A 144,179-nucleotide genomic window follows, 5' to 3' on the forward strand; every position below is an offset into this window, starting at 1 on the left:
ATATCCCTAGCAACTAAGAAATCGCTCCAAGAAGTGTTATGAAGTTCAATTTGTTCTGCTGAGGACTCGGCAGTAGGAGGAAATAACCAAGAGAGAGCTAGTCGGCTTTTTGAAAAAGGAAGAAATTGGGATTGAGTCCTGATCTTACACACTGATGATAGAAAAACTAAAAACAGTCATTGAATGAGCGATCCTTGGGCTTTACATTGGTATACCCAAATGACAGTAACGGATCATTAGTAGCACGCCAAATGGGGGGAGCTAATTCAGGAAAATATGCATGCATCCAAAATTGATAGAGCCAGAGTGGGCCGCCAGATCTTAAAAATTTGGAAGTAATGAGATCGGATAAACCTCTATACAAGGAAGCTAAAAGGAATGGAGCTAAGGCAATGGGTTTTCCTTTGGATAATGCGATGGCCAACTGACGAGGCCGCTTGTATATGCCAAAATAATTTAGTGAATGTGCAGTTCAAGAAAAGCCTTTTAGGTTAAGTTTAAATTTATAAAAACCATTACACCACTACTACTAACGTAGCGAGAGTGAGTAAGGATCTTCCCAAGGGATTTTACGTGTTGGAATTTAACTTCGACTCTAGTGAATCATAAGATTACAAATGAGAGATTGATTGTTGATTACACTAAAATTCAATTAATTAAAATGCAATTAAAATAAACTAAGTTGAGTTAGGGATTTAAGAGATGAGAAGTGAGGTCTTGGGGTGCGTTGGAATCGCCACCAAGCTCATTCACCAAACCACACACTTTCAATTAATTTGGGAAAAACCTTCTTTGTGAACAAAATGCGACTACCAATTGCAATATTAAACATGAACCATAAAATTAAAGAATGAATTGTCTAATTAACCGACAAATAAACTAAGTGTAGCACAACCCATCAATTCTAAGCATGACCCATCAAATTAGTAACAATTGTAGCACACGTCAATCTAGAGAATCATGAAATTTGCAATAATAAACCATGGAATATCAAATCAAGTATGATAAGCGCTGAAAAGTGCGTATCTAAACCCCTTAAGTTTAGTTATTCTAGAACCTTTATCTATCTTATTTTACCGTCTTGTATTGATTTCGTGTTATTTCCATTTTCAGGTACTTATCTCCAAAATAAGCTAACTTAGCCAAATAAGAGCATAATTGAAGCAATTCTGGGATTAATCAAAGAAAGGAGCAAAGTAAAGCAAAAGGAAGAAAATGGTGGAATTTCAGCGACTTCGATCGATCTCAAGAAAAGTTCGATCGATCCAACTTTCATCGATCTCAGTACTTCAAGATGGATCTGAGACATGTTTGTCCCTGTTCAAAGATCTCAAAAGTTCGATCGATCCAACTTCCTTCTCTGATCTATCGAACATCTTGTCCCTATCCAAATGATTGATCTTATCCAGTTGTACCACCCTACCAACCTCTTTTGTCCTTTTCCTAAAAATATCTTCAAAATATCTCAGATTTGTTTTTATCCAAAGAGGCACCTCTATTGAGGATCGATCCAACTTCAGTTCGATAGATCTCAGCCATGTTCGATCGAACTTCCTCCAGTGCGAAAAAGTTAAATTCCCAGCTCACAAAAGTTGTCCTTTATCCAATCATTGGGGAATATTTGCTGTACGACCCTGCTCATTTTGGGTGTCATTTGACCTACCTATATAAGGATAAGGATTACTTTTTATATCACAAGATAGAGGATCATATTGTAACATACCAAACCCTTATAGAACTCTTAGGGAAGAAGAAAAGAAGAGGAAGAGGTTAGAGACACCATTGGAGACTCTTCATCAACCAAGGAGCAGATTTCTTCCATGGAGCTTGCCCTTGAGGGTTGGAGGACATCATCCATGAGTGGCTAGACATCCTCTTGGGGTTAGAGTTAGCCCTAAGCATGCTTTCTATTTCTTGATTTATGTATTTTTAAGGGGATTTGTATTGTGATTCATATCTTGACACTTTTATATTTATAGATCTTGTTTCTTCAATGATTTATATGGTTTAATTCTTCCAATTGATCATTTCATTGTATCCATATGTCTATGTATGCTAGAATAGATGTTCATGTGTTTGTCTCTATTTCTTGTGTTATTGATGCATGTCTATGTGTATTGATGCTATAGATCTAGAGATTGTCAAGACTTAGTACTTAATGTCATGTTTTTGTGGTTTATTTGATGGTTCATACTCATTTCTTGATAGATTGTGCCTCTCCCTTAGTTTAATTAGTTTAATTTTATATCATTAGCTTAGTTGTAGTGTAGTTGTTAAATGGGGACAATCCATGCTTATTGTTGATGTTCCATACTTATGAAAAGCAAGTAACATGTATCTCTAACCTTGTGATGTGTTTGGATTGTGAGCTTAAAGAAAGGATTAATGGCTTAATTTGATATGTTGTGCTATCCACCATGTTGTTTAGACAATATATGTTTAATTTGTCATCCATGCTTGTTGAAACAACCACACACACACACTATATTGCAATACATGTTCTTCCCCTCATTAATCATTCATTAAAGGTATAGAAAAGCTATGCTTAGTGGTGATCTCTAAACCCCAAGATCTCTCTCTCTTTTATTTTCTCTATTGCATTATTATTTACCTTAGTTTAATTTGCATTTAGTTTAATCCAACCAACCAACAACCATTTTGATCACTCGACCTACTAACCCTAATCTTGATTTCTCAACCTCGTACGACATTCAATCCCTTGGGACGATCCCCACTTACCCTAGATATATTTTTAGTGAAAGGTAGTGTGACAATTTATAAATGTAAAACTTGGCCACTTCATTTCCATACAAACTTCTCGGGGTGCGACCTCTGAGCATACCAAAGTATAGATTGTCTACCTACCTACAAGTATGAATTAAATTATAGAACAACCCATCAAGCATAAGAATAATCCATCAAATTAATTGACAAACCCATCAAATAAAAATCATATCTAGCCATCACTAGATTCAATCAACCACACATAGACATGCAATTAATATAGAAAAACCAATGTAGAGATCAATTCCCAAATAATCACACATAAGACAACATGTAATCACAAAGAGAATCAATTGGAAGAATTAAACCATATGAATCATGTGAGACATAATTTCCAATTTAATCACACATGGACATGTAAATAAATTAGAGAATTAATAGGAAGAATTAAGCCATAGAAATCATAGAAATATATCAAGATTCATGAAATTCACCAGGCTATAATACAAATCACAAGATATTATTCCCCAAAAAGTATAAAAGAGATAGAGGTTTAGATTACAAACTTGGGGTTCATCCAAGACCCAAGGAGAAGTCTAGCCAATTATGGAGGAGGTGGGTGTGATCTTGGAACCCTCAAGGGTAAGCTCCAAACATAGCTCCATCTTCTTCTTCCTCCTCTTCTTCTTCTTCTTTGAAGCTCTAGAGAGAGTGTGTGTGTGGATCTAGAGATGGGTTCTTGAGATGTGCCTCCACTTCCCTCTTTTCTTTTAACCCTAATCTTTAACTTTCTAGAGAGAGAAACTTAAGACTACAATGTAAAAATATAATGATGAAAAAGCTTCTTTACAAAATGGTTCAATTCCCTTTAAATACAAGGTCATTTTCTTAGTCACTAAGTTAGAAATATAGCCCAAAAAATATCTAATCCCGTACTATGTGGTAGGTGGAGTTCGGGCGCGCGGGAATAAGACAGCTCACTGCAAGCACATTTTCGATCAATCCAACTTTTGATCGATCTAGGTTCGATCGATCCAACTTTTCAGCGATAGATCTCACTTGGCACTTTTTCAGCATTAGCCTCCTTTTGCTCCAAATCGGCCTCTTTTTGCTCCAAATTCTCACCAAGACTTAGTTTGACTCCAAAAAGGCCTTAAGAAACCATTTTTAGCTCGTTTTAACTTTATTGACCTAAAAAGGGAAATAAAATGAAATTAGTCTAAAATGAAAAAATAAAATAGATAAAGGCCCTAGAATGCTCAAGCTTAAGGGGTTTAAATGCTCACTTTTCAGTGCGCATCACACCCCCAAACTTAAATATTGCTAGTCCCTAGTAATGAACAGCAAAGTAAATGAATGAAATGAACAATTATACAACTATGAACTAGAAAGTAATAAATGGATAACGCCACTTTCGTAGGGAACACGATTGTATTTAGTATATACAACAAGCCTTTTAAATCCCTAGGTTACCCCTAGTAGACGAGTGAAGTCTCGTAAGGGTTTCCAGAAATAATACCCACAAACATTAAGCTCATTCTCACAAAAGAGGTACCAATATTGCAAACAAACATTGGGAAAAAACTACCTCAGGTATGCAATTTTTTAACCATTTCCAAGCAATCTCCTAAAATCTCAACATTAAACAAGCATGTATGGTCCTCCACACATTAAGAAAATGATCATGTAAATCAAAACAACTCTAGAATTCTTTTTGAGTGAACCGGCATCAAATATGTTGCTATCGAAGTCAACTAGAGAAATGATCACATCCTTACCCTCAAATTAGCACACAAATCTAGTACCGATCATCAAGACAAAGAGTGGACATTTTATTCAAGCTTTATTTATCTAGGTGCGCTTATTCTTTTCACTTGATCTTTTTGATTTTTTTTTTTTTTTTTTTTCCTAATCCTAAGGATCAAAGATGGAAGCATGGTGCAATGTGTTGAACTATTAAGCTTTCTAGCGATCCATGAGGTCGAGCGTTAGGTCAATGACTCCTAAACCAAACGGCTTTAGGGCATTAGGTGTTCAAACACCCCTAAGAGTTTACAAGCTCAAATCAACTAGGCTACAAACCAAGAAATCCTCCATCTAATCATTTCCCACTTCTCACCTTTTGGGAGAAGTCCACACTTTTTTTTTTCCTTCCCTTTTGCAACAAATTTTATTTTTTTATTATTATTATTTTTTTTAAGTTTAATTATTAAACTAGAGTTTGGGCCCTCCATCTTTCGGCGCTAGAAATTCAATGTTTGATGAGGCTAGAATCCCGGCTACTCAATGAAAAGGGTTTGTTATCCACCTTTATCAAGAATAAAAGCTTTCAATGCACTACTAGCTCAATTAGGATATAACCAAATCAATAATCAACAAAGCATGTACCCCACAAATGAATGCTAGTGTGCACCTGTGCTAGTGTGAAATCCTAGAGTGAATCTCAAAACAAACACAAAATCAGGATGATGTGGACTACAAGTGCAAGAAAGATATTAATCTTTCAAAAAATTTACTCCTAAATGGTATCCACAAGGAATACAATGAGTATTGGACTCTCAAGTCAAGCAATTTTTAAATTCTAAGCAATATAATCCTCAAAAGATCAAAATCATTGCAAATCATGGATCTCCAATCTCAATTATGCAATTAAAGCTCAACTTTAAGTAGAATGCAACAAAGACACCTTACCCCCAAACTTAAACGCACATTGTCCTCAATGTGCAATGAGAACAATGGAAAAGATGAAAAGAGTATACCGTGGTGGCGAAAACATAAAGCCCGGCTATGATCCAATATGAAAAGGGTCTCCCCCAAATTTGGAATCAACAACCTATTTGAATAACCACAGTAGCAAGCTCACATCAAATATCAAATGGGATAAGAATAATCAAATCATGCATTCTAAGGCAATATAACACAAGATGAAAGAGAGATATGAGATCAAGCCCAACACCAAAGCATGAAAATATGCATGACTACACATAAGGGCACAATGGTGAAACAAATTTTTGTATTTTTCATTTTATAAAAACATGTATAGACAAAATGTAAGAAAAACAAAGAATAAGATGAATGAATAAAATACAAAAAGAAAAATAAAAAAGGTAAAATGTAATGAAAGAATATGTACAATGTAAGAAATGAAAAACAAAAACTAAGAAAGGATGCAAGAACAAAATAATGAAAAATGAAAAATAAAAAATCTATCCTTTTTTTATATATTTTTTTAAAATTCTTTTTTGAAACACCCAGAGAAAAACGAAAAATACAAGTAATATACAAAAATGGGTGCTAAGTTTAACGTCTCTAGCAAGACGAAATGCTACTTTGAAAAACAATCATTTTTTATTATTACTGAATTTTTTTAATTTTTAGACAAAACAAGTATGTATACAAACAAAAATAAAAGGTAAGTAAAATAAAAAAGCAAGAAGTAAAAATGTAAGGAAATAAAGAATACAAAGAAATATATATATATATATATTATTTCAAAGAGAAAAGTAACTAAATAAAATAAAAGAAAATAACAAAAATAAAAGAAAATGAAAAATAAAAGAAATATATATATAAAGAAGAAAAAGTCAAAAAGCCAAAGGGGCAAAGCTATGATCGATCTATGGATGATCAATCGAAAATCGGTCGATCTAAGGATGATCGATCGAAACTTGACATGAAAACCTACAGACAACTTCGAACGATACACAGAGATCTAAAATATGCAGAGATTCAAAAAATATTTAAGTATAGAACTGAGATCGATCGAAGGGATAACTGAATCGATCGAGAAATAATTGGATCAATCTAGAAGAAAGTTCGCACGATACACCGAGAGCTGATTTCTGTAGAGAATTGACTGTAGAGAGGTTCGATTGATCGAAGGGACACTTGTGATCGATCTAATTGGCACCAAATGCCTAATTTTGAGATGAAAGTGCAGAAAATCATATGCTAGGCCCCAATGATGGTAACAAGAATAGAGATTGAAAAATGAAAGAATGTACACAAGAACGAAAAATAAAAGGAAACGAGGGAGGAATTTGAAACTCTACAAATACTAGTGTTTATGCCTAACATGCATGTAATCTTCAATGAAGCTCAACGGAACATATCTAGACGTCGTAAGAAGTGAAAGATTGTAGCGACCCGAATTTCTCAGCCCGGTGTGTTAGTGATGAACCGGAAGTTGACCCGATAACGGACCTAAAATGCGGAAGCGAAAGAAGCCAAATGACCTCAAAAGATGTACGTCATCCCTAAGGCCCCAAAATGACTCTCCATGAAGGCACGGAACTCAAATGAGCCAAGCAAATGAAGCAAGAATACCTAACCCGAAAAGAGATGAACTAAGGGCAAAATGGTCATTTCTCACTAAAAAGGGTGCCACCGTGCACACCATTGGAAGGACAACAAAAAATAAACAAAATTAGACTCAAGAATCATCTGATTCTGAGTCCGGGTAGAAAAGATATGAAATTCCAACATCCAATGCGAAAGTTATGAAGCAATGACTTAACATTTTCCAATATTTTCATAATAAACTTTGAAAACAAAAGTGCATAGAAAATGAGATACATGTCATTGGCCTTCGGCCTCGTCTCATACATGTTAAATACATTGAAAAGAGTGCACTTACGTACACTTTACATATACGAATCAACGAATACAAGTTTAAACAAATAGGGCTACAAAGAGGCATCTTATGCTAACACTTGCATAAAATAGAAACTTAGAAACTGTAAGCCATCCAAGGAGCAATGGAATATTCAAATCCTGAGTCCTGTACCTGAAATATGCCCTAGTATCGTAGGGGTGAGTAACATAAAGCTACTCGTAGGAGATGAGCATGCATCGACCTAGCATTTTACAATTTTATCACCTTATGGTGAAACATGTTAAAGGGGCTCATGCCACCTAACGTTTATGTCAAGATGAGACCCAGGGAGCATCCTAAGCTACCTAGATAATTTCTATCATAATCACATTGTTCATGTAATTCAAACAACATAGAAACATGTTATACAAGGCAACAAGATATAGATTCTCAAAGTTTTCAACTTGAAATCCAAAATACAAAAACAACAAGTGTGGGTCATGCCACCTAACGTCTATGTTCAAAATGAATCTATAAGGTCATTCCTAAACTACATTTGAACATCAAAACACAAATTATGATATCGATGCAATTTAACCAACAATGGAACTTCCAATACAACGTATGAAGCATGCTTTCACAAAGCTACATCTTAAGCTCAAAATAGGAAATCAAATAAGGAACAACAAGTTACGATATCATCTAGTTATCAACTTGAAATGAAATACGAAATCAAACAAAGTGGATACTCGGACGTCACGCCAGATCAGACCGACAACATAGTTACTTTAGGGTTACTAGCCCATGGGTAACCTTTCTATGTGCGCACTAGACTATATAGAGGGACAATCCCCCGTACTAGAACCAAGTCCTAACCGTAGCCAAACAACGACATCCCCAAGTTTCCAAAATCAACAAATTGAGCAACAACGTATATATATCAACATGCATATACAAGATATCAACTATTTACCAAGCACAATCCAAATTTTGGAAACTTATAAAATACATGCTCAAAATTCACAACTACTATGGCATGTAAGATGTCAAATACAAAGTGTGCAATTCCTTACACATAGCAACAATATATTCAATAAGGAAAAACATATTCTCATGAATATAAAAGTAACAACTATGTTATCTAATACTCAAAAGTAATTAAGTGAACATACATCAAATCCAAATCCATGGTTTAAATATAGAAACAACTTCCAAAATGCAATTAAATCCATAGAGTAATAAAGTAGAATTTAATTAAACATAAATAGTTAAATTCTCTAAATTCCAAGTTAATCCAAATAACCTCAATTTAATATATATTGAAAGACATGTCATGGTCATCATATATATAACATCAAATAACAAGTTAAGTGATTAAAACACTTAAAACAAAAGTAATCAAGCTAATTAATTAATTTCCTCTAGATTTTTAAACAATTCCAAATGCTCTCAATTTAATCTATATTAGAGAACATGCCAAGGCCTATTTAAATACCACATTATAACTTGATTTAATGCTTGATATAATCATGTGAATTAAACTTTCACTAAAGATAAATATTAAATAAAAGTTGTAATTTTTAATCAAATGATCCAAATTTAATATATGTTAACCAACATATCTAAGCATAATTTTCTAGTATGTTACAATTCAAATCAAAGTTATACATCATCATAAATTTTAAATCTTATACAAAGAAATAAAAATTACTAACTTTCAAGATTTGATACAAGGCATACATATATGTTGTATAATCATGGCAAACACACAATACAACACACAAATAATCCTAAAACATTCCCTACCTCAATTAGAATGAAAATCCCAATTACCACCGAAATGAAATCGCCCCAAATTTTTGGTCCGCAAAATAGATTTTTCAGCTTGCTACCTTCAACTTGTAAAATTCATAAAAAATTCAATTATAACCCAAATCGAATGAATCCAAAGCCCAATGAAAACTTAAACACTGTAATTTGATAATATCAATTTATTTTAACAAAATATTATCCCAATTGAAACAGTTTTGACCCACAACTTTGAAACAAATTCTGCCCAGAAAACACATTTTCAGCCTGTAGCTTCCAACTTTGAAAATTCATTAAAAATTCATTTGACATCCAAATTGGGCAAACCTAATTTATTTTGGAAGTAAACATATGAGAGTGTAAAACGAAAAATTTAAGCCACGATCCAATGTCAAAAGGTTAGTGAAATAAATCATCTAAAAATATGTTTTCCAACTGCAATAAAAACATGAACAGCAGATAGTTTCAGATTTTTTTAAAAAAATTAGAAATGCTCTAAAATCATGAAAAATTTTTGAGTAGTGTAAAACCCATGGGGGAAGTTCTAGTAAAAATTTCAAGGCAATTGAAGTAACACAACTTCATATAAAAATTCATTTCTAGACTGAAAAGGAAAAGCTTCAAATTTCCAACAACTAGCTTGCAACTACAAAAATTCATAACTAATTCATTTTAAATCCAAATTACATGAAACCAAAACTAAATGAAAGCTAATTGAGTATATTTTCATATTCATATATTTAATTTGATAAGAATAATTTCAAGTTAAAACATTTTAAGGGCAAAATACAAGTCCTTCACTTCCATGCATGTAAAACACTCAATAATGACATAAAAATACTTCAAAATAATAGATCAATACCTCACTAGAGAATTGAATCTCTAGATACCAAAGTAAAACTAGGAGTTAGGCTAGATCCTTCAAGGGTTTTGAAGAGTAGGATGAGGGGAACAAAAAGTATTCCAAGCTTTATGGTTTAAAGTAAGTGGAAGGGCCTCAAAGATCAAGGTCAATGCCTAAGGCTTCAAGCTCCATCCACGGAGGCTAGGGTTTTCTTGTAAGGAAAAGAATGAAATAATGTGGTTAAGTGTGAGTGTAGGAAATAGAAATCCTCCACTCACTATGTGCTCTTACACCATGGTCAGCACACACATCTATAATTTTTCAACCCATTGTGTCATGTGATGACCCGAAGCGGATCCAAAATGCGGAAGCAAAATGAAACCAAGTCCTTAGAGATGTACATCATTCCTAAGACACAAAAATGGCCCTTCAAGGAATTTCGAGACTCAGCGGAAGCAAAATGAAGACAAGGGTATCAAAACCCTACAAAAAGAAGGACCAAGGGTAAAATGGTCATTTTACCCTAAGAGGAAGGAATTTGAATCCCAACAAGTCAAATGAGATCAAAAACATCCAAAAATATCATTTGGTGTCTTCACATAAAGTCTCAAAGCCAAAGAAAATGAAATCCCAAAAGAACCATATCCCGGATCGAACCAAATCCGACACCCTCTCACTAAAATGAGGATATCATGAGATAGGAAAAGAATCTGAAACTAAAATTCATACCATTGGAAAGCTTATTTTGACGCGGTCAGTTTAGACTCAAGAACGGACCAATTCGGAGTTGAAACGAAGAAATTACATCAGTTTGAAGTTGGAAGGCCAAAGCTGAAATCTCTGGAGAACTTGAACCGGTTCAACATTCTTGAACCAGTTCAACATTGGCAGAATGCTCAACGCTGAACAAAATGACATCTTGAACCGGTTCAACATTTCTTGGACCGGTTCTACTGCACCAGAACACTAATAATGCAGCAGAAACAGTGTTTTAGCAGAAAAATGAGTTTAGAACGCGGTTTACGAGGTCAAGATGACATTTTCCGGAAAAATATCGTAAAGAAACTCCCCCTAAAATCACATTTTCTATGTGGCAGAGTCAAGAACAAAATTTATTTCCTAAATAAAATTACCAAAATGCCCTTAAGCAAGATTATGCAACAAAAATGTGAAATGAGTCCATAGGAGGCTCAAAACACAAACAAAAGGGTTTCTCATGAAAACGATCATGCACGCAAACGTAAATAGTGATTTTGAGCGCACGGGAATGGTCCGCGGCTCCTAGAAATAGCCGAGTCAAAATCCGACACCCCGACGGCCAAAAAGGCGAAAATAAACTTGGAATGGAAATTTTGAAAACCAAAATTCATAAATGACCTTAAATTACCGTTTCGCCCCTGGCCACACTTCAAACATGAATAATGAGACCCTATGAAAGAATGAAAACAAATTTCCCACACCCGATGCAACCATGACAAAACTATTACTTAACATTTCTCAATATATGCATAATATTTCATGGAGTCAAAAAGTACAAAGGATATAAAATACAAGTCATTGGTCTCCGGCCTCATCTCATACATGTCAAATACATTGAAAAAAGTATACTCGTGTACACATTACATGTTTAAATTCAAATATACATATTTTAATATATAAGGCTACAAATGGCTTTTCAAGCCAACCTTTACAAGAAATGGAAATCTTCAAGTCCACTAATCATCCAAGCATGACAAAAATTGCAACCTTGATTCTTGTACCTGAAAAATGTCCCCATAACGTGGGTGAGTAACATAAAACTACTTGTAGGAGATGAGCATACATCGACCTAGCATTTTACAATTATATCACCTTAAGGTGAAACATGTTAAAGGGGCTCATGCTACCTAACATCTATATCAAACTGAGACTCAGGAAGTATCTTAAGCTACCCTAGATTATTTCTAGCATAAATCACATCCTTCATGCAATTTCAAATAATATAGGAACATGCTATACAAAGCAACAAGATATAGATTCTCAAAGTCATCAACTTGAAATCTAAAATACGAAAACGACAAAAGTGGGTCATGCCACCTAACGTCTATGTTCCAAATGAATCTATAAGACCATTCCTAAATTGCTTTTGAATAATATAGCATAGATGTACTTAACAACATCAAATTTCACAATGATTTACTAAAATCATAAAACATAGATGTACTTAACAACATAAAAATGATTCATTAAAATAATAAAACATAGATGTACTTAACAACATCAAAATGATTCATTAAAATCATAAACATAGATGTACTTAACAACATCAAAATGATTCATTAAAATCACAAACATGGATGTACTTAACAACATCAAAATCGCCAATAACCAAAACCACAAGTTACAATATAAACATGATTGTTAACTTGGAATTGAATGTGAAAACAAATAGTGGAAGACTTGGACATCTAAGCTCGAAATTCTGCTGAGACCTCAATGGTTATTCCGGGCACTAACTCGCAGGGAAGACCACCCTAAGTGCGCACTATCTCAATTGGGGAGAACTCATACCTCCCGCACTAGAGCCAAACTCTAGCCATGTCATTTGTAACAACAATGTCCCAAGATTCCAAAATAAACCAAATAAGTTCACAACTTATACATAATTTATATAATGTATGAAGACACCTTCCATGCACAAGTACGTTGAAACCATACAATCCATGCCTTAGAGTTTCAATTCTAAAATGGCATACATAATGTCCATTACAAAGTGTACAATTTATTACACAAGGCAACAATATATTCCATAAAGAAAACATGTTCTCATGAATATAAATATAACAACAAAGTTATCAAATGCTCAACACAATAAAGTGAATACATAACAAGTTCAAGTCCATGATTTGAATATAGAAACAACTTCTAAAATTCCAATAGATCCATGGAGCCATTAGATAGAATTTAATTAAACAAGATAATCAAATCCTCTAGATTTCAAATCAAATTCGAATAACCTCAAATTAATATATGTTAAACAACATAGCATGCTCATTACATATATCAAATCAAAAGTATCAAATGAGCAAGATACCATCATATAGAATTTAATTAATTTAAATTAATCAAATCTCTAGATTTCAAAAGTTATTCAAATGATTCCAAATTAATATATATCAAGTACCAAATCATGGTCATACCATATCTCAAGTCTAAAATGGAATACAAGTAAAATACAATTTACTAGAATTTAAATCAAATTAAATCCATTTAATCTCTAGATTTGAAAACTCATCTAAATCATTCCAAATTAATATATATCAAAGATCAACACATGGCAATTCCATTTACCAAGTCTAAAATGAGTTATATGCAAGATATGATAAATCACTAATTTATTAAATTAACAAAAGACATGTATACAACTTATATAAGCATCAATAGCATGCAAGATAATAAAAATACAACCCTAAAACATCCCTACGTCACTAGAGAAGTGTCTCTCTAGAATCCAAGGCAAATCAATACAAAATGGCAAACCCTTCAAGGGTTATGTAAAGGAGGATGAGGAGAACAAAAAGTGTTCCAAGCGTCATGGTCTAAAGTGAGTGGAAGGCCATCAAAAATCAAGGTCAAGGTCAAATGTTTCAAGCTCCATCCATGGAGGCTAGGGTTTTTGGTGAGGAAGGAATGAAATAATGAGAAAATATGTGAGTGGAGGAAATAGAAATCCTCCACTCACTATGTGCTCTTACACCATGGTCAACACACACATCTATGGTCAATTGTATAAAAACCCTTCTTTAAAACCATAATTCCAAAGTGGCCCAAAAGTAATTTGCAAGACTAAATTGTGAGTCTACACTTGTCACAAATCCAACGCTCCATCCAAAGCTTAATCTCAAACCTACACTTGTCAACCATCCAAGCCACCAAATGCACCAATCCTAGGCCAACAAGTGGGTGAATCTCCACCCTCCAAATGTCACAAGATGATGCCTCTAAGTCCCTCCACCCCAATGCCAACAAGTGGCTCCATGAGAGTATGACACTTGTCACACTTTCCAAAAATTGCAAAAAGGTCTTTTTTGAAAATATCTTCCAAATTAAATTACAAAATGGTCCCTAAGACGAAAAATAATTACTTTACAGTAATTACACAAAAATCCTAAAAGTTAGGAAAATTACAAAAAGGTTATGCTTCTATACCCTTTACAAGAAAAGTAAGCACTTAGCATGATTTTCTACAAAAGTGAAAGTACACATAGTATGGAATTTAAATATCGTGGATGCATGCAAAACCGGAATCAAATCCGAACACGAAAAGTGAGGTTATGCCAACAAAGTGACAACTGAGAAAAAGACGAAAAGTGAATAATGTCACAAAAGTGAAAATGTGAAAATGACTCGGTCCTTAAAGGAAGTCGTCAATCCAAGGAAAAGAGTCTCGGAAACCATCCCCGAGCACTCAAAATGACATTAAGTGGTGAGAAACCGAACTCAGAAAGGAAAAGATCAACGGAAAAAAAATATCTGTAAAAATCTGAGAAAAGGAAAGGAATGAAAATGACCGGGTCATTACAACCTTCCTACCTTAAAGGGATTTCGTCCCCGAAATCCAGTCCTAACCAATAAAAGGAGAAACCAGGAAAACTATAGAGTACATCTCCGAGTATCTCACACAACACGCTACACCAGCGATCTCAACGTTGAAAAGAACCCCACAACCCAATGTCATTTGCACCCATGTACTCATGACAAGATAACCTCTCAAAGGAAAAGTGACTACATGGCCACATTACAAGTTTGAACTCACACACAGAACTCAAGGTCAAACAAAGGAACGGAAGACCACAACCGTAAGCATCCCTCCCGACGAACTATTATACGGATCTTAAAACAACCATCAAAAGAACTCCAAGATAATCACATATCAAATTAAGATACCGAACAAGGACAACGTGGCAGTACGAATAGTGATCAAAACCCATCCACGACGTACTCAAATGTGTAGTAGCAATGACAGTGCCTAGTGCCCGCCCACACTTACTCGTCAGTAAGGTAGCATCGACGGCAACTAGCACTCACCCACAACATACAACTTTGTACGGTAGCATGACAGTATATGGCACTAATTCATAACCTGCCCCCACTAGGTCTACCTATGAAACCTCTCGATACCAATGACATCAATGCCAAAAATGGTCAATACCAAAAGTACCACGGAGGCCAGACATTTTGTGAGAGTTGAGATATGGTCCAAAGATGTCCGGCCGGACCATCCTGGCCAATCCCAAACTCTGACAACAATGCCATAGGTACCGCTATACTTGAGGCCTTAAATCCTCAATACAACAAAGCTGACAACTCTAATGTTTCAAAATACTTCCATAACAATATCAATCAAGAGTCCCAAGCCTGAAAAACAAGTCAAAACATCCAGAAACCAAAATGAATCTCATTATAAGGCATTTCATCGAAAGTCCTTCATATCTTCCTGAAACAGATTAATTACAAGATCACACTATAATCAAACATCGGATCCATATCCCTATCATGGATAACTAAATCCTTGAAATACAAGTCCACCAAGTGGCACACACATCAAAATCCTGACAACTAAGGTCATAAAATGAATCTCTCGAAACCGTGCTTGGCATCACCAAGCTAAATCAAAATTCCTCAATTTCCATCGATCTATAAACAACCACTAGAACTACGATTCCTCAAGACTATGCCTAGTCATAACTAGGACGAGAAAACTCCACAAACGAGCCAAATCCAACGGCGATCCTCCAAAAAATATCCGAAGAGTCAACCATACCAAGGTCTCTAAAAATGAAACAAGTCTCCAAAAGACATCCCAAAACATCATCAAACTCACACAACGAGTCAACCAAATCATCAATCAAACGGATACAAGTCCCCCAAAATGATCTCACACCAATCAACTCACTCTGAGCACCACAACCAGTCAACAACCACGGCAAAAACTCCCCAAGGGAAGACACGAAAGAAAGGGAACCACCAGTCCTAAGAAGAACAACACCAAGACTCCATCTCCAAAATGAGAGACAACAAAGTCAAAGACTTCACCCCCTACCGCAAGTCGACCAAAATCAACCAAATCCTCACCAAGGACTCAAGACAACAATGGTGATCCTCACGAACCAACCAAACCCAAAACTGTGCACAAGGCGACGAAGAGAAGAGACTCACTCCTTGTGAAGTCCCTTATTTAAACCAAGAAAGAGAAGAAACCCTACTCTCCCACAAATGTCAACACGACAAACACGAAAAGGGAACAAAAAGGGAAAACCAAATATGGAAGTCATGCATATAACAAAGAAATGCAACTGGCAAATCTACTCATATAGATGAAATCAAAGGTACATGCATCACGTCTCCACATAAGCATAAAAGCATGTCACTAAAACACAGTACAACATGGCATCTCTAAACATATAAAGAAGGCACGTTAATGCCACACAACAAGAAGACAAATGTGGATACACTTCCACCTACTCATGCATCACAATATCATACATCATACTACTAACATGGTAGTAAACGAAACTGTAGAAAATAAAAATGATGCAACAATGAACCCTATGGTCATCATGTCCTAGAGTGTCTAGGTAAAAGGAAAACCAGTCCTAGCCACAAACTGACTCCAAAAACCAATGCGACAACAACCTGTCTCGAAACAATCGTGAGCCCTTACCATAATGGTAAGATTCTAACAATCCATCTCCGAATCTAAGAGTGACACTACAAGTGACACTAACAATGCAATGTTCTCACTAACCCGAAGCATCAATCAATCGACTTGATCCCAAAAGTGTCATCACGCAAGGAGAACTCAAATGAAATGGCTACTCTAGCCATACAATAGAACAATCAAATCAATCTCCAAAATCGTCCCCAAAACGACCATCAATCACCGTCTTAACACCAGATGCACAAAACAAAACTCACATCATCGCCAACCCAAAAGGACAACGCCTATCGGAACAAAAACCAACGTTGATTCCATCTAAACTGCGCTCGTAGCTAGCCAGCACGGTAGCATGTCAGTGCCATGCACCCACCCACAAACGTACCTGCCCACGAAAATTGCAATCTCAGAAGAATCACCCCGAACAACCAAGGATCCTAAGAGGTCCATAACTTCATCATAGCCCAAAACCAACAAATCCACAAACGATCCAAAAGCTCTAATTAAGGCTACACTTAATGACTCAACTCACAAGAGCCTAAACAAAAGGTGACCTTCCACCTATCCAAAGCCAACGCTAGGCCAACAACGACCTAAACTACCGTAAAACCATGTGGACAATCATCAACAACCTCAAAGAAGAGTGCCTAAACAAAACCAGACACACCCACCATCACACTAAGTGCAAACTCACCAAACAACTCAACCTCATGTCAAACATCCTATGACTAATCCCAAGTCCTGTCAAATATGCAAAATAATCATGCATATACAAATCTAATCTAGCATACATCATATGTCATGCTCTTTGCAATAGAATCAAAATAGGCTAAACATATAGCATACCACATATTGTACATAAGCACATAAACATGTTATCAAACTAAAACATGTTATCATGAAGCATATAAGCACATAGAGTATGGTAACATGAGCATGATATGGACCCAAAACCCATCATCCAAGGTATTCAAATCTAGGAGCTCTGATACCACCTGTAACGACCCTGAATTTTTCAACCCAATGTGTCCTGTGATGACCCGAAGCGGATCCAAAATGCGGAAGCAAAATGAAACCAAGTCCTTAGAGATGCACATCATCCCTAAGACACAAGAATGGCCCTTCAAGGAATTTTGAGACTCAGCGGAAGCAAAATGAAGACAAAGGTATCAAAACCCTACTAAAAGAAGGACCAAGGGTAAAATGGTAATTTTACCCTAAGAGGAAGGAATTTGAATCCCAACAAGTCAAATGAGATCAAAAACATCCAAAAACATCATTTGGTGTCTTCACATGAAGTCTCAAGGCCAAAGAAAATAAAATCCCAGAAGAACCCTATCCCGGATCGAACCAAATCCGACACCCTCTCACTAAAATGAGGATATCATGAGATAAGAAAAGAAGCTGAAACTGAAATTTATACCATTGGAAAGCTTATTTTGACGTGGTCAGTTTAGACTCAAGAACGGACTAATTTGGAGTTGAAACGAAGAAGTTACATCAGTTTGAAGTTTGAAGGCCAAAGCTGAAATCTCTGGAGAACTTGAACCGGCTCAACATTCTTGAACCAGTTCAACATTGGCAGAATACTCAATGCTGAACAAAATGACATCTTGAACCGGTTCAACATTTCTTGGACCGGTTCAACTGCACCAGAACACTAATAATGCAGCAGAAATAGTGTTTTAGCAGAAAAATGAGTTTGGAACGCAGTTTACGAGGTCAAGATGACATTTTCCGAAAAAATATCGTAAAGAAACTCCCCCTAAAATCACATTTTCTATGTGACGGAGTCAAGAACAGAATTTATTTTCTAAAGAAAATTACCAAAACGCCCTTAAGCAAGGTTATGCAACAAAAATGTGAAATGAGTCCATAGGAGGCTCAAAACACAAACAAAAGGGTTTTTCACGAAAACGATCATGCACGCAAATGTAAATAGTGATTTTGAGGGCGCGGGAATGGTCCGCGGCTCCCAGAAATGGCCGAGTCAAAATCCGACCCCCCGACGGCCAAAAAGGCAAAAATGAACTTATAATGGAAATTTTGAAAACCAAAATTCATAGATGACCTTAAATTACCGTTTGGCCCCTTGCCACACTTCAAACATGAATAATGAGGCCCTATGAAAGAATGAAAACAAATTTTCCACACCCGATGCAAGCATGGCAAAACTATTACTTAACATTTCTTAATATATTCATAATATTTCATGGAGTCAAAAACTACAAAGGATATAAAATACAAGTCATTGGCCTCCGGCCTCATCTCATACATGTCAAATACATTGAAAAGAGTGTATTCGTGTACACATTACATGTTTAAATTCAAATATACATATTTTGACATATAAGGCTACAAATGGCTTTCCAAGCCAACCTTTACAAGAAATGGAAATCTTCAAGTCCACTAATCATTCAAGCATGACGAGAATCGCAATCTTGATTCTTGTACCTGAAAAATGTCCCCACAACGTGGGTGAGTAACATAAAACTACTCGTAGGAGATGAGCATGCATCGACCTAGCATTTTACAATTATATCACCTTAAGGTGAAACATGTTAAAGGGGCTTATGCCACCTAACGTCTATATCAAAGTGAGACTCAGGGAGCATCCTAAGCTACCCTAGATCATTTCTAGTATAAATCACATCCTTCATGCAATTCCAAACAACATAGGAACATGCTATACAAAGCAACAAGATATAGATTCTCAAAGTCATCAACTTGAAATCTAAAATACGTAAACGACAAAAGTGGGTCATGCCACCTAACGTCTATGTTTCAAATGAATCTATAGGACCACTCCTAAGTTGCTTTTGAACAATATAGCATAGATGTACTTAACAATATCAAATTTCACAATGATTCACTAAAATCATAAAACATAGATGTACTTAACAACATCAAAATGATTCATTAAAATCATAAAATATAGATGTACTTAACAACATCAAAATGATTCATTAAAATCATAAACATAGATGTACTTAACAACATCAAAATCGTCAATAACCAAAACCACAAGTTACAATATAAACATGATTGTTAACGAATTGAATGCGAAAACAAATAGTGGAAGACTTGGACATCTAAGCTCGAAATTCTGCCGAGACCTCAATCGTTAATCCGGGCACTAACCAGCAGGGAAGACCACCCTAAGTGCGCACTATCTCAATTGGAGAGAACTCATAACTCCCGCACTAGAGCCAAACTTTAGACATGTCATTTGTAACAACAATGTCTCAATACTCCAAAATAAACCAAATAAGTTTACAACTTATACATAATTTATAAAATGCATGAAGACACATTCCATGCACAAGTAGGTTGAAACCATACAATCCATGCCTTGGAGTTTCAATTCTAAAATGACATACATAATGTCCATTACAAAGTGTACAATTCATTACACAAGGCAACAATATATTCCATAAAGAAAACATGTTCTCATGAATATAAATATAATAACAATGTTATCAAATGCTCAACACAATAAAGTGAATACATAACAAGTTCAAGTCCATGATTTGAATATAGAAACAACTTCTAAAATACCAATAGATCCATGGAGCCATTAGATAGAATTTGATTAAACAAGATAATCAAATCCTCTAGATTTCAAATCAAATTCGAATAACCTCAAATTAATATATGTTAAACAACATAGCATGCTCATTACATATATCAAATCAAAAGTGTTAAATTAGCAAGATACCATCATATAGAATTTAATTAATTTAAATTAATCAAATCTCTAGATTTCAAAAGTTATTCAAATAATTCCAAATTAATATATATCAAGCACCAAATCATGTTCATACCATATCTCAAGTCTAAAATGGAATACAAGTAAAATACAATTTGCTAGAATTTAAATCAAATTAAATCCATTTAATCTCTAGATTTGAAAACTCATCTAAATCATCCCAAATTAATATATATCAAAGATCAACTCATGGCAATTCCATTTACCAAGTCTAAAATGAGTTATATGCAAGATATGATAAATCACTAATTTATCAAATTAACAAAAGACATGCATACGACTTATATAAGCATTAATAGCATGCAAGATAACAAAAATACAACCCTAAAACATCCCCTACCTCACTAGAGAAGTGTCTCTCTAGAATCCAAGGCAAATCAACACAAAATGGACAACCCTTTAAGGGTTATGTAGAGGATGATGAGGGGAACAAAAAGTGTTCCAAACTTCATAGTCTAAGGTGAGTGGAAGGCCATAAAAAATCAAGGTCAAGGCCAAAGGTTTCAAGCTCCATCCATGGAGGTTAGGGTTTTTGGTGAGGAATGAATAAAATAATGAGAAAATGTGTGAGTGGAGGAAATAGAAATCCTCTACTCACTATGTGCTCTTACACCATGGTCAACACACACATCTATGGTCAATTGTACAAAAACCCTTCTTTAAAACCACAATCCCAAAGTGGCCCAAAAGTAATTTGCAAGACTAAATTGTGAGCCTACCCTTGTCACAAATCCAAGGCTCCATCCTAGGCTTAATCTCAATCCTACACTTGTCAACCATCCAAGCCAACAAGTGCACCAATCCTAGACCAACAAGTGGGTGAATCTCCATCCTCCAAATGTCACAAGATGATGCCTCCAAGTCCCTCCATCCCAATGCTAACAAGTGGCTCCATGAGAATGTGACACTTGTCACACTTTCCAAAAATTGCAAAAAGGTCCTTGTTAAAAATATCTTCCAAATTAAATTGTAAAATGGTCCCTAAGACGAAAAATAATTACTTTACAGTAATTATACAAAAACCCCAAAAGTTAGGAAAATTACAAAAAGGTCCTTGTTGAAAATATCTTCCAAATTAAATTGTAAAATGGTCCCTAAGACGAAAAATAATTACTTTACAGTAATTATACAAAAACCCCAAAAGTTAGAAAAATTACAAAAAGGTTATGCGTCTATACTCTTTACAATAAAAGTAAGCACTTAGCATGCTTTTCTACAAAAGTGAAAATACACATAGTATGGAATTTAATATCGTGGATTCATGTAAAACCGGAATCAAATCCGAATACGAAAAGTGAGGTTATGCCAACAAAGTGACAACCGAGAAAAAGACGAAAAGTGAATAGTGTCACAAAAGTGAAAATGACTCGGTCCTTAAAGAAAGTCGTCATTCCAAGGAAAAATGTCTCGGAAACCATCCCCGAGCACTCAAGATGACATTAAGTGGTGAGAAACCGAATTTAAAAAGGAAAAGATCAACGGAAAAAAAATATCCATGAAAATCTGAGAAAAGAAAAGGAATGAAAATGACCGGGTCATTACAGACTATAGATATATATATATATATATATATATATATATATATATATAGTTACATGCTTAGCGGAGCGGAGCGAGGTGGGGCGGGGCAGGCAAGCAGGCGGGCTGGGCCTCGGCGGATATGTATAAGAACTCTTACCCGTGACGGGTGCAAATTTTGTATTCATACCCGCTCCAACGGTATAAAAGTTGTTCCCTTATCCATTATTAATGGGGCAGGATGGGCTGGGGACCCGGTGGGGCGATAAAAATTGCCACTCCTAGTGGTATCTTCGTTCTGCTACTTCCTTCATTCTTTCTCTCTCTTATTCATGTTTTTATTTATTTTTATCTAATCAAATCTCCAAAACTGATACAATATACTGAAATCAAAATATATATTGAAAAAAAAGACATGAAAGTGGAAAAGAGAGAACCGTGAAAGTGGAAAAGAGAGACCCGTGTGTCAGAGACAAAGATATCATTGTGGAGAAATCAGAAAGATAGAGAGGGGTCGTCAAAATCTTTCAGCTTCTTTCCATATTTATTCCAACATATATGTAAGCAGCATTATGTTTTCACCACCATAGGCCATTGTAGCTCCAAACCTTATGCAAATATATCTGAGTGTGGTACTAAACGAGGTGCTATGATCCTCTATATAGTAGGGCTGCAAGTTAGGCAGGCCCAACCCAACCCAACCCGGTCCCAACCCAACCTCAATCCAAAATCGGGTTGGGTTAGGCCAACCCAACCTCAACCCAAAATCGGGTTGGGTTAGGCCAGCCCAAAGTTTGCAAAATCTGGATCCGAACCCAAATATTTAGACGGACCGGACGGGTTTCACAGGTCAATTTTTTTATTTTATTTTATTTTTATTTATTTACTTTTTTTTACAAATATACAAATTACATTTTCCTTTTTCCATGTTTGTAAAAATCAAATTTTTTTTAAAAAAAATCATTAATACTTGTCCATAAGCAAATGTGAACATCCATAAGCATACCATTTTTCTGTTTATTACAATTGAAAGAATGCAAGAATTGTTTCTTTTGGGTAATTAAAAAAATATCAATACAATAATATGCAACTTTATAAATTTTTTATATTATTTTTGAAACCCTGTTAATTTCATTTGATATTGGAATATCATTAGAATAAAAAACAATACTTTAAAACGAATAATCATTGTAATATATTAAATAAATTATATATAAGTATTTCACGAATTTTCACTAACATTCATATTATATCCATATACATATATATATATATGCTTGTTTTTGTGACTTGCATTTTTTATGCCGAATTTTTAAACTTACTTTGTTTTATATATAAAAAAATATTAATTATACTATCAGGCAGCTTTGTTTACTGTACCATATTTAGCTACAGTCCAAAGTTAAAGGAAACGAATGTTTATCTATTTATTTATTTATTTATTTATTTATTTATTTTTTAATAGCAAGATTTTCTGATTTGTCTTTTTATTTTTCCAGTCAATTAACAAGAATTTGTTTCCTTTTTTTACTTATTTTTCCTAAAAATAACTGGAATAATTGAAAAATGGCTTCCACAAAACAACAGCAATGTTTGAGGGCTCGATTAATTAATTTAATTCAACTGAAAATTAAAAAAAGTTACAAAAATTTGTTTGGTTCACAAATTTTGAAAACTCAATTAAGCAAAAGTCATTCTGATTACAATATTACAGTATAATATATATATATATATATATACATATATATTGTGGTATTGAGATCTGATTTGAAAATTTAAAAATAAACAGGCCTTCAAACTTTCATTTGAGAAGCATGACAAGTTAGGGTTGGATTGTAGAATTGTTTAATTTGGGGTTTTGGGTTAGGTCCAGATTGAACCCACCCCAATCCAAACAAACTTGGGTTTTGATAAAACCAAACCGATTTAAACCCAATTTGTAAATTTAAAAGCCCAAATTCTAAAATTTCTGGGCTGAAATCGGGTTGGGCTGGGTTAGTCCCCAACCTCCATCTTCCCCCTACAAAAATCAAAGCCATTTGAAAACTACTTAGATAAGATGATCGAATACGTACTTCGTGGTTGAATGTATATGTACCTCTGATGGAAATATTATGTTAAGAATCAAGATGCACCCATGACCTGCATTTGTGTATAGCATATAACAAATATTAGTCCATTGTGCTTTGATGGAAGTAACAGCCTCTCTCATCATCTTCATCCATCGCTGCCTTAATCCCACACTAATTTATTCTATCTCATTTCATCCAAAACTTATCCATTTCATATCATTTAACCTGCCATATTATTGAAAACAGAGTTTCAAATTGCGCAAGTGTACAAATTCAAAAATCCAAGAGTCCTTCGAAAATGCCTAATGAATTACAAATTATTGCGAAGGAAAAACTGACCATATAGATGCAGGGGAAAAAAAATAGAGAGATCAAGAAAAGGTGATCAAAAGTCGAATGTAAACATAATACTCTTCTCGGTGGATATTTTATCTGTCCTCACATTTCAAAGAACATTACATCCAGACAAATTGCACAGTCTGAGGGGTAATCCTGAGAGAATCACGAGGGAAGAGCGATGTTTTGCGAATGTTGTTAAGGGCACAAAACAACATCACTACACGCTCCAACCCCACTCCAAACCCACCATGTGGGGGTGCACCATGCCTGCGACACAGAACAATTAGATCGGAGATGCAAATCTTTGGAGTGGAAAAGCTCGAATGTGTTCCACAGCATTGACTTCTCAAGTTCAATTTTAATAATTATTATTTTTATTGTTTTGATTTGTTCTTCTTATTTGATACAGCTCCATATATATCTCTTATAATTCTACTTGATTTTATGATGATTCCTCCTTATTCTTGGCTAGCTTTGTGATCGATCAACTACTTTGAAATTGTACTCTCTTACATTGCATGTGTTTCATAATTTAATGTGATATATTTGATCATTATGAATACAAAAACGAAATAGGTAAATGCTACAGTGCTCGATTGATCGATCAAATTTTTTATTATTATTTTATTATTTATTATTTTTATTTTTTAATTCCAATAGATAGAATCCGAGGACTCTCAATAAGAAATACGCACCCTCCTCTTTAAAGTGTTTCAATCAATGATTATCACATTAGTAAGAGGTAACAAATATAGATGGGATAAATTTATCCTTTTCCAATGAATTATGTGCATGTAAGAGACAAAAGCCAATTACATTTCATTCTAGTCCCAAAAGCCCATGTATGAGTCTCTTGACTAGTACTTTGTTTTCCACAATTCCCATACTACACATCCTATTTACAGAGTGTAAACACTTGCTTATCTTTTCCATTGATTTCAATGGCAGAAACCTAACCCTTGGAGAGGAAAAAAAAAAAAAAAAAAAAATGGCCAGACCTTGCATACCATTGAAAGATGGACTACAAGATATCGTTGAATTAAAAATTGAAAGGTTCCCAGTTTTACAGCTATATTATTCGTTCTCACACCAAAAAATTTAACAAAATGAACTTTACGCAACCGGCATTCTTGATTTCCATCAGACCGGGCAACAAAAATACACCAAAATTATGGCTTCTCAAGCGTCTTCCACAGAGAGAGAGCTCTTCTGATAGTTGGATCTGCTGAAGATCCTTCTGCATAAGCACTCATTGCTGTCAAGAGGCTTGTGAATTTCTCCCCGTTGTCCTGTGTTTTATACAAACAAATCTTAGCATTTTAGCTGTCATTTTAATAAAAGAAATACGGAAATATGCTGTTTCATCACCAAGCTCAATAACTCTTGTAAAACAAATGTCAGCGATAGCATCAATTATGTTTAGTGAGTCAGAAGCAAGACTGCAGAGACAAACTCCAGACCATCTACTAGATAATATAATCCAATACAATATGATATATAGAAACATTTTAGCTGTCAACTGGAACACTCGTTGCAATTTAAAGTCGCATAATGCAGCAAACAGAGAACCAGTCTTCTCACAACAATAAGAACGACTAGAGCCACTCCAATCACTGTTGGAGCCCAGAGTTCTAAAGAGAAATCTTAATGTTCTGATAAAATACTGAAATATATTGATCAAATATTTTGTACCGCAGAGAAAAAGGGCTGCCCTTTTATAATACACCCAATAATGACCTCTAATCTTCTCTAGACATACTTCAGAATCCCCAAACAACATTAACACCACCTTTACGGTCTTAGCCACTTTACTAAGTGATCATATAAATTCCAAAGCTTAATTACTGCTCAGTACCCAAAAAGAAGAAGGCTCTCTGACTTCTTCAAGACACTTTCTAAAGCCCTATTAGTTATTTGCATTCCAAAAGAATTGGGAGGGCCAACAAGGGAAACATGTTAACAGTGAAATGAAGCTTTGAAGCTAATAAACCTATATAAAAAATGGGTCAAAAGGTGAAAAAAAAAAGCAGCACAAAGTCTTGGTACCAGCTAGTAAAAAGAAGAAAAGAAATGCCCAGGACAATGACGACGGAAGCAATGCTGAACATATTGATGATTTAAAGATTGGAAACATGTCTGGGTGTCCATAAGAGTGTTTACACAATGGGTTGTTTTGCTGTTCTCTAACTATACAAAGTTGGCTTATCATAAATTTTATATGGATTAACTCGAAGGATCAAAATTACCGAAGCTATGTGATTTTAGAATATAATCTTGGGAAGTACTTGAGCTTGCATACAGAATTGAATAAAAATTTAACGATTTGCGTGAAACCATGTCCACAAAAGGACATAATTAAATTAGACCATAATTGCAACACTGATATTTGCAATTATTAGCAAAAACCAGGCAGTCTAAGTATACCAAGTGGCACAAACCTCTGGTTTCTTGAAGATGAGATCATCAATGGAAAATGGAACCATGTACGATGGAAGATCAGATCGTAGCAGTGCCTGTCATAATGTGAAGCAAATATATCAAGACAACAAATATGTTATGCACTAAGACTACCTGATTGAAAGGAAGTCTTGTATATTGAGTTTGAGGTCAACACATATTTAACTAGACTACTTATAAATTTTAAATCCAAATTTTAGCTTCTCTATCCCAACTTAAAAATTAAAATTTTCAAATTTCAAATACTTTTTTTTTGGTTATTCCATACTATCTTTATCCATGATTTATTTTACTAAATATCTTTTTGTTAGGTCTTCAAAGTTGTCCATGTACAAAAAGGTTATAAAAAGGACCCAACTAACTTATTGATAGTCTCGGTATTCCTACAAAATTTTTGGATCCTACCTCCATCTGTGTTGGGAAGGGCAAGGCCTTCCCTGCAGCCTCCGGGTGTGTAACCCCTCATAGCCTCTTGACCCACAATAAAAATGGTAGTAATAATATAGTAGATATATATAATATCAATCCATTGAGAAACCACTCTGAGGGACCAAAATCTAGAGGTGAGGTGGCCTTCTACCAGAAAATCAAAAAATGGGGTGACTTAACTGCAGTAACTTTTTATTAGCAAGATAAAGAACATGACCACCAACATGGTATCACCAAAGATAAAGAACATGACCGCAAGGAACTTTAGAGCCTAAAGTATTAACGTTAGCTCAACTGCCAACAAATGTACATTGATACATGCATGCCTCCATGCACAAGTGTTGTGCATGTAAAAGATCCTCTAATAGGACAATTTTCTTCTTCAATAAACCCATATGCTCGCCATCTAGATGTGTGCTAAACGTGGAAGAAAAGTGTGGTCCATCACGTATTGCTCCATCAGGATTACACAATGTGAGGTAAGGTTCCCATATAGGCTATAACCAACAATAACAGCAAAATAAATAAATAAACAAATTAAAATCAGAGAATTAAACTATTGATAGATCCTTATGGTTCTGCTCAATAATTCTCATAGTGTAGTCATTCTAAGCAACATCTATAGAGAAGTAGCTCCAGAATGCTTTGCTTCCTCTCTCTAGGCGCAGTAAAAGATGTCCCTGCATTATGCTATTCAAATCTAAAAATGAAATTTGGAAGTTGATGAAGAGGACAATGTTTCAGCATGCAGAAAATCCATTGTTCCTGTAAAACAAATCTACAAAATCAAACAACAGTGAAGTGGACAAGATTACCAAGTTCTTGCTTAGGAGAGCCCGTTCAGCATTTGATATCAAGGCCTACAATTAAGAAGCCGTTGTGAAACATATCATCAATTTACTGTATTTTTTAATAATAGAAAATAATAAAGTAAATGCCCATTAAGAAAAATTAAAAATAAAAATAAACAAGAAGCCACAGGAACCCAAGATTCTTAAGTAAAGGCCTGAAGATGGTAAGAAAAAGCAAAAGAAATAATTATATATCTGAAATTCAATGTTTACAAAGAAAATAATGGTTCCACAGACATTTATGAAAATTCAATGTCTAAGAGATGGAAATAAATGGTTAGTTGCAATTTAACCTTATCCACTAATACTTTATGGACTAATAATAATTTCTCTACAGAAAATCTCATCACTTCATTAATTTTTAGTGGAATAGTATGTAACTTAAATAAAGTAGGATTACTTGACATATATTTCTAATTTGTAATTATATTATATCTCTAGTGCTTTAAAAAATTTATACCTTCAAGCTAAAAGTAATTATCCATTAATACTTTATGTACAATATTCTATTTATGGACTTATAATAATTTCTCTACAGAAAATCCCATCACTTCATTAATTTTCAGTGGAATAATATGTAACTTAAATAAAGTAGGATTACTTGACATATATTTCCAATTTGTAATTATATTATATCTCTAGTGCTTTAAAAATTCTATACCTTCAAGCTAAAAGTAATTGTCTGAAAACTTTGACTAAAAGGTTGTATCTAGTGCACAAGGTTCCAGCATTTAGTGAGTCTAAGAGAGGCAGATGGTAGGCAGCCTTCCCCTATTTCTTAGAAAGGCTGATTCTAGGACTCGAAACCGGGCCATTGCAGGGGGTGGATGAGCACTTGACTATCACGCCAGGTCTGACCTAAAGCATGTGTTCTTTTATAGGAAATTCTTTTTATAGAACATACAAGCACGTGTTGTTTCAAGATTGGTCGGCGTCGCATGAAATGTCATTTCTCTAGTTGGTAAACATCTATTCTGTCCAAGTTTATTTGCTCTGTATCTACTAGAATTACTAGTACTAATTATATTCCACCATACGTCAGCTTAAATTAGTACACTTTACAAAAAGAAATACAGAAAAACAGAATACATTTTTTAGGCCACAGTAACCAGATAGTATATGATTGAGTTACATTAATGCATCTTTCTCTTTTCTTTTCCTTTCCTAAGTTCATTTTTGCTTTTCTCAAAAACCAAACAGGGGCCAAGTTTGTAATAATATATCTGTTAACAAAGATGCAAGCAATTTCAATTGGAATGAGACACATGTTACGCAGCTCTGTTGGCTTCAGACTAGGGCATAAAAACAATCATATTGGTAGTTAAATGCGCATCAATCTGGATCCATATCCAAATTCAACTTGGATCAGATCCATAAGGACCACTGACGGCACTCAAATCAATCTCATATCTGACCATTCATGTCTTACAAACTAACTTTAATTCCATTACCAGGACTTACACACTGTATATATTAACTAAAGCGGATTTGAGTAAATGAGCTCCACTTGTGTCTTAAATTAGGTAGGTTACCAATAAAATAAGAGGTGGATATATCAGAATATGCAACACACATTGTAAATTGTAAGTAAGTGACCTTTCTGATACGTTCCTCTTCAACTTGATCAACATGTTGTAACAAGTTCTCCAACGTACCTATCCAATAGAGGATTAGATTACTAAGTTAGCATATTAACAATTACACTCTGGAATAGTAAGGAAAAATAAGTACAAAAAAGTGGTAATCCTGTCTCTCCGAAACATTTTCCGAAAGTATTTAATGCATCCACACTTTAAGTAAAAAAATTTAAATTTCTGAATCTTTTCACTTCCAAGACTTCACACTTAGTCTGTACATAAAAATAGAAAAGAATTATTTGGAAATTTTTACTGTTTTTGTCATAAGATATGCATAAGTAAGGGGGATATGCATAAGTAAGGGGGACAAAGCTTGAACCGACCCAATGGGTGGAAATATTGACTGTTGACCATTAAACTATTTATATTTTAGTGTTTAAACCTGCAGTCATTAATCTATTTAAACATTAGTTTTAATATGTCAACCCAATAACAAATCAAAATCTATTTGAATTTTATATATATGAATTAGAGTCAGGAGCGGGAGGCATGTCAGATTTTGGGAGGACCGATGGTGTGGGAACTTTTTGTTATCTCGTAGATTTCCTAGTTTTTCAGAATTTCTGTGAACAAACATGCTGCAGTTGCTGAATGTTGTCAGCTTGATAATTGAAGGGTGAATTGGGATGTGCAATTTCACAGAGAGTTACATGACTGGGAGCTTATAGAGGCTACAGATTTCCTAGCCCTGATTTACAACCAGGTGGTGGAGGGTGTGGGCATGGATGAGATGGTGTGGGAGGGATCCTTGAGAGGGGAATTTGAGGTTCGATCCTTTTATCAAAGTCTTATGGATATCCCAGGTCCCTCTTTCCCTTGGAGATCTCTTTGGAAGACGAAAGCCCCTATGAGGGTGGCTTTCTATGCATGGTCTGCTGCCCTTGGAAGCAATCTCACTCTCGACAACCGCAGAACGAGACATCAGGTTGTGGTGAACTTGTGTTGTATGTGTAAGAAGTAGGGGGAATCTGTAAATCACCTTCTGCTTCACTACCCCTGGTGAGGGATATTTGGGCTATGTTCTTTTTTATTAGTAGTATAGAAAGTGTTCAAAAGGGGAACGTGTCCCAAGAATACACAGAGGCCGAATCCAAAGCCAAAAGAGGGGTCCTAAGGACCCAAAGAGGCCAGAAAGTCAACAATCTCCTCAATAGATGTACAATATCTGCCCATACCCCAACAAAAAATGAAACTAATAATACAAAATTTTAAAACAACAATGGGAGACTCCTCTCCATCAAAAGATCTGCTATTTCTCTCCTTCCAAATGCACCACCAACCACGAAGGGGTGCTACCCTCCAAAAAAGGCGAGCATGTGGACTCACCCCACACCCTCTCCAAGATTCCATTAAACCTCTCGCCGTCCGGGGCATAACCCAATCAAACAAGCCAAAGATCGTGAACCACAAGCAATGCAATAGCAGGCGATCCATTGACTCACCATCCTTTTTGCACATGCAGCACCAATTAACAGTAATTTGCCTTCTCCTTATGAGGTTGTCAAGTGTTAGAATCTTGCCCCAAACTTTAGTCCAAACAAAAAATACCAATTTTAAGGGAGCCTACGAGCGCCACACTGTCTTCCAAGGAAAATCAACCCTGAGAAACCCGAAAGGCAACAAAACAAGGACCGAACCTCGAATCTCCCCTGAGTAGAAGGCACCCAATAAAGGAAATCCGTACCTCCACCATCCAGTGTCTGTCTATACAGCAGATTAAGAAAGTCAAAAACAACTTCCAATTCCCAATCTTGAAAATGTGGACAAAAACGCACATCCCAAGTAATCCTTCCGCTATCAAGCCGATATCAGTCATCTACCAAACCATGTTTGTCCATGGCAATCTTGAAAAGCCTTGGAAAGTGTCCTCCCAAAAACCGAGTGTCCCTGCCATCTCGAACTTTGAATTTGATGTGTTTCGAAAATTCATCCCAACCCTTCCGAATAAACTTCCAAACCCCAACACCACCAACCGCAGGAGAGCACCACCCACCTCTCTCCTCCCCAAAACGGCAAGATATGACCCTCCTCCATAACCAATGTCGCTCCCCTCCAAACCTCCACAGCCACTTCCCTAGGAGAGCCTTATTAAAAGGGATCACCCTCCTAATACCCAAACCACCCAACTGAATAGGCCTGCACACCTGCTCCCAACGAACAAGATGGTATTGAATCTCATTCCCCAACCCACCCTAAAGGAAATTCTGCTGAAGCATTTCAATCCTTTCCACCACGGTGGCCGGAATCTGAAAAAGAGTGTGAAAGTATGTGGGAAGACTCGTCAATGTGCTCTTCATAAGGGTGACATTCCCGCCTTTCAAAAGATACTATTTTTTCAACCCAGCAAGCCTTTTCTCAAACCTCTCAACCACAGGGTCCAAACCCCCACCCTTCTCGACGGAGCACCCAAAGCCTTTGGGAAAGAGGAGATCCCACATCTAAGCACTGTTGCAAGCTCGGAAATGTTATGCACCTCCCCCGGAACTAAGGAACTCTTTCCCACATTCACTTTAAGGCCGGATACAGCCTGAAAGCAAACCTAAACACATCTCAAATATCTCATCCAGGACACATCTGCATCACAAAGTATCATCCGCAAATAACATATGGGAAACGTCAATCTGATGATTCGAGTCTCTGCCCACTTTGAAGCCCCTAATAAATCCTAAATCCATAGCCCTCATCAATCTGCTAAAAGCCTCCATAACAATGATGAACAAAAAAGGAGAAAGAGGATCCCGTTGTCTCCACGCCCGAGAACTGCCAAAGAAACCGGACGGAAACCCATTCACAAGCACCGAGAATCTCACTGACGACATGTAGAACTCGATCCACCTCCTCCATCTCTCCCCAAATCCTAGCCTCTCCAACATATAAAGCAGAAAACTCCAACTCACATGATCGTAAGCTTTCTCAATATCAAGCTTACAAATAACACCCAGAATAACACTACTCAGCCTAGAGTCCACACACTCACTGGACACAAGGGTTGAATCCAATATCTGCCAACCACCAATGAAAGCATTTTGAGATTCTGAAATAACTCCATCCAACACATCTCTCAACCTCGGTGCAAGGACTTTAGCTATTAGCTTGTACAAACAACCCACCAAGTTGATAGGTCTAAAATCCTTCACATTAGTGCCTCCACCCTTCTTAGGAATAAGAGCAATAAAAGCAGCATTCAAGGATTTCTCGTCTTGAATGCTGTATTTGAGAGACCCAAAAGAATAAAGAAGACGATATATTGTATTTGAGAGACTAAATAGGAGATTCCTTGAAGAAACTGGTCTTGCCTCCTTCCTTCCGACAGAGAAAAGAAGAGAAGAAAAGTTGAAGAATCTAGTCTTGCCTCCTTCCTTCCAACGAAACCACTTTCCAGGTTAGTAGTAATTTCATTTAAGTTTTTTTTCCCCCCTCTTCTCTCTCTCATCTTCTTTTTTTTTTTTTTTTCTTTTTTTTTTTTTTTTATTATTTTTTTTTCCCTCCTCCTCTTCTCTCTCTCATCTGGTTTTTGTTTTTGTTTTTGTTTTTTTTTTTTTCCCCTGGTTCTCCATTTTTTCTCTCTCGTTTTTTTTTTTTTCCCCATCTTTATGGGTCTCTGTTTTTCTTTTTTTTCTTCCGGCTCTATTTTTTTTCCCCCCTCCTTTTCTCTCTCCATTTTTTCTGGTTCTCCATTTTTTCTTCTTTCTCGGTTTTTGTTATTTTTTTTTTTTTTTATTTCCTTCTTTGTGGGTCTCTGTTTTTTTTCCTCCTCTTCTCTTCTCCTCTCCTCTTCTCTCTCTCATTTGGCTTTTTTATTTTTTTTTTCTGGGTCTCTGTTTTTCTTCATGTAGGGCCTCTGTATTTTTTTTTTTTTTCCTCTCCTTTCTGAGTCTTCTCTTTAGCCTAAAATGCTGCTCTACTATTGTGGACTAAATACATGCCCTTCATCTAGCTGCCGATCATGCCAATTTTTTTTTATAAAAAAAATGTTGTTGTGCTATGATGGACTAAATATGTGCTATTTTTTTTTTTTCTTCTTTATGGGCTCTGTTTGCTAGAATTTGCTACATAGTTTAAATTTTGAATGTTTGTGCCTGAATGCTGATTGCTGAATTGCTTGAATGCTTGTTTGCTGAATTTAACTTGGTCCATTGACTCCATTATATTTCTCATTGTAAATAAATAGGAAAAAATGTCAAAGGATCCAAGTTGGAATTACTGTCACCTGCAAAACCCACAAGATAGGAATGCAACAACATGTAATTTTTGTGAAAAAGTTATGAAAGGAGGTATTTATAGGGCTAAGCAATACATTGTAGGGAGATATAGAAACGTACAAGCATGTAAAAAGTGCCCTGAACATGTGAAAGAAGAGATTAAAGAATATATGAGCAAGAAGAAAGAAGAAAAGGAACACACAAATTTGTTGCCTGATTTTGATGACATGGATGATCAAGATGAGGATGAGGTAACAATTATTGATGTTAAGGGTAAAAGAGTGGCAAGTGGAACTGGAAGCAATAATATTCAATCAAAAAAGCAAAAGTAGAAAGGTCCTATTGATTTGTACTTTACCCCTCCTCCGGAAGTAGTTGTGCAAAATAGAAAAAATGACAAGGGTAAGCAAACAACAATTGATAATGCTTGCAAGAAAAAACTTAGAAACCGAGCATGTCAATGGTTTGCAAGATGGATGTATGATGCTGGGATATCATTCAATGCCCTTAATTATGATAGTTTTGCACCAGTTGTTGAAGCTATTGGCCAACATGGTCCAGGAATGAAACCTCCTTCTTATCATGAGGTGAGAGTTCCCCTCCTCAAGAAAGAACTGGAGCATACAGACAATTTAATGCGGGATCATAGAGAGGAATGGGCAAGATACGGATGCACAATTATGGCAAATGGATGGGAGGATAAAAGACACAGGTGTTGGATTAATTTTCTGGTGAATTGTCCTAAAGGGACAATGTTCATTCAATCTATTGATGCTTCCTTTTATTCAAAGACCGGTGAAAAAATGTTTGACTTGCTTAACAAGTTCGTGCAGCAAATTGAAGCATCAAATGTGATTCAAGTAGTCACTGATAGTGCCTCTTCTAATGTTGTGGCAGGTATAAATTTCAATATGTACTTGATGTGGAAATTTTAGGTTTATTACTTCTAGCCTTCTATTAATCCATATTTTCTTTCTTTACAATAGGGAGAATGTTGGAGGGAAGGCACCGACATTTGTATTGGTCACCTTTTGCTGCACATTGTGTGGACTTGATGTTGGAGGACATTGCTAAGATCCCAAAGATAATGATGACCATAAAGAGAGTTATAATGTTAAATGGTTATATTTATAACCGTTCGGGTTTGTTAAACATGATGAGGCATTATATTGGACATAAAGAGTTGCTTAGACCTGCAACGACTCGATTTGCCACTTCATTTATCACGTTATCAAGCATCCATCATCAAAAGGATTGCTTGAGGAAGATGTTCACTTCACAAGAATGGATCTCCAGTAAATGGGCGAAAGAGATAGAAGGGAAAAATGTAGCACAGATTGTGTTGATGCTTACATTTTGGACAAGCATTGTGTACTCTCTCAAAGTAGCAAGCCCTCTTGTTCGTGTACTTAAGTTGGTTGATGGTGAGAGAAGGCCTCCAATGGGATATATTTATGAGGCTATGGAAAGGGCTAAAGAAGCGATAGCTAAAGCTTTTGGTGAGAATGAGGAGAAGTATAAGGACATCTTTAAGATCATTGATACTAGGTGGAATATCCAACTCCGTCGCCCTTTGCATGCAGCTGGGCATTTCTTGAACCCAGAATATTTTTATAGCAATCCAAATATTGAGCAAGATGAAGAGGTGATGGGTGGTTTATATCAATGCATAGAAAGATTGGTTCTAACCACTGAAGTGCAAGATAAAATTTCTTTAGAGTTGAGTAGATATATGAAAGCTGATGGTCTATTTGGCTCATCAATTGCTATTAGACAAAGAAAGTCAAGGGCACTAGGTAAACAAGTCAATTAATCATTCTTTAGTATATTTGAATTTGAATTTTGTTAATTTTTTACTAATAATATGTAAATAACAGCCGATTGGTGGTCCGCATATGGTTCTACAACTCCTAATTTGCAAAAGTTTGCCATTAAAGTGCTTAGCCTCACATGTAGCGCATCTGGGTGTGAACGATATTGGAGTATATTTGAACATGTAAGTTTGTAGTATTAGTAATTCAATGATAAAAAATTAGATTATAAACAGTTATACACTTATACTTATTAGTTATTAATTATTTGAATTAATGCAGCTTCATAGCAAGAAGAGGAACCGGCTAACTCAATGTTGATTGAATGATTTGGTTTTCATCAAGTATAATAGAGCACTAAAACGACGATATGACATGCGTGATAGGATTGATCCCATCCTTTTAAATGATATAGATGATAGCAATGAGTGGTTGGTTGGAGTAATGGATGAAGATGTAGATGCTGAAAATGAGTTGGTGTTTGAAGATGACTCTTTGACATGGGGTGCAGTTGCTAGAGCTACCAGGGTTGGAGAGTCCAGTCATAATTTAAGATCAAGATCAGCTCCAAGGGCAACAAAGAGGACAACACCTTCATGCTCGTCTTCACTACGAATCATAGATGATGACGAGGCAAACTCTGAGGAGACAGAAGAGGAAGAAGATGCTGAGGGTTACAAATCTTTTGATGGGGACGATGATGAGACTATGTTGTTTGGTGAAGAGGATGATATTTAGGTCCCTTAACATTGTTTGGTAACTTTGGTTTTAGGAGGCCTTGTCAAAACTCAAAACTAAAACTAATATTTTGTTGCTTGGTTTATAGATTTGGTAGGCTACTAAGTTAAGTATTGACTATGATACTTTATAAATTTGGTAGGCTACTGAGTATCTTTTGATGAATCTGTTTTGGAGTCAAATGATAGCTTTTGCTTAAGACATCAAGTATAAATTTATAATATATGGTTAATTGGCTTATGTTTTGCTCCTTTTGAATCTTTCTTATGAATAAATAGCTTTATTAGTTTAATTGTTCTATTTTACTGGTTGCTTTATTGGTTTAATTGTGATATATTTAGACTAATTTAGTGTTTTTATTATTGGATGCTCATTGTTTAATTGTGTTATTTTTGCTAAGAATTATTATTTTAAAATTTTACTTGTGCGATTCACATCACTCAGGCTCGCGTCTCGCCGTGCGCCTCGCGCCTAGGCTCCAAGGGACCTCTAGCACCTCGGTGCGCCTTGGGCTTTTAATAACTATGACAGCCAGACTAACCATTAGCTTGATTTGATTTCACTCAAATGCTGAGGTGGCCTTCATGTAGTCATTTTCAAAAAGAGCATGTAGTTTGTTCATAACTCATCAAATCATGAACAATGTGTTTAGCCAATAATTAATCAATAATTAGGATCATTGATCAGCTTACCAAGTTCCAATGCCCACACTCGATTTGACGACATAGTTCCTATTTTTTTTTCCTTGCTGACTACTTGTATAAAGGGGTTTGCCCCTCAAAAAATTCATGTGTATTTGTTGATATTCTGTTAAATAACTAATTCAGCGAAAAGAGAAAACTAGCGGTCAGGAGTAGTTGAAGCTTGAAGTCTAGGTTTAGCATCTGTTTCATAATAGGTCTATTATTTTCTTCATGTCGCGTACTGGTGCAGGTAAGAAAACTAAATGGAAGTAAGGGATTGGGGGCTTCATTCTTAATTTTCAGCCAAGAAAATGAAGGGAAAAAAAAAAAGAAAAAGAAAAAAAAAAAAAAAAAAGAAGAGAAGAAGTCATCTTATTGGCGTTGCAACAAAACACAGCCTAGGTTTAAAGAAAATGTGGGACAAGACATGTTAAGAGTTTAACATACCAAATTTCGTAATCAATTCCAAAGCATGGACATTTCCAATTCCTTCAACCCCTGCATTTGAAATTATAGCCGCATCAAGCTATAAAACTTTATATGAGGAGTATTATCCTTGACTAGCAATTATATCAAGTCTAAACAGGCATAAATTTCCATTGACATTAAAGAAGCATACAAAGAAATAAATCATAAATAAAGGAAAATTAGAACTACACCCTCTTCAAATAAATTTAATTAAAAAGATTATGAGGGTTATGCCGTCTAAATATGGTCATTGTTTATATCATATGAGGTTGGAATAACTGATAGAGCCCAATTTGTTGCTCTCTTGGGTGGAATGAACGAAGCTAAAGATATAAATTTACCTAGTTTATCTTGTAGCATCTATAAAAAAAAAAATTTGATAAATAAAATGTATTAGAAAGCGTTCAAAAAGGGAACACATCCCAAGAAATATACAAGGAACCAAACCAAAATACAACCCTATGGACCCAAAGGACATACATCCAACCTCCCCCGAGGAGAAGGCATCCAAACCAAGGAATCAGACCCTCTACCGTCCAAATCCTGTGTGTACAAAAGATTCAACAGGCTAAGGACATCATCAAGTTCCCAATCCTAAAAAGAACGCCGAAAACGCATATCCCACGTAAGCCTTCCATATCAAGCTGATAACAGTCCGCTGCCATAGCATGTCTATCCGCAGCAATCCTAAAAAGTCTTGGAAACAAACGAGACAACGGGCAATCCCCATACCAATAATCCTCCCAGAACTAGACATCCATGCCCTCCCGAACTTTGAACCTAATATGCTTAGAAAGCTCGTCCCAACCTTTTCAAACAAAATTCCCCACTCCCACACCAACAATAGATCTAACCGGCCTAGAAGACCATCCCCCTCTCTCCTCCCCAAAACGACACGCTATAGCCCTCCTCCATAAACGATGTCTCTTAGTACCAAATCTCTATAACCACTTCCCAAGAAGCGCCCTATTAACAGGGATCGTCCTCCTAAAACCAAGAGCACCCATATGAAGCTGCCTGCAAACATGCTCCCACCTGACAAGATGATTACTTGAACTCCTCACCCCGACCACCCTAGAGAAAATTCCGTTGGAGATTCTCGAGTCTGTCAGCAACAGTGCACGGGATTTGATAGAGGGATATGAAGTATGTTGGGAGACTAGACAAGGTGCTCTTCATCATAGTGACTTTCCCGCCCTTTAAAAGATATTGCTTTTTCCATCCAACCAATCTATTCTCGAACCGCTGAATCACTGGATCCCAAACATCCACCCTCCCAGCCGAAGCACCCAAAGGCGAACCCAAATGAACAATCAGAAAGGAACTCATCCCACATCCTAGAACCGCAGCAAGCGACGTCACCTCTTGAACCCCTGATGTAGGACAAAGGACAGGCTCAAATAGAAGAAAGTAAATAAGAGTTATGGGCTGGAAATTCAGTAACAAAGCTAAGATTCAGGGGTTGTTAGTAGAAAAGAAGGATTGAAATTAACAAAGAAAAGCCTATTGGAATCACTCCAATAAGACCTAGGTATCACACCTAGAGAAGGCCTCACACCCTCAGAATTTGTGAAACACTCGCAAAGAAATCTCAAAGGATAATTTTATTCAATCATTTGCTATGTATGCAGAGTTACATAGTATCCTTTTTATAATAAAAGATGACCCTTGGATTACCCTACAATGGAGGTAATCAAAAGTTGACTCTAACTTAATAAAGTGACAAATAACTTAATTGATACAATTTAATCTAATTATGCAATTTACCAAAACAATGCAGATTTTCCATAATTAATGCAATTACCAAAATAATGAAATTTGACCAAATCCCCTAATAATGCAATTTACCAAAATGATGCAGATTCACCATAATTAATGGCTTACCAAACTAATGCAATTTGACCAAACCCCCTGATTATGCAAGACTCCAAGTGGACCCCATCGTCTAGCATGTGCCAAATAAAGGTTTGAACTCTAGAATCTTTCTTGCCACGCCTTTTAAATGCGTTAAAAGGCTGATGCCACTGTTCTCTACCAACCCCACAGGGACAAGCACACTTTGAATATCTAAGTTGGGACACATCCGCATCACAGAAAACCAAAGTATCGTCCGCAAAAAGTCAATAAGAGATATCCATTTGCTACCTGTATCCTGCCCCATCCTGAATCCCCCATAAAACCCAACTCCACTGCCCTCCTCATCAATCTGCTAAAGGCCTCCATGACAATAATAAATAAAAAAGGAGAAAAAGGATCCCCTTATCTCAAACCTCGAGAGCTTCCAAAAAAAAGCTAGATGGGGACGCATTCACTAGTTTAGAGAATCTAACAGGAGAAATACAAGTCTCGATCCAGTTCCTCCATCTCTCCCCAAAACCCATCCTCCCCAACAAATATAATAGGAAATTCCAACAAACATGATGATATGCTTTCTCAATATCAAGCTTGCACGAACACCGCTCTTCAACCTAAAATCCACACATTCGCTGGCAATGAGTGCGGAATCCAAAATCTGCCTGCCCAATAAATGCATTTTAAGACACTGAGATGACAGTCCAAAACCTCCCTCAATCTCAAGGCGAGAACTTTAGCAATAAGCTTATAAATGCAACCCAATAGACTTATTGGTCTAAAGTCCTTAACATTGGACACAACTCCTTTCTTAGGGATGAGAGCAATGAAAGATGAACACCGACTTTTCGAACCTCCCATCAAAATGATACTTATAAAAGGTACCCATCACCTCATATCTCACCACCTCCTAGCTTTCCAACAAAAATCTCATAGTAAATCCGTTTGGACTCGGAGCCTATCACAGTTGCAGCTCTTTAGTGCCCTCAACACCTCTTCCTCTGAAAAAGGATTTTCCAAGCCATCCCTATCAATCATAGAAATTGAGTCAAAGTGAAGGCCATCAAGACAATCTCCACTATAACGGCTCAGAGTAAAGCCTCTGGTAAAAAGAACCAATCCCCCTTCGCACCTCCTCCTCCGTACACAACTCCACTCCGTCCACTTGAATCCTCCCAATGTGATTGCCCCTTCTGTGAATAAACTTTTTCCTGTTTTGGTTACGCAATGTAATAAATAGAGTTTTATTTGAGATGCTTGTGAGTATGCAATACATCAAAGGAATTCTCATCCTATTAGTAATAATAGAAGCATTACTCTTTTATGATTGTTCATTATGATGCATGGGATCTTCCAAGGTTGTTTTGCTTTTTGTCTATCGATGATTTCTTTACTTTTACTGATTGTTTTTCTCAAGTTACCTGGGTTTACTAATTACATCATAAAAGCGATGTGGTCACATGATTCCAGACATTTCACAAGATGATATGTATTGAGTTTGATGATAAAATTAATATTCATAGAACTAACAATGGAATGGAGTATACTGAAGGTGCCTTTCAAGCATATCTAGCTGACCATGGACTTGCTCATCAAACTAGTTGTGTTAATACTCCAGCACAAAATGAAGTGTCCGAATGGAAGAATCGCCATCTTCTTGAAGTAGCTCGCTCTCTACTATTCAGTATGGGTGTTCCTAAGACTTTCTAGGGTGATGCTATTCTCACTGTTGCATACCTCATTAATCGAACGCCTTTGAGAACTCTTGACTTTATGATTCCTATTGAGTTGCTTCAACGTCGTGGAATCATTCATTCCATTCCTCCACGAGTTTTTGAAAGTCTATATTTTGTTCACGATCACCAACGGTCTAGAGGGAAATTTGATCCCAAGGCGGTAAAATGAGTGTTTATTGGATACTCGGCAACACAAAAGGAATACAAGTGCTAACATCCTCCTCTTAAAAAAACCTTTTACTATCTTAGACGTCACTTTTCATGAGTCTAGGCCCTATTTTCTTCCAAACCATCTCTTCAGGGGGAGAACATGAAGGAGGAAGAAAGGTTTTTTTCCATTCTGAAGCTTACATCCCTAATCCTGTTCAACCTCCAGCTCATGAGGAATATGGAAAACAAGTCGAACAGTCCAACATTCATAACGAGAGGAGGGGGGGTTAGAGAGGGTGAAGGACAAGCTGATTACAGGAGATTGGATAAGGAGGATTTGCAGAGGTATGCTGGTCTAGATGTTAGATGGAGCAAATTCCCACTCATGTACCTCCACCACACTTATTGCAAGCTCCAACTCCAATTTCAGAACCCAATGTACCTCTACTCCCATTAGGTTTTTACTCTCAAGCAGAAAGCAGATGGAACTAGAGAGATCAAGGCACATCTGGTTGTTAATGGTTTCACTTAAACATATCTCATTGATTATCAAGAGACATTTGCACCAATAGCTATGAACTACATCAGTGTGTTTTTGTCATGTGCGGCCAATTTAGAGTGGAATCTTCAACAATTAGATGTGAAGAAAGCATTTCTTCATGGAGATCTGAAGGAAGATGTCTACATGGAGGTTCCGCCAAGATTCTCTTCCTGAAGGGAAGGTATGCAAATTAAAGAAGTTATGGGTTGAAGCAGTCCCTGAGAGCCTGCTTTGACCGATTTTATAGGCCATGAACAAGTTTAGGAACAAGCAAAGTAATGTTGATCATACCATGTACATTAAGCATGCTAAGGGCAAGATCATTGTTCTTATTATATACGTGAATGACACTGTGGTAACAAGAGATGATCTTGAAGAGGTTCCTAGGTTAAAAGCTCACTTAGCACATGAATTTGAGATCAAATTATTTGGGGAATTTACGATATTTTCTTGGGATACAGGTTGCAAGATCAAATAAAGGCATCTTTATATCTCGAAGGAAATATAATCTTGATCTTTTAGAAGAGACGAGCATGTTAGGATGTGTTAGAATCAGTAATTATGGTATAAATAGGTTGTGTAGATTTTACAACTCAGTAGATGGGGAGAAAACGTGTATTACAGCTGTATATATGTCCTGCAATTAGAATGTATATTCTGCTAGCTAATATCCCTGATTTATAGGGATTGTATTCTAGGAGTCAATATTCCAGTTTTGTAGGCTGTTTGCCTATATATTTTTTCCCTGTACATTGCTAAATAAATATAATATTCCCATTATTTCACATGGTATCAGACCTAAATGCTCTCTGGGAATCCGTGTAAATTTGTGGGATTTTTTTCAAGCAATACGGGATTTTTTTTCTTCCCTTCATAATTGACGTCAGAGATGAGATCCTTGACCTCCTGTGCCCCTTTTTAGGACAATAAGAGGCCTCGTATTCACTACCTCATCGGTCACTGCGACCTCTCTTCCTTCCACTATTGCTTGAAGAATGGATAGTGTCAGGTCATTGTTTCCCTCTGATGAAACACCCAACAACTCACTAGTAGCTCCTATATTTTCGACCACCACGACAGCCAATGGTTCCTCCTCTATCACGTCAGAATAGTCATTCTCCAGCCAAGGAACAAACTCATTAGAACTAACATGTCGGATGGAAACCAGATCAGTAGACACCTCCTCTTCACTATCTCTTCCTAATTCAAATGGCTCTGTCATCGAATCATAATCTGTAGTATAGTCTCCCATTCCATTACTCACGAATCTGACAAACTCATTCTCCTCAACCCCTACAGGTGGCAAGCAATTAAGGCCTTTCAAGGCTACATACAGGCGGAGTTCTTTGAGCAGAGCTATAGCCGACTCATTAGACAGCTGAAAGTGGAGATCTCTCCCCACACAGCTGAAAGTGTGGCAACCCACTGGCAACCTTACTTTCCGTAACCAGACCATGCTCAACTTCAGGTGTCGAAGGCACAACTGATAGCACACAGCTCTTCCCCATTGCTATCTCAACATCGCCTCTCACCGCCCCACAAGAAGAAGAAGAGGAAGAAGGGGCAGTAAGAGAGCTCCGGGAGTGAATAATAGAGGATATACATGGGTCATTAGTAGAGGTCCACTTCTGTTTGTCTTTTCTCGACCATCTATAAACATGGCTATGTCTATGAGAGTCCCGAGATGAAAATCTAGAGCTTCTTCCCTTTGTCAGTGCAGTGACTGGTAGAGACGTGTTTCAGCACAACACTGTAAATAACGAAAAACCTTCTTGTATATGCTCACACCAGCCTTGTCAGCACTAAGTTTCATCCATCTCCTCTTCTCCGGCAAAGTACAAAAATTTGCAGGGGTACCATGAAGAGGACGACTCTGTGAATGATCGATGCTGGGTTCAGTAAATGGACTAGGCTTTGAATTGAGAAAAGAAACACAGATCAGAAACCTTTCTTTTTAAGTCTTCTGGTGGCCCATTTCGTAACTTATCATTGTCGCGGCTGGGCTTGGGCAACTGTGGGTTGGGCTTGTCATTTAGGAAGGAAATAGATAAATGGTTGCTGGACCCCCACGTGACATTCCTCTTAGTATCCTTTGTAAATTGTGGCCCATGACAGAATAACAGCCCACTATTCATGGGTTTAGCAAGCCCAAAAGACAAATCATGGCCATACTTAAGCCCATCTGAAGCCACTGCTTGAAAGGTTCCTGTAATGCCACGTAGCCGTCCACATGGTTGGTTACCATCAAGGCGATCAAAACAAATATTTGAATGGCACTGATGACGGCTGTCATGCGTACGTCTCGTGGGTCTAATTTCCCCAATCGCAGCTGGCGTGCTCTAACCAGTGGGATTTGGCACAATTATTCTCTTTTCTACTGTCTTCTTCTCTCTTTCTTTCATCTTTCCTTTCCAAACCCAAAGCATCCAAAACCCTATAATAAATTTCAACAATTACCAATATATTCAGCCTGTTATGGCAACTTTCTACTTCTCCCTTTCTTTTGGGATTGAGTTGTGGGTTGATAATTGGCAGATTCCTTTAGAATCTCTTAAATTCTGCCAGATTCATTATGTTTGCTTTTCAAATTCAAGAATAACCTTACTTTTTACTTAAGTGGTTTTATAATTATGCTTGTTTGTTTAGACTCTATTGCATTGCTTTCTAAATCTAAAAATAGCTCTCCTTATTACTCGTTTCGTCAAATAGCATTTCTAGATGAATCAAAATGCTTTTAGAATGCCTTTCCAATCTAATCGTAGAATTTAATTGGCAAATTAGTTTTAGCTACAAGTGATTTCAAAAGTATTCAAGAAGAAAACAAAAGTAGCCTTCTTTTTACTCGAGCGATTCAATAATTGGTAGATTCGCGGAATGCTCTTACAGTACTTTAAAGTTTAAACCCAAGAAATTGGAGAGAATCCAAGAATATAATTTCTTGATAAATGGTATTGAATCTACCCAATGTATCCAAGAATAGCCTTAAAACTATTAATATTTTTTTTTTTTTTTTTTTTTTTTTAAAAAAAGAAGGAACCTAAGAAAATCTAGAGAGATTTGAAAATTTGGTACTGAATCTACCAGTATTATCCAAGAATATCTATAACATTAGAAAGCAAAGGAATTTAAAAGAATCAAAAGCAATCTTCACGCTAAAGACCTTCCTCTTCTCTCAAAATTTGAAGGAATCAATGAGAATTCGAAGAAATCTACGTGAGCAATTCAGTAAAGGTTATTCTAAAGGAATAAGCCAATGATTGATATTTCGTAGGTTCCTTTAGAATCCTCTAGATTTGAAAACAATCTAAAAGCATTTAAAGGGATCTAAGAACACAATTCCCTTTCGAAATCACTGAATTGCTCGACCAATAAGAAATGTTATTTTAAGAAAGACTGATTATCTAAATAAGTTTAGAATCTACCAATTATTGAATTGTTCAGGTAATAATAAGTTTAGGAATATTCTTGGATATTTAAAAAGCCACCTAAAGCAACTTTGACAAGTTAAAGAAATCAATCGATGATCAAATCATATCATCATCATCCTAGACATAATCCCATATGAATGGGGTCGGGCACATGAATTCTCTGTCTCCATTCTTTTCTGTTACATGGCATTTAACCTAATATGTTCAACTTTTTTAAGTCACTTTTAATAGCCAAAAGTTAGGTCAGTATCGAGTTCTGTGATGGGACCAAAACTAATCAATACCCTTACCATATTGCTCAATAAGTAGACAGGTACAGTAGAAACCAGATACCATAGGCATAATACAAATACACTGCGGCATTATGCTTAAATATTAATGGAAGAAAAATTAGGAAATGACATCCACTTATATGGTCCATGGACATATGGATAAAAGGACTTGATATGTTTAAAAAAATTAACTAGACAAGATACATCTTTAAAGAGAATGGTGAGCACAAAAGTGTATGGAACATTGCCCAGTGCATTGGTAAAATGTTTGAACGCATGAAGATTCATGTGGATGTGGGACTGAGATTGAGAGCAGTCTTTGTGAAAATATGTCAAAATATTTGGTCTATATCTAGTGTATCCCTCCTAGCACCTCATATTGGTGGATCAAAACTACATAATGTCCTTTAGTCAGCATAAAAAGGCATGGTAAAATGTAAAATAAATAGCAAAGCACACAATCAAAGCAGTATGAGCATGCAAACACCTAGTTAAGCTTTACCCTTTTAAGTTGAATAGCTCATTTATGATGCACAATGTTCACTATTTGTTGTAAATAGAAAACCTAATAGATTATCAATATTGGGAAAGACTGTAAGTTGGACTCTACATCCCAGAATTTTGATTTAAGGATATATAGCTTCAATATGAAGGAAACAAAAAGAGTCCATTTCCTTTTACGCATCCTCCAAACTAGATTAATGCCATTATGAAAAAAACACCCAAAGAAATGAAAAGAAACTAGCACAATTCCCGGCCAATGATTCCATAAAAAACTTCCTTTCTATTTGGAATTCCAAGACAAAATTATAAAGAACCTGGAATATTATCAGATTTGTCACCCATGAGTGAGACTACATCAACGAACTGAGAAGGTCTCAAATCTCCAAATTTTAAAGCAAATTCCTCCACCCCAAAGGACACCATTCTGAAACCAACACCAAACTTGTCAATACCCCAAATCCAATACAACAGAAAATTAGAAGTATTAACCTGGCTTTAAAAACACAAAAAATAAAATAGAAAAAGAGAAACCAACACCAAACGTGTCAATACCCCAAATCCAATACAACAGAAAATTAGAAGTATTAACTTGTCTTTAGAAACACAAAAAATAAATAAAATAAAATAAAATAAAAATAGAAAAGAGAGAAATTAAAAATTTAACGGTTTTGAGTAATTTTCATTGTTTTCACTTATTTTGACACTACTTGTCACAAAATTTTATTTATTTATTTATACTTTGAACTATACTTTAAAATATGTGAATTTATCTCAAATAATGCAAGGGATTTATCCTACATGCAACAAGTATAATGAGTTCCATAAGAGTAAGATTGTAAGTGCGTGAACGTGCATCAGGGCTCAAATGCTAACTACCGTCAATCTGTTAATTTTCTTTATTAGATCTCAGACTTGTGTTTGTGTTAGCAGCTAGTCCAGCTTATTCATTCAAAATCAGAGGCAACCTTCTGTGAGCAGTCCACTGAAAGTAAATTCCCCGTGAGATATTCTTCTGAGGACACCTTTCCCCCTTTCCCTCAGTGATTCTGTGGAAAGTAGTAAATGCTTTTGAGTGTTCTTCGGCATGTGACTTATCTATTAGAGAATTGAATTCAGATTTGCAGTAAATTACTAGATGGGAATTTTAATGCATTTGAAGTTTAACCCAAATCCATGAAGTGCAAAAATGTTTGTGCTTAAGAATGATAGAAGGGCCATTGGAATTGCCAATTTCATTAGCACCACTTCAAGGGTGGTGCAGCCTCTGTACATAGGATTTATACAAAACCATAGAAAAGCTATACCCTAACATCTGCCGTTCTAAAGAATCAACGAACACAGGAGAGCTCCCTGAGGTCATGCTTAACCTTCAAACAAGTCCTAATTCTCGCACTCCAAAGTTTAATACATACACAAAAGCACAACAATGTCTATGCTCAAGGAATGATGAAAGCAAGCAGTCTTACAATCCACCAAGCAACTTTTAAATCTATTTTCTATCCCACCCACAAGAAATCTGTCTGCAACTTCTCTAACCTCCTCACAACAGAAGTTGGGACCAAAGAGAGGTATAACATGAGCAGGTAGGATAGTTATCAAGTCTTCTCCCCTTGGATATGTATTGCTATTGATCCTGCCAGCATTCACTAAAATCTCTTAACCACAACATCCCGCATATGTAGCTGTGAAAGAGGATCACAGCTGCAACATCCTTAATCTACACCCCGAACTGACCACCTATTGCACCTCCCCTACTAGAATCGCTTAAAGAAACAGAAGATGAGTAACTTTCAAAAAGATTACGCCAAACGAGCCCAATTTTAACCCCTTTGAGAAAGATAGACTTCATGGTGTCCTCCCCACAATATGACTAAAGGCTTCCATAGCAACAATAAAAAGAAATGGGGATATTTACCTGGGACCCATTGAGCTGCTTGAGAAGCCTAACGAGATGCCATTAAAGAGAATAAAAACTCCATTGTGAAGATTCAAAACTCCAACCACATCTGCCCATGTCCCATCCTTTCCATGATATACAACAAGAACCCCCAATATATTCTCTCTCTTCTCTTTTTGACGTCAGAGTCTTCCACTCCGGCGTCAGCCATTTATGTCTGTCACTAGTTTTTCGTTCTTTTGGCAAGGAATCGAGACATGCATCGATCCTATCTTAGTGTTGTGACCTTACGACGTCTCAATTTTCACGGGGAAATCAAAAGCTGCTCTATAGGCAATGATCTGGTTTACAGGGTTGATCATCAAAGCATCTAGGAGCGTGAATCTGTCCTGCGATCATGTCTGGTAGGTCATTTTGACAAAGATGTGGGGTTTCTTTAAGGGATTGAGGTGTGGGCGTCGAAAACTTGGAAGGTTTCATGTGGGGTGAAAGTGTCTCCTTTACCTGATGATTTGCTCCTGTTCAGGTTTCCATCGGAGATTGAGGCCTTAACGGTGTTGGATGAAGGAAGAAAGAGATGGGGCGACGCCTTATTATCCATTGACATTTGGTACTTCGCCGCCGGCTGTTCCGCTGTAAAAGAACGAGTAATACGAAGGGTGATTTTGTTTGGTTTACCCCTCCATCTCTGGTGCAATAAGTTATTCGAAGCAATTGGGAACTTATGCAGTGGATTCCGAGGTGTTGAGGCGGACGTCTCGGCATGTGGACAGCGAGTTCTCCTCTATGTCTCCGTCAGAAAAGTGATGCCGGAGTATGTCTTTGTTGAGGACCAACGAGTGGCTTACAGGGTCAACTTGATAGAGGAAATAACACCTCGTATTCTTCCGAAATCTTACTATGGCGTTGGGGAGAGTTCATATATTCTGGTTGCTGCAAATGATGGTAGTCACCGGAATGTACAGATTTACCATGGCATCGAAGGAAAGAGGCAACAGCCTATTCACGTGCCAAAAGCGTGTAGAGGGGCCATCAATCAAACCCTTAATCAATGCCTTACGTTACCTCCTAATATCCGCGCTAACGCATACCAACCACGTGGCAGAGATCATGGCTTTAAAGGAGATTTTGATGGGCCTAAGAGTGGATCTGTAGCGGGTTACTGGCTTACTTCGTCAAATGGGCCGCTTGCATATCACGGCCCACAGGAGATGCAGAGGGTTGTTCATCGGGGGCCTCTTTCTTTTAAGAACAAGCCCAGCCCACAGCCCATTGCCAATTCATATTATGGACCAAATGTAAGTAACCTGAAGAGAAAGGTTTTGAGGGGGCCCAATAATAAAATGGTCGTTTCTTTTATCAATTCCAAGCCTAGCCTACCTATTTCTAAATGAGTCAATCACTCACAAAGCCGTCGTTCTGATGATACTTCTGCAATTTTTTGGAATTCACCAGAGAAGAGGAGATGGATGAACTTATCTGCCGCCGCGAATGGTGGAGGTCCTATTGAAAAGGGTTTTCGTCATTCTCAATGTTGTGCGGGTATCCCATCTTCATCTCTCTCTAATACATCACAGTCAAAAGGAAGAATTGTCAGGCCTTCGTCTCGAGACTTAAACAGAAATCATCACGGAGTTAGATGGTCTCACAAAGAGAAGCAGAAGTGGATTTCTACTAATGTTCCAGGTACACCATCAGTTTCACATCCTCAGAATTCTAATGGTCCATCCTCTTCTTCTACCCCTTCTTGCGTGTTGAGGAGTGCTGGTGTTGAACCGGAATTGGAGAAGAGGTGCGAGATGACTGTAACGAACAATGGAACTAATTCTTTGCAAGGGTTGATTACGGAAGGAAAGAAAGAGAGTGAGTCTGGTGTTTCTAGGCAGATGAAAATTGCAGATTGTGCAGTCAAGAAATTATCTGAAGGGGTTACAGGCTGTGTGGGTAGAGATTTGCACTTTCAGTTGTCCAATGAAGAGGCCGTAGCTTTGTTTAAAGAGCTTCGATTAAGTTTAGCACTGAAAGGTCTTAACTGCCTGCCTGATACAAGGGCTGACAAGACTGATTCTGGTAGACTTGCTGGGATGGGCGATTTTGTTACAGAATCTGATTCTTTTTATGAGAATGACAGGGAGCTGGAAGAGGAGGTGTTTGATGATTTGGGTTCTATCCACCAAGTTTGCTCCAATGAGCTTATACACTGGGTGGAGAATGGTTCTGAAATCCTACAGGAGGTGCCATTGGCTATGGTGCGACCCGACGAACAGGTTGCTGATAAGGGGAAAGATTGGGTAGTTGACAACATTGGAATCACTAGTAAGCTTTTGGGAGTCTCTTCAGAAGGTAATGACGATAAGACATTATCTATCCTTCAAGTAATTGTGGAAGGGAAAGAGGTTACAGGAGATAAAGAATCTCATTTCTGAAGTCAACTACGAAGGGAAAGGAGTGGCGGCGAAGGAAAGAGGAAGAACCAGGAGTAGGAGTCTCACGAAGGGTGGAGGGGAGATTATCTTATCTGGTTTGCAATGAATATACGAATCATTACATGGAATGTTCGTGGTCTTAATGATCCGAACAAGAGAAGGGTGGTGAAGGTAGCTTTAAGGAAGTGGGGTGCCCAGCTTGTTTGTTTACAAGAAACCAAGTTGGCATCCATTTCTGACAGGGTGGTTAAGAGTTTGTGGGGCGGAAGGTTTGTGGAATAGGAGGCCTTGAATGCTATAGGTTTTTCTGTATCTTGTGCGCTGAAGTTGGAAGAGGACAACTTCAAATGGGTTTTTACTGGAGTCTATAGACCGGTTGTTGATGATAAGCAACCTATCTTTTGGGAGCAGCTTTGCCATGTCCAAGGATTGTGGTCTCTCCCTTGGCGCTTGGGAGGGGATTTCAATTCTGTAAGGTCCCCATCAAAGATGTCCACAGGGGGAAGACGATTCTTGGAAATGGATCAATTTTCTGATTTTATTGATGGGCATTCTTATTGATTTACCAATGGAAGGTGCAGCCTATACTTGGTCAAATGGTAGGGATCCAATCGCTCTTTTCAAGATTAGACAGATTTTTAATTTCCAGGGACTGGGAAGAGAAATTCCCGGATGTTGTTCAGGCAGTGTTAGCAAGGGTCACCTCTGATCATGTTCCTTTGGTCTTGGATTGTGGGGGTTTATGTTCTCAAAGATCCCCATTTAGATTTGAGAATATGTGGCTGTGAGCGGAAGATTTCCAAAGGAAAGTCAGATCTTGGTGGGAGGGAGTTATTGTTTCAGGAACGCCCAGTTTCACAATTACAAAGAAGTTAAGGGCTCTCAAATTTGCTCTTAAGCAGTGGAACAAGGATGTCTTCGGGAATTTGGAATGGAGGAAGAATAGAGTACTAGCTGATTTTTCTGAGATTGATCGTCTTGAGGAGGCAGGAGGGGATGTGGAATTTCTACGTTCCAGGAGAGCCTCTTGTCAGGCGGTCTTTGCTGAGATTGTTAGTATGGAGGAGATCACGTGGCGACAAAAATCTCGGGCTCTTTGGCTAAAGGAAGGAGATCGGAACACAAAATTCTTTCACCGGTTAGCTAACGCTCATAGGAGGAATAATCATATTGGAAGAATTCAAGTGGATGGCGTGGAGCTGTGGAGAGAGGAAGAGGTGTGTAACGGTATTGCTTCCTTTTATCAGAAGCTTTATACCGAGCCTTTAGTTTGGAGGCCCAAACTTGATGGTCTCCATTTTGAGGCTATTTCTGAGTTAGATAGAGATAGGATTGAGAATCCTTTCATTGAAGAAGAAGTTGTTAAGGCTTTATCAAGTTGTAATGGAGACAAAGCTCCTGGGCCTGATGGGTTTACCATGCAATTTTTGTTGGAAAGTTGGGCGGTTGTAAGAAATGAGGTAATGGGTACTTTTTAGGAGTTTCATTCTTATGGCATTTTTGAGAAGTCACTTAATGCTTCATTCATAGCCCTTATCCCAAAGAAGGGAGGTGCTTCAGATATAAAAGATTTTTGTCCAATCAGTTTGGTGGGCTGTATTTACAAACTTATTGCTAAGGTGCTTGCTTTAAGGTTGAGGGAAGTAATGGATGGGATTATTTCAGACTCCCAGAATGCTTTTGTTGGCGGTCGGCAAATTCTTGATTCAGTTCTTATTGCTGGCGAATGTGTGGATTCCAGATTGCGGAGTGGTATTCCTGGAGTTCTATGCAAACTTGATATTGAGAAAGCATATGATCATGTGAATTGGAATTTCCTACTCTATTTGTTACAAAGAATGGGGTTTGGAAGTAATTGGAGGAAGTGGATTAAGACTTGTCTTTCGTCTGTCAAGTTTTCAATTCTTATGAATGGTTCTCCCGCTGGTTTCTTTGGTTGCTCTGGGGGTATAAGACAAGGAGATCCCTTGTCATCTTTCCTTTTTCGTGTTGTTATGGAGGGGTTAAGCATACTTATGCGTAGGGCAGAGGACCTTGGTTTCATAAAGGGATTCAGGGTGGGTAGAGATTAGTCCATCAGATGGAGATTTCCCATTTACTCTTTGTAGATGATACCTTGGTTTTCTGTGATGCTGATGTGTCTCAACTTCGATACTTGAGGTGTATATTGACTTGTTTTTTGGCAGTTTCCGGGCTAAAGGTCAATGTGGCTAAGAGTGTGCTTGTCCCAGTAGGGAATGTTCAGGATATTTCTTCTTTAGCTGCAGTCCTTGGTTGCAGGGTGAGCTCATTCCCTATTCCTTATCTGGGCTTGCCCCTAGGGGTCTCTTCAAGGTTAGTGGGGAGTTGGGATTCAGTGATCGACAGTTATGCGAAGAGATTGGCAAGATGGAAGAAGCAATATTTGTCAAAGGGGGGTAAAATTACTCTTATCAAGAGTATGTTATCGAGCCTTCCCACTTATTTTCTTTCTTTGTTCCAAATCCCCTGTTCCGTTGCAGATAGGATTGAAAAAATTCAAAGGGATTTCCTATGGGGAGGAAAGGGCGATGAGTTCAAGTACCAACTTGTCAGATGGGAGGAAGTTTGTAAGCCTGTGAAATTATGTGGTCATGGTATAAGACGTTTAGTTCCTTTCAATCAAGCTCTCCTAAGTAAATGGTTATGGAGATTTGGGAGGGAAAGACATCGTCTATGGCGCAGGTTAGTCTCTTGTCGGTTTGGGGAGGAGGCTGGAGGTTGGTTTACTCGTCCAATTACCCTAGTGGGAGGAGTAGGGATGTGGAAGGCTATTCGGAAGGGATGGGATGTTTTTTCTGCTCATATCAAATTCAAACTCCGTGATGGTCGTCGCATTCGGTTTTAGGAAGATCTTTGGTGTGGGGATCAGCCACTTTCTCGTACATTTCCTAGATTATTTAGTATTGTTGTTGATAAACACGCTTACGTAGTTGACTGTTATCGGCTTGATAGCAGCGGGATTACGTGGGATGTGCATTTTCAGCGCTCTTTCCAAAATTGGGAGATGGATGAGGTATGTGTTTTTCTGGATGTTCTGTATCAGCAGGAGGGCGTTGGCAGAGATAATGACGTTTTGATTTGGGTTCCTTCTTCCCACGGTCATTTCGAAGTTATATCCTTGTTCTTATGTTTGTCTAATTTTGTTAGTCGAGACTTCCCGTGGAAAACTATTTGGCGGTCTATGGCTCTAACTAGGGTGGCTTTCTTTGTATGGACCGTTGTGTGGGGAAAGGTTCTGACAATTGATAATTTGAGAACAAGGGGTAATTGTATTGTTAACCGGTGTTGTCTATGCAAAGATGATGAGGAGTCCGTTGATCACCTTCTTTTGCATTGCCCTGTGGCGAACGACTGTTGGAATCTTATTGTTGGGTTGTTTGGCATGTATTAGGTTATGCCACGATCTACTAAAGATTTAATTCATGTTTGGAGAGGATGTCAAGTGAGCAGAGATGTTCGTGATTTCTGGAGAATTGTACCACATTGTATATGATGGTGCATTTGGAAGGAGAGAAATAGCAGAATGTTCGAAGGGAAAGAGTCGGCTACAGCAATGGTCAAACTTTACATTTTTAGTTCTCTTTTCAATTATGTGAAGAGGAGTTTTTGTTCTTCTTCTGATGATTTAATTTCTTTCTTGGATTCTTTTGGGCCTTAGTCCCGGTTCCTCTTTTGTAATTGGGACGCATTCCCCTTTTGAACGCCTTTTTTAATATAATTTTTACTTATCAAAAAAAAAATTTCATTGATGCATGCTCAAGAGGGGGCACATCCCATATACAAAAGCACAAAAAGACCTAAAAGGGTCCACTATACTCTCAGCATATCCACAAAATCCACAATGTCCTCTATAGCTTTACAATTCCAACCACAAGTCCAAAAAAATAAAGAACTAAGAAAATAGCGTTTAAGAGCCAAATTGGAGCCTCCTTTCCTTCAAAGGATCTTCCATTTTTCTCTCACCACAAGCAAAGGAGGGCTTCACAGCCTTCACTTCACACGTCTTGAGCTTGGCTCCCCATCATACACCCTCCCCAACAATGGAAGAGTGAGACAATGCTGATGGAACTTGAATTCCTCGCCCCAACCACCCCACAAAAAGTTCCTTTGTAAATTTTCAATACGCCTCACCACTGAAATGGGAATCTGAAAAAAGAGAGGTAGTATGTTGGAAGGCTCGATAGGGTACTCTTAATGAGAGTCAAATGACCCTTTTTCGAAAGGTGCTGTTTCTTTAACCTACCAAACTCCTCTCAAAATGGTCCACCACAGGATCTGAAGGAGCCACCCTCCAGGACTGAGCCCAGACTCCACTCCAAATTCCAAAAACTCTGCCAAATGATCGATCTCGCCAACCTTCCCCACCGACATAATGTCACTCTTCCCAATGTTTACCTTCGAGCCTGAAACAGCTTGAACGTAAACTAAAACATCTTTCAGGTAGCAAATCTGATCCTCCTCGCCCTCAAAAAAGAGGACCCCGACCCACGATGAATCCCCTGATGTAACCCTGATCCTCCGCTCTCCTCATAAATCTACTGAGTGCCTAACCCATTCACCAAGGCTGAGAATTTCACCGTAGAAATGCAGAAAAGAAACACCAAGGCCTCTATTTCAAGCTAAATCCAATTCTTTCCAAAATATACTCCACAAACCTCTAATTGACATGGTCATATACCTTCTTAATATCCAACTTGCAAAAAAACCTTTGGAATCCCACTATGGATCCTGGACTCCACACACTCATTGGTGTTGGGAAATTTGTCTCAAATTCCTAGTCTAATTATGTTTCTATTTAGAGTTGTATTTTGTTAGGAATTTCTTGTTAGGCAAATTTTGGGCTCCAAGGAATTGTAATCCTTGTCCAACAAGGAATTGGGTTTGGAACTCTATTTATAGGTACCTAGGTTATGGTTGAGAGTTATGAGATTGAGAGAGATGTAGTCTCAAGGAGTTGATGGTTAGAGGTAGTTTATGGGTTGGTGGAATAGGGAAAACACCAGTGGCACTAGTAGCGAGGGGATAGGCTTGTGGAGTGGTATATGGTGAAAAGGCATGTACACGGTGTTGGTATACCATCACTTTCGTTGTAACATCAACACACACCATTGTTGTAGTATCAACTAGTTTCAAGATCAACAGACATCATTGTTGTAGTATCAACAGTTTCAAGATCAACATACATCATTCTTGTAGTATCAACAAGTTTCAAGCATCAACAAGCACCACTGTTGTAGTAGTTGTTAAAGTAGGATTTATTTTGGGGTTAAAATCATAAAATGGTAAAAAAAAACCCATCTACTTTCAAAATCATGCATAAAAACCCCAGTACAATTAAATAAAAAAAAATAAAAAATAAAAAATAAAAACAAAACATATCAAGGTACCCCCAAACCCGTGACCGACTCGTTAAATGGGTTGTGAAATGTCAAATTTAATACTAAATTAAAACCTATAATTACTATTTTAAAATTATAAAGATAATATTGGGAGCGATAAATTGGGTCATAGATCTCTAGTGAGATAACAATCCAACTAACATTAAATAAAATTATAAAAAAGGGCCATTTTTGTAATTTTAAAATAATAATTATAGGTTTTAATTTAATATTAAATAGTAAGGTCAAATCTGACATTTCACATTCCATTTAATGGGTCGGTCAAGGGTTAGGGGGTAACTTGATAAGTTTTGTTAGTTTAGGGGTATTTTTAAATTCTACTGAATTTTATGCACAATGTTGATAGTAGAGGGGGGTTTTATGATTTTAACCCTTCATTTTTTTATTGAGGGTATTATTGTTCTTTCCTCAGTCTATTAGTTTAGGGATTATTATATTACACATATCTATTGTACTCTTTTGTAATATACAAATTTTGCAATACAGAAAAGATTGTTTTTCTTCTCTGCGCAATATTAACATGGTATCAGAGCTGCATCGATTCTGGCCTGGGACAAAGAATTTCGACTGCATAGCAAGCCATCGCGAGTCTTCACTACGATCATCTACATTGAGATTCTCTTTGCTGATTCTCGCAGCAATTGCAAGCCCTAATTGCATTCATCATTCTTCGTCTCTTTCTCATTGTTCACAACACAGTTTGGGTTGCATATCTCTGTCCAAGTATGCAGCAGATATTATTCTCAGAGCTCATGTCACTGATACTCAGACAGTTGAGACTCCCCTCAAGATTAATGTTCGCTATACTCCTACTAATGGTGTCTCTTTGGCTGATCCTACTTTATATCGCACTATAGTTGGCAGTTTAGTATATCTCACCGTCACTCGACCTGGTCTTACCTATGCTGTTCACATTGTCAGTCAGTTTGTATCATCTCCTACTACTGTTCACTGGGCTGCAGTTCTTTGTATCTTTCAAAAGTTCCTTCCTGCTAAATTACTTCCGCGAAGAGTACAAATTCCAATCATTTATGATGTTTAAAATCAGTATATTAGTAATAATTCTTCAACTACCAATCAGATTAGTGTGTGTAGTCCACTCTATGGTCTGGGTCTAAGATTGGATAACAAAAATACGAAAATAGGAATCTGCGCGCTATGATTTGACTCATAGCTAAACACGTTCCTGCCAATGATAATATACTTATCACAGCCTTCAAAACAAGAAATAATACTGGGCAATTGACAGGAACCTCCCATACATGAAGTTTCTATAAATTTTAAATACTATAAAGTTTTCTAAACTAATAATATTCTAACTAAAATTGTGTGCTGAACTGTAACATTGCACCACTTTTCACTATATATGCTTCTTGTTTTCTATTATTTACTTTTTCTGGCATAGTCCATGGAACCTAATATAGCATCAGATCTGCATATATCTATGTGTGTGTGTATATGCATGCACGGGTGTGTATAATGTAACATGCAATTGCATCTGCACATCTATATGACAAAACAAACATCTGATTCAAGCACGTGTACCCAAGAGAATTAACTTTCAGGAAGCAAGAAGCAAGAAACAAGGTCAGATTAAGTTCATCTCAACATAGTTCAGCAGAATGCAAATATCTAAAGTAAGTTACTGATGCCATTTTTTTTTTTTTTGATAAATAAGCAATTCATTAAAAGTGTTGAAAAGGGGAACGTGTCCCTACAAGACCACAAAAACCTGGGTACCCTAAGGCCCCAGGGAAGCCCTCAGCAATTTTGTTATTATATTTATTTATTTTTGCCCGATGGGTAACAAAGTGACTATAGCCCCTCATATTAATACAACCTTATCTACAAGGTCGGAAAAGATCAATTTGTCTTGTAATAATTCAAATGGTACTGGTTTAAAGGAAAAGAGAAGCATAATGCTCATGCCTTCACCAATGAGGTAAAATCGAAGCCAGACATTGAAAATTTTATACGGTTAACAGTGGTTATTGCAGGAGTGGTAGGTGCATTAGACAATCACTAGAGGTACATAATTGTTTAAATTTGTAGATTTAAGGTGATACTAACTCAAATCCACGTGGAGCAATTCGCAGAAGACGTAATGAAGGCGATAGAATCTGAAAAAAATCTTTGTCTGGGGAGACAACTCGTACCTGTGATAAAGAAGGTACATGCTGAAGTCACAATTAAGTAGAATACAATACACAAGAAAGTGCTTCCAAAAAAACAAAGAGAACAGAAAACATGCACACACGATACAGTGCTGGGCAAACGTTTATATTAAACCATTCAGTTCATTATATCAGAAACTGCATCATTTTCCCGACTTATGTAGCCATCTTAATAAATAGCAAAGAGAGATCATAAATGTTGCAGCTCATTACATTGAATGTCATATAACAAAGATACACAAACAGTCCCGTATTGTGTGGTGGTGCACTTGGAGAGAGCGGAACAGACTATTTGAAGGAAAGGAATCGTCCACGGCGACTCTAAAACTTTTTATTCTTCGTTCCATTTTAAGTTGGGTGAAGGGAAGTTATTGTTCTTCTAATGATGATTTCATAGATTTTTTGGACCTTGTGGGTCCTTAGGTTTCGGTTCTGTTTTTGTATATGGGACGCGTTCCCCTTTTGAAGGCTTTTTTCGTTTCAATCCACATTTACTTATGAAACAAAAAAATAGATACACAAGATTATGACAATTATTTATACAGTACAACATGAAGAAAAATAAAACAAACCATAAGTACTACTGAGATAAAAATCAAAAAACATGAAAAGATTGAACAGAAAGTAGAGAAAACAAGGAACAAAAGTTTATTCAAACAGAAACCGAGAAGTCGAGAACAAACTGGGTTATGCTATTTGGTGATGCAATGAGAAGAGAATTTACTGCAACAGTATTGCGACTTCTCACAATCGTCAACTGAAAAAGAATACTCACTCTAGAAGAAGATTCAAAATTGAGTCTGATGATGATGCAAAGTTTGCGATTGATGAAGATAAAGCCAAAACTGAAGTCGTCAATTTCACAAAGCCGAGGTCGAATGAAACTGAAGCTGTGATAAAATATGAACGAAGAGAGTAGAAAACTGTGAGAAAGAAGATGAGTCACGAACTGTGTAATGAGTTTGCGATTGGATGCAATGACTTACAAACTGTGTGCCAAGTCACAACCTGTGTGATGAAATTGTGATTGGATGATACGATTGCAAAGTCGCGATTACAAATTTATCTTCGATTAGGGTTTGCAATTGATTGCTGGTAGGTGTTATGTCGATGCCCAGATTATACGAGTTGTATCAAAGTAGGTGAGAGATGCAAACCACTGAGACAGTCAATGCAAAGGAATTGGGATGAAACGGAGTTGATGTGATGCGATGAAACCAGTGATGCTGCAACGAAATTGATCATGGTGCTGTGCGATGAAGACTGTGATGCTAATTACACTGGAATGTGCACTTGATTAATGGATTAATCCTGCACTATGATACCATATAAGTTCACTGTAGATCGGTATATTGAAGAAGGAGAACAACAAGTCTTCGTGTATTTCATTACAGAATTGATGAAATTCCAAACAAGATGTGATAATAAAGAAATAACCCTAACTAGAAGAGAAAAAGACAAAGTTACCCCTATCAAAAATAGAAAAGCACATATGCATAAAATACAACTCTCTAACAATAATGACATCAACCCAGATATATATTGCACTGTATATTCCTACCATTTACTTAACCAACAAAAGATTGCACAACCATCATTAGATGGCATCTAGAATTTTTGGGATTGTGGCATCTACAATCTAGCATCCCTGATAGTAACTCCCTCCCATTTTGACATCCTCACATGAACACCTTTATTAGCAATACTCCTTTAAAGATTAACAAATATAAAGGAACATTAATGTCGTGAATATAGGTTGTTTACAGCCTGTCATTAGTTGACAGAGTTGACTATTCTGATCCATATAATCTGCTAGCTTGATTATAGGAATATTCTGATGCTGCTAGCTTGATTTTTTTTTTCCCTGGCTGCTAGCTTGATTATAGAAATTAATATTTGATGCTGCTAATCTGGTAATTGGCTAAATGAGTGTACTAATTATCTGCCTTGGGTTCCTATATAAACCCACATGTACCCACACTATGCAAAATACAAGAATTCTTCTCTTATACTTTCTAGCTCTTATTTTCTTGCAACATGGTATCAGAGCCAAAAGTCTTGAGCTCAAACCTCACTGTCACCCTAATTAAAAATTGAAAAACACATGTTGGACCAAAAAAACACCCATACGTGAGGGGGTGTGTTGGAAGGATATAAATATTAAAGTTGCACCCTCTCCAACGGCTTAAGCTTTGGTAGTAGATGGTTGTTAACATGGTATCAGAGCTATGGTACCAAGATAGTACTGTTGACAGATTAAAGGCTCGTCTTGTTGCCAAGGGCTTCACTCAAACCTATGGTCTTGATTACACTGAAAGTTTTTCTCCTGTGGCCAAGCTAAACTCAGTTTGTATTATTATCTCTCTTGCTGCAAATCTTGATTGGCCCCTTCATCAGCTTGATGTTAAGAATGCCTTCTTGCATGGAGATTAAAGTGAGACAGCGTACATGGCTCAACCCCATGGGTTTGAGTCCAAGGGGGAGTGTGTTTGTCATCTCCAGAAATCTATTTATGTACTCAGTCTCCTCGAGCATGGTTTGACAAATTCGGCAAAGTTGTGGTTACTCATGGAATGACTAGAAGTCAGATTGATCACTCAGTGTTCTTTAAGAAAACATAGCACGGTATTGTGATCTTGGTTGTCCATATGGATGACATTGTGATTACTGGAAGTGACAGTAAGGGCATTCAGACTCTAATTGGTCATCTTGGTTCGAACATTCTTACTAAAGACTTAGGCAACCTTCATTATTTTCTTGGTATTGTGATGCAATGGAATTAATGTTTTTTAGAAACTTTCCATATTCTGAAATACAAGAATTCTACATGTACTCACACTATGCAAAATACAACAATTCTTCTCTTCTACTTTCTAGCTCTTATTTTTTTCCAACAATTAAGAAGAAGAAACCAAGTCAGCAAGAATAAGAGAAACAGAAACAAAAGATTCTATTATCATTTCACAATAATAGATGCTTTTTTTTGCCTGTCAATACGATTAGACCCCACTTGACCCAAAACCATATGCTGTTTCGAATGGGCTAAACAATGTATATCAAACTCTCACCCTCTATCCCCTCCCGGAAGTGGTGAGTCAGAGAGAGATACAGTATGGAATCAACAAACATACCAAATGGGGGAAATGAAAATTGAAACACGAACAGGTGAACTCCCAGAATCTCCTCTAGCATGTAGAAAGTTAGAGAGAGAAATAAAACACAGTGAAACAAACAGACCAAATGGGGAACAAATTAAAACGGGAAACTTGAACTGATAACATCCCAGAATCAATGTTTTATGTTAGTCCTCACTTTGCCTTGCAAGCTTAAATGGTTAAGAAATGGACCAAAAAATGTAACAACAAGCTCTAATTTACTTTAGTACCAAGTAATTTAATCAAAAGACTGCTGGGGGATGCAGGGAGCATGGGCTTGGTTATCCACACAAAATGAAGTTGTTTCCAACCGCCAAGGCAATAAAGAGAAGTTTTGCCAACAAATATCAATTTCCCTCCAAAACAAAGGCTTTGGAAATTTTGTTCATTGTAAAGGATAAAATTCAGTGTTTGACAAATACAGCATAAGGGAAGTACCTTAAATCCAGCATTAACACTCCTTACAGCCAATGTCCCGATGACATCATCAGCTTCAACACCAGGCACCTGCTTTAAGGTGGATGAACGAATTGTCACCACTACAACCACAATGGATCGTAATTCAGCTCTGTGCAGCTACTTACCTCAATAACTTTAATGGACATAGCCTTGATTGATGCTTTCAAGTATTGAAGCCCCTGAACTACAGTATCAGGTGTAGGAGGACGATTGCTCTTGTATAATGGGTAGAGAGTGTGACGAAAAGTCATGCCTGCATAAGTTTTAGGCATTTAACTGTAACAGTCACAACTCACAACTTATAAGATTAACTGAACCTTTAAATTTGTGCCTCTAATACTATTAAATGAGAAAATAAATAAATAAATAAAAATAAAAATAAAAATTGTGTAAATTCATAATACAACTTTGGAACTATAAACATGCAGAATTGACTCCAACCTTCAACCCACACACAAAATGAAAAAGGAAAAAAAAAAAAAGGCCCAATCAGAAAAAGTAAAAGAAAAAAAGGAGAATATGACAGCTACAATATAGAGTAGTTTATTGGAGTCACTAAAAACACGAGAGAACATGGGAAGATGCTGCAAGACAAATATGATAGCCAAATATTTTACATCAAATATGAACCTCAATAGAGCTAGAGGTAAACAATGATTATGCAATATATGATTGAATTTAACCTTCATGGATGTCCAAGAAGCAACTATGAGCTCAATATATTGTTCAGAAACTAGAAATAGATCTCAGCATGTCTCCATTTGCTCATAATAAAAGGTATAATACTCTGATTTGTCTTCAATTGTGAAGACTCCCTAGAAGAGAGAGATGAATGTCATGTGCATCATTCTTTCTTTCTTTCTTTCTTTTTTTGATAATTAAGCAAATTCATTCAAAAAACGTTCAAAAGGGGAATGTGTCCCATAAACAACAAAGGGATCCTATGGTCCCAAAGAAGAAATAAAATCAATCATCTCCTCCGGGGAGGAACAAAGCCGACACGAACCCCAAAAACATAAAGATGTAATAAAAGCTGACTTAAGAACAACACTCAAGGATTCCTTTCCTTCAAAGGATCTACTATTCCGCTCCCTCCACAAACACCACCAAAAACACAAGGGTGCCATCCTCCAAAACCCACGAGCATGACCTCCCACATAGCACCCTCTCCAAGCCTCCATCAATCCTCTCGCAGATCGAGGCATTACCCACGAAACCCCAAACATTCCTAGCAAAAGACACCAACAGTCCAAAGCCACTGGACAATGCAAAAGAAGATGATCCACTAATTCCCCATTGCACTTACACATACAGCACCAGTTAACTGTGATTTATCTTTGCCTCCTCAAATTGTCAAGCGTCAAGATCTTGCCCGACACCACTGTACAAGTAAAGAACGCCACTTTGAGCGGCACCTTAGATCTCCACACTGTGGATCATTCTACATGATTGTTAGAGCAAAAATGAAAATCTAATGACTCACTCAGTCATATAATTAAATAAACTTCAAGCAAAACTAGAGACAAGACAGGGTGTTGCTCCACAAACACACACACAGAATTTCAAGTTGTAGAGACCGGGTTCTTTTTTTTTTTTTCCTTCCCCTTTTCTTTTCCCTTCAGTTTTGGTCTTGATTTTTGCTGAGAGATTTGACTTGACGGTGTCCAGGTTGCAGCTGTTCACCAGTGGGATCTATCACAGCTTGATGTTAAAAATGCCTTTCTGAATGGGGACGTGACCAAAGAAGTTTATATGACACCTCCTCCTGGTCTTTCTCACAGTCGTGGACAAGTTTACCAACTTAGAAGGCATTTTATGGTCTCAAACAAGCTCCTAAGGCTTGGTTTGAGAAGTTCTCTACAATAATCTGTGCTTTGGGTTTTCTTCCAGGTGATCATGATTCTGCTCTCTTGAAGCAAACAGAAAATAAAACAAATCTTCTTACTGTAGTAAAGAAGACTAGAAATACTCCAATCACCATCGGAGCCTAGATTTCTAAAGTGAAATCTGGAAAAAGCCTGAAGAAACTGTTTACAAACTGATAATAACTCAAAATATACTGATTATGACTTGGTTACAGCAGATATAGAGGGCTATCCCTTTTATAATACTACTATTAATGACACTTGACTTGTCCTAGAATGACACTTAGAATTCCCACACAACATTAATAGGACTTTACCACTTTCATAAGTATACTTGGTACTTCAAAAGCTTAGTAAAACAAGAAAGACTTTGACTTTTCTCAAACCTCCCAACCGTAAAGTCTAACCCCCCACCCTTCTCGACAGAGAACCCAAAGGCTATCCCAAATAAGAAATACGGAAAGAGGAGATCCACACCGAAGCACCGTTGCAAGCTCGGCAATGTTATGCACCTCCCCCAATTCGCTTTTAGACCCGATACAGCGTGAAAGCAAACCAAAACACATCTCAAATATCTCATCTCGAACACATCTGCATCACAAAAGACCAAAATATTATCCACAAATAACAAATGGGAAATCTCAATATGATGATCCGAGTCTCTGCCCATCCTGAAGCACCTAATGAATCCCAAATCCACAGCCCTCTGCATCAATCTACTAAGAGCCTCCATAACAATGATAAACAAAAAAGGAGAAAGAGGATCCCCCTGTCTCAAACCCCAAGACCTGCCAAAGAAGCCAAATGGAGCAACATTCACTAGCACCGAGAATCTCACCGACGAAATGCAGAAATCAATCCACCCCCTCCATCTCTCCCCAAAGCCCAACCTCTCCAACATATAAAGCAGAAAACTCCAACAAACATGATCGTAAGTTTTCTCAATATCAAGCTCTCTCTAGCCAGAATGAATTAGGCTTTCGAATTTTCTGGTTACATGAAAGGGAGTGGACAGCATGGAGGGGCGCCAGTCCTCCTCCCCTCAACCGCTGGCGGTCTCTCTAAGCCGGTCTTCTTCCCCAGTCTGTCCCTCTTGGATCAATTTCTTTATTGCTTCGGAGTCAAAGCCTTTCATGAACCTTCAATACCATGAAAGCGTGCGGGGTAATAAAGTTTCAATTTCTATTGCTGATGTACAGGATGAGATCGATTACTGGAGTCATTCTGTGGTGGGATATATCATGGGTAAGAGAGATCCTACTACCACCGTTTCAAGGCCTATGTTGAACGGAGGTGAGCTAAGCAGGTTACAGTTATATATTTGACGGAGGGTTTCTTCATGTTAGGTTCAATTCTGTAGAGAAAGTGCAGACTGTTTTGTCACGGATTCACACTTTCTAAGGTCATCCAATCATCATCAAAAAAGGGTGCAAGAATGTTAATCTCACGAAGGAAGTGCTTAAATCAGTTCCGATATGGATTCCGGTACATAACTTATCAGTGCATTATTGTAATGCTACGGCTGTCTCTAAGGTGTGTTCTTTCTCAAAACCCATATATATGGATGATCCATCTCTGCATCGTGATAAGGGAGATTATGCTAGGGTTATGACGGAAATGGATGTTAAAGATGTCTTGCCAGATTCTATGGTGGTGGACTTTCATGGATGTGATGAGACCATTGAATTTGAATATGAATGGAAACCTCAATGGTGTGCTTTCTGTAACAAAGTTGATCATCTTCAAGATAATTGTACCAATAAGGTTCTTCAAGCTAAGCCCAAGAAGACGCTAGTACAATGGGTAGTCAAGCAGAAGGGAAAGCTAGTGGATGCAGGTGAGATGCCTATTGTTATGCTTGAGAAACTCTCACCCACAGTGCATACCAGAGATGAGCAAGTGCAAGTTACCAATGCTTTTACAGTTCTTGATAGTGATACAGGAGCTATTGTTGATCTTGAGGTAGCTATGGCTTCTGAGTATGGGGGAATGTCTTCTTCTAAGGAGGATGTTGTTGTCCAGAATATGGTAGAGGATGCTCTGGATCCTTCAAATATTACTGATCAGGATGCTTCCTTAGCCTTGGTGCCCTTTTGTAATACTACTTTGTAAGAGGGCTTTAATGCTGGTGCGGCTGCCTTATTAGAATCCAAGATGTTAGGTGTAACTCTTTCTAGTACCACACCAAAGGGTACTTATGTAGAGGGATCTGAGATGAATAGTAAAGGTGATGATTTTAGAAAACAAATGGCTCATCCTCAGGCTTCTAGGGTTATCCCCATTCAATCAGTTAAGAAGTCAAAAATTAAGAATGTGGCAGTTACATATGGGAAGACTAGAAGCCACTCTGGGCTTTTGCCCCCATTACCCCCTTCTCAATAATTAGTTCTTACAATGTGAGAGGCTTGAATAAGCCTAGAAGACAGAGAGAGGTTAGAAATTGGCTTATTTCAAATTCCTCTCAGGTTGTTTACTTGAAAGTTGAAACAAGAGTAAACAAATGTTCTTTTGAAGCTATCTCTAGGAGAACTATGAATAACTGGTGTTGGCTTCACAATTATGATTCTCATAATTTGGGTGGAATATGGGTTGGATGGAACCCTACAATGTTCTCAGTTTAAGTCATTGATAAACAAGTTCAATGCATGTTGTTAAAGGTGTGTGCAACTCAAACTGGTGATGTGTTCTTTTGTTCTCCCGTATATGTTGCAAACACTAGCAATGAGAGAGTAATCAAATCCCATATTCCTATATTGGTGTAGTATATATACTTTCCCTATGGTTGTGACTAATCAAATCCAAAAGCTGTGTAGGGATTTTCTCTGGGGTAGTAAGGACTATGTTAACAAAATGCACTTGTTGAACTGGGACATGGTCACAGCAACAAAACAAGAAGGGGGCTTTGGTCTCAGAAAGTTGGTTGATCTTCAAAGTGTGTCCAGATTGGTTCTTGCATGGGATTTTCTGGTGAGTAAGGGCAAACTCTGGGTGTCATGGTGCAAACAAAAATATGCTCTAATTCAACATTTTGGAATGTGATTCCTAAAGCTTCTAATTCTGTTATCTGGAAGCCTATTGTGGAGGTCCGAGACTTATTGCTGCAACATGTGTCTTTCCACATTGGCAGTGGTCAGATCATTAGATTATATCATGACCCTTGGTGTGAGGGGCTAACAGTTGCTCAAAAGTTTGGCCATAGACTAGCTAGAAGACTGCCTTTATAGAGAGACTCTTTGCTACACTGTGTAATGCAGAATGGAGTGTGCAATTTATCTCTGTTGCAGGATGGTATTTTCCAACCTTTGCGAGTATGTGTTTCAACAATCCAAATTTATCCTACTCCTGATAAGATTCTGTGGGATGGTGGATTATTTTCTTTTAAGAGGACATGCCAATGTTGTAGGGTTGTTTATGAAGAAGTGCAATGGTACCATCCGGTTTAGGGCAAGGCAAGGCCTAGGTGGTCCATTACTGCTGTGCTTGTCATGCAGAACAAGATCCCCTCCATGGTTAATTTGCAGAAGAGAATGATCAAACTGGCACCTAGATGCTCTCTTTGTCAACACGATTTCGACACTACAGACCACCTTTTCTTTTTCCTCACTTGTACTTTTGCTCAAAGCTTTTGGAATTAGATTGGAGATGTTTTGCACTGGAATATGGTGCTCTTTGCTGGTGTCACTACAGTCTGGGATGTATTTCTCTGGTGTGACCAAAAGTATCATAATTCAAAGGCGTTGAGAAGTTTGTTTGCTGCTGCTTTATGGGCTATTTGGAGGGAAAGGAATGCCAGGTTACATAGGAATTCTTGCAATCCTCCTACTATAGCGGCAAGGCAATTACTGTTAGAGGTGCTTGTAGTCCAGAATGCTAGATTACAAGATCTTGTTGGGTAAATTTCTTTTGCATTTCTATTTGTATTGGAAATGGCCTTTTTCATAAGCCTTTTTACTTTGGTTCTTGTGTTCCTCTGAGGGTATGTCCTCTGTGCATCTATATTTCTTTTTTTCTTTCTTTGATACAACAAGCCCATTTATGATGGAAAAAAAAAAAACTACTGGAATACAACTACTCAACCTAGAATCCACAAACTCACTGGCACCGAGGGTTGAATCCAGGATCTATTTGGTAATTTCTTGCTTGGCAAGTCTTAGCCTCTAAGAAATTGTAATCCTTAGTCCAACAAGGAATTGGGTTTGGAACTCTATAAATAGATACATAGGCTTTGGGTTGAGACTTATGAGATTGAGAGAGACGTGGTCTCACGAAGGAGTTGAAGGATAGAGGTAATATACAAGTTGGTAAAGTAGGAAAAACACCGGTGACACTGGTAGCGAGGAAATAGGCTCGTGGAGTGTTGGTGTTGGTACTCTATTGTTGTAATATCTCTACGAATCATAGTGGAATCTCTTCTCATCCATGGACATAGGCCAATTTTGGCTGAACCATGTATATCTTGTGTTTGTGTGTGATTGCTTTGGTGGCTTTCTTTTAATCTTTCTTATTTGCGCGCTTCCACTGACCCAAAAAATTGGTATCAGAGCCAAAGGTGAAGGAGATCCAGAAAACACAAAAAGTCTCAACATGTATTGCAATGGGCTTCAGTTGTTGGAGTCAATCGGCTTGGTTACATGGAATGGAACTCGAGTAGTCAATGTAGAGCCTTGGAGGTTTGACTGATCGACTAGCGTAGAGTGTGGACAATCAGAGTTTTGCAGGAGAATCGTCAAGATTGAAGCTGCAAAAGAATTGTACTCATCAATGTCGTGGAAGCGATAATTGGTTGGATGGATTTTGAGCTAAGGTGGAGATTGTTGGAATTTGTGTCTCAAATTCCTATTCTAATTGTGTTTCTATATTAGAATTGTATTATGTTTGGTAATTTCTTGTTTTGCAAGTTTTGGCCTCTAAAAAATTGTAATCCTTGTCCAACAAGGAATTGGGATTGAAACTCTATAAATAGATACATAGACTTTGGGTTGAGACTTATGAGATTGAGAGAGATGTAGTCTTATGAGGGAGTTGATGGGTAGAGGTAGTATGCAGGTTGGTAGAGTAGGAAAAACACCGGTAATGCTGGTAGCGAGGAAATAGGCTCGTGAAGTGGTGGTGTTGGTACTCTATTGTTGTAATATCTCTACAAATCATAGTGGAATCTTTTCTCATCCATGCGTAGGCCAGTATTGGTTGAACCATGTATATCTTGTGTTTGTATGTGATTGTTTTGTTAGCTTTCTTTGAATCTTTCTTATTTGCGCGCTTCCACTTACCCAACATATAAATATGCTATGCTCACATGACTTGTAGGATCGTTGATTAATTTGGTTAGAGCATCATCTACTGGGCTAGTTTGCTCACCCTAATATTTTACACGCAAGGAGTACGCCACGGGCGACACATTATCTATCTAGAGATGTGAAGCATGTTTTGAACTTGTTGGAGAATATTATTATAGGAACCTTAAATTACTCCACAGAATATTGCTCTGAGAATATTGTGAAAGTGATTTTAGTCTATGATAAAATATGATTGGAGTGATTTATGAGATTGATTTTATGAATCCTCCAGTAATGTATTTTCCATATTTATCGCTTTGTTCTTTCACTTATAAATAGAGGTACTCATTGTAAACAATCTTAAGTAAGAATATAATAAAGATGATGTAGCCCTTTGGGCTTTGTGCGTGTATCCTTGTTTGCTTCATTTTTTATTTCTCTCTTCAATTTTGATATGGTATCAAAGCAGGTTTATCATACCATACTCTATACTCTACTCGTCTCAAATCTACGGATCAACTCGTCTCGGATCTTCGAATCAATTCGTTTCGGACTCTCAACAACTTCATACTTAGTTTCAAGTTGGACACTTGAGTTAAAATCTCCGTGTACCAACTTGAGGGAGAGTGTTGGAGAATATTATTATAGGAACCTTAAATTACTCCACATAATATTGCTCTGAGAATATTGTGGGAATGGTTTTAGTCTATGATAAAATATGATTGGATTGATTTGATGAATCCTCCATTAATGTATTTTCCATATTTATCGCTTTGTTCTTTCACCAATAAGTAAAGGTGCTCATTGTAAACAATCTTAAGTGAGAATATAATAAAGATGATGTAGCCCTTTGGGCTTTGTGCGTGTATCCTTGTGTGCTTCATTTTCTATTTCTCTCTTCAATTTTGACAGAACTTATGACATATTTTGAAGTAACTTGGTCTTATGTTGCTCATTTATCTTGGAAACTTTGATGTATGTATTACTGGCTTCCCTTTTCGCTACCTTGTTCCGAGGAGGGAGAAATGGCGTGAGAACCATTAAAGGTTCACTTTTGACCTTCTCATGGGATTTCCAACCCTTGGCCCCATTTTTGTATCATCTAAGCTCTTATGTTATTTTCGAATTTGGATCTATAAGCATGTTTATTGTAATCGAATTCTAAGGGATTCAATGCATATAAGATTATGTCGTTTTGAGGGACTTGATATATTATGGGTTGCCATGATTTAAACTCATTTTAGGTCACCTTTGATCACATTTGAAGCATCATTTGGGTTCCATTTAGGTCAAGACATGACTCTGGGCATTTGGAGGTCATTTATGGAAAATTTTCTATGTAGGAATTCTGGATTGCCCATCATGGACCGGTCCACCATTATTGGACCAGTCCAACAGTGTAAAGTGGTGGTCATTTCCGGGGACTGGTCCTCTTGGACCGGTCAAAGTGGCCTGGGTGATGGGTTTTGTGTTAATAGGATGATAGGGATTAACTTCACTTTTCTTTTCTTCCTTTCTTTTATTTCTTTCTTGTCATGGCAAATGGGTCCTTGTTTCATGACGTGTGAGCGTACGCTTCTGCATGATATTGATAGTGATAGTGAATTAGTTCGGGTTCCCTTTTATTCTTTTTCTTTCTCATGAACCGGGTCTTTGGGATTCGGGGCGGACACAAGCTATGAAAATACATCATCAGAAAATTAAGTTGCTAAAACTATCCTTTCCAGAAAATGTAAAAGTAGCAACCCGCAGATTAGGTCAAATGTCTTCTATGATACCACTTTTTTGGTAAAATTTCGAAATGAAACCCGTAAAAAAAATGAAAATTCAAATTCAAAAGCGAAAATAAAGAACATCACAGCCAAGACATTGGATAGCATAAAGAAAACCTAAAACAAAATTGGAAGAGAGAAAAAAGAAAATAAAATAGTCTAAAATCTCCACCGGGACATTGGACAGTAGAACGAAAACATAACACTATCTTACCATGTCTCCAAAACCGCATATTTTTCGCTCTTAAATCACAAACTATCTCCACATAACAACCACATGTAGTAACACAATATTAGTACTACAAAAAAGCTCAAAAGCGCACACACTTCTACGAAGGTGTACAAACAAGCATGGGACACCAACACCTCACAAACACTCTTGGACACGAGTCAAACACTTCATTACCTTAAACATAATTTTTTTCCCTCAATCATCACTGTATACATAATTTAAAAATAAATTTCATTATTTTGGATACTTTGCTTACGCATCAAAAATACTTGCAGACACACCCCAACTTATGTGTTATACAACATAAAATCCCATAAGAGAAGCCACATTCGACAATCTCAACAACACGAGCAAACCTCAAAATGTCCAACCTTTTCTTTCTAGAATCTCCCTTCCCCTTCCCTCCCTTCCTCCCATGAGTATCATCATGACCATATTACATCATTTTAGGGGAGAATCATGCACTACCGCGGCTATAAATCAATACGTTTTTTTTTACAAGGAGCGGTCCTCTCAAGTGGTTGTTGTGTCGCTGTTCTTCTATAACATCTAATAAAAGTGGTATACTTAGATTTCTAGAATATAAAATTGTCATGATCCTTGAATCTATCGTCACACGGTGCACTCGTAATTGTCCAATATTACAAGTAAATATGTAATTCTTCTTGTTATTGTTGTTTTAGGTGCACCATTTAACTCGTGACACAAAAAAACAAATGTTAAATACTTTAGGTGTACCATTTAAATCATGACACAAAAAACAAGTATTAAATCATCATACCTTTTGCAACAAAACTTTGTTTGGTTGAAACAGATGTATGACCAAATGGCATCCCTGTAAAGAAAAAGGTTTTTTTAACAATCTATCACTTGAAGCAACGTCCTCAAATATCAAACCCAAACATCTATTAGCTAATAATAAATACGAACACCCACTTCCCAATCCCTTCTTTACGAGAGAGAGACAGAGAGAGAGATCAATGTAGATTACCAGCAAATTTTAAGACCAACATATCATTCACCAGCATATATTTAATGGATAAAGATTATTTATGGAAACTAAAAGCATCTAAAAGAATATCGTCTCCACCAGTCACTAATATTGAGAAAACATAAGTGAGAGAGAATTTGCCCCAGGTATACAAATAATACTCATTTTAATGCTTCCTTCAAATTCACCTAGAGCATAGTTAGGAAACCTATAATAAGAAATGTTTCTAACAACCTAGATATCTTCTAGAACAGGTACAATGGCCACAAAGTTCGTTAATAACGCAAGGTACCTTGATATTTTTTTTTCTTTTTCTTCTTTAATAAATTTGTATAATTCAAATGTTTTGCACATGAAAGTTATGACTAGTTCTCAATTGATGAGTTTAACTGAAAACAGCAAGCATATATACATACCTTGGGGTAGCAAATTTATAAGCATCTAAATGATCTCATGTACTAACCTACTGGGACTAAACATAACTATTTAGCATAAGATTCAAAGTTAAATCAACTCAACTCAATGAAGTTCTTTCTCAACTCTTTAGGTCACCTACATTACTAATCTTTGACCATTCTGCTCTAGGAATGAACAAAAAATCAAAAGCAACTTAAATCTTTAAGAAAGTTTACATTAATCTGAAAGCAATCAATTGATTAACTAAAAAATATTAAATAAATGCTAATTAATATATTTATCTGATGCAGTTTATTAACAATCTACTACGAATAGTAGAACACGAAAACGAAAAAGAGATGCTTTTGTGCCACGCTCGTCTTAACAGAGTACCACAGAAAACCCTTTGTCACATTATTTAATATGACAGAGGGTTGATGCTTTCTGTGCCACGCTCGTCTTAACAGAGTACAACAGAAAACCCTGTGTCATATTATTTAATACAACAGAGGGTTGAAGCTTTTGGTGCCATGCTCGTCTTAACATAGCAGGATTGATGCCTAAATTGGTGAACATCACACGGCAATTAAGCAATTGAAAGTAACATCTCTTTCATGAGGGAGAAGAGAAGTCTGAGTGGTTTTAAATATTTAAATAAGTTCACTTTGTGTATTTAAGAACCCTAGACTACAGAGAAGTATGAAATTTGCAGAAAGTCGCAACAAAAAAACAAAAATAACAGTGTAAAATTAAAAGTGCATTGAAATTTGAAAAACAGGCCACGGATTAGGAAAACTCCTCTTCGATTTAAAAGGGTACTCTTGGAAATAAAATGTATTAAATACTTGATCCTTTTGGTAATTTTGTTTGAGGTATAAATATATGTGGAAAAAGAAATCAACAAGTAAGATTTCATTACAGAGCGCTTAAAAGTTGAGGAGCACAAACACAACTGCACAAAAAGCCAAAAATATTTACTCTCAAACTATCCACAAAATCTATAAAGTCTAGATTTACAATGCCATCCTCTGACCCCAAAAAAAATAGGGAACACTAGATTGATTGTTTAGGAGCTTTCTCCCCATCAAAGGATCTCCTATAAGGCTATTCCTGTCCTGCCAAAAACCCCACCAAAAACAAAGAGGAGTATCCCCCCAAGCATCTCAGACTTGACTGCTCACTATACAACATTTCCAAGCCTTGAGCATGCCCCTTGTGGAATCCGGCGAAACTGAATGAGTACCAAAAATAGAAAAGAAAATGGACCAAAACAGACTCCTCATCCCACTTGCACATACAACACCAAGTTCACAAATACAACGCGCCTCTACCTCAGGTTGGCAATTGTCAATATCCTCCCCAAAGCTGTGAAAAAGGCCACCCTAAGAGGAGCTTTAGTACGTCAAATAGCCTTCCAAGGGGAAAAAGGGCCCTGAGGTTCCAAAAGTTTCCGATAAAAAGATCTCACCTCAAATACCCCATGACTGAAACTCACTAAATACCACTCATCACACCCCTCCCCTTCCAGATTATGGAAATATAGTAGAGCCAAAATCTCTACAATCTCCTCCAATTCCCAATCTCGCAACACTTCTGAATGAATTTTTCAACTCCAACCCGACTAAGAACTCACCTCCTTAGAAATCCATCCTCCCCTACCCTAACCCACCTTACAGTTGATAACCTCCTCCGTAAACTATCCCTCTCCACTCCAAAACACCAAAGTCATTTCCCCAACAAAGCTTTATTAAACAAATCAATCTTCCTAACACCCAAATCCCAAATTGGAAAGGGCTACACACCTTCTCCCAATTCACCAAGTGAAACTTCACCTCTTCCCCCATACTGCCACAAAAAAATTCTTCAGAGCTTCTCAATCCCCTTCACAACAAAGAAGAGAATCTGAAAAAGAGAGAGAAAACAAGTCAGAAGACTCAAAAGAGTGCTCTTACTAAGAGTTAAGAGGCCCATTCTAAAGACACTACTTCTTCCATCTGCAAGCCTCCTCTCAAACCTCTCCACAATTAGGTCTGAAGAAGCCGCAATCCTTGAAGAAGCTCCAAGAGGTAATCCCTAGTAAGTTACCAAGAAGGCACCAACACCACATCCCAAAATATCAGCAAAGTAAACCCACCCACTTCACCCACTAGCACTATTCAATCATTCCAAGATTGATCCTTAAGCCCAAAACTGATTGGAAGCAAACCAACACACACCTCAAGTACCGCCTCACAAAAAACAATGGTATTGTCAAGAAAAAAATGGGAAATCTTCAACTAATTGGTAGAGTAGAGTCTCTACCACCATAAAACCTCTTAAATTGCTAAACATGAATGAGAGAGTTACGACATCCCCAACTCTCACCCAAACGAAGAGGGAAAAAAAAAATGAGGATATTCATTATAATACTCTTCTGTTGCATACCCTCTAGAAACCACATGAAGCTGACCAAGGACAAGGCATTATCAAACCAGCTAGACCCCAAAATCTGCGAGTCTGTGACAACTTTGTCTTTGAGGATTCTCGTGACAAATTATCCAAAAAACAGCGAACAAGCATAGTTCCAAAAGCTATGACTTTTACAATACACAAATATGGAAAAATAGAATTCAAAAGCTCCATGCTTGCAAAAAATCAAAAATAAATTGTGTTGACTGTAAATTTACTACATTGTTCACAAAAAGTAACATGCTATGTTTGAGGCCTGTGTTGATAACCAAGATACTAACATAAAAGGGTATTATTACAGCCTTATTTGTTATCGCAGCAACAAGAAAGGGAAAAAGAAGTGCAAATTATTAACGGATTGTTTACAAGTTCATGGACTTTCATGGATGAATCCAATTTAAACTCAATCTATAACAATAAATTGGAAAGGAAAAAAATTTGAAAAGGAACAAGTGGTGCATGGAAACTAGTGAAGGTGCATACTTGGTATTTTTATTTTATGGTCCTCTTTCTGGTACAAAAACAACAACTAGATTAAACTAATAAATGTTCTAGAGAAGTTTAATTATACATACAGGCTAAGGAAAACCTCTTAAAAGGTACTCCACTTTAATTAGTCTTGGAAGTGGAAGCCAACAGAATCCCAGGTTAAACAACTTAGTATTTTTATTAATCAATGCATCCTTAAGCCTTTTTTATTTTTTTTAATTTTTTGACAAATAAGATTTCATTAAAGGCGCTCAAGAGGGGAGTGCTCCCAAAAGAATACACAAGACACCAAAGGCGACAACTATAGCTTTAAGCTATCCACAAAATCCAAAAGATGTCCCAAGTTCCCAACCATAAGGCTCTATTAAAAAGCAAGAGATATTAGGGAAGTAAAATTTAGTGTTTCTCACGGAACCAATTTAAGGTAAGAACAAATAATTAAATCCCTAACAGACTTGCATATATTTAAAGTAAGATACAAACCCTAACAGACTTGCATATATATGAAGATACAAACAATTAAAGCATTGAAAGGAGAATTCTAAAGAACAGCTATTAGACCAACCATACTTTATTGAAACGAATGTTGGGTAGCTGGGAAACAACATTTGCACAAAGTGAGTGTGGCAGAATTGCGAATGTTGAGATGGATGTGCAATAAGATTCAAAAGGATAGTATTATAAATTATCACAATCGGGACATGATTAGTGCAGGCACCAATCAGAGATAAAATGTTGATTAAGATGGTTTGGACATGTGCAAAGAAGACCTTCAAGTGTGCTTTAGGAAAAGTAACATAGTCCACATTGACAGTAGTACTAGGGGAAGAAGAGGACCAAAACTAACATCAGTAGAGTTAGTAAAAAAATATATGATAGCAAGTGGATTGATTGAGACTATGGCCTTAAATAGAGCAGAATGGAAACAAATTATTTATGTAGCTTTTTATTTTTGGATTCTGAGGATGAGCAGCCAACGAAGCCTCCTCCAACTGCCTCCTCAGATAAAGATGTCTCCGATGCTACTCTCCCAGCAAGAACTACTTTTTTATTGTGATTTTATTTGTTATTTATTTTTCCTTATTCTTATTTATTTTTATTTATTTTTTAGTAATTGAAATTTCATTTATTTTTTTTCATGTGGAGTAAAATATTGACGCTCGATAATTTGAGAAGGACAAAGCATATCACGATCAACTAGTGTTGCATGTGTAAGTGTAATGGAGAGTCGGTTGACCATCTTCTTTTGCATTGTCCAGTAGCGGTTGACTGTTGGAATCTCTTGTTAGGCCTCTTTGGAGTTTACTGGGTCATGCCTAGATCTACAAGAGGTCTGATGGACGCCTGGAGAGGGGGTTGGGCGGGAGCACAGGCTCAAGGGTTTTGGAGGATGGTGCCCCCGAGTCTTTGGTGGTGTCTGTGGAGGGAGTGGAATAGAAGATCCTTTAAAGGAGAGGAATCTTCGGTCATTCTTCTCAAATCTTCTGTTATTAGCTCTCTCTTTTTTGGGGTTCGGGTAGACTATGTTCCTCTGCTGAGGAGACTATTGAGTTTCTGTCTTCCCTGGATTCTTACCCAGGTTCTTGTTGTTTTGTAGGATCGCGTTCCCCTTTTGAAAGCTTTTAACAAATTACTTATTTATCAAAAAAAATAAAAAAAATAAAAAAATAAAATTCATTTTGCAGAATAATCCTAAACTAAAACTAAAAGAGTAATTGGGAAAAGGCTTGGTGGTGGTGGTTGTTTTTGAAACAAAAAATTACAGCTCCAACAGAGTTGCACTATACTTGAAAATGCAACTTTAGCAATATAATACAAGAGATTTCATGTCACTTAAAAGTTTCTAGGTTCCAATTTTCAGTCCAAATTCTAAGCCTTTAATTAAACATGTTTTATCACTACAAAAATTGGTCAATTTCATAAAATTTAGTATCACAGAAAGTTTCCATCTGGCAACCAATCCACCTTAGAGTGGACAAAATTGAGTAGGAAAGTGAACCATCGGCAAGGTGAAAAAATCAACCCACAACCATGAGTAAAACCACCTAGAGTAGATCTTCCACCAAACATGCACCCTAGAGTACAGTGATTCACGCTGCCACCCTCCACACATTCGGGGAAGCTCCCTACTCCTAGATCCTATAAGAATTCACAAGAGCACTAAAAAATGTTATTATGGTCTCTAGGAATAGAATCACCAAGCAAGATGTGGAATCAGAAGCAGCAACAATAAAGGCTCAATTTGGGTTGTCCAATTAGAGGAGCAGCCAAAGGACAATAACAGAGGTGTGACTGGGAAGGAAAATGCACACATTTCTAAGTTTTGATGGAATTTATACTGAAATCAAGTTGATGGAGACCCACAATAAATTTAAAATTCCTCTACTTCATCCCATAATATCCTACCATTTAGATCGCCAGATATTCCATTTTTTTTTATAAGTAAAGGTGCATTAGAAAGCGTTCAAAAGGGGAACGCATCCCAATAGCTATACAAATACCGAAACCAAAAAAGGAGTCATATGGACCCAAAAAGTCCACGACTTCATCTAAAGATATACAATTTCTCCCATCACCCAACTAAAAAGATAACTAATAATAGAAAACTTCAACGCCCCAATGGAGGATTCCTCCCCGTCAAACGATCTTCTATTCTGCTCTTTCCAAAGACTCCACCAAACACAGAGGGGGGTCACCCTCCAAGAGTCACGAGCAAGAACCCCCACCTTGTGGCCCCTCCAAACGTCAATCAAATCCCTTAAAGTCCGGGGCATAACCCATTGGACGCCAAATAGACCAAAAATAAGACTCCAGCAGCCATGAGCCACGAGACAATGCAAAAGAAGGTGATCCACAGACTCTCCATCATTCTTACACAAACAACACCAGTTGACTATGATTTGTCTTCTCTTTCTCAAATTGCCCAGAGTCAAAATCTTGCCCAAGCTATAGTCCAAACAAAAAATGCTACCCTCAGAGGAGCCTTCGAATGCCAAACCGTTTTCCACGGGAAGTTGAAACCGTGAAACCCAAAGAGACAAAGAAAAAAGGAACGGACCTAAAAAGTCCCCTGCGGAGAAGGCACCCAAGTCAATGAATCCGAAACAGTAACATCCACCTCTTGTCTATACAAAAGGTCCAGCAAGCCAGTCACATCGTCCAACTCCCAATCCTGAATGGATCACCGGAATCGCACATCCCAAGACAACCTACTGCTATCAAGTCGATAACAATCAGCTACCAAAGCATCTCTATCAACAGCAATCTTGAACAACCTTGGAAACAAACAAGATAATAGGCGATCCTCGCTCCAAGTATCCTCCCAAAACCGGACGTCCCTTCCCTCCCGAACTCTGAATCTAATATGCTTAGAGAACCCGTCACATCCCTTCCGAATGAATTTCCACACCCCCACACCGACAGCAGATCTGACCGACCTAGATGACCATCCCCCTCTCTCCTCCCCAAAGCGACACGAAATAACCCTCCTCCATAACCTATGTCTTTCGCTACCGAATCACCATAACCACTTACCTAGGAGCGCTCTGTTGAAAGGAGCCAACCTCTTAATCCCAAGACCGTCCAACTATAAAGGCCTGCAAACCTGCTCCCACTGGACAAAATGAAACTTAAACTCCTCCCCCGGGCCGCCCCAGAGGAAGTTCCGTTAAAGCGTCTTAAGTCTTCCAACAACAGAGGAGGGGATCTGGAAAAGCGAAAGAAAATAAGTAGGAAGACTGGACAATGTACTCTTCACCAAAGTAACTTTCCCTCCCTTCGAAAGATATTGATTTTTCCACCCAGCCAACCCTCTCTCGAAACGGTTTATCAACGGTAAGCCCAAATAAGAAATAAGGAAGGAGCTCGTCCCACACCCTAAAACCGCTACAAGGGAAGCCACCTCCTGAACCTCCCCCACAGGAACAAGCACACTATTACCCACGTTAACTTTCAAACCTGAAACTGCCTTTAAAACAAACAAGAACACATCTCAAATATCTCAATTTGGACACATCTGCCTCACAGTAAACTAAAGTGTCATCTGCGAAAAGCAGGTGAGAGATCTCTATTTGTTGAACTAATTCTGGACCCATCCTGAAACCCATGAAAAATCCCAAATCCACCGCCCTTCTCATCAACCTAATAAGAGCCTCCATAACAATAATGAACAAGAAGGATGAGATGGGATCCCCTTGCCTCAAACCACGAGAACTACCAAAAAAACCTGGATGGAAACCCATTCGCCAACACAAAAAATCTGACAGAGGAAACACATGCCTCGATCTATCTCCTCCATCTTTCTCTAAAACCCATCATCTCTAACAGATAAAACAAGAAATTCCAACTAATATAATCATAGGCTTTCTCAATATCGAGCTTATAGAAAACTCCAGGAACACTGCAACTGAGCCTATAATCCACACATTCACGGGCAATGAGAGTGGATCTGTCTGCCCCAATGAACGCATTTTGAGATTCAAAAATGACTCCTGTAGACACTAAAATTTTAGTGGGCTTTGGTTTTGACAAATTGACCCATCAAATATGGGTCTAATGTTTAATTAAGTTATTTAATTGGCCCAACCTTGGTCCACTTAAATTATTTAATTGGCCCAACCTTAGTCCACTTAAATTATTTAAATAGCCCAACCAAGATGACTAAATGAAAAGAAAATTATTCCTAAGAAAATATATTTGAAATAATTATTTTTAAGGATAATTATCATAATATAACCGGCCGACCCAGTTATGATTTTATCCTTATCAGGAGAGGACACGTGACATTAACCTATTAATCGAAGAAGCCTATAAATAGAGGCCTGGAGGAAGGAGGAATGGGGAACACAAATTCATAATTCAGAAATCCAGAATTGCAGAGAGAAATACAGAAACTCTGCCAATACTCATCCCCAACATCCAAACCCAAAAGCAAAGAACACCAAGCACATCAAATCGTGCCATTCCTCATCAAATTTCACGGTGATCAACAACAAGCACATCAAATCGTCTCGTTCTACATTCAAATTCCACGGTGATCAACAAAAAAGCACATCAAATCGTGACGTTCTGCATCCAAATTCCACGGTGATTCAAGATCAAGCTCGTACAGCCCTTGGATCCAACCAACAAAAAGAGAGAACGAATCAGAGGACCTTATTCTTTGTAAAGAATATTACAGAGGATTGTACTCTAATTTTTCAAATTTAATAAAACATTATTTTTACTCCCTATTTTGTTCTCATTTGCAAACGACAAAATTTGTGTGTACAACTTCGTCCAGAACCATCCCCAATGTCAACACAAGGACTTTAGTGATAAGCTTATAGATACACCCAAGCAGACTTATTGGTCTAAAATCCTTAATGTCAGAATCACCCTTCTTAGGAATTAGGGCAATGAAAGATGCATTCTTTTTTAACCTCCCATTAGGATGGAACTCATAAAAAGTGCACATAACCTCTTGTCTCACCACCTCCTAGCTTTCCAATAAAAACCTCTTTGTGAAACCATCTGGACCCGGAACTTTATCACCACTACAACTCTTCAAAGCTTTCAAAACCACCTCCTCTGTAAAGGGACTCTCTAACCCATCCCTATCCACACCTGAAATAGAGTCAAAATGAAGGCCATCGAGGCGTGGCCTCCAATGTAAAGGCTCAGAGTAGAGCCTCTGGTAGAAAGAAACAATCCCCCTACACACCTCCTTCGTACTCAACACCATTCCGTCCACACAAATCCGCCCAATATGATTACCCCTCCTATGGGCATTAGCAGTTCTATATTACGGTCTCCCTCTAGGAGCCATAAAGCCTGAGATTTTTGTAACCACAAAATTTCCTCCATAACATCAATCTCTACAATCTCTGCCTGACAAGTTGCTCTCCTATCACATTTAGACTGAACAATACCACCCACCCCTTCCAATACATCAATCTCAGTAATATCAACAAGAGCCCTATTCTTCCTCCACTCTAGATTACTGAACACATCCTTGTTCCATCTTTTGAATTTGTTCTTCAGAAGTCGAAGCTTTCCAGTCAAAATAAAACTCGGCGTTTCCACCACCGTGTCCTCCTCCCACCAAGACCGCACTTTCCCCTGAAAATCAACCGCTCTAAGCCACATGTTCTCAAATCTGAAGGGAGTATAACGAGGTCTTAATCCTCCACAATCCAAAACCAAAGGAATGTGGTTAGAAGTCACCCTAGCCAAAACAGCCTAAATGCGTTCGGAAACTACTCCTCCCACGCCCCAGAAATCAAGAATCTATCCAAGCGGGAAAGAGTGGGCACCTCCCTACCACCGGACATGTAAAAGCAGCTCCCTCCAATGAAAGATCAATGATGTCCATCAATAAACTCCGAAAATTGCATCATAGCCGAAGTCCATCGACCACTTCTAGATCTCTCTGACGGGGACCTAACCATGTTGAAATCCCCAGCCACACACCATGGAAGAGACCACAACCCCTTCACCACACTAAGTTTCTCCCACAGTGCAACCCTCTCACAATCATCCATCGGCCCATAAACGCCAGAAAAAACCCAAGAAAAACCATCCGCCTCCATCACAAAAGCACAAGATAGAGAGAATCGCCCCCTCCAAATATCCACTCTTGCCATCTATCTCCTATCCCACATAAGAATGCCTCCAGAGGACCCTAAACAGTCCAAAACCTCCCACTCAACGAACCTACTCCCCCAAAGGCTCTTAACCACTCTATCGGTCATCAAATCAATCTTCGTTTCTTAAAGGCACACCAAATGAACCCCATTTTCTCAATTCCCTCTCCCCTTTCCAAGAGGGGATTCTTTTTCATTCTACTCCCCTTTCTAAAGATCTTTTTCATCTTCCCTTCTCTCCCCTCCACCGTCACATAAAGAATTGACAAGGCCTGGTCCTAATTTCCCTTGCAAAAGGCACCCAACAGTTCACTAGTGACCCCGATATTTGCCATGACCCATTCCTTGCCAATATCAACACAATCCTGCCTTGCAACATCACTGTCCATACCCTCCGGTCTCACAACTGTCAGTGGATCAACCATCCCCAGATTTAGGTGACCACCCACCGCCCACAAGATCATGTCAAGAGACCTGCCCTAATCCCATCTTCATCACCTCCCTCGGACTCCTCCACCTCATCAACACAGGACATCCAGTCAACTACACTGTCCACCACACCTTCCTGTACATCAAGGTAAGTATCCGAAGCATTAGTGAGCACTTCATCTGACAAAAACTTGTGCTTCTTCAATTCTTGGACCAACAAAGTAGCTGATTCATCACTAAAGGTAATACAGATGTCCTTACCAACGCAAACTGTCATCTTTTTAGGCAAAGAAACCATCTGAGGTATCTCCAGTAAATCACCTTTTGGTCTACAATGACTTATTCCTTCCTCCCTTCCCAGTTGAGGCTCAGACACCCCACCCAAATCATCCCCAGACGTACCATACTGAATGGAAGAGAAGAAATCAGAGCAAAACCCATCATACCTTACACAGTTCCGATCAATGCGCCCCATCAACAAGCAAACTGAACGTCCCATCCCTTTTTGGCAGCCCAAAAGCCCCATGCCCAGTAAATTCCGTATCAATCACCTCATCCTCGGAGTCCACCTCCACCACGGCAATAGCATCCGAGACATCATCAACGTCCCATCAAAATCCTCCCCCACCTCACTCCTCAACACCCCACAAGGAGTAGAAGAAGAAGAAAGAGCAGAGACAAAGCTCCGAGAAAAGGAAGCAAGGTACATACTAGGATCAAAATGGTTATCCTTGCGGGCGACCCATTTCTGCTTGTTTTTTCTAGTCTATCTTTTACCAAACTGATGAAATTTAATCGAAGATTGATAATCTTCCTTGATGGATGAACAACTGCCATTCTCGACATCACACAGAGAGCCCGACTGAAGCGGTCCAAATCTGTTACCAAAGAGCAAGTTTTGACAGTACTCACCGTGCCGAAACTTCTTTGATATCTAACCAGCACCCTTCTTGTTCACACTCACCTTCGCCCAATGCTCCTTCTCCGATCGCGACCAATACCTCATATCCGACTTCTATTGTGCCGAATCATGGATAAGGCCTTGAGAAACCGTTCTTGACACCTTAGCAGAAGCTAAGCTGGGCTGGAATCCATTAATAGATACAGATAAACACATATTTGGGCTCTAACTCACCACCCTATCTCTTATTTGTTTGTGTTTGGACTTTGGCCGTGCAGGCCAGAACGAGAGGTGGACCCAAATGACCTTGGCCTATCAGAACCGACTCAATTTTCTAAAGCTCTGGCATACCATGATCCATTCTGTACAGGCCCACGTTGTCTAAGCCCAATCTCACCAAGCCTATCGGATGCAGAACTTAAAAATCCCCTCCTCTCACGTGCATCTTCACGTGCAAAAATAGTTGTTTTACACTTGCAACGGGAGTCTTCTGAACGCCAACCACGTGTCCTGCTAGGATCTCTCCCAATCCCACTCGCTTTTGGCGCGTTCAACTTCACACGTCCCTGTGTCCTTGAGTCCGACGGTGCTGCAAATCTGTCTTTTGAAACTCCGGCGCACTCCCAGACCTAGTCCCAGGCCAACGAGATGGACGCTTCCTTCTTTCAGACACCACAGGTGGCCTCAAGCCTTCACTTCTAGCACAGGACTAGCAAAACGGCACAAGAGAAGGAGCGATTTCTTTTGTTAATGAAATTCTGATGGCCCACCACCTGTCCTCCACGATGATGGATTGTGGGATCTCGCCACCTTCAACCACAGTAATAACAATCCTCTCTGTGTCACTCAATTCATAAGCCTCAACATCCTAAAATCCTCTACATAAATCCCAAATTGCAACAAATAGCTTCTAACACCATAGATGCAGAGGAAGACCGTACACGATGACTCGCCGGTGATTAGTCTTCTTTCTCAACCCAAAACACCCAACCCTGTAACACCATAGGTCGATGAACAACTATGCATCGCCTCATGCTTTCTTTCCCCTATTTAGCACCTTTTGTGCCTCCTTAATCGACCGGAATCGGACAACAGAAGACCATCAGCCAAAGAAGAAACCCTAACCCCACACGAGATCCTCCATGTCTTCGTAGCCCACTCTTCAATCTACTCCAAAGACCCCACATCACTGTCAAATCTCCCAACAAGGCAAGACTTAAGCATCAATTCGCGAGTGGAAGTGTTATGATTGTCCACCCTAAAAATATGCCCTCTGATTGAAGATACACACTCCAGACAAGGGAAGCTTGCAACCTCCAAAAACGACAACTTCTGGACATCGAGGGCTCTCATAAAAGCAACCAAATGAGAACAGGGAAACAAGAAACGAAAAAACCGCAGAAAAGCAGAGTAACTCAAGAGAGAAGAGAGGAAAACAAAGAAAAAGTAACTGAGGATTTCACCAGAATGGATGACTTTGGTGACTGATCGGAGTAGTAGACTCAGACCGCATCTCTGTTACAAAGCTCCCCGGAAATTCTTTCAATTTGGATCTTCCACATGGCCAGATATTCCATATTTGCTGGAAAAGCACCATGTACATAATATTTTCAACTACCACCACATAAAATATGAAAAGAAAATATCAAAAGATCATTAGCACCACAATAGGTGAAAGGATGACTAGTTATCATTGTTGCACATGATGCTGCAACTAGTTTGAGACAAATATTCACATCTTATCTTTTCAAAGAGCTTGTACATTTATACTCTAGTGAAGCGCATTCTATCAAACGGTATCAAAAGGGACTTTAGAACCATAAAATTCTGAAACGAACAATGACAACTGAGTGCCGAGGAAATTTCAGTAAAATTAACCATAAAGATTTACATGATTGGTCAATAAATTCGTGCTATTTGTTTTGCGTTTAAAGGAAAAAACTAAAAGTCCCTTTTTATATCAGAAGATATATCACCAAGTATGTGATGTGTCCATTTTGAAATAAATTCAACCTATTAAAAAAATGTTATTTGCAAAAAACACAATATTATCCATTATTTGCATTTAACCCCACCCCCCCCCCCCCCCCCCCCCCCAAGTTTTTCACGGATAACCCCCATGTTACACAAAATGGTTGCAACTTGCCCCATCTTCTGTTAAAAAACTGACGATTTTTTTACACGTGGACGCAAATGTTTTGATTTTTTCAAATAAAAACTGTTTTACCCCCAAAACGTAGCACAAGGGGTTAAATGCAAAAAAATTGATAATATAAGGGAATTATCTACAATTAACCTACATAATTTTTCAATCAATCATTAAATTAAATTAACCTCCATTGCCATTGACAAAATCCATCAGTAGTATATGGGAGGCTTCCAAATACATCACTACAATCACTAATTTTGCAATCTCATCCAAATAACAGAACACCAGTTCATTTTTTTTTTTTTTTTTTATAAGTAAAATGTATTAGAAAGCGTTCAAAAGGGGAACGCGTCCCGAGATATACACAAAAAGAATCTATGAACTCAAAGAACCCAAAAAGTCCACAATGTCCTCTAAAGAAGAATAATCCCTCCCCCAACCCCAACAAAAAAGGGTACAAATAATAAAAAATTTCAGCTCTCCAATAGAGGACTCATTCCCATCAAAAGATCTTCTGTTCCGCTCTTTCCAAAGACTCCACCAAACGCAAAGAGGGGTCACCCTCCAGAAGTCTCTAGCCTGAGCCCCCACCCATTGGCCCCTCCAGATATCTAGCAATCCTCGAGAAGTCTAAGGCATGACCCAATGGATGCCAAACAAACCAAGCAAAAGAGTCCAACATTCATAAGCAACAGGACAATGCAGCAGAAGGTGATCCACGAACTCCCCAACACACTTGCAAAGACAACACCGGTTAACAATGATATGTCTTCTCTTCCGTAAATTGTCCAAAGTCAGAATCTTACTCCAAACTGCAGTCCACACAAAAAAGGCCACCCTAAGGGGCGCCTTAGAGAGCCACACCGTCTTCCACGGGAAGGGCAACCCATGAAACCCAGTGAGGCGCACAAAGAATGACCGGACCTGGAACATCCCATTAGAAGAAGGCACCCAAAACAAGGAATCCACACCAGTGCCATCCAGTTCCTGTCTATACAAAAGGGCCAACAAGCCAGTGACATCATCCAACTCTCAATCCTAAAAAGGTCGCCTGAATCGCACATCCCAAGACAACGTCCCGCTATCAAGACGATAGCAGTCAGCAACCATAGCATGTTTGTCAACAGCAATCCTAAACAATCTTGGAAACAACAGAGCCAAAGGCCTATCTTCGCACCAGGAATCCTCCCAAAACCTGACAAATCTTCCATCCCAAACTCTGAATCTAATGTGTTTGGAGAATTCATCCCACCCCTTCCCAATGAACCTCCACACCCCCACACCATAAGCAGCCCTAACAGGCCTAGCTGACCAACCTCCTCTCTTTCCCAAAACGACAAGAAATAACCTTTCGCCATAATCTATGTCTTTCACTGCCGAACCTCCAAAGCCACTTGCCTAGAAGAGCATAATTAAAAGGGGCCAGTCTTCTAATTCCGAGACCACCAAGTCTTCTAATTCCGAGACCACCAAGCTGAAGACGCTTGCAAACCTAATCCCATTTGACAAGATGACATTTAAACTCCTCCCCAAGACCCCCCCAAAAGAAATTCCGTTGGAGCATCTCCAGTCTTCCCACAATAGAGGCTGGAATCCTAAAAAGCGAGAGAAAGTATGTTAGAAGGCTTGACAAAACACTCTTCACTAACGTGACTTTTCCACCCTTGGAGAGATATTGCTTTTTCCAACCAGCCAATCTTCTCTCGACCCGCTCAATCACCGGGTCCCAACTTCCCACCCTCCTTGCCGAGTCCCCCAGCGGTAGACCCAAATAAGAAATAGGGAAGCGTTGAGTCCCACAGCCTAAAGCAGCAGCCAGAGAATCCACATCCTGCACCTCCTCCACAGGGACAAGCACACTTTTACCCACATTGACTTTCAGACCAGAGACAACCTGAAAACAAACCAAAACACATCTCAAATACTGCAACTGGGACACCTCAGCCTCATAGAAAACAATGGTATCATCCTCAAAAAGAAGGTGAGAAATCTCTATCTTCTGAACCGATTCAGGGCCGAGCTTGAAACCCCTAATAAACCCCAAATCCACAGCCCTTCTCATCAGCCTACTAAGGGCCTCCATAACAATAATAAACAAAAATGGGGAAAGAGGGTCCCCCTGCCTCAGACCTCGAGAACTACCAAAGAATCCCGTAGGAGACCCATTAACCAGAATCGAAAATCTGACAATGGAAATACATGTAGTAATCCATTTCCTCCATTTCGCACCAAAGCCCATCCTATCCAACAGATACAACAGGAAATTCCAACTGACACGATCGTAGGCTTTTTCGATATCCAGCTTACAAAGAACACTAGGAACATCACTACTAAGTCTAGAATCCACGCATTCACTGGCAATGAGAGCCGAGTCCAGAATCTGTCTACCCCCAATAAAGGCATTCTGAGACTCAGAAACAACTCCATCAAGCACCTCCCTCAGCCTAAGCGCAAGGACTTTCGCAATGATCTTATAGATACACCCAATCAGACTAATTGGTCTAAAGTCCTTGACATTAGAAGCACCACCCTTCTTAGGAATAAGGGCAATAAAAGATGCGTTCAGTGATTTCTCAAATCTCCCCGTGGAATGAAACTCATGAAAAGTGCTCATAATCTCAAGCCTAACCACCTCCAACTTTCCAGTAAAAATCTCATAGTAAAACCATCGGGGCCTGAAGCCTTATCGCCATTACAACTCTTGAGAGCCTTCAGCACCTCCTCCTCCGAAAAAGGAACCTCTAGCCCATCCCATTCCGCACCTCCTCCTCTGTAGACAGGACCGTACCATCCACACACAGACGCCCAATATGGTTGCCTCCTATGAGCATTAGCAGTTCTATGAAAAAACTTGGTATTACGATCCCCCTCTTTTCCATAATTGAATCATTTCAATAAAAATGCAACAAGAACAGTCACAAAGCATAAAAACACAACCATGATGTCCGGCACCATCATGCCTTTCATCATTGAATGCCATAGTTTCCTCTCACTTCTTAAATCAAGATCTTAAATTTCAATTGTGCTATCTGAACAAGGGTTTTGAGGTCATACATGGTGAAGACTTCCACTAATAAATGCTATAATCTTGTGGTGGAGGCTACCATTCGTGATAGTTTCCAGATTATGATGGAGGCCCCTAGAAGCCAAAAAGACTTGCGACGACCCTATGCACAAGTGATGAGCAATTTTGCCTGGATTAAGCAATGATTCAGATATACCAACTTTTGCTTTTCATCTACAACCACATTTCATGTTGAGAAATATGACTATGTTGCTTGCAGGAGTAGCACATGATGAAGACAATGACCACACCGAAGCACTAAGATGAATGAAAGAAGATGATTGTTGAAGTAGCAGAATTGGAGCCATTTTGAGTTCTTATAGACCCATTTTTTGACCCTTGTATGCAATTAATAGGTTAATTGCAGATAACCCCCTATAATATTTATTTTTTGCATTTAACCTCTATCTAAGTTTGAGGGTAAAACCATCATTATATAAATTAAAAAATAAAAACGTGTGCGTGCACGTGACTAGAATGTTAGTTTTTAACGAAACAATAATGGATAGGGCAAGTTGCAAGCGTCATGCGTAATATGGGGGTCATCTACCAAAAAATTAGTGGAAGTGGTTAGTGCAAAAAATGGATGGTATAAGGGAGTTTTCGGACCCAAAAAAAGAAGAGAATAATAATTGCTATTAAAAATGGATGAAGTTTTACTTATCAGAGGAAAACAAAACAAAACAATGGATGAAGTTTTTAAAAAAAAAAATTCAAGCAAATGCAGAAATACCCCCAATATTGCCTCTAACAGGGCTCGAACACTCAACCTCCCTTTTGGGGAGGAGAAATCATACCATTTCGGCTAATTCCCATTGGTAATAATTGCTATTAAGTTCAACCAAAAAAAGTAAAATTTAGGACGCAAAAAAAAGGGGGTTCAAAGATATAAAGATCTTCCACTAAAGATTTTCTTCAAATTATTGACAAAACAAAACCAATGGCATAACTATGGAGGGGAGATGTGAAATAAATATTAAGGAGCAACAATGAATTTCATCAGGTAAAACTAAGAACACTTTATGAAGGTTTTAACAAAAGTTTATGAAATCCACATAGATGTATGAAAGATGGACATAAACAGAATTGAGGAGGACAATGGCTCAAGTGGGTAAGTCAGCATCAGGCCTAAGGTTCGACTCCTCTTGGGTGCAAACAATTCCTAAAAGGAGGGTGTGTGAGTGTCAACTAGGAAAAAAAAGAAAAAATAATAGAGGACAAAATGCTGATTAAACATAAGCACGAATGAGAATGAAGTAACAACATAAACAACAATGAAGGAAATACAGTATAAATAAAAGATATTGCTGAATAATAAATCTCACCATCATGATCAAAAACCACCTGCATGAAAAAGAATTCAACATAAGCGACAGCACAATTTAATAGTGCCAGTGGAAAAGGTGAAAAATCGAAATATTCAAATAGCATTTAGCAGTTGACTTTAGATGGGACAAATAACAAAGAGAGTTATAATGACCCATAGCAATTTTATTAATATATTATTTTTTTCCTAAATGAAGGATTGTATAAATATAAACAATATAGTACAAAGACAAATAGTAAGGGCATACCCTCACTTATAAACCAGTACTCTCCCTATCTAGAGCAAGTAAAAACAGAACTAACTAGCAAAATAAGATTACAAGATATCCTGAAATTTAACCCCCATTACATCAAGTACCGCCCATAGAATACACTTAGCTAGCTCCATTGAATCCATAGTTGTTAAAAGCACCAAAGGCGCGAGCCCGAGGCCCAGGGCGCCTACAGGCGCAAGTCATGCGCCTGAAAGGGACTAAGTCGTGGCCCTTTGCACAAGCGCGCGCCTTTACGGCAGAGGCGCAAGGCGCCAGGCGTACCAAAGGCACGCCTTCTTTAACCTCATCTTTTTATTTGTTATTTGTTATTTTTTTATTATTTGTTATTTGTTTATTATTTGTTAGGTGTTTATTGTTACTGTTTTGGACAACTTTACAAAATGAAAAACAATAAAATAAAAGGAAAAGCAAAAGGAAAGTGATTTGAAGCAAAGAGAAAGACAGAGGGCTAGGGCTTGCGATCTGCTGAGTGCTGACTGCTGACTGCTCCTTCTCTTCTTCTTCTCTCCTCCTTCTCTTCTTCTTCTCTCCTTCTCTCTTCTTTGGCAGATCTCCTTCTTTTCTCTCTTCTTTTCTTTCTTCTTCTTCTTCTTTTTCTTCTTCTTCTCTTCTTTTCTCTCTCTTTTTTTCTCTCTTCTTCTTCTTCTTCTTCTTCTTCTTCTTCTTTTCTCTCTTCTTTTCTCTCTTTTTCTTCTTCTCTCTTCTTTGGTGGAATTATTCTCTCTTCTTTTCTCTCTCTTTCTTCTTCTTCTTCTTCTTCTTCTTCTTCTTCTCCAAAACTTATTTAAGTTTGGCATTTAAAATTTAATTTTCCAACTTACAGATTTTTTAATCCTAGTGTTTTGGTTTCAATTTTCATTTAATCCTTTATCTCCTTTGTGATCAATTTGAATCTAATTTCATTGGTCTTTTTTCTGATTATGAAGATCTCAGCCTTGCTAGGATTGCTATTTATATAATTGTTGTGTTCCAAGTGTATAGATATTATATATAGTACGATAAAATCATAAAAACAGTACTGATGAACAATAAGGAAAATTACAAAGTCTTTTTTTTTTTTTATGAAATCTGCGTCTTCTTTTTCTTTTTTTTTTATGAACTGAACTGGAAGTTTTGAACTGGACTGCAGTCACTGCACAGCTCTGTATTTTTTAAAAAAAAAAATTGAAATGTTAATATTGCTTTGAAATTGAAATCTGGTTTTGCTAATTGACATGAAATCTAGTTTTGCTAATAGAAATTAGTATATTTTGCTAATTGAAATCTGGTTTATTTTGTTACAACACCTTTATGTTGAATATTGAACTTAAGTAATTGATTTAGTTTACTTTTGCATCTTTATATATACTATTGCATCGTTATTGGGTGGTTTTTTTTTTTCATCGTGCACCTTGCTTCAGTCGGGCGCGCGCCTTGCCTTGCACCTCAGGCTCCAGGAGGCCTTTGCACTTTTGTGCACCTTGAGCCTTTAACTACTATGATTGAATCTCTACACTTGTGATTATGCCATCTCTCATTTCTTTCAACCCAAATGAAATATAACACAGCGATAAATAAAATCCGAGCCATTTTGCTGCCCTTCCCTTGAAATTTTTGATATAACACCATTAGCAAATTTTGAACCTCATAAACCCTCTGCAAATTCTACTTATCAAAAAAAAAAAAAAAAAATATCCCTCTGCAAATTCCAAGCACAAGTATCAGAAATGTAATTCCAAACTTGCCATGTATACTCACAGCTACAGAAGAGATGATCCAAGGACTCTACATTTCTATAACAAATGCAGCATCTAGAAGCAAGATAGAAGCCTCTTTTTTGCAGAAAAGAATGAGTGAGTATTGCATTCTGCATAACCAATACTGAATGTGTAGACCAGCTAGGTCTGCCCCCACTCCAACATAAACCAGACCAGCATACACTACTTGATTTGTAACTCTGCAAACCTCCCAAGCTGCCTTGAAACTAAAATTAGTCTTCCATCTGATTTGATCCCCTCCCTCATATATCTTCTGATCATGAAAAACCTGCATCAATTCCTGTGTAGTATTCATCAAATGGACATCATCCCACTGTCCATCTGTTATGAACTCATTCAAGTTGATCTTCTTATTTCTGCTAAGATATCCCAACACCCTATGATTAAATAGATTAACCAAACACTTTCCTTCACACCATGGATCCAAAAAAACCTTAATCTTCTGAACATTTTCAATCCTATACCTGCAACTGTCTTTGATGATGTCTCTGACTGCTACTATGCTTTTCCAAATTGATGAGTATGACTCCCTAGTAACCACATTCCAAAAGGAGGCATTTCTCAGGTACATCTGTTTGAACCAAGCCACCCAAATTCTGTCTTTGGACAGCGAAAAATCCCAAGCAAGACAACATTTAGAATTTTATTAATATATTAGAGAAGATTATATTTTAATAAACAATTAGTAAATTTGGATACATTGATTTGTGGGTTTAAATGTGATTTTTTTTAAATAAAGTTTAACCATGTGAGAAATCAGGAGAAAATTTGGGGGCTTCCAGTTTTTTGTAAACTATTATGCACTGGCAAATAGATCCAGTGCCTTGGTGAATGGATCCAACAGCCTGATTATGGGCAGATCCAGCATTTTTGTGGAGGATCCAGCTGGTGTTTCTAGTGGTGGATGATTCAACATTTTGGTAGGTGGAACTAACAAGTATAAAAGCCAGAATGATCCAAGTTAAGAACTTGGATCGATATTCGATCAAACTGTTGACGAACGTCTCAGAAAACTTGTGTTTTTCTGCACCAACTTAATTACTAAACAATGTAATACTATAGAAATCCTTACACCACAGTCACAATCTTCGGGATTCACAATGATCAAATTTAAAACTAGAAACAAAAGCAAGAAGAAGAGAGAAAGAGAGACGATCAGGAAAGAAGAGAGAGGAGTGAAGAGCAAAGGAGGACAAGAGAGAGGAAAAAGTGCTTGGTTAAAGAATCAATCGATTTTAAACTAGTAGTCAGGTAGGTTAATACATGCCTCTTATTCAGAACATCTTATTTCATGAATTTTATTGTTAAACTAGAATATATCTTCTGCACCATGTTAATTTTCTTGTTCAAATTTTTTTCAAGTGAGATTTCTAACTTTGATTATATATTAGGGTAAAGTGCAAAAAACTCCCCTGTACTGTTGGCCAAAATGCAATTAACCCTCCTGAAGATCCAAAAATGCAATTAACCCCCTGAACTATACATTTTTGTTGCAGATAGCCCCATTTGGCGATGCTCCGGTTGGATCTCACTGGTAAAATAGCATGTGCGGTCACGTGACATAAAAATTATAACTTACTGACTATAATGCCCTTGCAAACATGAAAATACTCTATTGCCCCTTATAGTAACCATTACACCCAAACCCCTCTTTAAATAACTTACACCCAAACACAACCTTGTGTACACCCAAATACGCCCTTACACACACCTATATACACTGTTCATCTTCTTCAAAAGGCATACTTTGATATAAAAAATTTAACAAAAAAAAAAAAAAAAAAAAAAAAAACAACAAAATGAACCCTCTATTTGGGTTGTTGTGGAAATCGTTTACCGACTATACACATATATGTCTTGCTTTCTGACAAATTAAAAATATATATATTTGCCAAAATGATCTCTGGGTCTGTTGTGCTTTGTGTTGACATATATATATATATATATATATATATATATATATATACACACACACATACATACATTTATGTATCATGTATATATAGATGCCCTCTTTCTCTGTGTCTCTTTCATCAAATTTGTTAGCTATTGTATAGACGAACAAGAGCCCAATTGTTTAGAATCCTAATTTCATAATATCCAAAAACTGAATCCCTAAATCAACTCACTCGTGCAGGAAAAAAAAAAAAAAAAAATCAAACTCACTACTCTCAATATCGGTTCGTGCTGGAATCGAGAGAACCCCAAAAACCGCACCATGATCCTCGTCACCAGGGTGGCCGGAACCACCACGGCTGAGGCGCACGCGAATCGAGGGAGTCCAAAAATCGCACCCAACAACACGGATGCGTAGAACATCTTTGATTTTCTCTCTCTCTCGTCTGCCATGGATGCTTCTTCATGTTTGATTTTCTCTCTTTAGTTTGCCATGGTTGATGTTTTTTATTTGCTCTCTCTGCTCTCTTCTTTCCATCTCTCTCTACGTTTACCTTTGTGGTTTAGTTTTTGTATGGTAAATAATAAATATAGCATATATAAGTACCGGTCGATAGTATTGAGACTTGAGTTTTAGTCTTTAAGTTGAAACGGCGTAGTTTGTAAAAAGGGCAAATTGGTCTTTTACTTTTTTCAACATCAGAAACTAACGTAATGGGGTTAAATGCAACAAAAACATAGTTCAGGGGGATATCTTGTAGTTCAAGGGGGTTTCTTGCAAAACCCCAATAGTTCAGGGATTTTTTTTGCACTTTACCCAATGTATTATGTAGACCCTAAAACATGTATAATGAAAATCATGAGAAGTGATATTTTGAAACATGATCAAGAAACTAGTTATGTGAAACAATTCTATGATGATTCTAACACTGGTGCACGAACATGGCAATCTTTGATGCGAACATGATGATCTTGGATGCATGCAATCAATGAAAAATGTGGGGTCACATGCCCAATTTCAAGGCAACCCACTAAAGTAGCAAGATGGAATCCTTAGGTGAAGGGCCTCAAGTGCCAAAAGGTAAGACCGGGTTTATGAGATATGTAAATATATTCCTTCACTGAAAGGCCCTAAATTTGTAGTTTGAGGTAATTATCAGTCAGTGCAAGCCCTTAAATTGTTTTTATTTTGATATTATGTAATCAAAAGTCAAGACGGGACCTTGTGACAAACAGTTCAGGTTTTTTTAATAAGTAGAAGATGCATCACACTTAATATGGTGGAGATTCCAAGTGGGCTATGCTAGGTCGAAATTGAAGATCACTTGTTAAAGAGAGAATTTTAGTTGAGGTCATTGCTGATTCCTCTGGGTCGGGGCCTTGTCAAGGAGTCAAACTACAGATAGGGGTCAGTGTACCTAGTCTCAAACATGTCAGGGTCTCCGCACGCTCGAAAAGAGTCTTCCTTTGGTGTGTGGTAGAGTCGACTTGTAGCATGTAAGGGAGAGCAAGGCAATATTCAAGCCAACATGGCAGCCTCAGAGGTCAAGCTATGTGTACCTACAGCGGTCTAATAGGATGCAACCATGTGCACTAATGTTGTCCAATTGAGACGCAATAGGGGCGGCTTTGCAACTATAGGGGTGACTGCTGTGGCAAATGGCAATAGGGTTGCACTAAAGCGATCAGCTTCCAAACAAGCTTCACAACAATTCAATGGGATGCCTCCATCCACCAAAGAGACTATAGCGTGTGCAATAGCTGCATATGGTAGGCGTGATCAAATATGGCATTGTCATGTTATATACAAAGAAGTCAAGTGATATCTCGTTTTAAGCCAGGTAAAGGTGAGTGCAAAGAGGTCATCTCAACACATCGTAGACTTCAGCCACCAAACCAAGTACTTCCTGGTATCCCAGAGAGTTGTGGCATGTCTGCATACTCCGACGTGGCTACATCTAGCCTCCAAAACTTAAAATATATATATATATATATAAATATATATATATATATATATATATATATATATAACGCTTCATTTTAATGAAAAGCTTCCACTGCTTCAAAATTTTGGTAAGTTCTAAATTCTAATTATTTCCTAAATTTTCACTTCAAAGTTAAATCTGATATAAAATTAGCATTTGATGATAGATTTACAAATGTTGTTCATGGGAAATTTGATGGATTTTCCAATATAACGTTTTGCCAAGTGTTTTCGAAATTTCTTAAAGGGGAATCATATTTGCATTATTTTTTTCTTTTTTGATAAGTAAGAATTAAATAAAAAGGCGTTCAAAAGGGGAACGCGTCCCTTATACAAAATTGGAACTGGGGTCTAAGAACCCAAAGAATCCAAAAAAATGATTAAATCATTGGAAGAGGAGCAAGAACACCTATTCACATAACTGAAAAGAGAGCGAATAATATGAAGTTTCAGCGTCGCCGTGGACGACTCTTTCCCTTTGAACATTCTGCTTTTCCTCTTCTTCCAAATGCACCACCATACGCAATGTGGGAATCATATTTGCATTATTACAACTATAGAGATAATATTTTTTGTAATCTACATGTTACAGAAGAAGTTTTTTTTTTTTTTTAATATTTTAGATTTTTCTAAATTTTAACTGGTATACGGCTACAACTCAATTTAACTGTCAGGGGCTCAAGTCCTCTAATTGTCAAAAACATAAGTCTAAGAAAAGTATCCAGTCAAAAAATCAGAGAATAAAAAAGACAAAAAGTGCATCAAGTTTTACGTTTTTCATTTTCGCATGAGCAAATGCATGTGTGCACATACACAGAGTAAGAGAGAAAAAGGTTCATACCGCCACATGTGAAGGGATAAATTCTAGAACATCAATTATCTGCAAGATAAATATATTTGTACATATCAGTAATGCCTCAAAGGTCCAAAAACCACAAACGAAACAGATCTAGGAGCAACCAATCCACAATAATGAACCATGCAAATTAAGGCTTACACTGAAAGAATACAAGATCAGCTGTATATTGTGAAACATGTAGTTAGCTGTGTTAGAAGATAATATAAAAACTATCTGTTGGTGGATCTGATTGCATTTCTGAGACTGTACTACTTTGGTTTCTAACATCAACTTAAATGGTCATTGTCTGATACGGATCTACAATGAGATCCATCCTTATTCTATGATGTCTAGCTAAGAAGATAATTTCTATGTAACCTTTTAAAAACAGAGCCACCAATCATTATTGCACTGGCCAATATATTTTCCAACATAAGGATTAAATTCATGACAGTAAATCAAGATTAATGTACCAATACCGTATAATTGGAATAAGAATTCTATTACATGGTTTGAAACTTCACGTCGGCTTATACCTTAAATCACTCGAAAGCTAGATTCTTCTCACTGAATTACTGGTAATGTAAGAGAGAAATACAAAAAAGAGGCCATATCATGCACCAATTTTTAAAAAAATGACTCAACTCAATTCAATAAAATCCTTTTTTTTTTTTTCAGTTATTTGGGGTTGGCTACATAAATGATGTTTCACTATTTTTCTCTAAGCAAGCCAAAACCTCAGTGAAACGACATACAATCATATCTTTATTACTATCTCAACCTATGTTGGTTGTGGTCTTCAGTCTTCCTCTACCTGTCATTGCCTTCAATGTGGACCATATCACTCCACACAAGTGCAATTATTGGTCCTTGATGCATGTAGTCAAACCATCATAATCAATTTTCATTTATTTTATGCCCAACTGGTACTACTCAAACCCTCTCATGAATCTGTTTATTTCTAATACTATCATTTCTTTTCTTATCACACATCTATCCTCACATTCATATTTCTACCATGCCTATTTTATGAATGGGATATGACATTACCACTATATCTTTCTCTACTTGCGCTCCACTTGAACTTTTTAATAAATGAAATGACAAAATTAGCCAGCAAAAGTAGAATATAACTATTGCTAGCAAGCTTAGCAATACCTTCTGGAACAATCGTGGAGTGTGAATATCAGCTCCCATTATGAATATGTTGTTTCTTAGCCTCCAACAGCTCTCCCAATAAAGAATGGCTGATCTAATGGTTGTTTTATAAAAATCACCTTCCAATTTTGTGGTTTACAACGATCACACAATATGCCACACACCTCCACTTAACTCATCTCACTTTAATTCTATGTTTAACTTGTCTCCAAATTCTCTCCTTTGTGCAAGCCAACGTTGGATTTTTTGGTACCTTTTGACACTCTATTTACTACATCTCTACTTGTGTATCAAATTTCACTGAAGTTACTTTCCATACGAAAATTGACACACACCTATTTTTTGAGCTAAACCTACTTCCTAAGAAAACATCCACGTTATACAATATAAGAAGCTCAAGTCCCTGAACATATAATATCATAGAATCAACAATGGCATGTGAAAAAAAATAATAATAATAATCAGTTTCAGGTCATTGTTCTATATACATATATACACAAACAAACATATACGCGCCCACACTAGAAGCAAGGAAAAGTAAAAACAGTAAAATTATTTTTAAAAAACTAAAAAAAACAAGACTTACCAGAGATAAAGCTGTAAATACAGTTAAGACCCAATCTCCATTGCCATCAGCATGTGAGAGAAACCCATGATGCAACCTTGCTGTGTGACACAGTAAAAATGAAAACAATCATTACGTTAGTCAGGACCATAAATAGCTAGGCACCAGTGACGCATAACAAAGCTTACTAAATTTAGCAGATAGCCAAAGCATGGCAATGTTGTTTCTTCCATGTGGTTCTCTACTAGAAATGGAGCAATGAGACAAACCACTGCAGTGACTGTCTCCAGGTAAAAACTTGTCTAATCAAAAAATTACAACAATCGGAAAAACTCATATATCTCTTGAATGATTGGCTATACAAATCCTACGTTGATGGCCATACTACAGATTGTTAAAATGTATATGGGTGTATTTTGGAGTGTTTCTTATAAGACCATGTTGGTCACTTTGTTGTGATATAAAATAGTTATATATAATAGCAGTGAGAGGTTGAAAAACCCTCTCAGGAAATTTCCCCAAAACCCTGTTCTCCTCCTCCTCCTCCTCCTTGTATCACAATTTCAACATGGTATCAGAGCAGGATTTCGGTCAGAGACACCGTCGATCGCCATCTTCATCATTGTCAATCGTCATCGCCAGTAAAGTATACAACCATCATCAACATCGTACAAAGATTCTTCAGATCATCATCATGTGGCTTCCATCAAAGGTCATTGTCATCAAGCTGTTGATTGTCATCATCGCCATGTTGTTGTCGTCGTCGTCATCATGTTTTTGATCATCGTTGGGTGGCAGTCATGTGGTGATAGCTGTCATCGTATGGTTGTGTAGCTCCCATTGTTGTTACTTGTCAAAAAAAAAGTGTAGTTCCCATTGTTGTTGAAGAAAACTTCTACGGCTAGGGTTATCAAACAAAGTCCGACCTGAATGATAAGCCACTTTATCCACAACCAAACTAAAGGATGAGTTCTTTTCAGGCAAGGGAGACTGACGTAGGACAGCGTACAGAATATTTCTGGTACAGATTGACGAGCTTGCTTTGCCTCGCAAAAACCTATTTGTGATAGGAAACGGCCCAAAGATTAATACTTACTAGCTTTGCTTGTGGCTCATGTCAATTTTTTGGCTGAACCATCGTTTTAGGGACAATTGTGTTTTTCAGTGCTATAGGGGAACTGTTGAATATTTCAGAATTTTTTGTTAGGGGGCTGAACGGATTCGGATTCTTCTATTTTTGGCATTTATCTTAGTTTAGTGATTAGGTTTTATCTCCTATTTACGCGTCCAGAATATAAAAAAAAAAAACGATCGAGGGCCCTAAGGCGCAAAAGAAGTCAAATCTATCATCTCCTCAGGAGAACATCATTTTTTTTTTTTTTTGATAAGTAAGATTTCATAAAAGGCATTCAAATGGGGAGCGCTCCCAAAGGAACAAAAGATGATTACATCAACACTATAACTTTAAGCTATCTACAAAATCCAAAAGATGATCCATAGAAGTACAATCCCGCTCATATACCCAAAAGAATAAAGAAGATAGAATATTGTATTTAAGTAACCAAATAGGAGCTTCTCTCCCTCTCCCTCAAAGGCCCTCCTATTCCTCTCACGCCACAAACCCCACTAAATACATAGGGGAGTAGCCCTCCAAGCATCTCTGACTCAGTTCTCCACCATACACCCGTTCCAAGCCTCTAGCATGTCAACCGTGGATTCTGGAAACACCCAAAAAAGACTAAACGCCATCAAAAACATAGACCAAACATCCCTTGCCACCGAGCAATGAAGGAGTAGATGGTTCACGAATTCACCCGACCTCTTGCACATACAGCACCAATTAACCACAATCTAGCGTCTCCTTCTAAGGTTGTCAAGAGTAAGACTCTTTAAGGATCTTATAAGAAAGAACCCTATTATGAGCAACTGATCGTGCTGAGCCTTAACCATATCAGGTACCTACACCTTTCATATTCACTTTAAAGTGGGGAACTTAGGAGTGAAAGCCTCACTGATGATGACAGTTGGGAGAGATCTTCAAGAAAAAATAACAATGAGAACATGGCATCAACATTTAATGTCCAGGTGACTCAAAAGATATTAAGGCATCATTCATAACCTAAAGCAAGGATATGGGCTGGTCAATCTACCAATCGTTATGATTTTGAGAAAAAAATAGAACAATAATTTTCTAAAATACAATATACGTAAATATCACATCATAATCAGATTTTTGTTTTCAAATTAATTTGCTGATTGTTCATACTTTATCCCTTCTGTTATGTCATGACTCATGAGTCCATTAAACAGAATGAGGTCGTTTGCAAAGGTAGCAAGATTTCCATGACTATATGCCGGAGGTGAGTCCAGTGCTTTGCTAGCGCCAGAGACAGGAGGATTATGTTTTTGAGGATAGGGGTATTTGGTAGAGGCGACATGCATTGCAGGCATGTCTTGTAGGATGTTTAACAAGCCAGTGAGATCGACAGAGAAAATAGCAGAGTGGGTGCTTCTAAAGCTTGGAGAATGGACAGTGGGGTGCCGTGGGGGTGCCAAAGCTGCCGGACAGTCGGCTATTATTTCAGTTGCAGACGCATGCAGAGGTGATTAAAATTCTGATGGACAGTGGGGTGCCGTGCCAAAGCTGCCGCACAGTCGGCTATTATTTCAGTTGCGGTCGCATGCAGAGGTGATTAAAATTCTGATGGAGGGGAAGAGATCGTGGGGCAAAGCAACCTTAAAACTGGATGCTTGGTGTTTTAGGGGTTGGTTGTTCTGGCATTCTAAAGGGGACAGAGGAGCACCGACTGTTAGTGTATATGATAACCCTCCATGTGTGGTGCGATTCCCTATTCTGAACTATTGGAGATGCAATTGTGGAATTTAAAATGACTGAGGCTGATGAGACGAGATGCTACAAAGGTTACGACCACTATTAGAGAAGGTGTCCAGATTCTGGAATTTGTATAGGTGGAAGATGGCAGTAATGGCAGAGCGACTCCTGAAACTAGCGCCGACAGTGGCATCTCTAGCTAGATGGGATGAGCAAGATCTTAATTCGAAAGACTAATGAAGGATCATAGCGAAACTCTTAGCCAATCGTCTAAGGAGAGTTCTCGACGGGGTTATCTTGGAATCTCAAAATGCTTTTGTGGGTGGGCGCCAGATTCTGGATTCTGTTTTGATTGCCAGTGAGTGCATTGAGGCTAGGGTGAGAAGTGGTGTTCCGGGGGTTGTGGGCAAACTGGATATTGAGAAGGCATACAATCATGTTTGTTGGAATTTTTTGATGTACCTGATGAAGAGAATGGCTTTGGTCACAAATGGAGGTTGTGGATCTTTTTTTAGCATTTCAACAGCTCGTTTCTCTGTCCTTGTGAATAGCTCCCCAGCAGGCTTTTTTTCCAGCTCTCGAGGCTTACGTCAGGGGGACCCTCTTTCCCCTTTTTTATTTATTTTCATCATGGAGACTTTTAGGAGATTGGTGAGGAGGGCGGAAGTGCTCAGTTTTTTTCAGGGATTTTGAGTGGTTAGAGCGTCCAATCAGTTAGTTGTTTCTCACCTGCTTTTTGCAGACGACACTATTGTCTTTTGTGATGCCAAAGTTGAACAGCTGAGGTACTTCAGATGCGTTTTGGTTTATTTCCAAGTTGTTTCTGGGCTAAATATTACCATTGGGAAAAGTGAGATCGTCCCGGTAGGGGTGGTGGAGGAGATTCATGCTTTAGCTGATATCTTAGGTTGTGGTGTTGGCTCGTTTCCGATCTCTTACTTGGGACTCCCTTTGGGAACCCCTTCGAGGTGTATTTCTATTTGGGATCCGATCGTTGAACAGTTTGGGAGGAGACTTTCAGGTTGGAACAAACAGTACTTGTCAAAAGGGGGGAGGGTTACGCTTATGAAAAGCACCCTTTCTAATCTTCCGACCTTCTTCATGTCTCTTATCCCGATGCCTTTGACAGTTGTTTGAAGACTTGAAGTGATTCAGAAGAAGTTTTTGTGGGGAGGTTTGGGTGATGAATTCAAGTACCACTTAGTTTGCTGGGAGAGGGTGTGTACCCCCATCAAAAAGGGGGGTTTGGGAATCCGAAGGTTGGATGTGTTCAATAAGTTAGGTAACTGGCTTTGGAGATTTGGGAACGAGAGGCCCAAGCTGTAGAGACAGGTTGTTTACTGTCATCACAGGAAGGGTGATGAAGGGTGGCAGTCTAGGAAGTCGAGAGGGCCGGCAGGTATGGGTTCTTGGAAGTTGATCCAAAGGGGCTGGGATGAGTTTTCAAAACATATTCAGTTCAAAGTTAGGAGTGGAAGGAATGTTACGTTCTGGGAGGACAGATGGTGTGGGGATTTAGCTTTGTCTCACACATAGTTGTTAAAGGCTCAAGGCGCATAAAAGCGCAAATGCCTCCTGGAGCCTGAGGCGCAAGGCGAGGCGCGCGCCCGACTGAAGTAAGGCGCACGTTGAAAAAAAATAAAACAAAACCCACCCAATAAAGAATTAAAGATGCAATAGTATATATAAAGATGCAATAATGTTTGGATGCTACATTAATTGATAGAAAATTTGAGTTCATCTTGCAAAAATCACATGGATGTGCTATTATTACCTTTAAGTCAAATCAAATCTAAATTTCATTAAGCACGAATAAAACATTTTTGCAAGCTGCAAACACCATGATTGGATGCATTAAATAGAAATTATGAATTTATCTTGCAAAAAACCACAAGGATCAAGGATGTGCTATATTTCCAAATCAAATCAATCTAATTTTCTATGAGCACCATGATTAATTCTATTTTTCAAACCATTTTTGGGGAAGTGATTGATTGATTAGGTATATCTCTATTATCTGTTTTAATGAGTAAACAAAATCAATCAAGCGCATCACCAAACAAATGCAAGGCAGTAATGCACTAATCTATAGAAACAACAACTAAGCCACAAAAACCCTCAAAAAAACCAGAGGACCAACATCATCTAGATTCTAGACAAGCATAAAAATAAATTAGAAAATCTGCCAAAAGCAAAAGGAAAGAACTCAAAGAACTGAAAGAAGAAAGAGCCGAGAGAAAAAATAAAATAAAATAAAATAAAATAAATAAATAAATAAATAAATATATATATATATATCTGACATTCTGACGAGAGAAGAGAAAAAGAAGAGAAGAAGAAAAGGAGTAAAAAAAAAAAAAAAAAATCTGACAAGAAAATCTGACGAGATTTGGAGAGAAGAGAAGAAGAAGAGAGAGAAGGAGAGAGCCGAGAGAAGAAGAAAAGAGAAAAAAAAAAATCTGACATTCTGACGAGAGAAGAAGAAGAGAGAGAAGGAGGAGAGAAGAAGAAGAGAAGAAGAAAAGAGTAAAAAAAAAATCTGACGAGATTCGGAGAGAAGAGAAGAAGAAGAGAGAGAAGGAGAGAAGAAGAAGAGGAGAGAAGAAGGAGAGAGAGAGAAGGAGAACTTACCGGCAGATCCGAGAGCTTCGCAGATATCGCCTTTGCTGCCGGCAGATCTGTCTCTTCTTTCCACTTTTGCTTTTGGTTTTCTTTTTATTTTTTTGTTTTGTAACTTGTAAGATTTGTAATAAATAAATAAAAAGTAATAATAAACAATACAAAACCAAAAAAGTAACAAAACAATTAAAAAAATTCCCTTTTTCAGGCAGGCACGCCTTTTGAGCGCCTGTCGCCTTGCGCCTATTATACAAAGGCGGCCGCCCTATTCAACCTCAGCGCCTTAAGCCATTGGAGGCGACATGGTGGCGCCTTGCGCCTCAGGCGCGCACCTCCGGCGCCTTTAACAACTATGGTCTCACAGGTTTCTTCGGCTCTTTAGGATTGCTGTCAATAGGCATGCTGTGGTTGTTGACCTTTATCGACTCAATAATGGGAGGGTGACTTGAGATGTGCATGTGTAGTTCCGTAGACAGTTTAATGATTGGGAAATCTTGGAGATTACGGACTTCCTAGCCTTGATTTATCGCCAAGTGGTGACTGGGGTGGGCAGGGATGAAATGGTGTGGAAGGGCACATCCAAAGGGATATTTGAGGTTAGGTCCTTCTATTGTGATCTAATGGAGCGTTCTGGCCCCACTTTCCCATGGAAAGCTGTTTAGAGGACGAAAGCTCCATTGAAAGTGGCATTTTTTTCGTGGACTACTGCCCTGGGAAGTATCCTTACTCTTGACAACCTTAGAAGGAGGCGTCACATTATGGTGAACTGGTGCTACATGTGTAAGAAGTCAGGTGAATCCGTGAACCATCTTCTCCTTCATTGCTCGGTGGCAAGGGATGTTTGGTCTATGTTGAGACTTGGAAATGGTGTATAGTGGAGAGCCGAGTCAAAGATGCTTAGAGGGCTACTCCCCTTTGTATTTGGTGGGGTCTGTGGTGTGAGAGGAATAGGAAATCCATTGAGGGAGAGGAGTCTCCTATTTGGTCTCTTAAATTCAATATTTCTATCTACTTTATTCTTTTCGGTTAATGGGAGCGATTGTAACTCTATAGATTGTCTTTTGGACTTTGTGGATAACTTAAAGTTATAGTGCCGCCTTGGTCGGTTTTGTTTCCTCTAGGAGCGCTCCCCTTTTGAGATCCTTTCTTCAATATAATCTTACTTATCAAAAAGAGAAAAAAAAATTATTCGAGGGAGGAGAAGGTGAATAGAAAGGGACAAAGAGTTGCCGGCACGAAGTTTCAGAGTACCAGAGCTTAGAGAGGGTTCAAATCAAGGGTCAAGGAAGGTGGTCTGAGCAGGCGCCTGGGACACGTGGGGCAGGGAGACAAAAGGTATGGCCATGTGGTGAAGCAAAAGTTAATGGTAATACGTGGAAGGGGACAACTGTGGGAAGTCATGCAAGCCAAGCATTGGCAATCATATGGGTCATGTGATGGTAGCAGATGATTTTCAAAAAACAATGGACCGAGCACTGAAATTCAATATAGGTCTCAGCCTCTTATCCTAGGCCCAAAAGAAGAGGGTTGGGAAGCGCAGAGCAGGGAGACAAAAGGTATGGCCACGTGTTGAAGCAAGAGCTAATGGTAATCAGTGGAAGGGGACAGCTATGGACAGTCATGCAAGCCAAGGATTGGCTAATCGTGCTAGATCACGTGATGGTAGCAAAGGATTTTCACACAAAAATGGGTCAGGCATTAAAATTCATAATAGGTTTGGGCCTCTTATCCTAGGCCCAAACAAAGAGGGTTGGGTTGCTAAAGATGGCTTATTGATCATGGACCATTGTTATAAATCTAAACAAAAGGAGGCTAACCCAAAATCAAAACACGAATTGGGAGATAACAAGAGGACGGGCTGGGCCTTTAAAGACTCAGATTAGTGTGACCAAGGAGAACTAAACACAGCCCAAGAGTGGGAGCAATACCGAGGGCCAAGCCCAAGTTTCGCAATGCAGGAAAAGGACATGGGTCAAAAAACAGAAATGGATCACTTCGACTAAACCCAATCCAACACATCCTAATGAACACGTCAGTGAGCCTAATTTTAAACCCAACTAACACCAACCCAGCAACTTCACTTCTTCTGGGTTTCGTATGATGAGTATGGGAGTTGGACTGATGATCACCAAGGTGGTTCCGACATGGATCACCACCAACGAAATCAATCATCAGAGGGATGAAAAGGTTTGGCAGATGTGAACAGTGAGCTGGGTGTGATCACTATTTGTGTTGGGCAAGAGATTCAACTGAAATTTCGGTCAGACCAAGCGGCAGCTCTTGTGGCAGATTTACACTTTCACAGTGGGTCGGGATCAGTGGATCAGTCAAGGTAGGTACAACAGTGGGTTATTGTTTGTTGAATGCAAGACAGAGGGCTGATTGTGAGGCGTGGGATAGCTTGAACCAAAGGGATGGGGTGGGCTCCTCTTCAGTTTGGAAATCTTCAGATGGGTTTGAAAAGGAGGAGGATGCAGAGTTCCCAGCCAATCCTTTTGACTGCTCTTGGGATGTCGTGTTGCGGGAGGAGTATGCAGAGTGTTGGGGGTAGTGCATACCACTATACCAGCCCCTAGGAGTGGTGGGGCCTGAGGGAACTTGTCAACTTGATGATTCTATTGATGGTCCCGATGAAATCCAAGAGGCGGCCTGGTTGATGGAAAATATCGGAGAGGTGAGTAAAGATTTGGGATTAACCTACGATGGGAATAGAGAGAGGGTGATGGAGTTGTTTCAATCTATTGATGGGGAGTGACAAGTGGTTAGGAGGAGGAGGGGTTCTTTATCAAGAGGGGAGAGGGAGCTTCGTAGTCTCATTTTCTGTAAAGGGGGGGTGAAGAAGGAGAGAGGGAGAGAGAGGGAAGAAGAGGGGGTGGGAATTCCATAATATCCACATAAAGCAATGGGTAATGTCTTGGAATGACCGGGGTCTAAATGACTTGGATGAGCATAAAATGGTGAAACTATCCTTGAAGAAGTGTTGTGCTCAGTTCGTGTGTTTGCAATAGTCAAAGCTTGCTTCCTCTTCAGATGGGATTGTTCGGAGTTTGTGGGGTGGGAGATTTGTAGAGTGGGAGGCATTGGATGTGGTTGGTTATGCCGGAGGCATCCTCGTTACGTGGGATAAGAGGTGGGTCTCTGTTAAAATAGTCAGATTAGGACATAAATGTAATTAGTTTACCCCACAGGGGCACTTTAGTCTTTGTATTGTCTATTTACTCTTGTACATAACCATATATAATGAAAGTGTGTGAGATAGAGATTGCAGCTCCCTAATACAATTTTTCTCAAGTTCAACATCTTTTCTTCTAAAATTCTACTCTCAACATGGTATCAGAGCGGGCTGCATTCAACATCATGGGGGTGTGAGATTGAAATTTTGTTCGAGATTGCAGTAGTTGTTCTCGTAACAAGGGCAGTAGTTGTTTTTGTAGTGATCGCAACCGAATCAGCTGCATTGTTCAGATTGCTTGTAGTTGTCAGGATCACCGTCGTCGTCGTCGTCGTCGTCGACATTATTGTCATCTCATCCCAGTTTCGCCGTATCAGCCCATCGTTTCAGTTCACCGTCGTCATCGCCACATATATATATATATATACACACACACACACACATACATACACACAGCGGTCTCTGTTTTTTCTGGTCATCTAACCCTAGTTTGGAGAAGACGGGGTGTGTTTGGTTGTGAAGTTTGCTTGTTCCAAGTCTGAACAACCCGATCCAGATTTTCTCTCCAGTTTGACTCGGACGGAGCAACCTGATCTGACACAATGTCCAGCTTGCACAAAACACCTGGGACCCCACTGCTCAGTCTAGAGTCCACTCCACAATCACCAGTAAGGACTATATTTTCAGTATACAAGTTCCCCAATTCTAAACTTCCATTATTCTTAGAACATCAAACCACCTCCCATCGAACCAATTCTCCCAACACTCGCATTAAATTACCCAAAAAAAAAGTCTTCTTGAAGCTTGTCTAATCTATTAACAATCCATACTGGCGTCAGGCATCTAACAGAGAAAGGTAGTACATAACATTATTCGACATATAAGACTGGATACAAGTGATTCCACCATCCTCTGAGTTCCAACCATCTAGCCTCTTCTCCACTCACTCCACCGCACAAGGTCCAAAAATTTTAAGACTCGGGGTTAGCACCTAAAGGAAGGACCAAGTATATGATTGGCCAATTAATAAAAACTAATCTAGAGACGTTATCGATTTGTCAATTCCGTCACCATCTGCACATACTGCAGCGATACCAGCCAAATCACTCTTGGAAAACCTAATACATTCTTGAAACACTACCCCAGGAGAAAAAGAGAACAAAATTTCTCCGCAGCCAAGGAAGAGAAGAAATGTTACACGAGAATTAAAGATGTGAAAATGCATTGAAGATAATTAGAAACAAATCTAATTGAAGTGGCCCCCAGCTACAACTCAAGGTCTGAAATTAATTCTTCAATGGAGTTATGCATTTAAATTTACAATATGAAACGGTAAAATCTTGGGTCATCAAACATGATAACACAGGTTTGAATCTGAGGGCAGCCACTTTGTTCAAAATAATGACAAAATTAGGTTTTTCCAGATCTCCTCTCCTGCACCCCATTCAGATGAGACCAGCACTGGATAATGGCCGCATTGTTAAATAGGAATATATCAATTTTTATGCCACATTACAAGTTAAAACCAAAGGTTTATAGAAGAAATCCCAAGTGCATAAGAAAACCACACAAGTACGAGCCATCATATCCAACAGATACAATGATAATAATGCAATAAAGATAGGAAACCAATTAAAAGAAGGTACCACACATAAAGAGAAGATGGTAAAGTATCATACCAAGAAGTTTGTAGTAAGACCTATAAATAATTGATGTACCATCGATGAGCATTACTCTTCCACTGGAAGAATCATAATCCATCATTCTATCTTTTTGCTTCCCAGAATCAAAATTTGTTTCTTGACGTAGTGTTCGTTCGCGTTCAGCAGAAAGTCCCATAATACTAGAAGTTGCATGAGGAATTTCACGTGTATCTGAACTCAAACTATTGGATAGTTTACAGTAACCCTGAAAGAAAAGACCACGGTAAATAGTCACATTTTTCTTCTTCTTTCATTTTTTTTTTTTTTTTTTTGACAAGTAATTGTCATGAAAAAGTGCTCAAAAAGTTGGATCATTAAATCTAAACCTCAATGAAATATATTCCAGCATGCATTCTGCAAAAATGGTAAATTCAGTATCTCAATCAAAAGAGAAAATAATAACACCAATTAGAAATTGTGTAGATACTGTACATATAGAATTCTCTTAGAGGCTAAACTGATGGTCCCCCTATTGCTTTTAAATTGTCAGATGATGCATAGCAAATCTGTCTTCTCCTCTTACTTTCTTTAATAGCTATAGCATATATATGTATAATACATGCCTTAATTCGATTGTAAACGGATATTTATTTCCTTACTCTGCAAAGAAAAAATAAAAAGAGAGGAAAGAAAAATTTGTGGTTTGTGGTTGAAAGTAGTCAGCATGTCAAAATTTGCCTTTATCATTGGTGTGTCAAGGACACTTCTTCAAAGCTTTTTTTTTTTTTTCAAAGCTATATCATATAGATGGCTAAAGGTTTTCAAAGAGTGGTCTGGTGTGTGACATCCGCTTCCAGAGGCCTTTGCAGCATTAGGAGAAATAGAGGCATTGACATAATGTATGATCAAATTTCTTCTAACGGACTGGAGGATACATTGAGGTGGATAGAATCTAGGAGGAATGATTTTTGGTAAGGTATTTCTGTAAGCTGCAGGGAGCAGGTCATCGAGGTTCCTACAAAACACTACTTAGCACACAAAAGCTGCGTCCTAAAAGTTACTCTTTTAGCTGGACAACACTCTTTTGAAAGACTTTGACCAATGACAACCTTTTAGGGCCTGTTTGGCAACTGCTTTTGCTTCGTGCCTTTGCTTTGGCCTGAAACAGAAGCAATGTTTCTGCTTTAGAGTGTGTTCAACACTATTTCGAAACTTGTTTGTTTACGTAAATTTGCTGCAAGATTTTTGGAAGCAAAAACATGAAAGCATGTTTGGTAAAAAGTGTTGCAAGTTTGAAATTTTGAATTACTAGTTAATAATATCATTTTAGCTAAAAAAAAACCTTTTTTTTTTTTTTAACAGTGCTTTGCTACAGTGCGGAAGTAAAAAAAAGCATCATTTTTGTGCTTCCGATTTTGGCCTCAATTTCAAAAGCGTTTTGGTACTATTCAAATGCCAGCAAACGTTACCAAACATGCTTTGTGGTTTTGCTTTGCTACAATATACTAGCAAAAGCAAAAAGCACGAAGCAAAAACATTAGCCAAACGGGCCCTTAAAGAGCGGACATATCACAGTTATATGATACGCGTGCATGTGAGTGTGTGTGTGTGTGTGTGTGTGTGTGTGAGAGAGAGAGAGAGAGAGTATCTGGTGGCTAAAGATTTTCAGTCGCAGGGTGATGCCAAGGTTGGTGGAAGAGGTGCTCTCTAGTTGGAGAAGCATAAAGTAAGGAAGAAAGTCAGAGAGGTATGGCATGTAGCTCTGCTTTGTCTTTAGTGAAGCATTTGAGGTGAGTGAAAGATGACTTTCAGGGACGGCCCTATTTGGGCTCTTAAGAATATCTTTGGTCAGTTCCCTATTTTTCTGGGGAACAAGGGACTCCTCTTGTTGATTGATTCTCTTATTGAGTCTTTCAAAGAGATGAGAGAATGGTATCTCTAGTTAGCTAATGTATACAGTGACATACACTGTTTATGTAGGTACAAATCCATATTTGGTGCTTTTAAGGAAATATTTACTTACCAAAGAAGATGAAAAAATGAAAAGAAAGAAGATGAAGGGAGAAATAATTTATATTGTCTACTGAACATACGGTCATTCCCAACCAATGACATGTAGAAAATCTACAATTCAATACATGTCGCCTACGGAAACGGTCAAACTTTACATTCTTCGTTCTCTCTTCAATTATGTGAAGAGGAGCTTTTGTTCTTCTTCATATGATTTAATTACTTTTTTGGATTCTTTGGGGCCTTAGCCCCGGTTCCACTTTTGTAATTGGGACGCGTTGCCCTCTTGAACGCCTTTTTTTTAATGTTATTTTTACTTATCAAAAAAAAAAAAAATACATGTCATACACCTATGTAAATATCACTTGAATGATATTCATTTAAACACACCAAAACCTGTAGCGTAGCGTATCTACTCTAGTTTCTAAGGTAAAAGTCGATAGCTCAAGTCCCATTAGGAACAAAAAGTGGGTGTGGGAATTTCTTGCCATGGTTAAATAATAATAATAATTGTTTGTTACAACAAATGAAGCGAATCCAAGAAACAATAATCACGAAACATGACAGAAAATAAACACACCACACACAAAGAATACAAATATGTTGTTTAGAAAAGCATACATCCACGGTGAACATCCAGCGAAAGAATTCATTATGTGAAAATCTGGGGATTACAAGTTTGTCCCCAAACCCTAGTTCTCGCTCTCACTCTCTTTCCTACGATTCTCAATGTCTCTCGATATCCCACTCCAAACCCTAGACACCCTTATATATCAGGCTACAAGAGAATACTAAACAGGGTCCACGACCCGCAATAAAAAAATAAAAAATAAAAAGGGGTCAAAACAAATCTCAATCAACAGGTCGTTGGGTCGGAAATGGGCCACAACATCACATCATAATTTTTGTTATTATTATTATTATTAGGGTGAACAATATCAATATTCCAAGGCTTGTTGTGCTTAATTCATATTTATGGTTAACATCAAGAACCCCAGGAGAAGGTCCATGTTAAATTAGAAACCTCAGGTACAGCATCCGATATCAAGAAAAAACATCTTTTGAGGTTTTTGATATTTGCACAAGATGTATAATCAAGTATTACCTTCCTAAACAATATGGATGATGAATGAGTCACAAATGGTGCCGTGATGCTGCTCAAGTGTACACCCCTCTGATTGATTGAAAACTTCCTTGTATAGTAATAAAGACTCCTCCCAAGGCATGCCATGAGTTCATGCCAACTTGTCTCTAGATTTGCCACTGGTCCTTCGGTGACTAAAGCATTAAAATCAGCATCTGAGATCTACAGAGACGTGAAAGTTCTCAGGAAAAAAAAGGGGTGTTTAAATAATATAAATGACATACTTATCCAGAAGAAAAACAAAAGTTACATGCAAAACAAACTGGATACAGTATGTGTATCAAATGGAATGGACCAAATGCAACCATAATGCCAACCAAAAAAGTATATTGAAACTACTCTCCATAAGTTTAGATCCTGCACCTACTATCCAAATAATTAGGATTACTTATTCAAATGGAAAAATTAGGACGATGCGCGAGGAATCAAAGCGGACTAAGGATAGAAAAGACTGGAAAAAGTATGCTGGTTAGCAATAAATCATGTTTCCAGATAATATGGAAAGCCAAATTGAAGAGTGTCACGAGTGATGTTTAGCTAGAAACAGACCCCTGGAGCATGCTAGGCATAAACAAGACTTCCAAGAAAGGTCGTCAATTATTCTATAATAGGAAAAATATTTTGAAAACTGTTTTTATGTTTGTTGTACAAACCCATTAGTATATGTTCACAGTTGAAGTACTTTTTATAATTATTCACACTTTGCAGTTATATTCCTATCATGCTGGTGACGATATCCAAAACAATCTAGAGATTGATGTTCATATTGATCTTGCTTTCTCTTATCCAAAACCAAAAGTTATGCTTCATAACTTGTGGAGATTACAAGACAACTAAGGTTTGAGATGTTGCTACTGGTTCTAAACAATACGCTTTTGAGGGTCATGAGGACGCTATTTATTCTGTATGCGCATACAATAAGGAAAAGGTTCATTGCATCTTTTCAGCAGCTATTGAGAGTAAAAAGAATAAATCTGATTTGGCAACATCTTCTCACAGAGGAGACTCTGAAGATATAAACATTGAACTTAGATATAAACATTGAACTTCAAATGGTATGTGGTACAACAGGAATTACATCACATTTTGGTTGCTTGAATAACTTGGTTTAGAATTAAGCTTCCTTGCTCTTGGAGTTGAAAAATCATGAATTCCATATTCGTGATATGATTTGGGATGGATTCTTGGCGCGACATATGGCCAGATGTTGTTCAACTTGTTCCAATGCAAAAAATCAGATTAATTCAGGCCTTGGTTCCTGATATGTTGTCAAGGAGGTTTTGGCAATCTACTAAATTTCAAAAGAGAGCTAAGAAGGTTCATTCAAAGGTATTCTTTGCCAGCAACAGAAGCTTACTGTGTTTTGCTCAAGTAAGGAAACGAAGAAAGAAAGGATGGAAGGCTTTACTCGGGTTCTTCATTGATCATGGTAAATTGTTTCAAACTCATGGTCGAGTTTTCTTCAAGGAGAAGGGTCTGATGCAAATCAATAAGGGTACTTTAGTCAAGATTGAGGAAGTCAATGGTGCCTTAGAAAGTGCCTTGAAGAAAAGTCAGAGTCCTTTTTGTTTTACTAAGCTTTGGAATTACTACGTATACTTAGGAAAGTGGTAAAGTCTAATTGATGTAGTATGCGAATTCTAAGATTTATTCTAGGAAAAGTCAAGTGTCATTAATAGTAGTAGTATTACAAAAAGGACAGTCTCTTATCAGCCGTAACCAAGTCATAATCAATATATTTTGAGTTATTATCAGTTATAAACAGTTCTTCAGCCTCGACGGTGATTGGAGTATTTCTAGTCTCTCTTACTGTTGTAAGAAGACTTCTGTTTTTTCTGTTTGCTTCAGAGACTTGCCTTAAACCTAATATGCTTAAGAAATCTTTCCAACCCTTTCTCATGTGTTTCCACACTCCCACCCTTGCCAAATGATACACCCCCCTAGAACACTAGCCACCACTCTCCTCTCCAATCTTCCTCTCAATAATTATTCTCCATAGTCAGTTCCACTACATCCTAAATCTCCATAGCCATTTCCCTAGCAAGGTTAGGTTAAAAGAGGTAACTGCTCTGACTCCCAAGACATCCACTTCACATTCTGATGATCTGATCTTCATTTATTAACAATGTTGTCCCTCCCTTTTTAACCACCACTACTCCCTTCATAGTTCACAAAAAAAAAAAATAATGTTCTCTAATTCCTCTTCTCCCATTCCCAGAAAATCCCCTCCACCCCTTCTTCATCCCACTCTCCTCCATCATGTGCTATCTCAAATTAAACGTCTCAAAATCCTAATAGCGTCTTCTTCGTGCCATTGATAAAATAACCCCAACATTTAGTTGACCCCTTTGATGCTAAAACATTGATTCTTTGTGCATTGATAATTATGAATTCCAAAAGTTCCTTCCTGCTAAATTAGTTCCGCGAAGAGTACAAATTCCAATCATTGATGATGCTAGTAATAATTCCTCAACTACCAATCAGATTAGTGTGTGTAGTCCACTCTATGGTCTGGGTCTAAGATTGGATAACAAAAATACGAAAATAGGAATCTGCACGCTATGATTGACTCATAGCTAAACACGTTCCTGCCAATGATAATACACTTATCACAGCCTTCAAAACAAGAAATAATACTGGGCAATTAACAGGAACCTTCTATCTATGAAGCTTCTATAAATTTTAAATGCTATAAAGTTTTCTAAACTAATAATAATCTAACTAAAATTGTGTGCTGAACTGTAACATTGCACCACTTTTCACTATATGTGCTTCTAGTTTTCTTTTATTTACCTTTTCTGGCAAAGTCCATAGAACCTAATATAGCATCTGATCTGCATATATCTATGTGTGTGGGCGTGCGCGCGCATGTGTTTAATGTAACATGCAATTGCATCTGCACATCTATATGACAAAACAAACATCTGATTCAAGCATGTGTACCCAAGAGAATTAACTTTCAGGAAGCAAGAAACAAGGTCAGATTAAGTGCATTTCAACAAAGTTCAGCAGAATGCAAATATCTAAAGTAACTTACTGGTGCCATATAAAACATTAAAACGTCAGCAATTTTGTTCTTTGCCCGATGGGCAACAAAGTGACTAGAGCCCCTCATATTAATACCGTCTTATGTACAAGGTCGGAAAAGATCAATTTGCCTTGTAATAATTCAAATGGTAGTAGTTTAAAGGAAAAGAGAAGCATAATGCTCATGCCTTCACCAATGTGGCAAAATCGAAGCGAGACATTAAAAAATTTATATAGTTAACAGAGGTACATAATTGTGTAAATTTGCAGATTTAAGGTGTTACTAACTCAAATCCACGTAGAGCAATTCACAGAAGACATAATGAAGGCGATAGAATTTGGAAAAAATCTTTGTCTGGGGTAAAGAAAGTACTGCTAAATAGAATACAATACACAAGAAAGTGCTTCCAAAACAGATAATAATAAAGAACAGAAAACATGCATACACACAACAGTGCTGCGCAAAAGTTTATATTAGACCATTTGGTTGTTCATTATATCAGAAACTGAATCATTTTCCCGTGACTGATGTAGCCGTCTTAATAATAAATAGTAAAGAGAAATCGTAAATGTTGCAGCTCATTACATTGAATGTCATAACAAAGATACACAAGATTATGACAATTAATTATACAGTGCAAAATGAAGAAGAATACAACAAACCACAAGTAATACTGAGATAAAAATCAAAAAACATGAAAAGATTGAACAGAAAGTAGAGAAAACTGAGAACCAAAGTTGATTCAAACAGAAACCGAGAAGGAGAACAAACTGGGTTATGCGAATTGGCGACGCAATGAGCGACTTCTCACAATCGTCAACTGACAAAACACGACTCGCTCTAGAAGAAGATTCAAAATCGATTCTGACAATGATAATGCAAAGTTTGCGATTGATGAAGATTAAGCCGAAACTGAAGTCGTCAATTTCACAAAGCCGAGGTTGACCGAAACTGAAGTTGCGATAAAATACGAACAAAGAGAAGTAGAAAACTGTGAGAACGAAGATGAGGCACTAATGAGTTTGCGCACTTGATTAGTCCTGATGAAACTGAAGCTAATCTCCCAAACACAAACCCAAATCTTATCCTTCGACTTCGAGCCTTCAAAGAGCGACGGCCGACAGGAGCCCTAGAACACAGATCGTTTTTTCATTTCTTTTCTTGTTTCGAAAAACATAAATGGGTAAAGAAAATCAGTGGCTAAAAGACGGCCAAACAGAACAAAATTGGGCCCATAAACCCAAACGTTTTATTTCTATTATGGGCCCAATATTTTTTATTTCTGTATCAGTTTTTTTTCTGTAGGATTAACTCTTTTTTTTGGCCCAAATTTTGAGGCCTAGTATAGGTATATAGGTTGGGCCAAAATTTGAGGCACCCCAAATTTGGAGGCCGCCAATTGATGGTGTCAATTTCATGTGTTGTTCAATTCGGTGTATGGATTCTCAACTTCGTAGCCACCAGAGTTTGAAAAAAGGTAAAAAAAATAAAAAATAAATGGTTAAATTTGGTTAGTTTCAATATTTTTGTGAACTATTGAATGTGTTTGTTCAACATGCTAGTAATGGTGTCAATTTCAAGTGTTATTGTTGAGTTCAATTATGCCATTTGGTTGGTATGTGGATTGTAGCCACTGAGTTTGATAAAGGTCAAAAAAAATATTGTTGAATTTGGTCAATTTCAGTATTTTTGGGTACTACTGATTGTGTTACTTGTAAAACTAATTATGGTGTCAATTTCATGTGGTGTTGTTGATTTCAATTCTGGTACCTGATATGTCTGTAGATTTGTTTTTGTCTAGCCACAAAAGTCATTTTTTTTTTGCTGAGTTGATATATCCATTTTTGTTGAGGTTTTTCAACTCTGCTTTGTTGTTGATGCTCTGCATGCTGCTACTGAATTGGTGATACTCTCCAATGATGTTATTGAAATGGTACTGTTCAATGTTGGTACTCAGTTGATGCTACTCACCTTCTTCTTAATTGTATGGTTCATGCACAAAATTGGACATTTTTCTTCTTATTATTAGCTTTATGGACAGAATTGGAACTCATTTTCTTGTAATTTTCAATTTTGTGCATCTGCTTTGGACCTATTTATATTATTGTGATTTTTAGATTGGAGGATAGACTTGGAGTTGTTTTCCTTAACACTACAAACAATTTTGACCCTATTGTAATCTTCATGAATATTATATTTTTATAAGATTTATTTATTTAAGACTAATTTTCAGATTGTGTGCAGCCCAATATAGATTTCACTATTTATTTGGTAGTGACAATAATGTATGTACCATTATGATTATCTTCAATTGTTCTGCAACTTACCATCAAAACTTGAGTTAGGGCCAAACACACAATGTCATATCCACATCCACAATTCAATTAAACCTTTTGCACTTCAAGGCCAAACACTTGAGTTGGGGCCAACCTTTTTTCTCATTTTAAAAAAGTTCAATTGAAACAATTATTAAAATCATATTCAAATGATAACAATATTATTATTGTTGGCTAAAAAATACATTCAAACATCTTTCAAACAAGTTTTTGTATTCAAGAAAAAATTTACTACAAATTAACATAGCAAGATTAGACAAAGGACCAAGGTAAGAGACCAATGCATGGATTTTAGTGGTATTCAACTAAGGCCCTGTTTGATATGCATTGTGTTTTTGGCATTTTGTTTTAGCCAAAAACAAAACAAGTGTTTTGTTATGAAGTATTCTGAGTTGAAAACGGAAGCATGTTTGGCGACGAAAATTTGTAGTGGGAATTTCGAAAACAGAAATATTGTATAACATGTTTTGCAAGGTCCTTCATTTCAAGAAATTTAAAAGCCAAAACATGTTTGGCAGAGTCAAACTGTTGCCAAAATTGCTGAAACAAAAATAAGAAACATATTTGGTAAAGAGTGTTTTTAATTTGTTTTTAAAAATTTAAAATATATTAATACATTATATTTATATATAATACTTATATATAATACATTTTAAAATTAGAAATTATGGTTTAAGACTTCAAAATTTTTATTCTTATTTTAAAGAATATATCATTGTGATTAATAGCATCACTTTCATAAGTGCTTGCAATTGAAAACTTCAACTGAAAATTGAAAATTGATATTGCTCATTTTCCATTAGTGATTGTGAATTGCATCTACTTAGTGATGTTAATCCATTTCCCATTAGTTATATTACTCCATTTTCCATTACTAAATTGCATAGCATCTATATGACACTTGCAATAAATCTGTCACATAACCTATTTAAGTAAAACCTGAATTCAGACAATCTCCTACAAAAAGAAAAGAAAAAACACAAACTAAAGGCATTCAAGACAAATAAATTCCAACATCTGCAAAGACTTGTATTGCAATCAATATTCTCTAAAAGTAACATCAAAGCAAAACTGTAATTAAATTTTCAAAGGAAAAACTAATGTCAACCTTCTATCAATTCCCACTGCATAAAAGATACAAGTTACACAAATAACAGCAGGAAATGAAAGCTAGCCTCCCTTGTTACAGGGATAGAAATTAAAATACAGATTGAATATTACAAGGATGTTACAAGTGTGCAGAATGCCATTTCAAACTTTTATAGCAATGAAAATACAAGGATGATACAAGTGAGAGAGCATCCTTGATACACAACAACATCAGAGCCTTTTCTTCAACCAAAATGCATATCTTTGAAGAAACTTTCAGTATGGAAGCTTTCTCAGTATTTTGAGAAAATGACCTCAAAATGAATTCTGTCATAACAGTTCATTACACAGCAGCAACCATATGCAAAAGATGAGCACATAACATCACCCAATTGTACACAGAAACATATGATAACAAGAAATGAAATATACCAAGTATGAAATATGTTTGCTTAATTTTTTTCTAGCTCATTTAAAAAAATTTAGAAGATGACCTTAAAAGGTATCCCAAATAGCAATCACATTATACAGCAGCAACCATATGCAAAAGATGAGCACAACATCACCCAATATACGAATTATGCACACAACAACATAAAGACATTACCTAACTCAAGTAGAAGTAATACACAACAGTCTGCTAAACTAAAAGTTCCAAAATATACCTTTTTTCAGGCCCATATTTCTATCTTTCACTCAAGATGCATCATTCTATATAGCTAAGTATTGACGATCTCGAAGGAAAGGTAGCATTTTATATTTTACTTCAGTGTATTGCTGATATGGAATTTCCTCACCTTTTATTTCCAAATTTCTTTTTGGTTAATATTTTAGAATCAACACAAAGGGCCAAGGTTTCTTTTGCAAATAGAAAGTGGAACTAAGTTTCTAAAGGGCTTTTTTTGTTGTATGGACTATCTTTCTTCATTTGGTGTCAATATCTAGCTTGCAATAAAATGACGGCTTTTTATTGGTTCAGTATCGCATTGTATGTCCAATCGTAGAATCTTTTTATTATCAAAGAATATAAAGAAAAGGTAGAAAAATATTTTCTGGTACTTTAATTTATTTATTTTTGATAGGGTTGTTTTAGACACCAGTTCAACATGAAGAGAAGAAGCTCATCAAAGACCATATTTTGTTTCTATTTGTATTTCTCTGTTGCTCTCAATACTGTCATAATCAAAATCTTCCTGCCCAGAACTTTGGGTATTACTGTCAGAACTTGATAGGCTTTGTTAAGAAAAATTTCTAAAGTTTTACATCTCTACAATTTTTATAGAAGCTAAAACTATACAAAATTAAATCTGTAAAACAATTACGCCCTGTAACATATTATTCAAAATTAACATACACATAAACACACAAATACAGTACGCAAAGTAATCTGTCATACACACAAATACAGTACGCTAAAACTTGTAATATTCCTCAATTCCATCAATTTTGAACACAAGATTGGAAGTAATCTATAATACACACAAATACAGTACGCAAAATTAAAATTAGGGTTTCCTCAATTCCATCGATTTTTAAATAATACTCAATTCCGTCAATTTTGAACACAAAATTCGAAAAAATCAATCATAACCATGTATACAAAAGGTGAAATTATACAATAAATAAATCAAATTAGGGTTTCAACAAAATCTGATTTTAGTTTAAAGAAATTCCAAATAAATACTAATATTCCTCTAATATGTCAATTCCGAAACATAAAAATTGAGGAAATCAGAGGGTAAAACTAAAAACGAAAATATTAAGGTTTTCAAAAACTTCAAACTTCCAATGAAACTCCAAATTTGAACTCCATGTGTGGATTTCCAACCGCAAAAAAAAAAAATAAAATAAAAATAATAATAAGAATAACTCAAACACACCCACAATTTGCAGATATTCGAAGAAACTTGTCAAACCTGTCGAGGTCGTCGAAGAAAACAACAAAGCAATGAAGATCGTTGAAGGTTTTGACCGAAAACAGCAGTGTGAGCTTCGATCAGTGTTCGTTTTTAGCCAACATACGCAGTCACCGACAATCGCCAAAGAGAGGAGGAGAGAAAATGGAACCTTAGAAAATGGAACATTCACCTTTTATATGTGCTTCAGTTGTTGTCTCCGCTACAGTAAAATGAAGGGGTTTGTTTACTTCGCTACCGTGAATATTATGGGCCAAACAGTGCCGAAACAAGCAAAAACACTTGAATGGTGTTTTAGGGCCTGTTTAGTAACTATTTTGTTTTAGGTGTTTTTGTTGCAAGGCCTCATTTTAGGCCCAAAACATGTTTGGTAGCTGTTGCTTTGTTTTAAACAGTATTAAAACATTATCAAAAGTTGGGCAAAAAAATGAAACACCAAAATGGTGTTTTTCCTTGTTTCAATACTGTTAGCCCAATAGAAGCACTATAGCAGAGGAAACAAGTTTAGGTCGATCACTGTAGCGGAGGAAACAAGATTAAAAGCTACATGCAACATTCAACCCGATATTTTCTCTCTCTTCTTAAACCTTAGACGTCTAGCGATTTGGGAGGCGGCCCAAACGAACCTCGCGATATTGAAGAGTGTAAGTCCTTTGAAGCCTTAAAACATTTGTAATAGTGTGATTACAAGTGTTCTTTTATTCGAGAGGCAATTTGTTTTCTCTCTTGCAGTTGTGTAAGGTGATTTCTTTTCTCTCTTATAGTTGTGCGAGGCGATTTCTCTCTCTGTATTCAGCATCAGAAAGAAGAAGCAGCAGCAGCAGCTGCCCTTTGGTACCGCTCTTAAAATATTCTCTATTTTGCACTTTCTTTCATGGCGATGTTGATTTTATATATTTATTTTATTTTTCAATTTCTCCATTTCTGGGTTTTAGTTGAATTTGGATTTGTTCAACCCAGATCGAGATTATGTTTTTTAATTTCTAGGTTTTGGTTGAATTTTTTAATGATGTTAAACCCAGATCCATGTCTGTAATTGGAATTAATTGTTGTTAGTTATACTGGGATTTCGATTTTGAGTGCTTGCATGAATATTGTTTTGTAGCATTACTATTATTCAATTGTTCTATTGAACAAAGTCCTAAGTGAAATTTTCTGTTTGGAATCATTGTCAAATTGTCCTTCTATTTGATTAGATCAGATTCAGTGTAACACATGGATTTGTTTTGGGTGGTTTTTGTAACGACCCAGGTTTTGATTCAACCCGGTACGTCAGCGATGACCCTAAAGTTAACCCGATAATGGATCTAGATGCGGAAGCAGAAGGAACAAGACAAAGGTCTCTCGAGGTGTAACACACCTCTAAGACTCTAAGATGACCTTCCATGAGGTCATGGAACCCAAAGGAATAACCAAAAGTGAAAGATAGAATCAAAAGGTCACTTGGTACCCTATGACACCAATGACAACTAAGGGAGCAAGATCTAGTTCAAACTAGACCATGTATACCATTATATGGCTCAAGCAAGATCAACAAGGTTAAGTGGGGGTAACTCAATTGGTACAAGCTTGAAGGAGCAACAACAAAACAAAATCAACATAAGCAACTGAAAGTGAGAAATTTCAGTTGACCAAAACAGACCGAAACTCACAGAATCATTTCTGAAGCCTTATTTTTGAGTGAAGGTTGGTTCGGTAGGTCGGAATAGGCCATCAGTCGACCGAACTGGAGTTTCGGTTGAACAAAACTCCTCGAAAAGCTGCTGAATGACCTGTTATGAACAAAATTTGTTGAGGCTTCACCGAAGCCTCAAACCCCAACATGAATGTGGACCAAAAACATGATTTTAAGGTATGTAAGCATGCTCGCAAGTGTAAAAGGACATTTAAGACGCGTTCCAATGGTCCGTGACCTTAAAATATCCTTAATGCAAAATATGACCTCTCAACGGCCAAAAATGCCTAAAATGCGATAGATGGAACAAAAATGCAAAACCTATAACAAAATGGTGTTTGGCCCTTGGCCACACCTCATACGTGATCATAGAAACCCTATGAAGAAAATGAATGGAATTCCCATACCAGATGCAAAAGTTATGAAACAATGACTTAGCATTTTACAATATTTTCATAATGAGCCTTGAAAGTTAAATTACATAGAATACAAATTTGATGCCATTGGCCTATGGCCTCAACTCATACATGTCAATTACATTGAGAAGAGTGTACTTAGGTACACATTACATAAATGGAATTAAAGAATACAAGCTTTGATATACAAAACTACAAATAGGATTTCATGCCAACATTTTCATGACATTGATACTTCAAGTTTACGAAACCTCCATGGCATAATGTGCATCTCAAATCAAGGTCCCTGTACCTGAAAAATGTCCCCACTACGTGGGTGAGTAACATAAAGCTACTTGTAGGAGATGAGCATGCATCGACCTAGCATATTACAATTATATCACCTTAAGGTGAAACATGTTAAAAGGGCTCATGCCATCTAACGTCTATGTCAAAATGAGACTCAGGGATCATCCTAAGCTACTTATGCAATTGAAATGAACTACGGCATACAAGTAGACATGCTCAAGTACACTAAACCGTATTAAAACATGATACACGACATTCAAGTACACATGCTCACAAGTATACTAAATCATGTTAAACAAGAAAAGCAATATCCAACATAGATACACAAGTATTCGATATACATAGAGAGTACTCATAAATCAAGTATACAAACATGAGTATACTAAGCTAAACAATTACGCACAAGACAAGTATACATGATACAAGTATACTAAACTAAACAAATACGCACAAGACAAGTATACATGATACAAGTATACTAAGCTAAACAAATACGCACAAAACAAGTATACATGGCACAAGCATACTAAAATGAAACATGGAGCAAGTATACAGGTTCAAGTATACTAAACAGGATTCAAATATCCAAAGCAAGCATCAATTCTCAAGCTACGAGTAATCCATGATTAACAACTTGAAATTGAATACGAAATCAAAGTAGAAAGACTAGGACATATGGTCACTAGACCAAGCAAGTATTTCCGAGTAATTACGACGCACAAGGCACTACCTAGTGCCCACATGCATAAGTTATTCCGGGCAATTACAACCTACAAGGTACTACCTAGTGTGCACTCATGACATAGAATACTCTTGTCTCCGTACTAGGGCCAAACCCTAGCCATCACGTGGAATATGTCTTTACAAGCTTTCCAAAATCAATAAGTTCAAAACTTATGCAAAATCAATAAGTTAAACCAAACTTATACATTTCAAATAATGTCTAGGAATCGATTTGCATGCACAAGTAAGGTTAAATCCACACAAACCATGTCCTAGAATTTAAGTCTAGATGGCACATGTCTATTACACAATTTATACACAAAGCAAGAATATTTTACAACAATTGAACCACATTGCCATCCTAAGCCACAAGTACTAAATAAGTCCTAATTTAGCAACTAGCTTCCAAGGTAAACAATTGTAATATTCTAACAAGTTATATACCTACACAAGATATATCTAAACAAGCTATGCAAGTCAATGATATTCTATATCATGCTAAGTCCAATTACCATTTCAAGATGCCTCAAGTACTAATTCTACATCAAATTAGTAACATGCTCACAAGGTGATTAAATTGACTACATTCTAAGGGATTATCAACCTATTACCTCCAATATCGATTTAAGTGACTAACACACTTGAAATAAAATTAATTAAGCTATTTAATTAATTTGTCTCTAGATTTTCAAACATATCCAAATATTCTCAATTCAACATATGTTGAAGAACTCACCAAGGCCTACTTAAATATCACATTACAAGTTGATTTCATACTTGATACAACTATGTGAATAAACTTTCATAAAAGATAAATATTAAATAAGTTTTACAATTCTTATTTAAATGCCCCAAATTTAATTTATGTTGCTCAATATATCAAGGTTTAATTTCCTATCATGCCACAATTCAATTCTAAGCCACATACATCCATTAGAATTAAATCCTAGGCAAGAAAATAATTAAATTAAATTCTAAGTTTTATACCAAACATGCATACAAGTTGTATAAGTTCATAAAACAATCAATACAACACATATATAAACCTAAGACATCCCCTACCTCATTTTGAGATGAAATCTCAAATCCCCACCGAATTGAAACCGCTCCGAATCCGACGAAACTCCTAAGTTTTGTCGGGGACAACACGATCTACTTGAACCCACAAGAAGCCGCATCAAAATCACAACTTGACTTCAAACCCGAACTCAAGAAACGATCATAAATGGGTTCTAATAAGGGTGAAGGATGCGCGTCGTCAAGACAAGCATTAAACGTTAAGGCACTACGATGTTTCAACAAAGGGAGGTGGCCGGAAAATGAAGAAGAAGGGTGGTAGCCCCTTGGCATCCGGCCAAGAGAGAGGAATGAGAGAGAAAAATCTTATTTTTCATCTTTAAGTTCCCTATTTATAGAAAATCTCAAAAAGTGCCCCGAAAGGGCCCCGCCGGGTCCGAAAAAGTGGAATTTGAGCAAACGCGCTCAAACGGCAAAACTCTGTGAACGAAAAAGATTCAAAAATGAGAAGATATGAATAACGAAAGAAACAACGTCAAAAATTAAGTCCCGTGCAGAGAGATATGCCCCAAACAAGTTCGGCGGCAACCGGGTCCAAAAACCCTGAAACTGGAGAAAAATGATCAGAAGGAAATCCTATGAGTACATGACTGGATGAAATATGAAAATGAATCCCGTATAAGGATCCAAGCTCACAACAAGGAATTTTACAATTACTTTCATTAATTGTACAATGGCCCTCCAAAAAGTGAAAACTACAAAACTGCCCCTGAATGAAAATATCTTCCCAAAGATATTTTCTTAGATACCCCTGAAATAAAATATCTTTAAAAGATATTGATGAAAAACACCCTAAGAAAAGAAAAAGATTCCAAAGAACTGTGCATCCATGCCCCTATGGACACCGGGAGCAACCAGAGTACTTTTCTACAAAAGTAAAGATACATATTTCGTGGAAACCACTTAGAATGAAGATACGTGAAGTCAAAAACCAACTTCGAACACAAGGAGTGAGGTTATGCCAACAAAGTGACAAATGGGGAAAAGACAAAATAGGGAAGAGGACAAAATAAGGAAAATGATGAAAAGTGAATAGTGTCGAAAAACGAAAAATGTGAAAATGACTCGGTCCTCAAAAGAAGTTGTCAATCCAAGGAATGAGTCTCAGAATCCATTTTCGAGGACTCGAGACGACACTAAGCGACGAGAAACTGAACTCAGAAAAGAAATTTCAATGAAAAAAAATTAATCCGTGAAATTCTAAGGAAGAAGGATAGGAAGGAAATGACCAGGTCATTACAACCTACCCTCCTTAAAGAGATTTTGTCCTCGAAATCAGGAACACATCCAGAAGAACCGAAGAAGGACCGTACATAAGGTTACACGGAAGAACAGATCATAAAGTACCTAAGGACAACTCCAAAGGTCTTAAGATCAACGAAGAGACACGAAACCACGAACCGTGAGACACTTCACCAATAAATTGACATACTAACCCAATGTCAACCACCCAAAGGAGATCACGAAAACTACACATCAAAACAAGGAACACAACTAGAAGCAATATGGCAGCACGAATATTGACTAGAACCCTCCCACAACATACCTAAGGTGCGGTAGCATCCACAGTGTCAAGTGCCCGGCCACACTCACATTACTAGCTAGGTAATGCAAGGTAGCATCGACAGCAACTAGCACTCGCCCACCACACATAACTTGTACAGTAGCATGATAGTATAAAGCCCTAATTCGTCACCTGCCCCCAACAAGCTTACCCGTGAAACCTATCGATACAAATGACATCAATGTCAAACTAATCATTACTAAAAGCACCACGGAACCAGGCATTCTGTGAGAGTTGCTATATGGTCCAAAATGTTCAGCTGGACCATTCTGGCCAATCCTAAACTCTGACAACAATGTCGTAGGTACCGCTACGCTTAAGGCCTCAAATCCTCAATACCAGAAAACTGACAACCCCAAGTCTCAAAACACCACTGTCAACAACACCAGTTACGAATCCAAAGCCTGACAAGTCTGTGCCCTCAAGCCAATGGATCGGACTTTACAAAATCAGACAACATCACCTCCACCCTAGTTACAACGACTCCTAACAAGACAATGCACCCAAAATCCTCCACGTCATCCTAAAGCTGACCTACTACAAGGCTACGCCTAGGAATCAAAACATCGGATCAAGTTCACACACACAATCCCTGACAACCAAAGTCACATAACCCCAGGCACATAATAGGAATGATAAAAGAAATGAACTAATAAAGCAATTAGTCATGAAATATATATACATATGCAAGTATACACGAGGATACTAAGCAAAATAAAAACAGAAACACAATGTATATATATGCATATAAGTATACATCCACAAGTATACTAAGTAGTACTAAATCCAAGGTAGACAAGTATACTGGCTCAAGTATACTAAACCAAAATGAAATGAAGTATACAACGTGCAAGCATACTAGGTACAAGTATACTAAACATAACTGAAAATCTATGCACCAAACAACTAATCACATCGTGTACAAGGGTAATCAAGTATGCTACCTATTACATAGGGGTCAAGCATCAGAGACATACTATACATCAACTATGATGCTAGCATGACAAGTAGATATAGTAAATGAAAGACACATCATCCATACCAGCACATAACCATCAAATAGTCACATCTCCTAACATGTTTCTAAGGCATGCTTAGAACAATAAGGTATATAAACATGTAGGAATGACTATGCAAATAACAATCCCACGAAATTAAAAGTAAGAAGGGATGGAATGCCTCTCAAAAGGACAACTCACCAAAAGTGAATCACAAAACCTGGATGAGTCAAATCCCCCACCGCGAGGAAATGAATCATCTCCTAGAATGAACACTAAGGTCCCCAAAACAAGGAGTCCGCAAGTCTTTCCCAAGACTAGCTCAAACACAAAGTGGAATCCTAACGCCACACAAAACAAACAATGAGGTAATGGGTAGCCCCAATACTAACCATTACGAGACACCAACAAGAGAACTCAACTCAAGATGCCGTTGAGAACTCTACAGGATCCTATCGGAATCTTAAACACAACCCCAAGACTCCAATGACGAGGAAAAGTAATTGATTGCACCAATGCAATTATGATATGGAAACACTCACACCCTAGCCTTAGTTCATAAAAGTTACCCAAGGCAAGACAAGAAGAACCCTAGGTTAACATGCCTATCAAATCCCTAACCATCACTCTAAGAAGAAAAGACACGAGGCTCAAGAAAACAAACCTCCCAATCCCCAAGGAAGGACTTGAGTTAATCCGACTCATCATTCCATGACGCTAGAAACAAGACCCCAATGACGTCACCACATCAAGGTCACCACGAAACCCCAAGAGATGATATCCTAGCATCAATCTCAACCAACCAAGCTAGAACAACCCGTAATGCCTAACCAAGACATAAAGGTAAGCAGTTAACACGTAACACAACAATGGACTACATACTCACACAAGTAGAAAGAATCATATAAGGCATGGCAATGTAAGCATCATACGATCATGCTAAGAATAACAAGCACATGCAATACGCTAAAGCAAACAAGCATAACTCACATTCTAAGCAGATAAGCGTAAATCAACCAGCTAAAACAGACAAGCACATACAATGTACTGAAGCCGACAAACATATACAGTATGCTAAGGAAGACAAGTATATACAACAAGTTAAAACAAACAGACATATACAATGTGCACAGACAAATAAGCACACACAACATGTTGAGACCTACAAGTATATACAATGCACTTAGACAGACTAGCACATACAATATACTAAAGCAACAACCATGTATATCATGCTGAGACAATTAAAGTAAACTTCTAAACATACGTCCACATAAGCATGTAAACATGTGATCACATTCAACATGTTATCTAGAAGCAACTAAACATATAAAGTATGGCAACACAAGCATGATATGCACCCAAAACCTGTCGTCCTAAGGTTTTCGAACCTAGGAGCTCTGATACCACTTGTAACGACCCCGGTTTTGATTCAACCCGGTACGTCAGCGATGACCCAAAAGTTGACCCGATAATGGATCCAGATGCGGAAGCAGAAAGTACACGACAATGGTCTCTCGAGGCATAACACACCTCAAAGACCCTAAGATGACCTTCCATGAGGTCATGGAACCCAAAGGAATAACCAAAAGCGAAAGATAGAATGAAAAGGTCACTTGGTACCCTATGGCACCAATAACAACCAAGGGAGCAAGATCTAGTTCAAACTAAACCATGTATGCCATTAAATGGCTCAAACAAGATCAACAAAGTCAAGTGGGGGTAAATCAATTGGTACAAGCTTGAAGGAGCAACAACCAAACAAAATCAACATAAGCAGCTGAAAGTGGGCTATTTCGGTCGACCGAAATAGAAGCAGGGTCACCGAAACTCACCGAATCATTTCTGAAGCCTTATTTTTGAGTGAAGGTTGGTTCGGTAGGCCGGAATAGGCCATCGGTCGACCGAACTGGAGTTTCGGTCGACCAAAACTCCTCGAAAAGCTGCTGAATGACCTGTTATGAACAAAATTTGTTGAGGCTTCACCGAAGCCTCAAACCCCAACATGAATATGAACCAAAAACATGATTTTAAGGTATGTAAGCATGCTCACAAGTGTAAAAGGACATTTAAGACACGTCCCAATGGTCCGCGACCTTAAAATATTTTTAATGCAAAATATGACCTCTCAACGGCCAAAAATGCCTAAAATGCAATAGATGGAACCAAAATGCAAAACCTATAACAAAATGGTGTTTGGCCCTTGGCCATACCTTATACATGATCATAGAAACCCTATGAAGAAAAGGAATGGAATTCCCACACATGATGCAAAAGTTATGAAACAATGACTTAGCATTTTACAATATTTTCATAATGAGCCTTGAAAGTTAAATTACATAGAATACAAATTTGATGTCATTGGCCTATGGCCTCAACTCATACATGTCAATTACATTGAGAAGAGTGTACTTAGGTACACATTACATAAATGGAATCAAAGAATACAAGCTTTGATATACAAAACTACAAATAGGATTTTATGCCAACATTTTCATGAAATTGATACTTCAAGTCTACGAAATCTCCATGGCATAATGTGCATCTCGAATCAAGGTCCCTGTACCTGAAAAATGTCCCCACTACGTGGGTGAGTAACATAAAGCTACTCGTGGGAGATGAGCATGCATCGACCTAACATTTTACAATTATATCACCTTAAGGTGAAACATGTTAAAAGGGCTCACGCCACCTAACATCTATGTCAAAATGAGACTCAGAGATCATCCTAAGCTACCTGTGATGGCCCTGATTTTTAGGTCAATGTGTCAGTGATGAACCGAAAGGATGATCCGATAACGGATCTGAATGCGAAAGCGAAAATAGAAAATAAGGCTCTAAGAAGTCAAAGTGACCTTCTATGAGGTCGTGGAACTCAATGAGAACTGATGCGGAAGCAAAAGATCGAAAATATGACAAATAAGCCCCCAGGGGTAAAATAGTCATTTCTAAAAATTATGGACTTGGGTGCCACCGAGCACACCGCTGGAAGGATAACGAAAAACTATTCAAGATGGATTCAAGAATCGCATGATTCGGAGTCCGGACGAAGGAGAAACGACATGACGAAGAAAAACGAGCACTTAAAGCAAAAAGGGTAAACTGGTAATTATCCAGGATGATCTGGGTGTAACCGAGCACACCGTTGGAAAGACAGCGAAAAATTAGTCAAGTTCAAAAAAAACTTTCACTCGATTTGGAGTCCGGACGAGGGGGAAACGAGGGTTTGAAGTTGAGATGTCGCGGCGGCCCGACGAAGGCCATGGCGCGCCCAGCACTATGTGCGAGCCCACTGGCGCCCAATGGCATGCACATGATGACAACAAGAAGAAAAAAATTGAGTGTCAAGAACTGAGGCTTGAAACGGAGGTCGAAACAAGTTTTTCTGGAAAAAACACGAAGAAAAACCCCCCCTAAAATCGAGTTTTTTACCCAACAACATAGACGGAAACGAAAACAATTCACTGTAAAATCCCCAAAATGCCCCTAGATCAGAACTGGATAAGAGGCAAAAAGCTGCTACAGGATCTGAGAGCAGAAACGGGCTAGTAGATGAATTTTTCTGGGAAAATACGAAAAAGAAACCCCTCCCAAAATCAAATTTTCTACCTAGACAAGCAAGAGAAAATGAAAAAAACTCATTGTAAAATAGCCAAAATTCCCTCTCAAGAAATCTAGTCAAGAGAGCTAAAAAACTGCTAAAATGAAAACTGGAAGCTGAAACTTCACGAGGGATTTTCGGTACGAAGACGACATTTTCTGGAAAAACACAAAGAAACCCCCCCCCTAAAATCACGTTTTCTAAGTGACCATATGAAGACTGGAATTTTTTTTCCGAAGGAAAACCCCAAAAGGCCCTAAAATTTGATTATGCAAGAAAATTTTAAAATGAGTCCATAGGAGGCTCAAATCACAAAGGAAAGGGTTGTTCTTAAAAACGATCATGCACACAAATGTAAATAATGATTTTTGAGCGCGCGGGAATGGTCCGTGGCTCCTAGAAATAGTCGAGTCAAAATCTGACCCTCCGACGGCCAAAAAGGCAAAAATGAACTTGAAATGGAAAAATTTGAAATTTAAGATTTACAAATGATTTTAAATTACCATTTGGCCCTTGGCCACACTTCATGCATGATTAATGAGACCTAGTGGAGGTGCCGGGACACACTTTACACCACTTGATTTGAAAATGAACCCTTAAAGGCTTAGTTTCTACTATTTTAGCCAAAAAATGCAATATGTGAACTAAAATGCAAAAATGAAAACTAAATGATGTTTGGCCCTTGGCCACACCTCATACATATTAAATGAATGTTAGATAATGAATTTCATATATAAAGCACACTCCGGTGCAAAATAACATACTAAAACGCAGGCTTTTTCACATATTCTCATTAAAGGCAAAATACAACCATTATGAATAAACATGGACTTCAAATGAAATTTAGCCCTTGGCCTTATATCATATAAATAAAATGAGAATCAAAAAGCGTGCTTAGGCACATATTACAAGTTTAGAATCAAATATACACATTTGACTAATAAGGCTACAGATGGCATTTCAAGCCAACCTTTACAAGAATGGAACCTTCAAGTCCACAAATCATCAGAGCATAATGAGAATCTCAACTTTGATTCCTGTACCTAAAATATGCCCCAGTAACTTTGGGGTGAGTAACATAAAGCTTCTTGTAGGAAATGAGCATGCATCGACCTAGCATTTTACAATTTTATCACCTTAAGGTGAAACATGTCAAAGGGGCTCATGCCACCCAATGTCTATGTCAAGATGAGACTCAGGGAGCATCCTAAGCTACCCTAGATCATTTCTAGCACAAATCACATTATCCATGCAATTCAAACAACATAGGAGTATGCTATACAAAGCAACATGATATAGATTCTCAAAGTCATCAACTTGAAATCTAATGTACAAAAATGACAAAAGGCGGGTCATGCCGCCTAACGTCTATGTTTCAAATGAATCTATAGGATCATTCCTAACTCACATTTGAACAATAAAACACGAATCACAATATCTATGCAATTTAACTAACATAGAAGCATGCTATATAAAGCAACAAGATATAGATTCTCAAAGTTATCAACTCGAAATCTAAAAGTGCGAAATCAACTAAATATAGCAATTTAGTATAATTAGAATTTCTAATACCACACATCAAGACATAGATTCTCTAGGTTATCAACTAGAAATCTAAAAGTGCAAAATCAAATAGTGGAATACTTGGACATCTAAGTTAGGAATTCTGCCGAGACCTCAACGGCTATTACGGGCACTAACCCGCTGGTAATACCACCTCTAGTGCGCACTATCTTGATGGGGAGAACTCATACCTCCCGCACTAGAGCCAAACTCTAGCCATATCATAGTAACAATGTCCCAAGTGACTCCAAAATAAATAAGTTTACAACTTATATACGAAATATATATAAAGCACGAAACTACATTCCATGCACAAGTAGGTTGTAACCACACAGCTCATGCTCTAAATCCATAACTACTATAAGATGACAAATGTCGAATCTTCATAGCGTGATTCGTTACGCGCTATAATAACATCACATGTCGAATCTTCAGTGTGCGATTCGTTACACGCTATAACAATATAATTCAATATTGAAAACATAAACTGAAGAATCTAATACAAGTCTAAAATCATGATTTAAATATGCTACCAACGTCAAACTTATGATTAAATCAATAATGCAATAGAAACGAAAATTAATCAAGTAAATTAATTAATTTCTCTAAGGTTCAAATCTCAACCAAATGGTCCCTAATTAACACATGTTAAACAACATAGCATGGTCATTGCATCTACCAATTCAAAAACTTAATTAGGCCATTAAAACAATAAGATGGAATTTAATTAAACCATGATAGTCAAATCCCTAAATTCTAAAACAACATCAAATGGTCCCAAATTAACATATGCTAGTATACAAGCCCTAGTCATCACAAATATCAAGTTAAAAACTTAATTAAACCAATTGACCTTTAAAATAGATTTTAATTAATCATTTTAATTAAAATCTCTAGATTTTCATACAAATCCAAATGCTCTCAAATTAAAGTATGTTAAAGAACATGCCAAGACTTAATTTAATAGCATATCACAAGTTAATTCCATACAAGGTACGTCCATGATAATTAAACTTTTACAAAAGATAATTATTAAATAAAAAGTGCAATTCTTATTCAAATAATCCCAATTTAATATATGTTAACAAACATATTAAAGCCTAATTTATCATCATGCCACAATTCAATTCTATGCTATATACACCTTTGAAATTTAAATCTTATACAAAGAAATAAATATTACTAACTTTCTAGATTTAATACAAGGTATGGAATTAAGTTGTATAATCATGCAAAACACCCAATACAACACATACAAAATCCTAAAACCTCCCCTATCTCAATTTGAGATGAAAATCTCAAAAGCCACCAAAATGAAACGGCTCTGAATCCGACAATACTTCGGGGTTTTGTTGGGGACAACGCCGTGAACATTAAACTCCAAAGAGGACCTACCAAAATCCTAACTTGACCTCAAATCCGAACTCAAAAATTGGCCAAAAACGGGTTCTAATAAGGGGGAAAGAAGCGCGTAGTCAAGACAAACAAAAAACACGAAAACACTATGACTTTATAACAAAGGGAAGGAGGTTTAAATGAGAGGAGAAGGGTGGCAGCCCTCCTTGGGCTACCATGGGAGCTTTAGGTCATGCATAAAGAGAGGAGAAAGTGAGTTTTCAATTTTATAACCTCCTATTTATAGTAAAACCGTAAAAGTGCCCCGAAAGGGCCTCGCCAGGTCTAGAAAAGTGGAATTTGAGCAGACGCGCTCGAACGGCAAAACTCTGTGAACGAAAAAGATTCAAAATGAGAAAACACGAACAATGAAAGAAATGAAATCAAAAATTGAGTCCCGAGCAGAGAGATATGCCCTGAACAAGTTCGGCGGCAACCGGGGCCAGAAACTCTGAAATTGGAGAAAAAAGACCAGAACGGAATTCCAAGAGTACACAATTCGATGAAATGTGAAAATGAATCCCGTACGAGGATCCAGGCTCCAGACGAGGTATTTTTGTAATAACTTTCGCTAATTGCACAATGGCCCCTCCAAAAAGTGAAAACTGCACTAATGCCCAGAATGAAAATATCTTCAAAAAATATTTTCTTAAAAACCCCTAAAATAAAATATCTTAAAAGATATTTACGAAAAACACCCCATGAAAAGAAAAAGATTCTGAAAAACTATGCATTAATGCCCCTATGGACACCGGGAGTAACCAAAGTACTTTCTCACAAAAGTAAAGATACGTATTTCGTGGAAACCACTTAGGATGAAAGTACGAGAAATCAAAAACCAACTCTGAGCACGAAAAGTGAGGTTGTGCCAAAAGTGACAAACGGGGAAAACACAAAATAGGGAAAAGGACGAAAAGTGAATAGTGTCGAAAAACGAAAAATGTGGAAATGACTCGGTCCTAAAAGGAAGTTGTCAATCCAAAGAAAAGAGCCTCGGAAATCATTCCAGAGCACTCGAGATGACACTAAGTGATGAAAAACTGAACTCAGAAAGGAAAACAACAACGGAACAAAAAAATATCCGTGAAAATCTGAGAAAAGGAAAGGAAGGAAAATGACTAGGTCATTACAACTCATGCAATTGAAATGAACTACGGCATACAAGTAGACATGCTCAAGTACACTAAACCATATTAAAACATGATACACGACATTTAAGTACACATGCTCACAAGTATACTAAATCATGTTAAACAAGAAAAGCAATATCCAACATAGATACACAAGTATTCGATATACATAGAGAGTACTCATAAATCAAGTATACAAACATGAGTATACTAAGCTAAACAATTACGCACAAGACAAGTATACATGATACAAGTATACTAAGCTAAACAAATGCGCACAAGACAAGTATACATGATACAAGTATACTAAGATAAACAAATACGCATAAAACAAGAATACATGGCACAAGCATGCTAAAATGAAACATGGAGCAAGTATACAGGTTCAAGTATACTAAACAGGATTCAAATATCCAAAGCAAGCATCAATTCTCAAACTACGAGTAATCCATGATTAACAACTTGAAATTGAATACGAATTAAGTAGAAAGACTAGGACATGTGGTCACTAGACCAAGTAAGTGTTTTCGGGTAATTACGACCCACAAGGCACTACCTAGTGCGCACATGCAAAAGTTATTCTAGGCAATTACGACCCATAAGGTACTACCTAGTGTGCACTCATGACATAGAAGACTCTTATCTCCGTACTAGAGCCAAACTCGAGCCATCACGTAGAATATGTCCTTACAAGCTTTCCAAAATCAATAAGTTCAAAACTTATGCAAAATCAATAAGTTAAACCAAATTTATACATTTCAAATAATGTTTAGGAATCGATTTACATACACAAGTAAGGTTGAATCCACACAAACCATGTCCTAGAATTCAAGTCTAGATGGCACATGTCTATTATGCAATTTATACACAAAGCAAGAATATTTTACAACAATTGAATCACATTACCATCCTAAGCCACAAGTACTAAATAAGTCCTAATTTAGCAACTAGCTTCCAAGGTAAACAATTGTAATATTCTAACAAGCTATATACCTACACAAGATATATCTAAACAAGCTATGCAAGTCAATGATATTATATATCATGCTAAGTCCAATTACCATTTCAAGATGCCTCAAGTACTAATTCTACATCAAATTAGTAACATGCTCACAAGGTGATTAAATTGACTACATTCCAAGGGATTATCAACCTATTACCTCCAATATCGATTTAAGTGACTAACACACTTGAAATAAAATTAATTAAGCTATTTAATTAATTTGTCTCTAGATTTTCAAACATATCCAAATGTTCTCAATTTAACATATGTTGAAGAACTCACCAAGGCCTACTTAAATATCACATTACAAGTTGATTTCATACTTGATACAACTATGTGAATTAAACTTTCATATAAGATAAATATTAAATAAGTTTTACAATTCTTATTTAAATGCCCCAAATTTAATTTATGTTGCTCAATATATCAAGGTTTAATTTCCTATCATGCCACAATTCAATTCCAAGCCACATATATCCATTAGAATTAAATCCTATGCAAGAAAATAATTAAATTAAATTCTAGAATTTATACCAAACATGCATACAAGTTGTATAAGTTCATAAAACAATCAATACAATATATATATAAACCTAAGACATCCTCTACCTCATTTTGAGATGAAATCTCAAATCCCCACCGAATTGAAACCACTCCGAATCCGACGAAACTCCTAAGTTTTGTCGGGGACAACACGATCTACTTGAACCCACAAGAAGCCACATCAAAATCACAACTTGACTTCAAACCCGAACTCAAGAAACGGTTATAAATGGGTTCTAATAAGGGTGAAAGATGCGCGTCGTCAAGACAAGCATTAAATGTTAAGGCACTACAATGTTTCAACAAAGGGAGGTGGCCGAAAAATGAAGAAGAAGGGTGGCAGCCCCTTGGCTACCATGGCTGCTGGCCAAGAGAGAGGAGTGAGAGAGAAAAATCTGATTTTTCATTTTTAAGTCCCCTATTTATAGAAAATCTCAAAAAGTGCCCCGAAAGGTCCCTACCGAGTCCGGAAAAGTGAAATTTGAGGAAACGCACTCAAAAGGCAAAACTATGTGAATGAAAAAGATTTAAAATGAGAAAATATGAACAACGGAAGAAACGGCATCGAAAACTGAGTCTCGTGCAGAGAGATATGCCCCAAACAAGTTCGGCGGCAACCGGGTCCAGAAACCCTGAAACTGGAGAAAAATGACCAGAAGAAAATCCTATGAGTACATGACTCAACGAAATGTGAAAATGAATCCCGTACAAGGGTCCAGGCTCACAACAAGGTATTTTGCAATTACTTTCATTAATTGCACAATGGCCCTTCCAAAAAGTGAAAACTGCAATACTGCCCTTGAATGAAAATATCTTCCAAAAGATATTTTCTTAGATACCGCTGAAATAAAATATCTTCAAAATATATTTATGAAAATCACCCCAAGAAAGGAAAAAGATTCCAAAGAACTGTGCATCTATGCCCCTATGGACACCAGGAGTAACTAGAGTACTTTTCTACAAAAGTAACGATACGTATTTCGTGGAAACCACTTAGAATGAAGATACGTGAAGTCAAAAACCAACCCCGAACATAAGGAGTGAGGTTATGCCAACAAAGTGACAAACGGGGAAAAGACAAAATAGGGAAGAGGACAAAACAGGAAAAGGACAAAAAGTGAATAGTGTCGAAAAACGAAAAATTTGGAAATGACTCGGTCCTCAAAAGAAGTTGTCAATCCAAGGGAAAATGTCTCATAAACCATTTCTGAGCACTCGAAACGAAACTAAGCGATGAGAAACTGAACTCAGAAAAGAAATTTCAACGAAAAAAAATTCATCCGTAAAATTCTGAGGAAGAAGGAAAGGAAGGAAATGACCAGGTCATTGCAGTTTTGCTTTTTCTTAATATATACGTATAATTTTATGCATTATTTCTGGATTTGTCTGCCCTTTTATGACCAATTGTTGATACATATATTGTGCAATCCTATTTTAGATTTGGTATTTCTTCCACTTTAGAATATTTGATTTAAGCTTAAATCTTTGGCTTTCCAATTAAGTATTTTGATGGAATTCTGATACATTAACTTCATTATTATGTGCAGTCCACATGTCCATAAACTCTTCTGGTTGAGCCTTTGTAATCATAGCTCTAGTTATAGAAGGTTTTAATTCCCTTAAAGATATTGAACATAGGTGAATGTGTAACTACAACTCTATGTATTTATTTATTTATACTCTTGGTTGCTAATAAAAATTACTTCCAAGACTTAGATTGACTTGAGCAAGTCAATTTGATCATTTTATGATAGTATTGGTAATCTGTTTTCCATTAAATGAAACAAAGACAACTCTTTGGGGGTCTTATATATGGATATAGACCTATTATTAAATTTGCTTTAATATATAATGCTTCACACACACACACACACACACACTGACATATCTTTTACTGATGTATTCTCCATTCTAAATCCTCTGTTTATTAAGGTGTGTGATTTTTTTTCCTTTTTTTAATTTATTTAGTTTGTGATTTTTCTTAAATATTTTAGAAATAAAGACCATGGAGCTTTTGTTTTGAAGATGCATTTCACAGTATTCTTAATTTTCTATAGAGAGAGAGAGAGAAAGAGAGAGGGGGAAGGTACTTTTAGTAGCTTTGGAAAAAACTCAAATCAATGAAGCCATTTTTCAACTATTGTATCATGTTTTCGCATTTTTCTCTAACAAAAGTGTTCACTTTTAGTATATCTTGACTGCCATTCTTCATTATATTCCTACTTATATATACGAAGTATTTATATATATATATATATATTTAATTTACATTTAATTATTCAATTTTAAAAATAATATTTGGTCTAATGTATATTCTCTGTGTATTTCATTTCTTCATTTTGGAGAACAAAAAAAATGTCCTCATTCCTTGTTGAAAAGTTGTCCTCAATTAATGTATGATTGAATTAGTAAATCCATCAACAAAATGAGTAATTGAAGAAAGTTTTACTGTAAAGCATATATAGGTCCGGTACAGTAAGGCATGCATTTTAAACAATACTAGAAAATAAAGGAAATCTGATGTGTACTTAGGCAAATTTATTTTCCTTGTTTGTTGTAACTTGTAATTGTATGTGTATGGAGATACTAGTATTTATCCAATTTAGATCCTTAAAACACTATTTAAATTGTGCTCTTAGTATATATTATTTTTGTTGTTATTAATTATAGTATTGTTATTAATCTATTAGATGGATATGAATGTTGAAAATGTGGAACAATGTGGTGATTCTCTCATAATTGAAGGAGAAGGGGTAGCTGAAGTTACGAAGGATGGAAAATTGTTATGGGATGACTCACTCATTAAAAATTTCATGAATATTATGGAGGAACAAGTTAGGGCTGGTAATCGTACTACCATAACATTTAATATAAATGGTTGGAATAATATGGTAAAAGAAATGAAGGTTCAAACAAGGAGAAAATTTGACAAAACCTAACTTCGGAATAAGTTTAACTAATTAAGGAAAATTTATATCCAGTTTAAGAAATTGTTATCGGAGACTGGCGTGAGATATGACCATGAGATGGGCATGATTATAGTTGAGGATGAGAGATGGGATAGGTTGAGCAAGGTTAGTAATTTAATTATTAGTCCTAAATAAATAATAAAATCTCGTATGTTCTTTATTATAAGGTTAATTTTGTAACAAAATCTGTAGGTTGTTACGGGTGCAAATAAGTTTCACAGGCATGGATGTAAGCATTTTGACAAGATGTTAACTATATTTGAGGACACAAATGCAATAGGGATGCATGCCCACCCCTCTACTACAGCACCCCCCATAATCATTTTGCTCATTCCCAACGACGACAATGATGAGGAAGAGGGTTGTCATGTTAGTCCCTCACCTTTACGTAAAGGTAAGAAAGCCAAAAAAGATGGTTTATCTCCCAATGCACTCTTATCAAACATGAATGAGAATTCTTGTAACGATCCAGTCATTTGCCTTCCTTTCCTTTTTCCTGAAATTTTACGGATAAATTTTTTTCGTTTTATTTTCTTTTCTGAGTTCTGTTTCGTGTCGCTTAGTGTCATCTTGAGTGCTCAGAATTGGTGTCTGAGACTCTTTTATGTGAATTGACAACTTCATTTGAGGACCGAGTCATTTTCGCATTTTCACTTTTCGGACACTATGCGCCTTTCATCCTTTTCCCTGTTTCGTCTTTTTTCCTATTCTGTCTTTTCCCCGTTTGTCATATTGTTGGCACAACCTCACTTCTCATGCTCGGAGTTGGTTTTTGACTTCACGTGCCTTCATCTTGAGTGGTTTCATTGAAATACGTATCTTTACTTTTGCAATAAAGTACTCTGGTTGCTCCCGGTGCCATAGGGGCATGGTTGCACAATTCTTCGGAATTATTTTCTTTTCTTGGGGTTTTTTTTGTAAATATCCTTTAAAGATATTTTATTTCAAGGGCATCTAGGAAAATATCTTTTGGAAGATATTTTCATTCTGGGGCAGTTTCGCAGTTAACCCTTTTTGTAGGGGCCATTGTGCAATTAACGAAAGTTATTGCAAAATATCTCGTCTGGAGCTTGGATCCTTGTACAGGATTCATTTTCATTTTTCATTGACTCGTAAATTCATAGAATTTCCTTCTGGTCGTTTTTCTCCAGTTTTAGAGTTTCTGGACCCAGTTGCCGCCGAACTTGTTCGGGGCATAACTTTCTGCTCGGGACTCAATTTTTCATGTCGTTTCTTTCCTTGTTCATATTTTCTTATTTTAAATCTTTTTTGTTCACAGAGTTTTGCCGTTTGAGCGTGTTTGCTCAAAATTCACTTTTCCGGACCTAGCGGGGCCCTTTCGGGGCACTTTTTGAGATTTCTATTAATAGGTTGCCCTAATTTTTAAAATCAGATTTTCAAACCTTCTTCCTCCTCTTGGCTGGCAGCCATGGGAGCCCAAGGGGCTTCCTTCACTCTTTCTTCTCCTTCACTTGATTTCCTTGGTAGAAATCCTTCGGCCTTAGCATTTGTTGTTCGCCTCGTCGTGCTCTACCATTACCCCTTATTAGAAACCATTTTTGGCCAAGTTTTGAGTTTGGGTTTGAGGCCAAGTTTGGATTTTCATGGGGCTTCTTGGGGATTCATATAGATTGTGTTGTCCCCGACAAAACCCTTCGGTTTCGGCGGATTCGGAACACTTTTTTTTCGGTGGGCCTTTGAGGTTTTCATCTCAAATTGAGGTAGGAGGTGTTATAGGTTTAATTCTTGTTATATAACATGCTATTGATGCTTATACAACTTGATTGCATGCATAAATATGAAATCTAGAGATTTTATTATTTAATTTTTTTGTATTGGATTTGATTTTTCCAGTTGGTTATGACTTGTTTTAAACATGTAGCATGGTAATATAATGCTCTATAATATGGTCATTGACATATATTAAATTGAGGGAATTTGAACAAGTATTAAAGATTTTATTTAATTTTTATCTTGAATAAAATATTAAATCATATGGCCTTAACTAGCTTAAAATCAATATGTGTTAGCATATTAAATTAGGCCTTAGCATGCTCTCCAACATAGTTGAATTTGAAAGTAATTGGAGGTGTTTTGAAAATTAGTAATTATTAATTAATTTGATTAATTAATTTACCCCGAGTGCACTATTCACTCTATTTGAATTCCGACTTGATATTCTTGATTTACATGCCATATAGCTTCACATATATTTGATTTATAGTATTCGGTTAGGTTTTGAAACCTTTTATTTAATTAAATTCCATGTTTAAGATTTAATTCTCATGGTGATATATAACTTGGAATTGTATTGTGGCCTGCTAGAAAATTAAGCTTAGGTATAGTTGTTCACATATATTAAATTGGGAATAATTGCATGAGAATTGCAACTTTTAATTTATATTTAACTTTAGTGAAAGTTAAATTCACATGGTCTTAAATTGAATGAAATAAACTTGTAATGTGATATTAAATTAGTTCTTGGCATGCTTTCCAACATAGGTTAATTTGAGAGCATTTAGTTAAGTTTGAAAATCAAGAGATTTTAATTAAAAGAATTAATTAAAATCTATTTTGTAGTCCCATTAGCTTAATTAAGGTTTTAACTTGATATTTGTATTGGCCATGACTTGTTTACTAGTATATATTAATTTGGGACTATTTGAAGTTGTTTTAGAACCTTGGAATTTAAATTAGCATGATTTAATTAAAGTTCTACTTTGTTGTTCTAACAACCTAATTGAGTTTTAGAATAGATATAGGTGATGACCTTGCCATGTCCTCTAACATGTGTTAAATTGAGGTTAGTTGGAATTGAATCGGAATCTATAGAATTTAATTGTGTTTATCTATTTAAATTCTATCAATTTGCTCCATGATCTAGTTGTGTTTTAGAAGTGGTTTCTATATTCAAATCATGGACTTAGACTTGTTGTATATTCATTTGGTTATGTTTTGAATATTGGATAATGTAGTTGCTATGTTGTACTCATGAGAATATGTTTTCCTTATTGAATATATTGTTACCTTATGTAATGATTTGCACATTTCGTATTTAACATCATTCATGCATAGCGTGTAACGAATCACACACTGAAGGTTCGACATTCATCACATCATATTAGTTGTGGACTTAGAGCATGTATTGTATAGGTTTTCAAATTTGGTTGTGCTTGGTAGATAATTGATTATCTTGCATATTCCTGTTGATATATGCGTTGTTGCACAACTTGTTGATTTTGGAAACTTGGGGATGTCGTTGTTTGACTATGGCTAGGATGTGGTTCTAGGACGGGGGATAGTCCCTCTATATAGTCTAGTGTGCACATAGGGAGGTTACCCATGGGCTAGTAACCCTAAAGTAACTATGTTGTCGGTCTGATCCGGCGTGACGTCCGAGTATCCACTTTGTTTGATTTCGCATTTTATTTTCAAGTTGGTAACTAAATGATGTTATAACTTGTTGTTTCTTAATTGTCGTTCCATTTTAAGTTACAGGATGTTAACTTTGCAAAATTGTGCTTTATGCGTTGTTTTGGAAGTTCCAATGTTTGTTAAATTGCATTGATATTGAAAATCGTGTTTTGACGTTCTAATAAAGCTTAGGATTGATCCTATTGATTCATTTATAACTTAGACGTTAGGTGGCATGACCCACTTCTGTTGTTTTCGTGCTTTAGATTTCAAGCTAATAACTTTAAGAAATTGTATTTTGTTGCTTTGTATAATATGCTTTTATATGGTTAGATTGCATTGAAGTTGTAAATTGCATTTTGATTGTTCAGCATGGCCTAAGATGATTCCTTAGACTTATTTAGAACATAGACGTTAGGTGCATGATCACTTTAGTTGTTTCTGTATTCGAGATTGCAAGTTAATACCTTTAAGAACCTATATCTCGTTGCTTTGTATAACGTGCTTCCATATTGTTTAAATGGCATAGATGATGTGATTTATGCTAGAAACACTCTTTGGTAACTTAGGATGCTCCCTGAGTCTCATTTCGATATAGACGTTAGGTGGCATGAACCCCTTTAACATGTTTCACCTTAAGGTGATAAATTTGTAAAATGCTAGGTCGATGCATGCTCATCTCCTACGAGTAGCTTTATGTTACTCACCCCTACAATATTGGGGCATATTTCAGGTACGAAGACTTGGTTCGTGACGCCTAGCAGTCCTTGGATGTCGTGTAGCTTTCAAGTTTCCATTTCATGCAAATGTTAGCATGAAATGTCATATTGTAGACTTATATGTCAAAATTTGTATATTTGATTCCATGTATGTAATGTGTGCTTAAGTACACTCCTTTCAATGTATTTGATATGTATGAGATGTGGCCGGAGGCCAATGACTATTATATTGTATTCTATGCAACTTTTTAACTTCATGAAATGTTATGAAAACCTTGAAAAATCGCAAGTCATTGCTTCACCATGGTTGCATCGGGTGTGGGAATTCCATTTTCATTCTTTTATAGGGTCTTATTAATCTTGTATGAAGTGTGGCCAAGGGCCAAACGGTCATTTGATCCCGTTTTATATTTTTAGATTTCGAGTTTTCATTCCAAGTTCCATTTTTGCCTTTTTGCCCGTTGGGGGGTCGGATTTTGTATTGGTGGTATTTTTAAGTCATGGACTATTGTAGCATGTCCTAATAGGTATGTTACGTTTGTGTGCATGGTCGTTTCCGGGCAAAACCTTATCGTTTGTGTTTTGAGCCTCTTGTGAATTCATTTCGCACCTTTTTTGCATATTCTGATCTAGGGGCATTATAGACTTTTCACTATGGTTTTATTTTCTTCTTTTAACATGGTTGAATAGAAAACATGATTTTAGGGGGGGTTTCTTTTTCGTGTTTTTCCAGAAAATGTCGTCTTGGCATCGGAAATCGCTTACGAAGTTCAGCTTTCAGTTTTTTATTTTGCAGCTTTTTCAACCCTCTGGACCAGATTTCTTGGGAGGGCATTTTGGGTATTCTACATTGCATTTTTTTTTTATTCTCTTCTTTGTCACGTAGAAAACTCAATTTTGAGGGGGGTTTCTTCTTTGTATTTTTGCAAAAAAATTCATTTAGGCCTCCAAATTCAGCCTCTGTTCCGGATTTTTCTGAAAAACAAACCCACAGCAGCTTTATGGGCTGCTGCTGCCGGCCATGTGTGCACCAGCGCGCACGCGGCGTGCATGGGTGTGCACATGGTCGTGCGCATGGGGCTGTCGTGGCCTCTAGTCGGGCCGCCGCGATGTCAACTCTTCTTTTGGGCTTTTCTCCTTCGTCCGAACTCCGATTCAAGTGAATTTTTTTTTGAACTTGACTAATTTTTCGCTGTCTTTCCAACGGTGTGCTCGATTGCAC

The 144,179-nt window shown here is 37.4% G+C and overlaps 1 protein-coding gene across 2 annotated transcripts; it reads right to left on the reverse strand.

Moving 5' to 3' along the window:
- Positions 1-25,334: 25,334 nt before the first annotated feature.
- Positions 25,335-115,704, reverse strand: LOC132293285 (uncharacterized). 2 transcript variants are annotated; one of them, XM_059790720.1, is made up of 16 exons: positions 115,310-115,704; positions 111,472-111,644; positions 108,393-108,621; positions 98,111-98,190; positions 96,370-96,408; positions 89,616-89,634; positions 71,582-71,635; positions 61,781-61,908; positions 61,635-61,703; positions 57,938-58,023; positions 46,439-46,548; positions 37,622-37,672; positions 29,700-29,758; positions 28,068-28,112; positions 26,805-26,879; positions 25,335-25,655 (listed from the first exon to the last, which is right to left on the reverse strand). In XM_059790720.1, exons 2-16 carry the CDS (start codon positions 111,595-111,597, stop codon positions 25,536-25,538), a joined length of 1,290 nt encoding a protein of 429 aa, XP_059646703.1. In that variant the 5' UTR covers positions 111,598-111,644; positions 115,310-115,704; the 3' UTR covers positions 25,335-25,535. The 2 variants fall into 2 exon arrangements, with proteins under 2 accessions (XP_059646703.1, XP_059646695.1); XM_059790712.1 differs by having other exon boundaries at positions 111,472-111,672.
- Between the last annotated feature and the right edge of the window lie 28,475 nt (positions 115,705-144,179).

This window comes from Cornus florida, unplaced genomic scaffold (genome assembly GCF_030987335.1).
Source record: "Cornus florida cultivar Cherokee Brave unplaced genomic scaffold, ASM3098733v1 CherokeeBrave_3.0.0_Hap2_Chr01, whole genome shotgun sequence".
Taxonomy (NCBI): Eukaryota; Viridiplantae; Streptophyta; class Magnoliopsida; order Cornales; family Cornaceae; genus Cornus; species Cornus florida.

Excerpts from the sequence above, each read along its gene's own strand:
- LOC132293285 (XM_059790720.1), bottom strand. The coding sequence starts at position 111,597 with ATGGCATGCCTTGGGAGGAGTCTTTATTACTATACAAGGAAGTTTTCA. Across the intron at positions 26,880-28,067 it reads CTCTCCTAAGCAAGAACTTG|GCACTGCTACGATCTGATCT; the intron begins GTAATCTTGTCC and ends ACATTATGACAG. Across the intron at positions 25,656-26,804 it reads TCATCTTCAAGAAACCAGAG|GACAACGGGGAGAAATTCAC; the intron begins GTTTGTGCCACT and ends TATAAAACACAG.